The sequence below is a fragment of the Amblyraja radiata genome, chromosome 13 (assembly GCF_010909765.2).
Source record: "Amblyraja radiata isolate CabotCenter1 chromosome 13, sAmbRad1.1.pri, whole genome shotgun sequence".
Lineage (NCBI taxonomy): Eukaryota > Metazoa > Chordata > Chondrichthyes > Rajiformes > Rajidae > Amblyraja > Amblyraja radiata.
The window spans coordinates 14563779-14690411 of record NC_045968.1 but is presented as its reverse complement, the minus strand read 5'-3'; the positions used below and the strand labels follow the sequence as shown (position 1 = coordinate 14690411).

The window sequence follows — 126633 nt, the reverse complement described above, 5'->3', positions numbered from 1 at the left end:
TAGTGTGCGGATAAGGATAGTGTTAGTGTGCGGAGGAGGATAGTGTTAGTGTGCGGATAAGGATAGTGTTAGTGTGTGGATGAGGATAGTGTTCGTGTGCAGGGGGATCGCTGGTCGGCGCGGACTCGGTGGGCCGAAAGGCCTGTATCCAAGCTGTATCTCTAAACTAAACTAAACTAAAGGTGCCGTTAAGTACAGGAATGTGGTGCAGGGTTGAAAGATTAGCCACCATCCTACTGAAGGCTGAGCTCCACTCTCAATGCTGGAGTAACTCAGCAGGTCAGGCAGCATCGCTGGGGAACGTGAATCGTTGATGTTTCGAGCCGGGGACCCTTCTTCAGACTCAAGTTCTTTATTTTGTTGTAAATCAGCTTCTTCAGTTCCCTGTTTGTACGTCTTACTGAAAGGGGTCGGGAAAGCACAAGGGGCCGAATGGCCACTCCCCCGACTTTTTGTTTCTTGCGTCCTTGAATAACGCCACACCGTGAATCTATCCAAACTCCACATGGAACAAACAAACGCCGACACATGAATCTACAGATGCTGGAAACTTGAACAAAATGCAGGGGCAAGTTAGCGGGTCAGGCAGCATCTGGGGTGGCGATATACTGTAGCTTTAGGAGATCTAGCTCATTGCAGCTTTACGTAAAAACCTACCTTATCAAAGTTGGATACCTGCTACTTCGAGAGATACAGCATGCGTAGATCAGCAAGCACTTTTCAAAAAGCTTATACATTTTCCAAAATATAAGACATGAACTACAGATTATTAATGACTGTACATGAGGCTTGTTTTGCACATATCTATGAGTTATATCGAAAGCATTAAACATGTCCATAAATATATTAACTGTAAAGAGAGTTGTCCACATTATCTTGTAAATAGTTCATCTGCCTATTTGTTGTGGCTGAAGAATTAATTTATTTTAATTAAACCACTTCTGATTTAGTCACAGCAAGCAAAAAAATATATATATATTTCTATTCTTAATGGATATTTCTAAGGCAGAGACAGATAGATTCTTGATTAGTGCGGGTGTCAGGGGTTCGTGGGGAGAAGGCAGGAGAATGGGGTTAGGAGGGAGGGAGAGATAGATCAGCTACGATCGAATGGCGGTTTGGACTTGATGGGCCGAATGGCCTAATTCTGCTCCTATCACATATGAACTTAATTATAAACAAATTCTGGCTACTAATCTACGCAAGGTTTATATTTGCAACTCCCTAGCAGTAGCATGGACAATAGACAATAGGCAGGAGGTGGCCATTCGGCCCTTCGAGCCAGCACCGCCATTCAATGTGATCATGGCTGATCATCCCCAATCAGTACCCCGTTCCTGCCTTCTCCCCATATCCCCTGACTCTGCTATCTTTAAGAGCCCTATCTAGTTCTCTCTTGATAGGACCACAGTGTATTTTTCTCCATGGCGTAATATTGCTTTGACATGAATTTAGAAGCTTGTCTGTGTGATCGCAGCAAATATTTGGTTAGTCTGTAGTTTCCTAAAACACTTTGGTTCCATTTGGGAACTCTGTAAGAAATGAACCGCCTAGTTCTGAGGGACTTTGAATTAATTGTATACTGAGTGACTATATCACCCGCTGTGTAAAACTCCGCAGCTAATTTAAAATGCTTTTACTTTGAACCTTCAAACTGGTGCTTGCACTAAACGAGGATATGCCAGTGCAGCATGAGGGGATTTACATTAAGTACAGAATTTAACAGGGTATTTAAATAAAATTAAATATGCACAGTTTATTTGCTGTATAGATTCTCTCTAATAAAACTCACTTTGAAATGTGTTCCTCTTTCTGTTGTGACATGGAATATCGAGTACCATTCACCGGCATTCTCAGTGGGAACCATATTTCTGCAGTACAATTCAACTGAGCCGTTCAAAAGGGTGCCGCAGATGCTGGAATCTGGAGCAAAACTCAAACACTTCTTGTACCCACGATATGGTGATCAAGAACCAGGGGACATAAGTGTAAGGTGAGAGGGGGAAGATTTAATTGGAACCTGAGGGGGCAACTTTTTTCCACACAGAGGGCGGTGTGTGCATAGAGAAAAACATAGCAGAAAAAACATGAAATTAGGTGCAGGAATAGGCCATTCGTCCCCAGCATATGCTGAGAGAATGGAGCGGCTGGGCTTGTATACTCTGGAGTTTAGAATGATGAGAGGGGATCTTATTGAAACATATAAGATTATTACGTTTTTGGACATGCTAGAGGCAGGAAACATGTTCCCGATGTTGGGGGAGTCCAGAACCAGGGGCCACAGTTTAAGAATAAGGGGTAAGCCATTTATAACGGAGATGAGGAAACACTTTTTCACACAGAGAGTGGTGAGCCCGTGGAATTCTCTGCCTGAGAGGGCGGTGGAGACCGGTTCTCTGGATACTTTCAAGAGAGAGCTAGATAAGGCTCTTAAAGATAGGGGATGTGGGGAGAAGGCGGGAATGGGGTACTGATTGGGGATGATCAGCCATCGTCACAGTGAATGGCGGTGCTGGCTCCAAGGGTCGAATGGCCTACTCCTGCACCTATTGTCTATTGTCTAATATGATCATGGCTGTTCCTGCTTTCTCCCCACTGCCTAAGGATTAAGGGTATTTATAGCGTCCATTTAACCCACAAACCCGCACGTGTTTGGGCAGTGAGTAGATACTGGAGAACCCGGAGGAAACCCAGGCAAAAACAGAGAGAACGTGCAAACTCCACACAGACAGTGAAGGAAGACCCTGCCTGCATAATGACACTGGGGAAAGGAGAGAGATCACCGTTGTTTCTTAACAGATATTGTTACAAAGAAACATTTATATATCAGGATATTATATAGAAACAGAGAAACATAGAAAATAGGTGCAGGAGTAGGAGTAGGCTATTCAGCCCTTCGAGCCAGCACCGCCATTCAATATGATCATGGCTAATCATCTAAAATCAGTACCCCGTTCCTGCTTTCTCCCCATATCCCTTGATTCCTTTAGCCCTAGGAGCTATATCTAACTCCCTCTTGAAAACATTCAGTGAATTGGTCTCCACTGCCGTCTGTGGCAGAGAATTCCACAGATTCACAACTCTCTGGGTGAAAAAGTATTTCCTCATCTCAGTCCTAAATTGCCTACTCCTCATCCATAAACTGTGTGTGACCCCTGGTTCGGGACTCTCCCGAACATCGGGAAAAAAATTTCTGCATGAACCTCGTTCATGGAATCCCCATGGAATGAGCTGCCAGAGGAGGTAGTTGGGGCAGGATCAACGGCAATCTTTACAAGACATTTGGACAGGTACAGGGGGAGGATGGGTTTAGAGTGACATGGGCCAAACACAGGGAAGTGGGACTAGGTTAGATGGGGCATCTTGGTTGGCATGGGATTGTTGGGATGAAGAGCCTGTCTCTATGCTGCAAAATTTAAAAGGAGATGTGAAAAGCAAGTTTTTATTTTACATAGAGGAACATGTACAAAACGCAGAATCATACTCATACTTACTTTATAAGCCAAGTATGTTTTGCTACACACGAGGAATTTGATTTGCCGTACAGTCATACCAATAAAAAGCAACAAGACACACAAAATACATTTTAACATAAACATCCACCACAGTGACTCCTCCACATTCCTCTGTGATGGAAGGCGAAAACAAAGTTCAAACAGCAGCAGCAGGTTACAGTCGCAGCTTGCACAGAGGGAGTCAGCCGAGGTCTTTGGAAGACAACACTCACTGTCGGAGTTCGTCACGGATGGGGTCCCGGTCCAATAATCGGCACCGGTTGCTGACTTGACAAGGTGAGATGCGGGAACGACTGGTGATGGTTGCACCCACTGCCTGGCCCGCGGTAAATGGCCAACGTACCGTGGTGGCACAGTTGGAGATGCCAAGAGTTCAGTCACAAGACCAGCTTCAAAGGTTTGCAGGAAGGAACTGCAGATGCTGGTTTAAACCGAAGATAGACTGAAAAAACCGGAGTAACTCAGTGGGACAGGTTTACAGTTTGTTTATTTAAAAGATAAAAGTAAGTTTAAGGAGGAAGTTAAAGAGCGTGCTCCAAGTCATTGTGTGGAATCATGCCCTTCGGCCCAACATGCCCCACCTACACTAACCTAAGGGCCCGCTTCCACGCTGTATCTCTAAAACGCACACCTCCAGATTCAGGGACAGTTCCTTCCCAGCTGTTATCAGCCAACTGAATCATCCTACCACAACCAGAGGGCAGTCCTGAACTACTATCTACCTCATTGGTGACTCTCGAACTATCTTTGATCAGATTTTGCCGGCTTTACCTTGCACTAAACGTTATTCCCTATAGCATGCATCTGTATACTGTGAATGGCTCGATTGTAATCATGTGTTGTCTTTCTGTTGACTGGTTAGCACACAACAAATGTTGTTCACTGTAACTTGGTACACGTGACAATAAACAAAACTAGTGTTAAAATCACGGAGCCTGTCCCGCTGAGTTGCTCCAGCATTTTGTGCCTACCTTCGAGAGAATGTCTAAACTCCGTACAGACAGCACCCGTAGTCAGGATTGAGCCTGGGCCTCTGCCACTGTATTCCATGTCTGGCCTACATCCCTCTAAACCTAAATAATACCTCGGGCTTCATTTAACTAATTTATAACTTCAAAAGGAAATTAATAATTCAATTTGAAATAAAAACTCAAAGCCCAAAAAAGTTTCCACTACATTTTTTATTACTTGAGTGCAGTAACTGCAGTAAAGAAGGTTGTCTTCAACATTTATCCAGTTACATTAATACTGATGGCAGTAACTTCTGCAAGAAATAATGCCGTACTTGACATGACACAACCCATCCAAAGATTCTCTGCTCCACTCTGACAAAGAAGTTACCTCTAAAAAAAACTTAATGATGCTCACGATGAAACAGTGATGGAAAACGGCAACGTTTTAATGGACACCACTTTAAAATTACGTACGTAATGGTCTCGACCTGAAACGTTGCCTATTCCTTCGCTCCAGAGAAGCTGCCTCACCCGCTGAGTTTCTCCAGCATTTTTATCCACCATAGTGCGTAAGATCATTGAGGAACCAGAGATAGACACAAAATGCTGGAGTAAACTCAACGGGTCGGGCAGCATCTCTGGAGAAAAGGAGAACCTGTGATGTTTCGGGTCGAGACCCTTCCTCAGTCCAGAAACGTCACCCATTCCTTCTCACCAGAGATGCTGCCTGTCCCGCTGAGTTACTCCAGCATTTTGTGTCTACCTTCGGTGCAAAGCAGCGTCTGCAGTTCCTTCCGACACAATGAGGAACCAAAGTCAGCTTCAGTGATCACATTAAAAAAACTGGAGAAACTCAGCCGAATCTCGACTTGAAATGTCACCTATTCCTTCTCTCCAAAGATGCTGCCTCACCGGCTAAGTTTCTCCAGCATTTTTGTCTACCTTCGATTTTTCCAGCATCTGCAGTTCTTTCTTAAACATCAAAAAAACTGCAGAGTTGTGCACTGCATCAATTAGGAAAGGATTTAGAAAGGAAAAGGCTACTTTGTGGAGAGTCTTTGTTGAGAGCAATTTCAGGCTGAATATTCACATTGCCAAAAAGGGGTAAAACTATAAGAGTCACCTGGTCACTCATGCCTGATCCCTTTGTGACAAGTTCTAAACACGGCTATTTATGTTCGTGAACAGTACGTGAGAGAAGCAATGAAAGGCTGACAAAGTAATGGAAACAGGAGACTTATTATCTGGTTAGGCTTCTTACTGAGTAGACACAAGGAACTGCAGATGCAGGTTCGCCAAAAAAAGGTGCAAAGTGCTGGAGTAACTCAGTGGGTCAGGCAGCATCTGTGGAGAACATGGATAGTTGACGTTTCGTAACGGGACTCCTCTGTAGATTAATTGGGTTGGGAGGGTGGAAAGAGAGCTGGAAGGGAGGAGAGGCAGACTGAGTGGGGCAGGTAATAGTGGATAGGTAGATGGTTGGACAAAGGCCAGAGATGGAAAAAAACAGAAGGTGCGAGACAAGAGGATTGAAGAGTTGCCAATTGAGGAAGATATGTAGGTGGAATGGGCGGGGGGTTGTGGGGGGGGGGGGGGGGGGGGGGGGAGGGGAGGTGAGGCTCAGGTTACCAACAGTTGGAGAATACAATGTTCATACTGTTGGGCTGCGAGCTATACAAGATGCATGAACCTAGTCACGCTAAGATCTAACACATACATGAAGAATGACCAAGTGAGATGGTGCAAGGGTCCAGAATGCCCAAATACCATGAGTCTTATGTTTAACACTGGAAGTGATAAATATGAGGTTATCCACTTTGGTGGCAAAAACAGGAAGGCAAATTATTATCTAAATGGTGTCAAGTTGGGAAAAGGGGAAGTACAACGGGATCGGGGGGTCCTTGTTCATCTGTCTATGAAAGTATGCATGCAGGTACAGCAGGCAGTGAAGAAAGTGAATGGCATGTTGGCCTTTATAACAAGAGGAGTTGAGTATAGGAGCAAAGAGGTCCTTCTGCAGTTGTACAGGGCCCTAGTGAGACCACACCTGGAGTATTGTGTGCAGTTTTGGTCCCCTAATTTGAGGAAGGACATTCTTGCTATTGAGGGAGTGCAGCGTAGGTTTACAAGGTTAATTCCCGGGATGGCAGGACTGCCATATGCTGAGATAATGGAGTGGCTGGGCTTGTATACTCTGGAATTTAGAAGGATGAGAGGGCATCTTATTGAAACATATAAGATTATAAAGGGTTCAGACACGCTAAAGACAGGAAACATGCTCCCGATGTTGGGGGAGTCCAGAACCAGGGTTTAAGAATAAGGGGTAAGCCATTTAGAACAGAGGTGAGGAAACATTTTTTCTCACAGAGAGTGGTGAGTCTGTGGAATTCTCTGCCTCAGAGGGCGGTGGAGGTCGGTTCTCTGGATACTTTCAAGAGAGAGCTAGATAGGGCTCTTAAAGATAGCGGAGTCAGGGGATATGGGGAGAAGGCAGGAATGGGGTACTGATTGTGGATGATCAGCCATGATCACATTGAATGGCAGTGCTGGCTTGACGGGCCGAATGGCCTCCTCCTGCAACTATTGTCTATCATTACTATGAGGCATGGATTGTTCAAGCTCATAAACTGACCAGTGACTCAAAGGCTCATCATCGTCCCTGAGATATCTTATTGGTGCCGAATACGACGACCTTCCCTCTTGTTAAATGCGACTTGGAAGGAGGGAGAGAAAACGGGAAAACACAAGGGTTCCTGAGAGCGGTCTCATTCCATAATGCAACGTCCGCTCATCAAAACGGAACATTAGGTCAGACAAATGGACTGCGACGTGGGGGAGAATGAGGGCGATGGAACAGATATGAAGATGTTTTGATACTTCATAAACAGTTTCAAAGCAAACTGACAGCACACATCACCAGCTTCTGCAGTTGCAGTTTTTTCCCCAAAGTAAAACAATATATTAAACGATAAATAAAATTCCTATTTCATAACAAACATATTGCATTTGAGTTTTCTATAAATAAAGGGCCTGTCCCTCTTGGCAATTTTTTTCGGCGACTGCCGGCATCATTGACTGACGTATCAGGTCACCGAAAAATCTGTGGCGTGACGTGCTGGTGACGCGGCGTGATGGCGTACTGACGCGCGCTGTTTTTTCAAGTGTTGCGACATTTTTTTTGTCGCCACTGGATTTTGAAATGTTCAAAACCTTTTGGCGACACTGATATGACGCCGGCAGTCGCCGAAAAAAAAATCGGCAGGTGGGACAGGCCCTTAAGGTATTTGCACAGTGACGACAGGATCCACTGTTCTCCCTCCATCCTTCCACAGTTTGTGGGATCTTTGCTCTTCGGGAACGAGGGATGGCTCTGGTTTTTCAGACGGGTCTCTCAATAGGACAGCTGCTGGTAGAAGTAAATGTAGCCAAGATCTTTTGGAGGCCTCTCTGACGTGTGGACCTTATGGTCGTTGTAGATCACCCACCTGGATGGAAGGAATCGGGAAGCAATGCAACATATGAATGAGATACAAACTCCGGTTTCATTGTGAACTGTGAGGAAGATGACATGAGAATGTAGGGTGACTTGGACAGGTTGGGGGAGTGGGCAGATGCATGGCAGATGCAGTTTAATGTGGATAAATATGAGGTTATCCACTTTGGTAGCAAAAACAGGAAGGCAGATTATTATCTAAATGGTGTCAAGTTGGGAAAAGGGGAAGTACAACAGGACCTGGGGTTCCTTGTTCATTAGTCAATGAAAGTAAGCATGCAGGTACAGCAGGCAGTGAAGAAACCGAATGGCAAGTTGGCCTTCATAACAAGAGGAGTTGAGTATAGGAGCAAAGAGGTCCTTCTGCAGTTGTCCAGGGCCCTAGTGTGATCACACCTGGAGTATTGTGTGCAGTTTTGGTCCCCTAATTTGAGGAAGGACATTCTTGCTATTGAGGGAGTGCAGCCTAGGTTTACAAGGTTAATTACTGGGATGGCAGGACTGCCATATGCTGAGATAATGGAGTGGCTGAGCTTGTATACTCTGGAATTTAGAAGGATGAGAGGGAATCTTATTGAAACATATAAGATTATAAAGGGTTCGGACACGCTAAAGGCAGGAAACATGCTCCCGATGTTGGGGGAGTCCAGAACCAGGTTTAAGAATAAGGGATAAGCCATTTAGAACGGAGGTGAGGAAACACTTTTTCTCACAGAGAGTGGTGAGTCTGTGGAATTTTCTGACTCAGAGGGCGGTGGAGGCTGGTTCTCTGGATACTTTCAAGAGAAAGCTAGGTAGGGCTCTTAGAGATAGTGGAGTCAGGGGATATGGGGAGAAGGCAGGAACGGGGTACTGATTGTGGATGATCAGCCATGATCACATTGAATGGCGGTGCTGGCTTGAAGGGCCGAATGGCCTACTCTTGCACCTACTGTCTATTGCCTATTCCTCCCACACTCCAAAGACGTACTGGTTTGTGGGTTAATTGGCTTGGTATGAACGTAAATTGTCCCTAGTGTGTGTTGGATAGTGTTAGTGTGCGGGGATCGCTGGTCGGCGCGGACTCGGTGGGCTGCAGAGCTGGTTCCCGCGCTGTATCTCTAAACTAAACTAAACTAAAGGATATTTTAATAAGGTGCTCAGACGTGCTTTTTCCTCAAAATAAATGCGATGCTTAATAAACTCAAATATTCACATGTCGACACAAGGAACTGCAGATGCCGGTTTACCAAAACAAAAAGACACAAAGTGCTGGAGTAACTCAGTGATTCAGGCAGCATCTCTGGAGAACATGGATAGGAGATATTTTGTGTTGGGACCCTTCCAAACCCGCCCCCTCTACCTCCTCCCCCGACCGCCCATTCTAGAGGCGAGGAGCAGTTTAATGGTGATGTGATTTGTTACACAGGGGGTGGTGGGTGACTGGAACGTGCTGCCAGGGGTGGTGGTGGTGGAGGCAGATACGACAGCAGCATTTAAGAATCTTTTAGATAGGCACGTGGGTGTGCAGGAAAGAAGGGATAAGGGCCTAGCCCACTTGGCGATTTTTTCGGCGACTGCCGGCGTCATTGACTGACGTATCAGGTCACCGAAACATTTGAGGCGTGACGCGGCGTGACGACGTATTGATGCGCGGTGTTTCCTCAAGTATCGCAACAATGACGCCGGCCGGCAGTCGCCGAATAAAATCGCCAAGTGGGACAGGCCCTTAAATGTAATGTTTGAGAAAGTCCATCCCAAATGTGAGAGACCTTACCTTCCCTCCTTTTTAATGTGGCAGACATAATGCCCAGACATGGTGGAATCTCCCATGTGGCTGATGAAAGCAAATAACTCATATCCTGCAGAAAAAATCAAAACATCCATTAGTTTAGTTCAGTTTAGAGAGACAGCGTGGAAACAGGCCCTTCGGGCCCACCGAGTTCGCATCGACCAGCGATCCCCGCACGCTAACACTATCCTACACACACTAGGGACAATTTTACATTCATACCAAGCCAATTAACCTACAAACCTGCGCGTCTTTGGAGTGTGTGAGGAAACCGGAGCGCCCGTAGACAACCCACCCGGGTCACGGGGAGAACGTACAAACTCCGTACAGACAGCACCCCCCTAGTCCAGGATGGAACCCGGGTCTCTGGCGCTGTGAGGCAGCAACTCTACCGCTGCGCCACCGTTCCGCCCTCAAATGGCATTTTACATCTAGCAGCAAAACAGGCCCTTCAGCCACCAAGTCCGATTTCTTGAACAAACCCGATAGTGCTTTGTGTAGAAAGGATGCAGGTAGATAGACTGGTGAACTGAAGATAGACACAAAAAGCTGCGACAGGCAGCATCTCTGGAGAGAAGGTATGGGAGAGGTTTCGGATCGAGACCCTTCTTCAGACTGCACATTATTGTCATGTGTACGGAAGTACAGTGGAATTATTATTTTCTTATACTGTTCATTCCTACCATACATTAGGCACCAGCATAGTAAGTGTAAGGGTGTGAGACACTAGGACCACACTGTCCGTGCACAAGAGTTACAACGTTTTAGGCACCACCTTGCACCCTTCAAGTCTGATATTTATATGTTAGAATCTTCACCATTCCACCGCTTCTCTGGCAAACCGGAGCACCCGGAGAAACCCCACGCAGGTCACGGGGAGAACGTGCAAACTCAGTTCAAACAGCACCCGTAGTCAGGATTGAACCCGGGTCTCCGGCGCTGTGAGGCAGCAACTCTACCGCTGCGCCACCGTGCCGCACTTAATTTTAAATTAAAAACAAACCAGAAAATGGCAGAAGATAGACACAGAGTACTGGAGTAACTCAGTGGGTCAGGCAGCATCTTTGGAGAACATGGATAGGTGACGTTTCACAGAGTGCTGAGGGCCTGTCTCACTTGGCCGTCATTTGCACCTCATTTATGCGCCGTTTATGTAAAATAGGTCGACGCGTCGTGATGCGTGGGTGATGCACACGTTGCGCATGGTGAGGCGTAGAATCGCATGCGGTGGCACGCGGTATCGCGCAGCACTCCAAGATTTCGTGCTGTAACTAAATCTTCATGCGCCACCTGCGCGGCGTATCGCAAACGCACGCTGACACATTGGGTACGCATGCTGATGCATTGGCGTCGCACGCTGGCGTCCCGACGTCTCACGTGTATCAAGTGGTGATGCCAATGCGTCAGCATGCGTAGCCAATGACGTCTCGCCCACCAAACGGCCGTGCTGATGCGTGATTTGCGCGCGATGTCACGCATCACGACGCATCGACCTATTTACATATGACGCGTAAATGAGGCGCAAATGACGACCAAGTGGGACAGGCCCTTAACTCAGCGGGTCAGGCAGCATCTGTGGAGAACATGGATAGGTGACGTTGCACAGAGTGCTGGAGTAACTCAGCTGGTCAGGCAGCATCTGTGGAGAACATGGATAGGTGACGTTGCACAGAGTGCTGGAGTAACTCAGCGGGTCAGGCAGCATCTCTGGAAGGAAGGAATAGGTGACGTTTTGGGTGGAAACGCTTCTTCAGACTCTATCCAACGCGAAACGTCATCCTATTCCTTTTTTCCCAGCGATGCTGTCTGACCCGCTGAGTTACTCCAGCACTTTGTTTCTATCTGTGGTATAAACCAGCATCTGTGGTTCCTTCCCACACAGAAAAAGGGCAGAATTAGAACCAGCTCACAAAAGTCAACATCAAAATGTAATCAGTGTGGAGAATAGACAGGCTGATGGATGGCCACAGGATCTATTAAGGCACCGTTGATTGCTGTAATGGGTTTGATTTAATGCTGATGCCCGGGGTGAGGGTCAATTGACTGGTTTATCCCAGTCTGTAATTACGCTGTAATCCACTGGCACAATGAATCCCTCACAGTCTGCATCTCCCACAACCCGCTCATTATTCCCAGAGTGATCAGCAGCGCAAATTCAAGGAAGAAATTGTAATCCATAGAGTGTGTGTGTGGAACGAGCTGCCAGAGGAGGCAGGGACTAGAACAACACTTAGACAGGTGCGTGAATAGGGAAGGTATAGATACGGGCCAAACACGGGCCGGGGACCAGCATAGATGGGGAGTGTGTGTGCGTACGTGTGTGTGTGCATGTGTGTATGAGTATGTGTGTGTGTAGATGTGTGTGTGTGTGTGTGTGTGTGTGTGTGTGTGTGTGTGTGTGTGTGTGTATGCGTGCGTAGATGTGTGTGTGTGTACATGTGTGTGTGAGTGCTTGCGTGTGTACGTGTGTGCATGTGTGTGTGTGTGCATGTGTGTATGAGTATGTGTGTGTGTAGATGTGTGTGTGTGTGTGTGTGTGTGTGTGTATGAGTATGTGTGTGTGTAGATGTGTGTGTGTGTATATGTGTGTGTGAGTGCTTGTGTGTGTACGTGTGTGCATGTGTGTGTGTGTGTATGAGTGTGTGTGTGTGTGTGTGTGTAGATGTGTGTGTGTGTGTATGCGTGCGTGTGTAGATGTGTGTGTGTATATGTGTGTGTGCTTGCCTGTGTACGTGTGTGCATGTGTGTGTGTGAGTGTGTGTGTGTATATGTGTGTGTGTGCGCATGTGTGCATGGTGTGTGTGCGTGTGTGCATGCGTGTGCGCATATGCGTACAGATGTGTGGTATATTTACAGTTTACAGTTTAGTTTATTGTCACGTGTACCAAGGTACCGTGTTGCGTGTTGTTGCGTGCTAACCCGTCAGCGGAAAGACAATATATGTTTATCATCAATTCATTTACAGTGTACAGATACATGATAAGGGAATAACGTCTAGTGCAAAGTAAAACCAGCAAAGTCCGATCAAGGATAGTCCGAGGGTCACCAAAGAGGTAGATAGTAGTTCAGGACTGCTCTCTGGTTGTGGTAGGATGATTCAGTTGCCTGATAACAGCTGGGAAGAAACTGTCCCTGAATCTGGAGGTGTGCGTTTTCACACTTCTGTACCTTTTGCCCGAGGGGAGAGGGGAGAAGAGGGAGTGACCGGGGTGCGACTGGTCCTTGATTATGCTGCTGGCCTTGCCGAGGCAGCGTGAGGTGTAAATGGAGTCAATGGAAGGGAGGTTGGTTTGTGTGATGGTCTGGGCTGCGTCCACAATTCACTGCAATTTCTTGCGGTCTTGGATGGAGCTGTTCCCAAACCAAGCAGTGATGCATCCTGATAAAATGCTTTCTATGGTGGGTGTGTGGAAGTTGGGGAGAGTTGTAGGGGACATGCCGAACTTCCTAAGTCTTATAAGGAAGTCGAGGCGTTGGTGTGATTGTAATTCTAAGTCGATCATTTCACCAGCCTTTGACTCTTACTTTAGTTGCTGTGAGACCCTCGGCCTACCTATAATTGGACTTTATTTTGCACTAAAGTTTATACGCTTTATCAAGCATCCCTGCACTGTGGGTGGCATGGTGGCGCAGCGGTAGAGTTGCTGCCTTACAGCGAATGCAGCGCCCGAGACCCGGGTTCAATCCTGACTACGGGTGCTGTCTGTACGGAGTTTGTACGTTCTCCCCATGACCTGTGTGGGTTTTCTCCGAGATCTTCGGTTTCCTCCCACACTCCAAAGACGTACATGTATGTAGGTTAATTGGCTTGGTAAATGTTAAAAAAAAAAAAAAAATTGTTCCTAGTGGGTATAGGATAGTGTTAATGTGCGGGTATCGCTGGTCAGGGCCGAAGGGCCTGTTTCCGCACTGTATCTCTAATCTAAAACTAAACTGCAGATGCTGGTTTACACCAGAGACACAAAATACTGGCAGCATCTCTGGTGAGAAGGAGTAGGTGTCATTTCGGGCTGACAGATGGCAAAATGGGCTAAGTGTTCGGCTGGCGACCGGAAGGTAGCCGGTTCGAATCCCGCTTGGAGTGCATACTGTCGTTGTGTCCTTGGGCAAGACACTTCTCCCACCTTTGCCTGTGTGTGGATGATTGGTGGTGGTCGGAGGGGCCGTAGGCGCAGATTAGCAGCTACGCTTCCATCAGTCTGCCCCAGGGCAGCTGTGGCTACAGAAGTAGCTCACCACCACCGAGTGTGACTGAGGAATGTATGAATAATGCGATGTAAAGCGCCTTGAGTATTCTAGAAAGGCGCTATATAAATCCCATCCATTATTATTTCAAGTTGAGACCCTTCATCGGACTGATCAGACCTGAAATATCACCTATTCCTTTTCTCCAGAGATGCTGCCTGACCCGCTGAGTTACTCCAGCACTTTGTGTCTATCTTCGGTTCGATTGTAATCATGTATTGTCTTTCTGCTGACTGGATAGCGCGCGATAAAAATGCTTTCCACTGTACCTCGGTACACGTGACAATTTGTTTCGTCGAGATACAGTGCGGATACAGGCCCTTCGGCCAACCGAGTCCATGCCGAACAGCGATCCCCGCACACTAACACGATCCTACACACACTAGGGATCATTTACACTTATACCTGCACGTCTTTGGAGTGTGGAAGGAAACCGAAGATCTCGGAGAAATCCCACGCAGGTCACGGGGAGAATGTTCAAACTCTATACAGACAGCGCCCGTAGTCAGGATCGAACCCGTGTATCTGGCACTGTGAGGCAGCAACTCTACCGCTGTGATAATAATGAGTTATTAAACAGCGAGTGTGAAGGTGCGGGGCCTGAGGATGGGACTTACTTCCCGCACCGTCCCGTACCCTGGGCCTGGCCGGCTCCGTGTCCGTCTCCGCGGCGATGTGCGACTGTGAGTCGTCCTCCGACGCTGCCTCGCTCTCGTCCTCGCTGTCCGTGCGGCTGAAGATCCAGTCCAGAGCTCGCTCCAGGTTGTTGTTCTGCAAGAAACGGCAGCACTGAGGTCAGGTCCACAGGTTGTGGGCACATTCATCAAAGACTCACCAGACTTGACCTTGCACGAAGCGTCATTCACGTCACTCCCCTATATCATGTGTCCGCACACTGTGGATGGCTCGATTGTAATCATGTGGAATCATAGAGTGATACAGCGTGGAAACAGGCCCTTCGGCCCAACTTGCCCACACCGGCCAACAATGTCCCATCTACACTTGTCCCACCTGCCTCGTTTGGTCCATATCCCTCCAAACCTGTCCTATCCATGTACCTGTCTAACTTTTTTTTAAACTTTGTGATAGTCCCAGCCTCAACTACCTCCTCCAGCAGCTCGTTCCATACGCCCACCACCCTTTGTGTGAAAAAGTTACCCCTCAGATTCCTATTAAATCTTTTCCCCTTCACCTTAAACCCATGTCCTCTGGTCCTCGATTCCCCTACTCTGGGCCCGATCTATTCCTCACATGATTTTGTACACCCATATAAGATCAGCCCTCATCCTCCTGCGCTCCATGGAATAGAGACCCAGCGTCCTCAACCTCTCCCTGTAGCTCAGGCCCTCGAGTCCTGGCAACATCCAGATTGACAACATCTTTCCCATAACATGGTGCCCGGAACTGAACACTGAACAGAGGCTGAAGAAGGGTGTCAAACCGAAACGTCACCCATTCCTTCTCTAAAGAGAAGCTGCCTGACCCGCTTAGTTACTCCAGCATGTTGTGTCTATCTTCGGTGCAAACCAGCACCTGCAGTTCCTTCCTACACATTACTCTAAATGCGGCCTCACCAACGTCAGATACAACAGCAACATGACCTCCCAACCTCTATACTCAATACTCTGACTGATGAAGGCCAATGCATATGTAGACGGCCCGATTGTAATCATGCATAATCTTTCCGCTAACTAGTTAGCACGCAACCTTTGCACTATACCTCTGTACACGTGACAATAAACTGATCTAAACTCGAGCTGCATCATGACTTCCCGACTTTATCTTGCACTAAATGTTGTACGTTTTGTCCTGTATCTGTACCCTGTGAACGGCTAGATGTATTATTGTATAGTCTTTACTTTGACTGGATAGCACGCTAACAAAAGCCTTTCACTGTGTCACGGTGGCACAGTGGTAGAGTCGCTGCCGTACAGCGCTTGCTGCGCCAGAGACCCGGGTTCGATCACGACCACGGGTGCTGTCTGTGCCGAGTTTGTACGTTCTCCCCATGACCTGTGTTGGTTTTCTGCGAGATCTTCGGTTTCCTCCCACACTCCAAAGACGTGCAGGTTTGTAGGTTAATTGGCTTGGTAAACGTTTAAAAAAAGGAGAGTTTGTACGTTCTCCCCGTGACCTGCATGGGTTTCCTCCGGCTGCTCCGGTTTCCTCCCACACTCCAAAGGCGTAGGTTAATTGGCATGTTATAAATGTAAATTGTCCCCAGTGTGTGTAGGATAGTGTTAATATGCGGACTCGGTGGGCCGAAGAGCCTGCAGCCCTAAACTCTGAAGCCTAAACCTAACACCTATCCCTTCTCTCCAGAGATGCTGCCAGCAGAATTACTCATGGCCTGTCCCTGATGTCGTGACCATAAACTAAACTAGACTGAACTTTGTGCCTTGGTTCTTGGTTTCTTGGTCCTCCAAAATATTCCAAATGGAATTTAAACTGGAGGTGGTGAAGGGAGGGCTTAAGCCATTAAGGGTTATTGGGAAGAAAGAACTACTTTAAATTTAGTTGCATCTGGTTGGATAACTAAAGTTGGGCGGAGATTATTCCATGCTTTAATTGTGCGGGGGAAGAACAGTGAAGAATGTGTTAAACATTATTGTGTATTGTGTGTTCTTTTTAAGTGTATCGCTGCTGGCAAATTCATTTCACTGCACCTTCGGGTGCAGTTGATGAATAAAATTTGACTTTGACTTTGGTGAAGGGTTTGCGGGAGAGGAGGGATGCGAGTGGACACTCACAGTTGCTTTCAGAGCGTGGATGGCCTGCTTCCTGTGGAAGCCCATGGAGGTGATGATGGCCACGATCTCCTCCGGGGGCTGGTTCCTCGTGGATGCGGCTCCTCCGGACAGACCCACCTCACACTGGCCCACCTCCACACCCCCGACCTCGCCGCATCTTGGCAATGTTAGTGGCTCCGCAAAGTCTATTGGGGGAGAGAGGCAAATTAATACAAACATAATATATACACACACAACCCTCCTGTGAACAGACCCCTTTGTAATATCAGCCTGAAGAAGGGCCTCAACCCGAAACATCACCCATCCCTTCTGTCTGTCCCGCTGAGTTACTGCAGAATTTCATGTCTATCTTCCCTTTAGAATGGATTTTGGTTACTCATGTTGGAGGCGCAGAATTGAGCTATTCGGTCCATCAAGTCTATGCCACCATTCAATCATGGTTGATCTATCCCTCCCTCCTAACCCCATTCTCCTGCCTTCTCCCCATAACTTCTGGCACCCGTACTAATCACAAACCTGTCTATCTCTGCCTTAAACACATCCATTGACTTGCCCTCCACAGCCTTCTGTGGCAAAGAATTCCACAGATTCACTACCCTCTGACTAAAGAAATTCCTCCTCATCTCCTTCCTAAAGGAGCTTCCTTTAATTCTGAGGCGATGACCTCAACGCTAAAACACAGTGTTGGAGGAGCTCGGCAAGTCAGGCAGCAGTAGCGCAGCGGGTTAGGGCTGACGCCTCACGGACCCAGGGTCGCAGGTTCGATCCTCGGGTGTTGGCTGAATGGAGTACGCATGTTTGCCTTTGTGACTGAACACGAGGGAACCCAGCGGGTCGGGCAGCATCTGTGGAGGGAATGGACATGGGATGTTTGGGGCTGGGACACATCTTCAGACTGATGGAGGGGGGAGAGAAAGCTGGAAAGGAAAGATGGGGGCGGGACACGCTAGAGGCAGGAAACGTGTTCCCGATGTTGGGGGGAGTCCAGAACTAGGGGCCACACAGTTTAAGAATTAGGGGTAAGTCATTTAGAACGGAGACGAGGAAACACTTTTTCACACAGAGAGTTGTGAGTCAGTGGAATTCTCCGCCTCGGAGAGCGGTGGAGGCCGGTTCTCTGGGTACTTTCAAGAGAGAACTAGATAGGGCTCTTAAAGATAGCGGAGTCAGGGGATATGAGGAGAAGGCAGGAACGGGGTACTGATCAGCCATGATCACATTGAATGGCGGTGCTGGCTCGAAGGGCCGAATGGCCTACTCCTGCACCTATTGTCTATTGTCTAAAGCCTGGAGAGTGATGGGTGGATACAGAGGAGGGGGGGGGGGTGGGTGGTTGGCAGATGGGTGCAGTAGGTGACAGAGGCTGCAGGTGAAAAGGAGACACCTGTCAGATAAGGAGAGGAGTGAAATGTAACACCGGACGGTTTAATGCAAGCTTCAGATCATCTTCTAATGTGGCTGTCCGTCAGTGTTTTAATTGGAGAACAGTCCTTTGCATTTCTGCTGCGTTACTGCGATGTATAAATAGAAGCTGCATGATCAAACATTCCAGAATGTTCCGTGGTGCCAAGTCAATGACAACATTGCAGCCAGTTTAACCACTGAGCTGGTTTGTGTGACAGCCCGCTCGAGAGACTGCTCTCAACCTCCTTACTTCACCGAGATCCTTCTGAAAGCTATGCCCAAGAGAGCTTTGCTCGAGAAAGAGAGGTAGGTTGAGCTCTTAGGGCTCAAGGAATCAAGGGATCTGGGAAAAAAAGCAGGAACGGGGTACTGATTGTGGATGATCAGCCATGGTCACGTTGAATGGCGGAGGTAGACAAAAATGCTGGAGAAACTCAGCGGGTGAGGCAGCATCTATGGAGCGAAGGAATCGGTGACGTTTCGGGTCGAGACCCTTCTTCAGACTCAATTCTGAGGCTATGACCTTTGGTCCTGGACTCTCCCACTAGTGGAAACATCCTCTCCACATCCACTCTATCCAGGCCTTGCACTGTTTGGTAAGTTTCAATGAGGTCCCCACTCATCTTACCGGGCTCTTCCATGTGTGCTATGATCCAGTTGAAGGCCAGCTCTGCTCCCAGATTCCCAGTGTAGTAGACCGCTTTCCGGCACGCTTCCAGGGGGAATCCCATCTCTGCCAACTGCATCACTGCCGACTCATCAATGTCTGGAGCTGCGGAGAGAGGGACACAAACACAAACACCAATCACAGCCTCACAGCGCCAGACACCTGGGTTCCATCCCGACTACGGGCGCTGTCTGTACGGAGTTTGTACGTTCTCCCTGTGACCTGTGTGGGTTTCCTCCGGGTGCTTCGGTTTCCTCCCGCACTCCAAACACGTGCAGTTTGCAGGATAATTGGCTTTGGTAAAGATTGTAAATTGTCCCCAGGTTAGTCGGCCCTCTGTAATTCGCTGCTAGTGTGTAGGGAGGGGATGCAAAAGTGGGATAACACAGGACTGGCGTCAACGGGTGATCGATGGTCGGCGTGGACTCTGTGGGCCGAAGGGCCTGTTTCCATGCTGTGTCTTTCCATCAATCAAAAAATTTTGCTTTGAAGACAGCCAAGTTTGAGAAATCGTGAGACAAAGCAAGGCATTGACTGGAATTACAGGATATTATTGCAAGGTTAATGATAACCAAAATGGCTGAGCATCTTTGTGACCTTAAGGGCCTGTCCCACTTACGCAATTTTTTTCGGTGACTACTCATGCAGCCTGTATGGTCGTGAGTAGTCGCCCAAAGAGTCGTACCTTGTTCCGGTCACCGCTGGATTTTCAACGTGTTGAAAATTTTCGGCCACCTGATGGCGACTATGACGGATGCCGGCAAGTTGGCGAAAAAAATTGCGTAAGTGGGACAGGCCCTTTGCAAAGTCACGTTACAGATTTAAGATTTGAGACTGAAGGCATACAGCATGGTTTTAGAAATTCTCTTTCAGACAATAATTGTTGAAAACTTGTGATTAAGGTAGAGTAAAGCCCGTTAATGGATAAAGAGGCGTCATGAATATGTTTTGTAAAGAAAAACGAAAAATACATACACTCCATGAAGTGGTTCAGTAGGTGACCTGAAAGATAAAACAACACAATCAGTTTTCCTCCTTTACCCATCAGTCAGCATCTTCTACGTTCTAACTCTGTGAAGACTCGGCCGCGCGGTGGCGCAGCGGTAGAGTTGCTGCCTCACAGCGCCAGAGACCCGGGTTCCATCCCAACTACGGGTGCTGCCTGTGCGGAGTTTGCACGTTCTCCCCGTGACCTGCATAGGTTTTCTCCGGGTGCTCTGGTTTCCTCCCACACTCCAAAGACGTAGGTCAATTGGCTTGGTATAAATGTAAATTGTCCCTAGTGTGTATAGGGTGGCGTTAGTGTGCGGGGGATCGCTGGTCGGCGCGGACACGGTGGGCCGAGGGGCCTGTTTCCGTGCTGTATCTCTAAACTAAACTGAACTAAACACTGAACCAGAGGGGAGAGACAAATACATTTGTAGAGTTTCGAGGCAAAAACCAGTGATGTCTCACATTTATCATGCACTGCTGACTGAGAAAACATCTCCAAATGCCTTAGAGAACTTGATGTGGCGTTTTAATCCAATTTCCAACACAATACTCACATCTTCCACAAAAGCCACATGTGTTAAGCAGGGGTGGGAGGAAAGGAGAGAGAATAATTTTAAAATTAATCCCACATCAAGCATAATTCCATCTGGGGCAAATGTTGGTGGGTTTTGATAAAAATGAATGAATGAATAAGTTTATTGGCCAAGTATTCACATACAAGGAATTTGCCTTGGTGCTCCGCCCGCAAGTGGCAACAACATACAGTGACATACAGTTGGGAATAACACATAAAACATTAATAATAAAACATTATAGAATCAGTAGGAAAATAAAAAACTGGTATCTGGGAACAATAACAACTGTACGTACAGTATACTCACTGCTAAAAGTTTATTACTTCCTAATAGTTGGTGTTATAAAAAGCAATAGACAATCGGTAATAGGATCAGGAATAGGCCATTCGGCCCTTCGAGCCAGCACCGTCATTCAATGTGATCATGACTGATCATCCACAATTAGTACCCCGTTCCTGCCTACTCCCCATATCCCCTGACTCCGCTATCTTTAAGAGCCCTATCTGAGCCCTATCTGAGCGCACCGAGTGGGACTTGTTTGCAAACCAGGACATACATGAATATACATCCACAGTCATGTTCTATATACAGAACTGTATTGACAACGTCACTGTCAACAGGGAGGTCAGGTGCTACCCAAACAATAAACCATGGATGACCAGGGATGTCAGGAACCAGCTGAGAGAACGCAACTCAGCCTTTAGATCTGGCAGTGATGAATTGTACAGCACTGCCAGATCTAAACTAAAGAGAGCCATTAAGGAGGCAAAGACAGCCTATGGAAGAAGGATAGAGGGGTATTTCAACGAGAGGGACCCTCGGCGTGTCTGGCAGGGCATTCAGCAACTCACAAACTATAAGGGCAAGGGGGGGCCGATCATCTGCAGCAGTAACAACTCGCTAGCTGAGGAGCTCAACCATTTTTTCGCCCGGTTTGAGCTGAATGAGGCAGAGCCTGCACCTGCAGCCGCACCCAGCACTGACAACCCGCCACTCGCTGTGAGTACGGAGGACGTCAGAAGAACACTCCGCAGGGTCAACCCCAGGAAGGCTGCTGGACCAGATGGCATCCCAGGGAGAGTATTGCGGGACTGTGCAGACCAGTTAGCGGAGGTTTTTAGCAAAATCTTTAACCTCTCTCTGTTAACGTGCACTGTCCCTAAATGCTTTAAGACTGCTACCATCGTGCCTGTACCCAAAAAACCATTAATTACGAGCTTGAATGACTATAGTCCTGTTGCTCTCACTTCGACCGTGATGAAATGTTTTGAACGGCTGGTCCTGGCCCACATTAAGTCCTCACTCCCACCCACCCTGGATCAGCATCAGTTTGCATATAGAGCAAATAGGTCAACGGAAGATGCCATCAACACAGCTCTACATTCTGCACTGGCACATCTGGAGCGTCCTGGCTCATATGTGAGGATGTTATTTGTAGATTTTAGTTCTGCATTTAATACTATCATCCCCAGCAGAATGGTGGACAAACTGTCTGATCTAGGTGTTAATGCAAACACATGTGGATGGATTAAGGACTTAACAGATCGCCCATAGATTGTCAGGATGGGGTCCAATTACTCCCCAGTCCTGACGCTCAGCACAGGAGCGCCACAAGGTTGTGTGCTGAGTCCCATTTTGTACACAATATACACTTATGACTGTATACCAACACACAGTACAAACAGGATCATCAAGTTTGCGGACGACACGACTGTGGTGGGACTGATAAACAACAACGACGAGTCTGCCTACAGAGATGAAGTCCAAAAACTGACTGTCTGGTGTACCAAAAACAACCTGGTACTCAACCCATCAAAGACAAAAGAACTTGTCGTTGACTTCAGGAGGAAGAGGAGAGAGGAACCTGCTCCCTTATACATCAAAGGAGACATGGTGGAGAGAGTCAACGACTTTAGGTTCCTGGGAATAAACATCTCCCAGGACCTCAAATGGCAAATGAACACCGTCACTCTCTTGAAGAAGTCTCATCAGCGGCTGTATTTCCTGAGGTCTCTACGGAGAGCTAACGTCTCACAGCCGCTGCTGTTGTCCTTCTATCGATGCGCCGTGGAAAGTATCCTCACCTATGGAATCCTGGTGTGGTTTGCCAGCTGTACTGTGGCTGAGAGGAGGGCGCTGCAGGGAATTATAAAAACTGCGCAGCGCATTACAAACGCTAACCTGCCCTCCTTGGATGACATATACAAGGCCCGATGCTTGCGCAGTGCCATAAATATCAAGAAGGACACATTCCACCCTGCCAACCACCTTTTTACTCTGCTACCCTCGGGGAGGCGATTCAGGTCTCTGCAGGCTCGCACCGGTAGACTAAAAAATAGTTTCTACCCATGTGCGGTAAAAGAGCTTAACTCCAATAGTGAACACTGGGAAGCAAGAAGTAACTTCGAGGAATACCGCTAAATTCTTTTAAACTCTTTTAAAAATGTATTTATTATTTTACTATTAACTGTACATATGTGTATTGGTTGTTGTGTTGTATTTCTTTTAACGGAGGAGAAGCAAATGGAATTTCGTTGCTCAGTTTTGTGCAATGACAATAAACATATTCAATTCAATTCAATTCAATTCAATAGCTTTCTCTTGAAAGTATCCAGAGAACCGGCCTCCACCGCCCTCTGAGGCAGAGAATTCCACAGGCTCACAACTCTCAGAGAAAGTGTTTCCTCGTCTCCGTTCTAAATGGCCTACCCCTTATTCTTGAACTATGGTTCTGGACTCCCCCAACATCGGGAACATGTTTCCTGCCTCTAGAGTGTCCAAACCCTTAATACTCTTATATGTTAAAATAAGATCCCCTCATAGAAACATAGAAAATAGGTGCAGGAATAAGTGTTTCCTCATCTCCGTTCTAAATGGCTTACTCTATATTCTTAAATTGTGGCCTCAGGTTCTGGACTCCCCCAACATCGGGAACATTCTACAAGCAGGGCAATCTATTCCCCTCGTGATTTTGTACGCCTCTGTAAGATCACCCCACATTCTCCTGCGCTCCAAGGAATAAAGTCTGAGTCTGCCCAACCTCTCCCTGTAGCTCAGGCCCTCAAGTCCTGGAAACATCCTCGTAAATCTTCTCTGCACCTTTCCAGCTCACTGGAATCCTTCCCACAGTGGGGTGACCAAAACTGAACACAATACTCCTCACCAAGTCAAAAATGTTTAAATGTCATATTTACTGACAATCTATATATATTACTAAAACTCTAATCTTGTTTGTTTCTACGTGTGTGTGTGTGTGTGTGTGTGTGTGTGTATGTGATCCTGAAATTACGCCAAAACGGTACACGATAGCACTATAATTTTTACACCACCCTTACTAGCAATTGTCTTGTGGTGTGTTTTTATCAAGTTTCGTTCAGATTGATGTTATATTTTACAAGTTATTCACATTTGTGATGTCTGTGATGTCTTTGCAATCAATGTAACAGAAACTCGTGCATGAGCCTCGTGACTGAGGTCAAGTGACCTTCAAGATAAAAGGCAGTGATTGGAGAATAAACGGGCTCTTGCTCTGGAACACAAACCCGGTGTGGACCTGTCCTTTGTGCTAGTCACAACGAAGCCTTACCTCAGACGAGAATACCTTACATGGTGTCAGAAGAAAAAGAAAAAAAAGGAAAAGAAGTAGAGGAGAGCAAGCCTCAAGCCTCCATGGAAGAGAAGTAGTAGAGGAAGGTTCCAACAGGACAGTGGAGCTACTACCGGCGTCGAACAAGACCGACGAAACAGAGTGAGCCCGGCCGGAAGGAGTGTCAGCCCGGTCGTGAAAGCCCCGACGCAGGGGAACGAGGTAAAGAGGAAGGTCAGCAGGCAACCAGCAGTATCGGAGGTCTGGAGTGGCCAGCAGTGGAGCGAGGTGCAGTCACGATGCAGGGGACCGGCCCCGAGAAAAAACGGCCGCGAATGGGGCGTAGGGTACGTACCCTGCCCCGACGAGCAGTCCCGACGCAGGGGAGCGAGGTGCAGCCCCGACGGCAGGTGCAGTCCCGACGGGAGAAGCTGCGACCGGCATGGCAGCAACCAGGTGAGCCCGAGAGCCAACGGTGGGCAGAGAAGCGGGACCTGCAGAGAGGTGCAGTCCCAACAGAAGAAGCGAAGAGCAAAGACACAGACACAGGTAGATGTGCTGTAGAAGTGCTGTAAAAGAAATTATATTGAAATGCTGTATGACATGCTGTAAGAAATGGGTCTCTCCCAATTGGGTTTTGTTAACCTGATATATACTGCCTCGGTACTCTTGCTCTTTTCCACAGATATGTACTGCCTCGGTTCTTTTGGACGTAAAAATAATACAGAACCATGTAATTATTTGGCTCTTTTCGACAGAAATACACTGCACTTGGTACTGCTGTGATAAAAGGAACATTCTTTCCAGGAGAAAGGGGGAATGTAAGAACAAATGTAAGAATACTATAGAACGGGGTTCTATTAGTTATTAGTGTTCAGCCTGCACAGGTGATTCAGGTGTACTAATTGGGGGGCAATCAATGTTTTGTCTTGAACATGCAGTTCATTATCTTTTCTCTTCTCCCTCATCGAGGTGATCAACCAAACTAAGTATGAGTCTGGTTGATGGAATAAAAGGGGAACCCCGTGTAGCAGTGTGTAAAAAACCCCTGGATAGCCGTGGATGGACCATCAGTAGTCAGATGCCCAGATGGGAGAAACTGGACAGAGGAGCCTGTCTTCCAGAAGCCAGCAGTAGTCTCCCAGAAGGGTCTTTAAGTAGGAGAAACATAGTCAGAGGAGCCAGTCTCCCAGGGGTGAGAAATGGCCAGAGGAGCCCATCTCCTAGATGCCAGAATAAGTCCCCAGAAGCCTAGCTAGACGAGAGGTGGGGGCCAGTCTCCCAGTCGCAGCAGAAGGCAATTGAGAGAGGCCCTTTGCTAGAGTGCAAGATTAAAGTGGACATCAGGGGAGTTGATAAACAAAGTGAAAAGGGGGAGATGTACGATCTGTAAAATGAAGAGGGAGATGTGATTTCTTGCTACGTTATGTAATCAATGTAATATGTATATAATGTAAATACAAGTGCCTGTAACATCTTGTCATAGATGTGATGTCTGTGATGTCTTTGCAATCAATGTAACAGAAACTCGTGCATGAGCCTCGTGACTGAGGTCAAGTGACCTTCAAGATAAAAGGCAGTGATTGGAGAATAAACGGGCTCTTGCTCTGGAACACAAACCCGGTGTGGACCTGTCCTTTGTGCCAGTCACAACGAAGCCTTACCTCAGACGAGAAGACCTTACAACATTCTCAACTGACATCACAATGGGATCTCTTTACATCAACTGCCCATCAACAGTGTTCCACCCAGTGCAATAAGAGATTTGTTACATACAAGGAGAAGGAGGGAATGGGGGAGGGGTGGAAAATAAATGTTATTTAGATATTGTGTTTACTGGGGGAGTGCGATAGGGGAGAGGACAGGAGTGGGGGAGCAGGAAGAAGGGGGAGGGGAGAGGAGAGAGGAGAGGGAGGGTGAAGAGGAGGGGAGGGAATGTTGGGGGATGAGGGCAAATGAGTCGCGCCTGCGCAGTTGCTGGCTATGGGTAAGTGTTGGAGTATTGCGTTGGGGGAACGGGGCCCAACGGGTCCGACTTGGTCTAGTTTGAACGATAAGACGCTTACTTACAGCAGCATAACAGGACGGTTGCTCATAGATAACACAATAAACTAAAATAGTTCTTGCTGTCTCCATCCAAGAAATTGGAGAGAATCGAGGACGCAGCCCAAACCTCCCTTCCATCGACTCCATCTACACCTCACGCAGCCTCGGCAAGGCCAGCAGCATCATCAAGGACCAGTCTCACCCCGGTCACTCCCTCTTCTCCCCTCTCCCATCGGGCAAGAGGTACAGAATTGTGAAAACGCACACACCTCCAGATTCAGGGGCAGTTTCTTCCCGGCTGTCATCAGGCAACTGAACCATCCTATCACCAACTAGAGAGCAGTCCTGAGCAACTATCAACCTCATTGGAGACCCTCGGATTTTTTTAAATCTGACTTTACTGGACTTTACCTTGCACTAAACATTATTCCCTTGATCATGTATCTGTACACTGTGGGTGGCTCGAGTGTAATCATGTATTGTCTTTCCGTTGACTGGATAACACGCAACAAAGGCGTTTCACTCTACCTCTACACGCGACAATGAGATCAACTCAAACTAAAAATTCAACAAATGTTAAAAACCCGACAACTAGTGAAAAAAATATCGGGCTCTTAAAAATAGTGGAGTCGGGGGATATGGGGTGAAGGCAGGAATTGGGGATGATCATATTGAATGGTGGTGCTGGCTCGAAGGGCTGAATGGCCTATTCCTGCACTTATTGTCTATTGTCTATAAAAAGTCCAAAGTCCTTACTAAAACTAAGGCAGTCGAATCGTTATCTATGTTTTAACAGATGGTTATTCAATTCACATGTTTAATCGATAATGTTTTATTATTAATAAAAGTTTTAGTTGTCATTCTTAACTCGCACTGTATGTCACGTTGTCACTTGTGGGTGGAGCACGAAGGCAAATTCCTTGTATGTGAATATACTTGGCCAATAAACTTATGCATTCATTCATTATACATGCGTCCAATGTGGTTTTACACATGGGAGGAGGGGGGGGGGGGGAGTGCTTCAGTTGACTGGGTGGGAGGTTCGGAAGGAATGAGTTGCCTTTACCCTGGTTGGTGAAGATGATGGGCGGGGAAATATCCGGCAGCTCTTCCTCTCCAGGCTGTAACCCCGTGGCTCGGAGATGGCAGATATCCAGCAGGTCCGGCATGTCTATGGAAACATCTGAAACATAATGCGGAGAGGTCGGTCTGTGACGTGCCTTGCAGCGAAACATGCAACGGGCTTCAAACCCTGGCAGCTTCAACAACTGAGCTATATACCATTAAAAGTACACAATCCTTCCCTTCGACCAAATCCTGATTAGAACATGTGGGGGCAGAACCGATACAAGGGGGTCCATGTCGCATTAACGATCTAACGAGATACTAAAACCTATCCCAGTGCGGCACGGTGGCGCAGCGGTAGAGTTGCCACCTCACAGCGCCAGAGACCCGGGTTCGATCCTGACTACGGGTGTTGGCTGTACAGAGTTTGCACGTTCTTTCTCCCTGCGACTGCGTGGGTTTTCTCCGGGTGCTCTGGTTTCCTCCCACCCTCCAAAGACGTGCAGGTTTGTGTAAAGATTGTAAACTGTCCCTAGTGCGTGTCGGGGATAGTGTTGGTGTGCGGGATGGTCGCTGGGTCGGCACGGACTCGGTGGGCCGAAGGGCCTATTTCTGCGCTGTATCTCTGAACTAAACCTTCCGCCTTTGAGTCCAAAGAAGGGTCCTGACCCGAAACGTCATCTATCCATTTTCTCCAAAGATGTTGCCCGACCCGCTGAGTTACTCTGGCATTTTGCATCTATCTTTGGCATAAACCAGCTTCTGCAGTTCATTTTTATAATATTTAACAGAACCTTTCAATGATTATTGATCAAATTTGGTCGAGGGCTTATTTGTTGATGCCAGAATAGGTTCAGAGCCAATTGGGAACGTAATCAGAGGACAACACAGCGAACAGCATCCTGTGTTCCTGACATGATGTCTCGTACACTCTCCTGGAGGCCGGTTCTCTGGATATTTTCAAGAGTGAGCTAAATAGGGCTCTTAAATATATCGGAGTCAGGGGATATGGGGAGGAGGCAGGAACGATCTAACGATTGTGGATGATCAGCCATGATCACATTGAATGGCGATGCTGGCTCAAAGGGCCGAATGGCCTACTCCTGCACCTATTGCAAGCGCAATCTACAGGGCCGGTCCCACCAGCATGCGCCTGCATGCGGCAAGCGTGGCCTAACGTAGTCACTTAAGCCGTACGGCCTCGCGGGGCCGGTCTCACTTCGATCGCCGGAGCCGTATGGAGTTGTGCGGAGCTGGTCCCAACATCGCGCAGGGCTCCGAAAAAACTGACCGTGTTAAAAAATTCCGTGCGGCAACAGCCTGCCGGCCCGCAGCCGCCTCAACGCCGTACGCACCGCCTCAATGCCGTACGCCCGTCGGACTTCGCTCTAACTTCACGTCACTCACTCGACCTCCGTGCGTACGGCGTCGAGGCGGCTGCGGGCTTTAGGTCGCGCTTGCCGCATGGAGTCGCATGCTCGTGGGACAGGCCCTTGACATTCCCTTTTTGTCCCAACTAGCCCATACCGACCAAGATTCCCCATCTACACTAGTCCCACCTGGCCCATATCTTTCTAAACCTATTAACCAAACCCTCCCCCCCCCCCACGCCCTCCCCACCTCCCAGCTTCCCTATCCACAACTCTTCAAACCTGTCTCACACCTAATGTTCTTTTCACTGGGCTTTGCTCCAACTATCTGCCTGCCCATCGTGACTTCTATTACTCACCAAGTTCTGACCTGACTCTCCCCTATCCCAGCTTTCATCTCCCCCTCCCCACCTTCCACCCCTCTACCAATCAGTCTGAAGATGGGTCCCGACCCGAATCGTCACTTATGCATGTTCTCCAGAACTAGACGCAAAATGCTGGAGTAACTCAGCGGGACAGGCAGCATCTCTGGAGAGAAGGAATGGGTGAGGCTTTGTGTCTTCAGACCCCATTTCCAGGGCATCTCCAGAGATGCTGCCTGACCTGCTGAGTTACTCCAGCACTTTGGGCCCTTTTGGGTATTTTAACCAACTTATTCAATAAGGCAGTACCATCATGATAGTTTGTTGTGAATTATGAATATTCTAATAACAATATACAGCTTAGACAACGTGACCAATGACAGGTTTTCACCAGCTTACCTAATTTCTTTGGCACCCAGTCAATACCGAAGGTGAATTTCTTTATTTGAATCACCAGATATTCAGGAAATGAAGCAAAGCGAATAGTCCTGTAAACAAAATATTGTCATTTTGAATATCAGAACCAGTTACTACATTTTAGACAATAGGTGCAGGAGTAGGCCATTCGGCCCTTCAGTCCAGCACCGCCATTCACTGTGATCATAGCTCATCATCCACAATCAGTACCCCTGTTCCTGCCTTCTCCCCATTTCCCCTGACTCTGCTATCTTTAAGAGCTCTAACTCTCTCTTGAAAGCATCCAGAGAATCAGCCTCCACTGCCTTCTGAGGCAGAGAATTCCACAGACTCATAACTCTCTGGGTGAAAAAGTGTTTCCTCGTCTCCATCCTATATGGCTTAACCCTTATTCTTAAACTGTGGTCCCTGGTTCTGGACTCCCCCAACATCGGGAACATGTTTCCTGCCTCTAACGTGTCCAAACCCTTAACAATATTATATATTTCAATAAGATCCCCTCTCATCTTTCTAAACTCCAGAGTGTACAAACCCAGCCGCTCCATTCTCTCAGCATATGACAGTCCCGCCATCCCGGTAATTAACCTTGTAAACCTACGCTGCACTCCCTCAATAGCAAAAATGTCCTTCCTCAAATTAGGGGACCAAAACTGCACACAATACTCCAGGTGTGGGCTCACTAGGGCCCTGTACAACTGCAGAAGGACCTCTTTGCTCCTATACTCGACTCCTCTCGTTATAAAGGCCAACATGCCATTCGCTTTCTTCACTGCCTGCTGTACCTGCATGCTTACTTTCATAGACTGATGAACAAGGACCCCCAGATCCCGTTGTACTTCCCCTTTTCCCAACGACACCATTTAGATAGTAATCTGCCTTCCTGTTTTTGATACCAAAGTGGATAACCTCACATTTATCCACATTAAACTGCATCTGCCATGCATCTGCCCGCTCCCCCAACCTGTCCAAGTCACCCTGCATTCTCATAGCATCCTCCTCACAGTTCACACTGCCACCCAGCTTTGTGTCATCTGCAAATTTGCTAATGTTACCTTCAATCCCTTCATCCAAATCATTGATGACTCCCATCCTTCCAAACTCCAGAGTATACAAGCTCAGTCGCTCCATTCTCTCAGCACATGACAGTCCCGCCATCCCATAGAAACATAGAAACGTAGAAATTAGGTGCAGGAGTAGGCCATTCGGCCCTTCGAGCCTGCACCGCCATTCAATATGATCATGGCTGATCATCCAACTCAGTATCCTGTACCTGCCTTCTCTCCATACCCCCTGATCCCTTTAGCCACAAGGGCCACATCTAACTCCCTCTTAAATATAGCCAATGCACTGGCCTCAACTACCTTCTGTGGCAGAGAATTCCAGAGATTCACCACTCTCTGTGTGAAAAATGTTTTCCTCATCTCGGTCCTAAAAGATTTCCCCCTTATCCTTAAACTGTGACCCCTTGTTCTGGACTTCCCCAACATCGGGAACAATCTTCCTGCATCTAGCCTGTACAACCCCTTAAGAATTTTGTAAGTTTCTATAAGTTCCCCCCTCAATCTTCTAAATTCTAGCGAGTACAAACCGAGTCTATCCAGTCTTTCTTCATATGAAAGTCCTGACATCCCAGGAATCAGTCTGGTGAACCTTCTCTGTACTCCATCTACGGCAAGAATGTCTTTCCACAGATTAGGAGACCAAAACTGTACACAATACTCCAGGTGTGGTCTCACCAAGACCCTGTACAACTGCAGTAGAACCTCCCTGCTCCTATACTCAAATCCTTTTGCTATGAATGCTAACATACCATTCGCCTTCTTCACTGCCCGCTGCACCTGCATGCCTACTTTTAATGACTGGTGTACCATGACACCCAGGTCTCGTTGCATCTCCCCTTTTCCTAATCGGCCACCATTCAGATAATAATCTACTTTCCTGTTTTTGCCACCAAAGTGGATAACCTCACATTTATCCACATTATACTGCATCTGCCATGCATTTGCCCACTCACCCAGCCTATCCAAAATCCAAATCCCGGGAATTAACCTGGTGAACCAGGCTGCACTCCCTCAATAGCAAGAGTGCTGGCAACATCCTTGTAAATCTTCTCTCCGCTCTGCCCAGCTTAATGTCTTCCTACCTATAGCAGGGTGACCAAAACTGAACACAATACTTCAAACGTGGCCTCACCAATATCTTGCACAATAATGAACAAATATCAAATCAAATCAGCCACAATCATATCAAATGGCAGAGCAGACTGAGGAGTCTAGAGGCAACTCCAGCCCCCACTTCACTACCCAGCATGGAAATAAATCTTAGCAACAGTTAGGGCGGCACAGTGGCGCAGCGGGTGGAGCTGCTGCCTCACAGCCCCGGGTTTGATCCTGACTACAGGTGCTGTCTGTGTTGGGTTCATACATTCTCCCCGTGACCGCGTGGGTTTTCTCCGGGTGCTCCGGTTTCCTCCCACACTGAAAAATCGGGTTAATCGGGCCCTGTGTAAATTGCGCCAAGTGTGTAAAGGGGCTGTCCCACTGTAGGTGTTAATTCAAGAGTTCTCCCGAGTTTGCCCTGATTCGAACTCTGAGATATACGGTAATGGCCGCTCGTAGGTACTCGGGGCTCTCGTGGACATTTTTCAACATGTTGAAAAATCTTCACGAGTCCTTACGGTCTTACCGCATTTCCCGAGTACCTGCCGTTAGCATTACGAGCCGCTAAGAGACGTCCCCGAGCTCCGACGTACCCGCTACGTACATTCTACGTGCTTATCACGAGTTTGATTTTTTTTTTTAACTCGGGAGAGCTCTTGAATGACCTCGTACAGTGGGACAGGGCGTTAAGGAATGGATGAGAACGTGGGATATCGAGGAAATATAATTATCCTAAATCGGATAAAGTTCTATTGTATGGTAACTGGGTGTGCGCGGGTCACCATTGTTCGACGCGGACTGGGTGGGCCGAGGGGCCTGTTTCCATGCTGTCTCGCTAGATTAATGTCAAACACGTACTTTATTGCTGCCGACTTTGCCTGCAGTGCGCTGCTCCAGAAGTCCGCCACGTTTTCTGGCTCCTGATAGGCTTGAAGGCAACCACTGTAGGGGATTCTGGCTCGGACCACCTCGCGTAAAGGCCGCTTCACTATCTCCGCTTCTCGCCTCCTTAACTCATACGCAATTAGTTCCTCTGTAAGGCCGGCAAAAGGAACGCAATTTAACGATGCTTCGAAAATGGCACTGAGAGCATTCACATCATCTCATTATAAAAATAATTCCCCTTCATTGTTTGGATGTAATCTTGAAGTCAACATTAACAAAGACACCAAGTGCTGGAGTAACTTAGCGTGTGTGTGTGTGTGTGTGTGTGTGTGTGTGTGTGTGTGTGTGTGTGTGGAGGTGTGGGGGTGTGGGTGTGTGTGTATGTGTATGTGTGGGTGTATATTAATGTGTGTGGGTGTATATTAATGTGTGTGTGTGTGTGCGTGTGTGTGCGCGTTTGTGTGGGGTTGGGTATGTGGGTGTGTGGGTGTAGGAGGGATGTGTGCGTGTGTGTGTAAATATTTATGTGTGTGTATGTGAGGTTAGGTGTGTGGCGGTGTTTGTATATATATATGTGTGTGTGTGTGTGTGTGCTGTGTGTGCTGTGTTGTGTGTGTGTGCTGTGTGTGTGTGTGTGTGTGTGTGTGTGTGTGTGTGTGGAGGGTGTGGGGTGTGGGGTGTGTGTATGTGTATGTGTGGGTGTATATTAATGTGTGTGGGTGTATATTAATGTGTGTGTGTGTGTGCGTGTGTGTGCGCGTTTGTGTGGGGTTGGGTATGTGGGTGTGTGGGTGTAGGAGGGATGTGTGCGTGTGTGTGTAAATATTTATGTGTGTGTATGTGAGGTTAGGTGTGTGGCGGTGTTTGTATATATATATGTGTGTGTGTGTGTGTGTGTGTGTGTGTGTGTGTGTGTGTGTGTGTGTGTGTGTGTGTGTGTGTGTGTGTGTGTGTGTGTGTGTGTGTGTGCGTGCGTGCGTGCGTGTGTGTGAGACATCTTGGTCGGCATGGAAGAGTTGGGCCGAAGGGCCTGTTTCCGTGCTGCATGACTCCAGTGTGGGTTCAGTTACGGGCTCCGTGATACAAGTGTAATACAAGTCAGACAGCATCTCTGGAGAAAAGGAATAGCTGACGTCTTGAGCTGGAACCCTTCCTCAGACGGTTCTGAAGAAGGGTCTAAATCTGTCAAGAAAGGTAAGTTGAACAAAACATGAATGAGTCTGAGGAAGGATCTCAACTTCTTCCTTCTCCCCAGCGATGCTGCCTGTCCCGCTGAGTTGCTCCACAATTTTGCATCCATCTTCGGTGGAAACCAGCATCTGCAGTTCCTTCCTACACAAGTGAGATGAGTTCAGAATGATAGCGTGGAAACAGGCCCTTCGGCCTGACTTGCCCACACCGGCCAACATGTCCCAGCTACACTCGTCCCACCTGCCTGGGTTGGGCCCATATCCCTCCAATTCTCAAGCCGTGATCATAGGTAATCCCTCCACTTTCCCACGAGTTTCCCCGCATCTATACCAGGTCCAGTGCTGTAGAAGCACCTTTGTTGCTGGCAGCCTCCAGCAGGGCGGGCAGTTGCATGATATAGTCCACTCTCTGCTTGTATTTGACCATCCTCGACTGGCAACACTGCACACGCTCCTCCACCATAAAGCGAAAGACCTCACTGGGATCGTCCGTACCACTGCTGTTTCTCTGGAACGCAACAAAAGAGAGGTCTTAGTTTAGTTTAGAGACACAGCGCGCTAACGGGCCCTTCAGCCCACCGAGCCAGCGATCAGCCCGTACACTAATATTACCCTACACACTGGGAACCATCTACAATTTACCTACAGACCCTAATAACGTACAAACCCGCACGTCTTTGGGACGTGGGAGGAAACCGGAGCACCCGGAGAAAACCCACGAGGTCACGGGGAGAAGGAACAAACTCTGTACAGACAGCGCCCGTAGTCAGGATCAAAGCCAGGTCTCTGGCGCTGTAAGGCAGCAACTCTACCGCAGCCCCGCCTTGCTGTACCATCTTGTGCTTGTGATATATCTCTGAACTACAGTATAACGTGATGGTCTTGGTTTTACGCTTGGCACAGGCATTGTGGGCCGAAGGGCCTGTTGACGTGATGTGCTGCGGTCCTATACTAAAGTAGAATTTGGAATTGAAGTGAAGACTATCTACAGCTGGAGACTTACATCGACAAGGCCAATTAAATGCAGAAAGAATTCTAGCGCATCTTGCTGTCGATTCGATGAAAACTCTGGATGTCCTTTCCCGACCAACGCTTTAAACATTCTGGGCACCATCCCCTGCTGCTGGGACTGTAATCAATAAAACAGAGCTGTGAATAACGTAGATGATCAGTTCCAGACAGAAAAAGAGGGGGCGAGAGGGGAGCAAATGTCAAAGGTCAGTGTGGCGAGAGAGGAGCAAATGTCAAAGGTCAGTGTGGTGAGAGTGGGTCAAACGTCAATCCGGTGAGAGGGGAGCAAAGGTCAATTGGATGAGAGGGAGCAAAGGTCAATTGGATGAGGGGGAGCAAAGGTCAAAAGGGGTGTGGGGCAAAGGTCAAAGGGGGTGAGGGGCAAAGGTCAAAGGGGGTGAGGGGCAAAGGTCAAAGGGGGTGAGGGGCAATGGTCAAAGTGGTCAGATGGGGTCAGAGGTCAATGGAATGAGAGGGGACAAAGGTCAATGGGAGTGAGAGGGGAGCAATGGTCAAAGTGTGATAGGGCCAAAGATGGGAGGTCAAATGTATGAATGAAAATCACGCCTTCAGGTTTATATCAAGACGCAGCTCTATACGACTTTGGTTAGGCCGCATTTGGCTAGGCTGCATTTGGTTAGGCCGCATTTGGCTAGGCCGCATTTGGCTAGGCCGCATTTGGCTAGGCCGCATTTGGCTAGGCCGCATTTGGCTAGGCCGCATTTGGAGTGTTGCATGCAGTTCTGGTCGCCCCCATTACAGGAAGGAAGTGGAGGCTTGGAGAGCGTCCCACCAAGATGCGGGACAGAACGCCACAGGAGATCCTTCTTCCTTGTGGCCATCAAACTGTACAATTCCTCCCCCTTCTGTCGTGGGGTCGACTGAGTGACTCTCTCCCCCCCTCCCCCCCACACCCCCCCCAATCTTTGCACATCTCCAATCCTTTCCGCTCATCACTTTAATTTCACGTTTCATGTGTCTTGTTGTGTTTAATGACTATTGGCAGATCAATCTCCCTCCTGGGATGAATAAAGTTCTATTGTGGCATACTGTAGACAGGGTAGACAGTCAGAACCTTTTTCCCAGGATGGAAAAATCTAACGCTCTCAGGCATAAGGTGGGGCAAAGTTTAAAGGTTAAAGGTTGGACAGACTTGGATTGGTTTCTCTGGAATGCCGGAGGTCGTGGGGAGACCTAATAGAAGTTTATAAAACTATGAGAGGCGAGGATAGGGTAGATAGTCAGAACCTTTCTCCCAGGGACTATCTTTAATCGGACTTTGACGGCTTTAAAGCCCTGTCCCACTGTACGAGTTCATTCAAGAGTTCTCCCGAGTTTGCCCTGATTCGAACTCGGAGATTTACGGTAATGGCCGCTCGTAGGTACTCGGGGCTCCCGTGGACATTTTTCAACATGTTGAAAAATCTTCACGAGTCTTCCCGAACTTACCGCGTTTCCCGAGTACCTGCCGTTAATGTTACGAGCCGCTAAGAGACGGCCCCGAGCTCCGACGCACCCGCTGCATACATTCTACGTGCTTACCACGAGTTTGATTTTATTTAAAAACTCGGGAGAGCTCTTGAATGAGCTCGTACAGTGGGACAGGGCTATCACCTTGCACTAAACATTATCAGGGCTCGATTGTAATCAGGTATTGTCTTTCCGCTGACTGGTTAGCATGCAACAAAAGCTTTTCACTGTACCTCGGTACACGTGACAATAGACTAAACTCAAACTGAAGGATGGAAAGTCAAGCACCAGGGGGCGTAGTTTGAAGGTGATGGGGGGGGATCAAAGTTATCAAGCTGGTAGGAATGGAGTCAAATACCTTGTACTCTTCTTTCATCACCTGTTCAATTACATCCGACTTCATTGGCGGTCTGGAGTATTGACCAGAGAGCAGGGCATGTCCCATCTTGGCCCTTTAGAAACAAAATCACACCTTTCACATCCAGTCCGTTGTGAAACACATGCTGATAAGATCACAAAGTCATAAGAGATAGGAGAAGAATTAGGCCATTCGGCCCATGAAGTCAACTCTGCCATTTAATCGTGGCTGATCTATCTCTCCCTCCTAACCTCAGTCTCCTGCCTTCTCCTCATAACCATTGACACCAAGAATCTATCTATCTCTGCCTTAAAAATATTCACTGACTTGGCCTCCTCAGCTGTCTGTGGCAATGAATTCCACAGATTCACCACCCTCTGACTAAAGAAATTGCCCTTCATCTCCTTCCTAAAAGAACGTCCTTTAATTCTGAGGCTGTGACCTCTAGTCCTAGACTCTCCCACTGGTGGAAACTCTCCACGTCAACTCCATCCAATGAGTTTCCCCAGCAATTTTGTGTACCATCCAAGCCTATTCCTGTTCTGTACATTTCAATGAGGTCCCCCCTCATTCTTCAAAACTCCAGCGAGTACAGGCCCAGTGCCGACAAACGCTCATGATAGGTTAACCTACTCATTCCTGGGATCATTCTTGTAAACCTCCTCTGGACCCTCTCCTGAGCCAGCACATCCTTCCTCAGATATGGGGCCCAAAATTGCTCGCAATATTCCAAATGTGGCCTGACCAGCGCCTTATCAGGAACGGGGTACTGATTGGGGATGATCAGCCAGGATCACATTGAATGGCGGGCCGAATGGCCTACTCCTGCACCTATTGTCTATTGTCTATTATTGACCCTCAACATTACATCGCTGTTTTTGCATACCAGCCCTGGTGAATTAAATGCTATCTGGATTACTCCACCGATCTTCCCCAGAATTCCTCTCCTGTGAACCTCTTTGTAACCCCGAACGGTATTGCGGCACGGTGGTGCAGCGGGTAGAGCTGCTGCCTCACAGCGCCAGAGACCCGGGTTCCATCCTGACTACGGGTGCTGTCTGAACAGAGCTAACCCGAGGGTTATTCTCCGGCTGCTCCAATTTCCTCCCACACTCATAAGGTCATAAGTGATAGGAGCAAAATCCCAACCTGAAACGTCACCCCGCTCCTGACGCCCCCCCCCCTCCCCCCCCCACCTCCCCTGACCTGGGGGGGGTCAGAGGCCAATTAACATACAAATCTGCTTGTCTTTGGAGGTCAATAAGAGATACGAGTTAGTGCGGGTGTCGGGTGTTACGGGGAGAAAGCGGGAGAATGGGGTTAGGAGGGAGAGATAGATCGGCCATGACTGAATGGCGGAGTAAACCTGCTGGGCCGAATGGCCTATTTCTGCTCCTATCCCTCATGACCTGGTGAAATCATTGTTTCGATTTGCAGAATCAGTTACTTACATCTGTGTATCGAAGTCTTGAGTTGGGTCCAGAGGAGAGTAATCGAATATTCTTTGGAGATTTCCCACATACCTGGAAAACAAGAGTGCACTGTGTACGTTTACCCATGTATTCTTGCAAGCGAGACCGTCTCACGTGGCAACCATTCTCCCCACCCATCCCCCCCCCCCCCCCCCCCCCCCCCCCCCCGCCCCCATATTTTGACCTTTTGTCCCTTATTTGGGAGTGAGAAAGTTGGTGCGATTGGTGAGAATGATGTGCGATTGTGAACCAGCCACGGGGTCTTGGGTCGGCTCCTGTGGAAGTGTTTGATGGGCAGTAACCAGCAGGACATGAGGGACCCCAGAGGCAGGTCTGTGATCTCGGGTCCCAGCGGGGGACCAGAGACAGAGAAGGGGACGCAGGTGTGAAGTGACAGAGATGTCTCTGGGTGGCAGGCTGCGCATACATTGGTGTAAAACTCACTGGGGTCCCATCGCCTACTTCCCCAGGGGGACTCCGAGGGTCTGAGACAATAGACAACAGGTGCAGGAGTAGGCCATTCGGCCATTCGAACCAGCACCGCCATTCACTGTGATCATGGCTGATCATCCCCAATCAGTACCCCGTTCCCGCCTTCTCCCCAAATCCCCTGACTCCGCTATCTTTAAGACCCCTATCTAGCTCTCTCTTGAAAGTATCCAGAGAACCGGCCTCCACCGCCCTCTGAGGCGGAGAATTCCACAGACTCACAACTCTCTGTGAGAAAAAGTGTTTCCTCGTCTCCGTTCTAAATGGCTTACCCCTTATTCTTAAACTGTGCGGGCCCTGGTTCTGGACTCCCCCAACATCAGGAACATGTTTCCTGCCTCTAGCGTGTCCAAACCCTTAATAATCTTATTATTAAGACCGGGCCAGAGACCTCGCCGCGGCAAGTAAACCCAGCCCGTGAACGGTCACATCGAAGGCTGCAGGCAACAACATCATTGTTTCACCAATGACGCACCCACACAGCGCGGAACAAAGTTGGGAGATTGCTCTTGGACAAGAGTTGGGTAGCTGTAGGCCGTAGAGTCGCTGCCTCACAGCGCCAGAGACCCGGGTTCGATCCTGGCTACGGGCGCTACCTGTACGGAGTTTGCACCTTCTCCCCGTGACCCGCGTGGATTTTCATCGTAAGGTTATAAGGACATGTGATAGGAGCAGAATTAGGCCATTCGGCCCATCAAGTCTACTCCGCCATTCAATCATGGCTGATCTACCTCTCCCTCCTAACCCCATTCTCCTGCCTTCTCCCCATAATCCCGGACACCTGTACTAATCAAGAATCTCTCCATCTCGGCCTTAAAAATATCCATTGACTTGGCCTCCACAGCCTTCTTTGGCAAAGAATTCCACAGATTCACCACCCTCTGATTGAAGAAATTCCCCCTTGTCACCTTCATAAAGGAATGTCCTTTAATTCTGAGGCTGCACCCTCTAGTCCTAGACTCTCCCACTAGTGGAAACATCCTCTGCACATCCCGTCTATCCAAGCCTATCTCCAGGTGCTCTGGTTTCCTCCCACACTCCACAGACGTGCTGGACAGGTTTGTAGGTTAACTGACCTGGTATGACTGTAAATTGTCCCGAATGTGTAGAGGCTAGTGTTAGTGTGCGGGGATCGCTGTCTTTGGGATGTGGGGCGAAACCAGAGCACCTGGAGGAAACCCACGTGGTCACAGGGGAGAAGGTGCAAACTCCACGCACAGATAGACGGCACCCAAGGTCAGGATCGAACCTAGGTCTCCGGCCCTGTGAGGCAGTGGCTCTACCAGCTGCGCCACTGTGTCTATGGAAATGAAAGCACTGGTCAAGCAGTCTAGTTTAGTTTAGAGATACAGCGCTGAAACAGGCCCTTCGGCCCATCGAGCTCGCACCCACATGCGATCCCCGCACACTAACACACACCGGAGACAATTTATACATTTATACCGAGCCAATTAAGCTACAAACCTGCAGGTCTTTGGAGTGTGGGGGGAAACTGAGGATTTCGGAGGAAACCCACGCGGGTCACGGGGAGAACGTGCAAACTCCGCACAGGCAGAGAGACTGCACCCGAGGCAGCAACTCTACCACTGCGTTGCCGTTTATTTTGGAAGGTAAACCAAATTTGCCAAAGGCCGTGGAGAGGGAACGGGCGGGCGTTGGGAGCTCACCTTCGCTGGAAGTCGGGGATGCTGAAGATGACTTGCAGGACGGAGCTGAGGAAGCAGCTGTTGCCCAGGTTCCTGATGCCGGTGTAGCCCGACCCGTAGATGGCCTTCAACTTTGTCCCCGACTCCTGCACCATCTCCCACTCGCTCACTCGTGGCTTCATGTCCATCACCGCACTCACGTTCTCAGTCTGCGGAACAGACGCCATTAATCATCCGCATCCAATCCAGTTCAATAGACAATTGACAATAGACAATAGGTGCAGGAGTCGGCCATTCGGCCCTTCGAGCCAGCACCGCCATTCAATGTGATCATGGCTGATCATCCCCAATCAGTACCCCGTTCCTGCCTTCTCCCCATATCCCCTGACTCCGCTATTTTTAATAGCCCTATCTAGTTCTAGCATGTCCAAACCCTTAATAATCTTACATGTTTCAATAAGAATCCCTCTCATCCTTCTAAACTCCAGAATATACAAGCCCAGCCGCTCCATTCTCTCAGCATATGACAGTCCCCAAAGGGTTCAACGAAGATTGACGAGGATGTTGCCAGGACTAGAGGGTGTGAGCTATCGGAAGAGGTTGAGTAGGCTGGGACTCTATTCCATGGAGCGCAGGAGGATGAGGGTGATCTTATAGAGGTGTACAAAATCATGAGAGGAATAGATCAGGTAGATGCACAGAATCTCTTGCCCAGAGTAGGGGAGTCCAGAACCAGGGGCCACAGTTTGAGAATAAGGGGTAAGCCATTTAGAAAGGAGAGTTCACACAGAGAGTCGTGAGTCTGTGGAATTCTCTGCCTCAGAGGGCGGTGGAGGCCGGCAGAGTCAGGGGATATGGGGAGAAGGCAGGAACGGGGTACTGATTGTGGATGATCAGCCATGATCACATTGAATGGCCATGATCATATTTGCTGGCTCAAACGGCCGAATGGCCTACTCCAATGGCCTACTAGTGTCTATTGTCTATTGAATCGAGGACCAGAAGACATAGGATCAAGGTGAAGGGGAAAAGATTTAATAGCAAATCTTTCTCACACAAAGGATGGCGGGTGTATGGAACAAGCTGCCAGAGGAGGTAGTTGAGGCTGGGACTATCCCATTGTTTAAGAAACAGTTAGACAGGTAGACAATAGACAATAGACGCGCAATAGCACCGCCATTCAATGTGATGTTGGTTGATGGATACATGGATAGGACAGGTTTGGAGGGATATGGACCAAGCGCAGGCAGGTGGGTCTGGTGTAGCTGGGCCATGTAGGCCGGTGTGGGCTATGACTCTATTCTGCATGTACCGTCTGCATCTTCAACATGTCGATACCAAAGTGCATCAGGTGTTCGGCGATGTTTGCATCGAGCACTGCTTCCTCCTCATCGAATGAGTACACGTCTGCAAGGATAGAAAAAATGCACTGATTCAAGACCAGTCTTCACCCCGACTCCAATCCCCTGTCACCTATTTCCCACATGCCTCTCCCTCCCCCCCCCCACCCCCACCCTTCCCTTCTGCCCACATTCCCCCCCTCCCCTTCCATCTGAGGGTGGTGAATCTGTGGGATTCTTTGCCGCAGACGGCTGTGGAGGCCAAGTTAATGGACATTTTTAAGGCAGAGATAGATGGATTCTTGATCAGTGCGGGTGTCAGAGGTTAGGGGGAGAAGGCAGGAGAATGAGGTTAGGAGAAAGAGAGATAGATCAGCCACGAACGAATGGCGGAGTAGACCTGATGGGTCGAATGGCCTGATTCCGCTCCTATCACTTATGACCTTTCCATCTCGCTGACTCCTCTTCGCTCCGCATCAGCCCCCCTTTTGTCTCCTTCTCACCTCCAGCCTTTGTCACCCACGCCGCCCGTCAGCTGAAAACGAGACTTGAGGAACTGCAGGCGCTGGAATCTTGGATAAAGCACAAAGTGCTGGAGGAACTCAGCGGGTCAGGCAGCATGTGTGGTGGGAATGGACAAAATGCTCTATCTTTCTTGCCCCCCTACACCCTCCCCCCCCCCCACCCCCCACCCCACCCCACCCCCACCCCACCACAGCCCTGCAATCAGTCTGAAGAACAATCCCGACCCGAAACCATATGGTGATAGGAGCAGAATTAGGCCATTTGGCCCATCAAGTTAACTCCGCCATACAATCATGGCTGATCAATCTGGTTAATTCCCGGGATGGCGGGACTCACATATGATGAGAGAATGGGTCGACTGGGCTTGTATTCACTGGAATTTAGAAGGATGAGAGGGCATCTTATAGAAACATATATAAGGGATTGGACAGGCTAGATGCAGGAGTTTTTTTCCCAGATGTTGTGGGAGTCCAGAACCAGGAGTCACAGTTTAAGAATAAGGGGAACTGAGATGAGGAAAAACCTTTTCACCCTGAGAGTTGTGAATCTGTGGAATTGTCTGCCACTGAAGACAGTGGAGAGTTAGATACAGCTCTTAGGACTAACGGAATCAAGGGATATGGGGAAAAAGCAGGAACGGGGTACTGATTTTGGATGATCAGCCATGATCATATTGAGTGATGGTGCTGGCTCGAAGGGCCGAATAGCCTACTCCTGCACCTATTGTCTATGTTTCTACCTCTCTGTCTCTCCGAACCCCATTCTCCTGCCTTCTCCCCATAACCCCTGACACCCGTACTAATCAAGAAATGTCACCTATCCATGTTCTCCACAGATGCTGCCTGACCCACTGAGTTACTCCAGCACTCTGTGAAACGTCACCTATCCATATTCTCCACAGATGCTGCCTGACCCGTTGAGTTACTCCAGCACTCTGTGAAACGTCACCTTTCCATGTTCTCCACAGATGCTGCCTGACCCGCTGAGTTATTTTATTTAATTCACATGTTTAATCAATAATGTTTTAATTATTAATATTTAATGTTTTATGTGTCATTCCTAACTGTCACTGTATGTCATGTTGTCACTTGCGGGCGGAGCACCGAGGCAAATTCCTTGTATGTGAATACTTGGCCAATAAACTTATTCATTCATTCATAATTCATTATTTCATTATTCCAGCACTCTGTGACTTTCCTAGGTCATTAACGTATAGTTTAATATTGAAACGGATGATCTAACTGGTGGATAGCACGCAACAAAAGCCTTTCACTGTACCTCGGCTCACGTGACAATAAACTGAGCTGACCTGCGCCGTCTGGTGTGATAGTTCCCAGTTTGACGGCCAAGGGGTATTTCTTCTTGCGGTAATGTTCCAGGGCATGTCCGTTCCCTCCGCTGCCGTCGAAGAACCACTTGCCACAGAGCACGGTGCCATCCGTCAGGTTGAGCCACAGGTTGTCCCGCAGGTCACACCAGGCACACTTCCACCCACTGCATCGACATGCCGACAAGGCAGGACAGGACAGGAGAAGGCAGCGTTAGAATTTACACTCAACCCTCCCGCTGGTTAACATCAGTCAACGGCGAGAAAACAAACTCCTGCATTCTGTCAGAGGTGTACACATCCATCTTAAGAGTAACCAACCACCTGCGTTATGGAGTGATACAGCGTGGAAACAGGCCCTTCGGCCCAACTTGCCCACACCAGCCAACAGTGTCCCAGCTACGCTAGTCCCACCTGCCCGCATTTGGCCCTTATCCCTCCAAACCTGTCCTATCCATGTACCTGTCTAACTGTTTCTTCAATGTTGGGACAGTCCCAGCCTCAACTACCTCCTCTGGCAGCTTGTTCCATAGACCCACCAGCCTTTGTGTAAAAAGGTTACACTCAGTTTCCTATTAAAACTTCCCCCCTCCCCCTCACCTTGAACCTATGTCCTCTGGTCCTCGATTCCCCTACTCTGGACAAGAGACTCTCTGCATCTTCCTGATCTATTCCCCTCATGATCTTATACACCTCTATAAGATCACCTCTCATCCTCCTGTGCTCCAAGGAATAGAGTCCCAGCTTTCTCAACGTGTCCACATTGTCACATTAGATTCTAGATATCATAGAACAGTGAACAGTGCAGCACAGGATCAGGCCCTTCGGCCCATAACGTCCGTGCTGAACAAGTTAAGCCTATCTTTGCTGCCTGCACATGATCCATATCTCTGTATTTAGTATATAAAGCGAATCGTCCGATCAGCTGAGAAGGTTATTGGCTGCAACCTTCCCTCCATTGACGAACTATACACTGCAAGGGCCAGGAAGCGAGCAGGCAAGATCATCTCTGACCCCTCTCACCCTGGTCACAAACTCTTTGAATCACTTCCCTCAGGAAGGCGACTCCGCACTGTCAAAGCTGCCACAGCCAGACATGAAAACAGCTTTTTTTCCCACGAGTAGTAGCTCTACTCAATAACCAAAAACCTGTAGCCTCCTTTTGCTCTGGTTTTTTGTTTGGTTCCACATGTTTAATCAATAATGTTTTATTATTAATGTTCAATGTTTTATGTGTCATTCCTAACAGTCACTGTATGTCATGCTGTCACTTGCGGGCGGAGCACCAAGGCAAATTCCTTGTATGTGAATACTTGGCCAATAAACTTATTCATTCACTTATTCATAAATCCTTCAGTAAACAAAAATCACCAAACAATAATGCAGCAACACCAGCACTATGCCACCGAGCTGCCCAAGGTTAACCACTCGTATTGTTTACTCTGGGACATCAGAGGCTCTAGGGAGACCTGACAGGAACATATACAATTATCAGAGGCATACTGTAGATTGAGTAAACAGTCAGAAACAGTTCCCCAGGGTGGAAATATTCAATACTAGAGGACATAACTTGAACGATTGTCATATGCTGAGAGAATGGAGCGGCTGGGCTTGTATACTCTGGAGTTTAGAAGAATGAGAGGGGATCTTATTGAAACATATAAGATTATTAAGGGTTTGGACACGCTAGAGGCAGCAAACATGTTCCCGATATTGGGGGAGTCCAGAACCAGGGGCCACAGTTTAAGAATAAGGGGTAAGCCATTTAGAACGGAGATGAGGAAACACTTTTTCACCCAGAGAGTGGTGAGTCGGTGGAATTCTCCGCCTCAGAGGGTGGTGGAGGCCGGTTCTCTGGATACTTTCAAGAGAGAACTAGATAGGGCTCTTAAAGATAGCGGCGTCGGGGGGGGGATATAGGAACTAATTGGGGATGATCAGCCATGATCACATAGAATGGCGGTGCTGGCTCGAAGGGCCGAATGGCCTACTCCTGCACCTATTGTCTATTGTGAGGTGCAGGTTTGTGGGGTTTTTTTACACAGAGGGTGGTGGGTGGCTGGAAGGTGCTGCCAGAGGTGGTGGTGGAGACAGATATGATAGTGGCGTTTAAGAGGCTTTTGGACAGGCGCATGGATATGCAGGGAATGGAGGGATATGGATCACGTGCAGGCAGGCAGAGGAGATTAGTTCATAGAAGAAGAATAGCGGCACGGTGGCGCAGCGGTAGAGTTGCTGCCTCACAGCGCCAGAGACCCGGGTTCCATCCAGACTACGGGCGCTGCCTGTATGGAGTTTGTACCTTCTCCCCGTGACTGCGTACGTCATCTCCGAGAATGTTGGTTTCCTCCCACACTCCAAAGACAGTTTGTAGGTTAATTGGCTTGGTGTAAATGTAAACTGTCCCTGCTGTGTGCAGGATAGCATTAGTGTGTAGGATAGCATTAGTGTGTAGGATAGCATTAGGCTCGGTGGGCCGAAGGGCTGGTTTCTGCGCTGTATCTCTAAACTAAACTAAAGTTTAGGAAGGAACTGCAGATGCTGGTTTAAACCGAAGATAGACACAAAATGCTGGAGTAACTCACCCATTCCTTCTCTCCAGAGATGCTGCCTGTCCTGCTGAGTTACACCAGCATTTTGCGTCTACCTTCGGTGGAAACCAGCATCTGCAGTTCCTTCCTACACAAGTGAGATGAGTGCCGAATCATAGAGTGATCCAGCGTGGAAACAGGCCCTTCAGCCCGACTTGCCCATACTGGCCAACATGTCCCAACTACAATAGTCCCACCTGCCCACGTTTAACAGCATCATTGTGGCTTACCCCTTGTTCTTAAACTGTGGCCCCTGGTTCTGGACTCCCCCAACATCGGGACCATGTTTCCTGCCTCTAGCGTGTCCAAACCCTTAATAATCTTATATGTTTCAATAAGATGCCCTCTCATCCTTCTAAACTCCAGAGTGTACAAGCCCAGCTGCTCCATTCTCTCAGCATATGTCAGTCCTGCCATCCCGGGAATTAACCTTGTAAACCTACGCTGCACTCCCTCAATAGCAAGACTGGCCTTCCTCAAATTAGGGGGCCAAAACTGAACACAATACTCCAGGTGTGGCTCACTAGGGCCCTGTACAACTGCACAAGGACCTCTTTGCTCCTATACTCAACTCCTCTTGTTATAAAGGCCAACATGCCATTCGCTTGCTTCACTGCCTGCTGTACCTGCATGCTTGCTTCCATAGACTGATGTACAAGGACGCCCAGATCCTGTTGTACTTCCCCTTTTCCCAACTTGACACCATTTAGATAGTAATCTGCCTTCCTGTTTTTGCTACCAAAGTGGATAACCTCACATTCATCCACATTAAACAGCATCTTCAGGTCGAGACCCTCCTATGATGCTGACCTGGGCGGGATACGCACTCCGTTGTCCAGCTGGTGGAGGTTGTCCTCGTGTTTCGAATGCTTCAGCTCCTCTTCCCAGGATTCGGCATCTTGTTTTCCGTACGGAGACGGCGCGGTCAGGACCGCATCGCAGGCGATGGTCACCTGGAGAGTGGCGGATGGAGAAAAGCGACAGGAAAACACACACAGGGTTGAGTGGGGGGAGACGCACGTCAGCCATGACTGAACCGGCAGAGTAGACCTGGGAAGTCACGGTGGCGCAGCGGTAGAGTTCCTGCCTTACAGCGAATGCAGCGCCGCAGGCCCGGGTTCGATCGCAACTACGGATGTTGTCTATCCGGAGTTTGCACGTACTCCCCGTGACCTGCGTGGGTTTTCACCCAGATCTTCGGTTTCCTCCTACACTCCAAAGACGTGCAGGTTTGTAGGCTAATTGGCTTGGGGTAAATGTTAAAAATTGTCCCTAGTGGGTGTAGGATAGTGTTAGTGCGCGGGGATCACAGGTCGGCGCGGACCCGGTGGGCCGAAGGGCCTGTTTCCGTGCTGTATCTCTAAAACTAAACAGGAAGGAACTGCAGACGCAGGTTTACACCAAAAATAGACACAAAATGCTGGAGTAACTCTGGAGAGAAGGAATGGGTGATGTTTCGGGTCGTGACTCTTCTTCAGGGCTTGTTTCCTCGCTGTTTCCCTAAAGCTAAACTAATTAGGACTCTAACTACCCCTATACGTATTAAGTACGTTCTATCCACATTAATATAATAGATGCAAACAAATCCCTTCTGACAAAGTATCTCTACCTCAAGATAGACACAAAATGCTGGAGTAACTCAGCGGGTGAGGCACCATCTATGGAGAGAAGGAATGGGTGACGTTACGGATCGAGACCCTTCTTCAGACGGGACTGTTCTGTGTTCTATGTGCTATTAATATTCTCTATTATCTGACACGTTGAGTTACTCCAGCACTTTGTGTCTTTCTTTGGTGGTCTGAAGAAGGGTCTCGACCTGAAACATCATCGATTCCTTTTTCTCCAAACTCGCTGTTACTCCAGCATTTAGGCTCTACTTTGAAGTTCTCTTCCCTCTCATACATCGATCTGTAGAACCCGACTTGACACCTAAGAGCACCCCTAACACCTAGGAGTTAAGAACAAGGGGCAAGCCATTTAGAACGGAGGCGAGGAAACACTTTATCACAGAGATTTGTGAGTCTGTGGAATTCTCTGCCTCAGAGGGCGGTGGAGGCCGGTTCTCTGGATACTTTCAAGAGAGAGTTAGATAGGGCTCGTAAAGATAGTGAAGTCAGGGGATGTGGGGAGAAGGCAGGAACGGGGTACTGGTTGTGGATGATCACAGTGAATGGCGGTGCTGGTTCGAAGGGCCGAATGGCCTACTCCTGCATCGATTGTCTATTGTCTATCGAGTCGGATCATATTGCAGAAAACCACTGACCAATGCCGGCAGCTCCTCAATGTTCGGCAGTGCGATTTCAAAGTGGTCAGGAAATATAACAAGCTTGGCTTCATCTTCATACTCATAATCCTCGTGGTTAAAGTCCTTGTTCTGCTCGAGGTCTGAGGGGGGAGGAAACAGGATTAAAATAGGATCAAGATTCATTTATTCTGAGGTAAACCTTAAGATAATGGCCCATTCCCCATTGAGATCGACATGAACAAGCTGCATTCAAAATAAATGTCTATTAAATCAAAGCATTGTTTAAGAAGGAACTGCAGATGCTGCAAAATCAAAGGTAGACAAAAATGCTGGAGAAACTCAGCGGGATTCAATACCATTTCTAAAACACTCAAAATTCAATTGGAGTCAGATTCAAAACTAATAATATTAGGAATGTCAGAGGGCTGCCCTAAGTTAACGATATTCCAAAGACGCTTCCTTGACTATGGTTTAATAACTGCGAAAAAACGTATACTTAAATTCTGGAAAAAGATACCAGTCCCCACAGTGAAGATGTGGATCACAGAAATGACCGAGACACTACATCTAGAAAAAATAAGGCTTGTTTTGTCTGACAAAATATGGTCCCCTTTCATTGAATTTCTGCAACAACATAATGATTGAACACAAATTCAAAACCGACGCTAGGGTCGGGTGAGCGGGCGTAGGGAACGGTAGTGGGATATATCTCCACTTCTTTGTTAGTTCAGGGGTTTTTCTTTTTACTATTTCGTATCTTTTTTGAAATTCTTTCTTTTCTTTTTCCTTTCTTCTTCCTTTCCCTTCTTTCCTTTTTTCTTTTTTCCGATTTACTTATTAGTTTATAAAATGTTAAAACTGAAGCTGTACAAAAATTGTATAATTGTTATGTCGATTACTTTCTCCTTGTACAATTGCTTCAAATAAAATAAACATTAAAAAAAAAGAAACTCAGCGGGTGAGGCAGCATCTATGGAGCGAAGGAAATAGGCACCGTTTCGGGTCGAAACCCTTCTTCAGACTCATGTGAGGGTGGGGGGCGTGGGGGAGGGGGGGCGGGAAGAAGAAAGGAAGAGGTGGAGCCAGTGGGCTGAGGGAGAGCTGAGAAAGGGAGGAGAAAGTAGGGACTACCTGAAATTGGAGAAGTCAATGTTCATATCGCTGGGGTGTAAACTGCCCAAGCAAAATATGAGGTGCTCCTCCTCCAATTTGCGGTGGGCCTCACTCTGGCCATGGAGGAGGCCCAGGACAGAAAGGTCGGATTCAGAATGGGAGGGGGAGTTGAAGTGCTGAGCCACTGGGAGATCAGGTTGGTTATTGTGAACTGAGCGGAGGTGTTGGGCGAAGCGATCGCCAAGCCTACGCTTGGTCTCACCGATGTAGATCAGCTGACATCTAGAGCAGCGGATGCAATGAGGTTGGAGGAGATGCAGGTGAACCTCTGCCGCACCTGGAAAGGCTGCTTAGGTCCTTGAATGGTCAAGGGGGGAGGAGGTAAAGCGACAAGTGTCCTGCGGTGGCAAGGGGTAAGTACCAGGGGTGAAACATCCCCAAGTGGGACATGCCCTTTACAGCATCTAAACATCTGCCCTCACACATGCCTGATCTGCATACATTAACCATATAACCATATAACAATTACAGCACGGAAACAGGCCATCTCGGCCCTACAAGTCCGTGCCGAACAATTTTTTTCCCTTAGTCCCACCTGCCTGCACTCATGCCATAACCCTCCATTCCCTTCTCATCCATATGCCTATCCAATTTATTCTTAAATGATACCAACGAACCTGCCGCCACCACTTCCACTGGAAGCTCATTCCACACCGCTACCACTCTCTGAGTAAAGAAGTTCCCCCTCATGTTACCCCTAAACTTCTGTCCCTTAATTCTGAAGTCATGTCCTCTTGTTTGAATCTTCCCTATTCTCAAAGGGAAAAGCTTGATCACATCAACTCTGTCTATCCCTCTCATCATTTTAAAGACCTCTATCAAGTCCCCCCTTAACCTTCTGCGCTCCAGAGAATAAAGACCTAACTTATTCAACCTATCTCTGTAACTTAGTTGTTGAAACCCAGGCAACATTCTAGTAAATCTCCTCTGTACTCTCTCTATTTTGTTGACAAAATACATTATTACCTTCCACACTGTCCTGCCAACTTTAGCATTTGCTACTGTTGGTGCCAGCTTGTAGTTGGCAAGCGTTAACTGAATCTGATAGCACAGTTTTATCCCTGTTTTTAGTTCCATGCTGGCAAGTCTCGAGCCCAAAGATTTAATTTTAGACACAATTAGGAGTGACAGATCTTCGAGTTTTTTTCCCCGCGCACACACAGAAATGTGGTTATCAAACATGACAAAGGGAGTGATTACATTATGAATCGAGCATTGGGTTAGTGCCAGACAGACTCAAAAATGCTGGGGTAACTCAGCGGGTCAGGCAGCATCGCTGGAGAGGAGGAATGGGTGACCTTTCAGGACGAGACCCTTCTTCAGACTGAGAGTCAGGAGAGAGGGAGAGACAGAGATAAGGAAGGGTGAGGTGTGAAAGGGGACGAGAATTGAGGGAAATGTGGAATGGATCATTGTTAGCTTGGGGAAGCTGACAACGAAGTTTACTGGAATAAAATTTAATCAGGAAGACAGTCAGACTGGTGGGAGAACTGGGAAGGGGGCGGGATGGAGAGAGAGAGAGAGAGAGAGAGGGAAAGCATGGGCTATATAACAAGGGCTAGTTAGAGAAGTCAATGTTCATACCGCTGGGGTGTAAGCTACCCAAACAAAATATGAGATGCTGTTCCTCCAATTTGCACTGGGTCTCACTCTGACAATGGAGGAGGCCCAGGACAGAATGGACAGTGTGGGAATGGGAGGGGGAGTTGAAGTCTTTAGCAATGACTGGATAGCACGCAGCAAAAAGCTTTTCACTGTACCCCAGTACACGTGACTATAACAAACTAAACTAGACTGGATAGCATGCAGGACAAGCTCTTCACGTGACAACAGTCAACTAACTAACCAAGGAAGACACAAAGTGCTGGAGTAACTCAGCGGGTCAGGCAGCATCTGTGGAGAACATGGATAGGTGACGTTTCAGGTTGGGACACTGGTGGCCATCCATGTTCTCCAAAGATGCTGCCTGACCCGCCGAGTTACTCCGGTACTTTGGGTCCTCTTTTGTAAACCAGCATCTGCAGTTATCTTGTTCCCAGAATCTCCTCAACTTGAAGAAGGGTGTAGGAAAGACCTGCAGATGCTGGTTCAAACCGAAGATAGACACTAACCGCTGGAGTATCTCAGAGGGGTAGGCATCATCTATGGAGAGAAGGAATGGGTGACATTACAGACCGAGACCCTTCTTCGGACCGGACTGTTCTGTGTTCTTTGTGCTATTAAAGCTCTCTATTATCTGACCCCCCAGAGTTACGCCAGCACTTTGTGTCTTTCTTTGGTGGTCTGAAGAAGGGTCTCGACCTGAAACATCATCCATTCCTTTTTCTCCAAACCCACTGAGTTACTCCAGCATTTAGGCTCTACTTTGAAGAAGTTCTCCTCTCTCTGATACATCGGTCTGTAGAAGGGTCCCCAACCCGACTTGACACCTAAGGTAGACACAAAATGCTGGAGAAACTTTTTCACGCAGAGAGCTGCGAGTATGTGGAATTCTCTGCCTCTGACTCCGCTATCTTCAAGAGCCCTATCCACTAGAGTGCCAACCTGTGAGGCACTCTTAAGACAGCTGATGTTTAGTTTTATGTGTCGCCTGGGCAAATCAGAGAACCACATAATTGAAGCCCTAGTCAGCCCTCTGAAAAGCTGCTATAGATTCACTTCTAGGCTAAGACGGCATTGGTGCAATAGCTTATATATATTTTAGGCTAATATGCAATTTTTTAATGTATCTTTGTAATTCTTTGTACTGTTTGATGTGTTATATGGACCTGTGTCTGAAATAAAGCTTTAATAATAATAATAATAACTCTCTCTTGAAAGTATCCAGAGAACCGGCCTCCACCGCCCTCTGAGGCAGAAAATTCCACAGACTCACAACTCTCTGGGTGAAAACGTTTTTCCTCATCTCCGTTCTAAATGGCTTACCCCTTATTCTTAAACTGTGGCCCCTGGTTCTGGACTCCCCCAACATTGGGAACATGTTTCCAGCCTCTAGCGTGTCCAAACCCTTAACAATCTTATACATCCAAAGACGTGCCGATTGGTAGGTTAATTGGCTTGGGTAAAGATTGTAGATTGTCCCTAGAGCGTGTTGGATCGCGCTGGTGGACGGGGAGATCTCTAAACTAACCTAAATTAAGCTGTGGAAGCAGCTCGTTAAATGTCTCCATTTTGCTTTCCTTCCTTCTAGTTGACTATTTTTAAAATCCCTCTTCACTTGCCAAGCGTTTGGTTATTTGTACAGGCTCCACCTCACGTGGCTCAGTGCCTTCGACTGACGGTGCTTCTATAGAGAGTGCGTTCATGAGGACAAGTATCTTCACTATTGCTTCTGACTCAGTCAATAAAGTCATGCGTGTCCACAACTGTCGAGAGTCGATGTTACGTGACTAAACACCTTGGAAGTTGACATATATGGTCTCAAGCAAAGAGTTGCTGCCTCACGGCACTTCATCTCAGTCCTAAATGGCCCACCTCTTATTCTTCATAGATGCTGCCTCACCCGCTGAGTTTCTCCAGCATTTTTGTCTACCAAGTTTAGTTTAGTTTAGAGATACAGCACGGAAACAGGACCTTCGTCCCACCGAGTCCGAGCCGACCAGCAATCCCCGCACATTAACACTATCCTACACCCACTAGGGACAATTTACATTTATACCAAAGCCAATTAACCTACAAACCTGTATGGCTTTGGAGTGCGGGAGGAAACCGAAGATCTCGGAGAAAACCCACGCGGGTCACGGGGAGAACATACAAACTCCGTACAGACAGCACCCGTGGTCGGGATCGAACCCGGCTCCCCGGCGCTGCAAGCGCAGTCAGGCAGCGACTCTACCGCTGTGCCACCGTGTCAGTGACAGCAAGCTGTGACTAACTTTTTCAAAAAAAATGCATGACCAAATATGTTTAGAGTTTGCGGGCACAGCATGGAAACAAGCCCTTCGACTCAGCGGGTCCACGCCGACCAGCAATCGCCCGCTCACTCAATTCCTTCAATACACTCTCAGGGTCAATTTACAGAGAGGGCCGATTAACCTACAAATCCACACGGTCCGGGGATCTGGGAGGAAACCGGAGCACCCGGAGAAAACCCACACGGTTACAGGAAGAACGTACAAACTCCGTACAGACAGCACCCAAGGTCAGGTTGGAACCCGGGTCTCCGGCGCTGTGAGGCAGCAATTCTACCGCTGCGCCACCATGCCGCACAAATATGATAAAATCTTCCTTCTAAAAAAACTTGGAACAGCTTGAACAGTCGCCCCCTATTTAAATCATTCCGCTCCCATCTAGTCTAGTTTAGTTTAGATTCATGATTCAAGATTCAAGATTCAAGATTCAAGATTCATGATTCAAGATTCAAGATTCAAGATTCATGATTCAAGATTCAAGATTCAAGATTCATGATTCATGATTCATGATTCATGATTCAAGATTCATGATTCAAGATTCAAGATTCAAGATTCAAGATTCATGATTCATGATTCAAGATTCAAGATTCATGATTCAAGATTCAAGAGAGTTTATTGTCATGTGTCCCTGATAGGACAATGAAATTCTTGCTTTGCTTCAGCACAACAGAACATAGTAGGCATTGACTACAGAACAGATCAGTGTGTCCATATACCAATATATAAATATATACACACATGAATAAATAAACTGAAAAATAAATATATTTATAGTTTATATGCCATCTAGATTTTGTTTCTACAACCCTGGGTGAAAGACTGCGCATTCATCCTACCTATTCCCCTCACCATTGTATCCTGGCAGCAACGCACCATTTTAGGTCACCTCACCACTTATACTTCCTGCGTTTCTTCATAGAAATATAAAAACATAGAAAATAGGTGCAGGAGTGGGCCATTCAGCCCTTCGCCGCCATTCAATGTGATCATGGCTGATCAAACAGAATCAGTACCCCCGTTCCTGCTTTCTCCCCATATCCCTTGATTCCTTTAGCCCCAAGAGCTAAATCTAACTCTCTTGAAAACATCCAGTGAATCGGTCTCCACTGCCTTCTGTGGCAGAGAATTCCACAGATTCACAACTCTCTGGGTGGAAACGTTTTTCCTCATCTCAGTCCTAAATTCTTAATTTGTGATCTTATTCTTAAACTGTGGCCTCTGGTTCTGGACTCCCCCAACATCGGGAACATTTTTCCTGCATCTAGCCTGTCTAATCCCTTAAGAATTGTATATGTCTCTCTAAGATTCCCTCTCATCCTTCTAAATTCCAGTGAATACAGGCCCAGTCGACCCATTCTTTCATCACATGTCAGTCCCGCCATCCCGGGAATTAACCTGGTGAACCTACTCTGGGCTCCCTCAATAGCGAGAATGTCCATCCTCAAATTAGGGGACCAAAACTGCGCACAATACTCCAGGTGCCGTCTCCTTCCCGATCCATCTCCAAGTACCACGAGCTACTTCAGTGACGCACCCACGGTGCCGTTACCGCGGCTTTACCTTAGGCCCTGGCTTCTCGCTGCATCCACGCAGCATCTCAAAGCGCGTGTCCCTGCCTCACATTTCATCGGTTGCGTCCGCGTCAGAGAGATGCCTCAAAACTGGTTCTGCGCCACCAACTATTCTGGTCCAAACTACTCCAGCGGGACAATTAGCAATGGATCTAAATCTGTGTTAGACGTGGCCCTTTTGTCAGTGCCACCGCAGATATGTTGACAGCACAATGCTGCTACCACCAGACAGCTGCTGTGTTTTGTCACGGCCCAGCGAACACACCAACGCTGTCATATGATGACGTACCCACGCCTGAGCCGGGGAAATCATCAAATAGAATTAGCACACTGGAAACATGAGGCACCCCTTCCTCATTGCAGACGTCGTTCCTTTGCTTCCAGCTTCCGAAGCTGCATGGTGGCGCAGCGGTAGAGTTGCTGCCTTACAGAGCCAGAGACCCATCCTGACCACAGGTGTTTAGTTTAGTCTAGTCTAGTTTAGAGATACAGCGCGGAAACAGACCCTGCGGACCACCGAGTCCGCGCCGACCAGCGATCCCCGCACGCTAACACTGCCCCACACACACACTAGGGGCAATTTACATTTACGCCAATCAACCTACAAACCTGTACGTCTTTGTAGTGTGGGAGGAAACCGAAGATCTCGGGGGAAACCCACGCGTGAAACGGGGAGACCGTAGAAACTCCGTACAGACAGCGCCCGTGGTCAGGATCGAACCTGGGTATCTGGAGCTTTGAGGCAGCGACACTAGCCACTGCGCTACCTTGCCACCATCTTGTCTCCACATAGTTCTCTCTGTGACTGCGTGGGTTTTCTCCTGGCGCTCCGGTTTCCTCCCACATTCGAAAGACGTACAGGTTTTTAAGGTTAATTGGTTTTAGTTTAAATTGTAAATTGTCCCCAGTGTGTGTAGGATAGTGTGAGTGTGCGGGGGTCGCTGGTCGGCACGGATTGGGGCCTGTTTCCCGCTGTATCTTTAAACTAAACTAAACTAAGCTTGAATAGGTGACAACAGAGATCTACTGAATGACAATACACCACCTTTATGGGAGAGACATATCCATATGAAAGACATCTCCAGATCAACAAGGAACATAGAACAGTACAACACAGGAACAGGCCCTTCGGCCCACAATGTCCGTGCCAAACATGATGCCATGCTAAACCAATCTCCTCTATCCACACCTAATCCACATCGCTCCATTCATTGCATATCTATGTGCCTATCTAAAAGATAGACACAAAATGCTGGGGTAACTAGGCATCTCTGGAGAGAAGGAGTAGGTGATGTTTCGGGTCGAGACTCTTCTTCAGATTTCAGCCTATCTAAAAGCCTCTTTAATGCCACTATCACATCGACCTCCACCATCACCCACCACCCCACACATCTCCTTTAAATGTTGCCTCTCTTGCCTCAAAGTTGTGCCCTCTAGTCTTTGACATCCGCATCCTTGCTACAACTATCAACTCAAGATTGTAACAAACGTACACTGGGCGATCGTTTCACTGAACCCCTCCGCTCAGTCCTCCTGGACATACCTGATCTCCCGGTTGCCAAACACTTTAATTTCCCTTCCCATTCCCACACTGACCTCTCTGTCCTGGGCCTCCTCCATTGTCAGTGAGGCCACACACAAATTGGAGAAACAGCACCGCAGATTTCACTTGGGCAGCTTGCATCACAACGGTAGGAATAGTGATGGCTCTAACTTCAAGCATCCCCTCTCTCTCCATCCCTCCCCCACCAGTCATACTAGCTTCAAAGTCGTCTTGTTGAGTCTCGTTGTCTGAAACTCGTTTTCACCTAGCTCACAGCTAACAATGGCCTGTCTCCTATATCTTTGTTACTTTTTTGCATATCTTTCATTCATTTGTTCTATATCTCCCTACATCACTGCCTATATCTCTCGTTTCCCTCTCCCCTGAATCTCAGTCTGAAGAAGGGTCTCGACCCGAAACATCACCTATTAGAGTCATAGAATGACCCAACTTGCCCACACCGGCCAACATGTCCCAGCTACACTAGTCCCACCTCCCCGCGTTTGGTCCATATCCCTCCAAACCTGCGCTATCCATGTACCTGTCTAACTGTTTCTTGAACGTTGGGATAGTCCCAACCTCAACTACCGCCTCCGGCAGCTTGTTCCGTACACCTGTGTGAAAAAGTTACCCCTCAGATTCCTATTAAATCTTTTAAACCTATGTCCTCCGGTCCTCGATTCCCCTACTCTGGGCAAGAGACTCTGTGCATCTACCCAGTCTATTTCTCTCATGATTTTGTACACCACAATAAGATAACCTCTCATCCTCCTGCGCCCCAAGGAATAGAGACCCAGCCTACTCAACCTCTGCCTGTAGCTCAGACCTACTGTATAGCTCAGACATTTCTTTTCTCCAGAGATGCTGCCTGACCCGCTGAGTTACTCCGGCTTTTTGTGTCTATCGTCAAATTATTTTATATTAAAACCAAAGTAAAAGCAGTGGAGCTTTATAGACAATAGACAATAGGTGCAGGAGCAGGCCATTCGGCCCTTTGAGCCAGCACCGCCATTCAGTGTGATCATTGCTGATCATCCCCAATCAGTACCCCGTTCCTGCCTTCTCCCCATATCCCCTGACTCCGCTATCTTTAAGAGCCCTATCTAGTTCTCTCTTGAAAGTATCCAGAGAACCGGCCTGCACTGCCCTCTGAGGGAGAGAATTCCACAGACTCACAACTCTCTGTGAGAAAAAGTGTTTCCTCATCTCTGTTCTAAATGGCTTACTCCTTATTCTTAAACTGTGGCCCCTGGTTCTGGACTCCCCCAACATCGGGAACATGTTTCCTGCCTCTAGCGTGTCCAAACCCTTAATAATCTTATATGTTTCATTAAGATATCCTCTCATCCATCTAAACTCCAGTGTGTACAACCCCAGCTGCTCCATTCTCTCAGCATATGACAGTCCCGCCATCCCGGGAATAAAGCTTTGAAAATGAAGTTGGCACAGCAGGTTACATGGACTCAGTGGGCTGGAGAGCCTGTATGCGGCAATCAGTCAAAAGGATTGAATATTGTGAAAAGATAGGAAGCCGATTCAAAACATAAGGAGGGGGCAATGGAATAGATGCATTAAAATTGGTTTTAAAATCTGTGGTCGAGTGAGAGAGAGAGAGAGAGAGAGATAGATAGAGGCTCCAAGGAGTTTACCTTACCAAAAACAACGCGAGGAGATCTCCGCCTGGGCACCACTCCACCTGAAGCTCCCGTGGCCTTCTGCATGTTGGATTGCGAGAGGAAACATTGTTAGGTGCATGCCAACTCCACAAAGACAGTTTCTCTTCAACCATTTCAGTGCAGTCAATCCTCGACATAACGGACCACAGTGGAGGGGGATGGTGTTCAGTATTGACGATTGTCCACTCTAACCGAGTTAGGGATTATCAATAGACAATAGGTGCAGGAGTAGGCCATTCGGCCCTACGATCCAGCACCACCATTCAATGTGATCATGGCTGATCATCCCCAATCAGTACCCCGTTCCTGCCTTCTCCCCATATCCCCTAACTCCGTGATCTTAAAGAGACCTATCTTGCTCTCACTTGAAAGTATCTAGAGAAACGGCCTCCACCGCACTCTGAGGCAGAAAATTCCACAGACTCACAACTCTCTGTGTGAAAAAGTGTTTCCTCACCTCTGTTCGAAGTGGCTTACCCCTTATCATGAAACAAGTAGCAGAAACACACAACTGCAATTGCTGGTTAATACACAAGAGGACACAGAGTGCTGGAGTAACTCAGCGGGTCAGGCAGCATCTATGGAGAACATGGATAGAGTGCTGGAGTAACTCAGCGGGTTAGGCAGCATCTATGGAGAACATGGATAGGTGACGTATCGGGTCAGGACACTTCTTCGGATTGTTTGTGTGGGAGGGAGGGGTGGAGAAGAAAGCTGGAAGGGATTGTTGAGACAATCAAGAGTTTGAGTCATCTGGTGATTTTAATTGTCTGAACACACAACTTCACCACACAGACAGGTTAAAATTATCACCATGTATTAGCTGTTCAAGAAGGAACTGCAGATGCTGGAAAATCGAAGGTAGACAAAATTGCTGGAGAAACTCAGCATCTATGGAGCGAAGGAAATAGGCAACGTCTCGGGCCGAAACCCTTCTTCAGACTGATGATCAGCCATGATCACAGTGAATGGCGGTGCTGGCTCGAAGGGCCGAATGGCCTACTCCTGCACCTATTGTCTATTGATGTGCCTGTCTAAGTTGATGGTACATGTTATTCTCGTTCCTGCCTCACCCACCTCCACTTACTGTGCTGTGTGACTCCTACACTCTATATTCATCCTGCTGTCGTTTTCAACTGTGAAACGCTGCGGCCGAGTGGCCCGGCGGGTAGAGCAGCTGCCTCACAGCGCCAGAGACCCGGGTTCAATCCCAACTACGGGTGCTGTCTGTACGGAGTTTGCACGTTCTCCCCGTGACCCGCTTGCGACTTCTCTGCAATCTTCGGTTTCCTCCCGCAGGTTTTGTAGGTTAATTGGCTTGGTATGATGGTACAATTGTCCCGAGCGTGTGTAGGATAGTGTTAGTGTGCGGGATTCGCTGGTCGGCGCGGACTCGGTGGTCAGAAGGGCCTGTTTCCGCGCTGTGCCTCTGAACTAAACTAGGGCTAAACTTAAAAAACAAAATCAAAAATACTCTCAGTTGGTCGATCCGGTGGGACCTGAAATTAAATATTGAAGTCGCAGCCCTCTGTGAACAACCGTCAAACATTCCTGGCCAGGGTCATCCAACTGCATTTTTGTAGCAGCTGAGAGTTTGCAACGGAACATCAGCCGCTGACAACCGTCAGTGTTCCGACACGAAACAGGAGAGCTTGTCCAAATCTATAATACAGAGATGTTTGCGAAGCCACTTCATTGCCTGCTGTTTGTATTCATCTGACGACAGACAGAGCCGTCTGCAGGGCAAGGCTTTACTGTCTGAAGGAGGGTCTCGACCCGAAACGTCACCCATTCCTTCTCTCCGGAGATGGTGCCTGTCCCGCTGAGTTACTCCAGCTTTCCCCAGGCTCTCTTGCCATTGGCAAAAGTTTGCCTATAGTGCTGAGGAGGAGTTCGACATTTGGTGGGGTGCACGGTGGCGCAGCGGTAGAGTTGCTGCCTTACAGCGCTCGTAGCGCAGAGAATCCGGGTTCGATCCCCGACTACGGGTGCTTGTCTGTACAGAGTTTGTACTGTTCGCCCCGTGACCTGCGTGGGTTTTCTCCGAAATCTTCGGTTTCCTCCCGCACTCCAAAGACATGCAGGTTTGTAGGTTAATCGGCTTGGGTTTGTATACTTGATATAAGTGCAAATTTTCCCTAGTGTGTGTAAGCGTAGTGGTAGTGTGCGGGGATCGCTGGTCGGTGGGCCAAAGGACCTGTTTCCGCACTGTATCTCTAAACCTAAACTAAACTAAATTAATCGTCCAGATGGCATTAACATTGAATTCTCCCAATTTTGCTAGCCCTTGCTGTCTCCTCCCCTTCCTTAACCCTCTAGCTGTCTCCTCCCACCCTCCCATCCGCCCGCCCTCGGGCTCCTCCTCCTCTTCCTTCGCTCCATAGATGCTGCTGCACCCGCTGAGTTTCCCCAGCAATTTTGTGTACCTGGCTGCCGTGAAGAGAGAGTGGACGCTGGCACGATTTGGTTGCCGCTGCTCTCTCTTCACACTGTGTTTTTGATTTTCTGTTTTTGGATTGAATTCTGTTTTTAATTTGTGTCATTGTGATGTCTTTAATTACTTGTTTTACTCCGATTATATGTTTTTATTCCGATTACTATGTAAGGTGTCCTTGAGATTTTGTATGAAAGGCGCCCATTAAATAAAATTTATTATTATTATTATTACCTTAAATTAATCATAATTCAGGCATTGCCTTGCACTTAATGTTATTCCCTTATCATGTATCTGAACACTGTGAATGGCTCGATTGTAATCTAATCAGGTATTGTCTTTCCGCTGACTGGTTAGCACGCAACAAAAGCTTTTCACTGTACCTCGGTACATGTGACAATAAACTAAACTGAACTTAATCTGTACCTTCCAATACCTCCAGAGACCCCCTCCCTGACTCGCAGTCTGAAGAAGGGTCTCGACCCGAAACGTCACCCATTCCTTTCCTCCAGGGATGCTGCCTGACTCGCTGAGTTACTCCAGCACTTTGTGTCTGTCTTCCATTCTACATCCTTAATTAGGGACTTGAATCTGGCATCAACAGGTCTTGAAACTCTTCCCACTACACTTTGGTGCATTTCATAAGTGATAGGAGCAGAATTAGGCCATTTGGCCCATCAAGTCTACACCGCCATTCAATCATGGCTGATCTATCTCTCCCACCCAACTCCATTCTCCTGCCTTCTCCCCATAACCTCTGACACGGTGACCTCTACTAATCAAGAATCTATCTAACTCTGCCTTCAATATATCAACTGACTTGGCCTCCACAGACTTCTGTGGCAATGAATTCCACAGATTCACCACCCTCTCATTTCATAACGACCTTTACATATTTAATAAAGATGTTTGTAAGATGGAAAAGCCTTTCCATAAAAATCAATGACTGCTTTAAATTTTTAAAACATCCTAATATTTTTAAGGCAGAGATAGACAGATTCTTGATCAGTACGGGTGTCAGAGGTTATGGGGAGAAGGCAGGAGAATGGGGTGAGGAGGGAGAGATAGATCAGCCATGATTGAATGGTGGAGTAGACTTGATGGGCCGAATGGCCTAATTCTGCTCCTATCACTTGTGAACATAATAATTTTAGAAAAAGTCACTTATTTTAAGACTTAAAAAATATCCAAAAAAAATTATAATAAATTGACTTTCCAAGGGAGATTATTATTATTTATAACCAAGATAATGCACTACAACTTTTACTATGCAAAATGGAGCCAACATGAAGTAAAAGATCACAGTTTTGTCTAGTTTAGAATAATACGTAATCTAGACCAGGCTGTCTGGATGTGATGGAAACATCAATTCTATTGACCACGAGACCAAGTGGGGTCCGTTGGGTCCTGGCCCCTCAACGCGTGGTTACGGGGGGAGGGGGGGCGGCCTGTGGCGTCTCACACACACACTAACAACACCCCACACACACTAACAACCCCCCCACACACACACTAACCACCCCCCTTGATATTATATTAATATTATTTAATTTGCTCCTTTTAACCCATCCCCGCCCTATCCACTCACGCATAGCTCTCAACTCACAGGCGCGGCTAGAGAGAGAGAGAGAGAGAGGGACACAGAGGCACAGATAGGGACACAGAGGCACAGATAGGGAACTATCTCTCGTGGATTGATGCAACAGCCACAAAGACATACTAACACCACTACCTCCTGGGGTGTCTGAGGAGATTCAATACGTCTCCAGTTACTCGTACAAACTTCTACAGACGCACCACAGAAAGCACGCCGTTGGGTTGCATCACAGCCTGGTTTGGGAACAGCTCTGCCCAAGAACGCAAGAAACTGCAGAGAGTTGTGGATGTAGCCCAGTCCATCACACAGACCGCACTCCCCATCATTGTAGATGTAGCCCAGTCTGTCACACATACTAGACGCCAGTCCAGCAGAAGGTACAGAAGCTTGAAAGCGCGCACCACCAGACTCAGGAACAGCTTCTTCCCCTCTATTATCAGGCTTCTGAACGGTCCTTCCATAACGGTCCGATTCACCTCTACATTGGACTTTGTCTCTGGAACTGATGCGCTACAATGCTGAGAACTATATTCTGCACTCTGTATCTACCCCTTTGCTCTACCTGTTGTACTGGAGTTTGACTTGATTGCATTTATGTATGGTATGATCTGATCTGATTGCATAGCATGCTAATCAAAGCCTTTCACTGTACCTCAGTACAGGTGACAGTGATAAACCTAAACGCCAACAATTCTTACCTCTTTGATGGTTCGTTTCAGGTGCATGTAAACACATTGTCCCGTCTTACGGTAATGTCTCTCCACATGTTCCCTTCCAAAGCCAAGAAACGTGCTCATGCACACGTAGAGACCACCTTCTGATTCCTGTAGTTGCAACAGAATAGAAATGGAAGAAATACAAAGACAATTATGGAAGAGAAAGGCAAGAGGAAAGATAGACAAATAATTGCAATTTCATATATAATGCTTATTCTCAATTTATAATTCCTCCCACATTCTCAAATCGTGCAGGTTTGTTGGTTAATTGGCCCTCTATATAGACAATAGACAACAGGTGCAGGAGTAGGCCATTCGGCCCTTCGAGCCAGCACCGCCATGCGCAGCCTTCGATACAGTGAACCATAACATCCTGCTCACCAGACTCAAGGACCTCGGCATTGAAGGCTCTGCACTCAGCTGGCTCCGTTCCTACCTTTCCAACAGATCCCACTTCATCTCTCTCCACAACCACACCTCTGCTACAGCCGCAGTCACTCAAGGCGTTCCCCAAGGCTCCGTACTCGGCCCCCTCCTCTTCATCATCTACATCCTCCCCCTTGGTCAGATACTCCGCCACTTCAATCTGGACTTCCACTGTTACGCTGATGACACCCAGATTTACCTTGGCACCAAATCCCCCCACAACCCCCCCCTCTCCCATATCAACTCCTGTTTGTCAGCTATAAAAACCTGGATGCAACATAATTTCCTCAAACTCAACAGCGATAAGACAGAATTCCTCCTCATAGGCTCCAAAGCCACACTCAGCAAAATCAATAACTCCACTCTCACCATCGACGGCACCACTGTCTCCCCATCTCCCCAGGCCCGCAACCTTGGCGTGATCTTTGATTCCACCCTCTCCCTTGAGCCTCACATCCGCCATGTCATTAAAACCTCCTTCTTTCATCTCCGCAACATCGCCAAACTCAGACCCTCTCTCACACCGCCTGCTGCTGAAAGACTCATCCATGCCTTCATCTCCTCCCGACTGGACTATTGCAACTCACTTCTCCTTGGCATCAGCTCCACCTACATCAACCGACTCCAACTGGTCCAGAACGCAGCCGCCCGACTCATCACCCACACCAAATCCTGGCATCACATCACTCCAGTCCTCAAAAAACTTCACTGGCTTCCCATCTCCCACCGGATCACCTACAAAATCCTGGTCCTCACCTACAAAGCCCTCCACCATCTGGCCCCCACATATCTCACTGACCTCCTCTCCCCCTACCAACCCTCACGGTCCCTCAGATCCACATCAGCCGGTCTCCTCTCCATCCACAAGTACAACCTCCGCAGTTTTGGGGACAGAGCCTTCTCCAGGGCAGCTCCCAGGCTCTGGAACTCCCTCCCCCAACTGATCCGCAATTCCGTGTCCCTCCCCATCTTCCAGTCCCGCCTCAAGACCCATCTCTTCACCTCTGCCTATCCTTAGCCCCACGTCCCCGTCCCTTTTCATCTGTGCATTAATTGCCTCATGCTGTGTTTTGTATTGAATTCTGTCTTTACTTTGTGTACTAGTCATGTCTCTACTACTTATTTCATTCCCCTTACATGTTTTTCCTATACATGCTCAATTTTTGTAAGGTGTCCTTGAGACTCTTGAAAGGCGCCCATAAATAAAATGTATTATTATTATTAATGTGATCATGGCTGATCATCCCCAGTCAGTACCCCTTTTCCCCATATCCCCTGACTCCGCTATCTTTAAGAGATCTATCAAGCTATCTCTTGAAAGTATCCAGGGAACCAGCCTCCACCACCAATTTAGTTTAGTTTAGAGATACAGCGCGGAAACAGCCCCTTCGTCCCACCGAGTCTGGGCCGTCCAGCGATCTGCGCACCTTAACACTATCCTGCACACACTAGAGACAATGTACACATACGCCTAGCCAATTAACCTATACACCTGCACATCTTTGGAGTGTGGGAGGAAACCGAAGATCTCAGAGAAAACCCACGCAGGTCACGGGGAGAACGCACAAACTCAGTACAGACAGCACCCGTAGTCAGGATCAAACCCAGGTCTCCGATGCTGCAAGCGCTGTAAGGCAGCAACTCTACTGCTGCGCCACCGTGCCTCCCAAATCCCCCCCCCCCCCCCCCACTGTGTAGGGAGTGGATGAGAAAGTGGGATAACATAGAACTGGTATGGATGGGTGATCGATGGGCGGGTTGGGCTCGGTGGGCCGAAGGGCCTGTTTCCCTGCTGTATCTCTAGAATCAGAGTCTTACAGTGTGGAAACTGCCCTTCGGCCCAACTTGCCCACACCGGCCAACATGTCCCATCTACACTGGTCCCACCTGCCTGCATGCGGCCCATATCCATCTAAACCTGTCCTAACCTCTTAGACAAAGAAAATTACTTGTAGATAGAAAACATTAAATGAATATTTCAGCTATGTTTTCTTTGAAACAAAGAATCCAAGGACTCTGGTTAATGCTCTCCCCGTATATAAATTCTAAACACATGATGATAACAATGGTCTGTCTAATACTGATGAAGCCACAAGGAACTGCAGATGCCGGATTACAAAAAAAGATAGAGTGCTGGAGTAACTCAGCAGGTCAGGCAGCATCTGTGGAGAACATGGATAGGTGACGTTTCACAGAGTGCTGGAGTAACTCAGCGGGTCAGGCAGCATCTGTGGAGAACATGGATAGGTGACGTTTCACAGAGTGCTGGAGTAACTCAGCGGGTCAGGCAGCATCTCTGGAGTTTTCACCCAGAGGGTTGTGAATCTGTGGAATTCTCAGCCACAGAAGGCAGTGGAGGCCAATTCACTGGATGTTTTCAAGAGAGAGTTAGATTTAGCTCTTCTGGCTAACGGAATCAAAAGATATGGGGGGAAAGCAGGAACAGGGTACTGATTGTGGATGATCAGCCATGATCATATTGAATGGCGGTGCTGGCTCGAAGGGCCGAATCGCCTACTCCTGCACCTATTTTCTATGTTTCTATGAATTCCACAGATTCACCACCCTCTGACTAAACAAATTCCTCCCTCTTAATTATTCCGTTAGTAATGCAAGCCAAACGGTTCCGAATGGGATGACGACCCGGGGTAGGAATCTATACCCGGGATAGGGTGATTATCCCGAGATAGGGTACTTCCCCACAAGTGCTCGCCTCTTGATGGAGTGCACACATGGTCCACTTTCACTGCTAATATCTCGACCACATTACACACCGCTCATAAAACCCTGGAGGAACAACCACCAATAAAGACCACGTCCACAGTTAGAAGCAAGTGCTTGTTTTAACGCCAATAACCCGCTTCTTTGAAACCTCTCAACTTGGTCGCTGAAGCTCAGGATCAGCCCGTGTCAAAAAAACAAGGCGACACCCGAGCCGGCAGCCGCTGCTGGGGTATTAATAACCCAGGCGCGTCCAAACACTTCTAGATGTCCAATAATAAAACCTGCCCACTTCAACACCGCTTTTTAGAACTTGTCCCACTTTAAAAAGTCACTTTCCCCTCTCTTTGACTTTTCTCTCCAAAGTAATTGTCCAATCAAAGTCAGTTATTTCTACATTCGTTTTCCAGCTTTCTTTTTAACTTCAAATTCAACTTCAAATTCAACTGATTTTTAAAAATTAAATTCTCCCCACACTTTCCCCTTTTTATTCTCCACGTTATTTAGGCTGAATTATCGTTCTCTGTAGATACAGCTCGACCTTGGATTCCACCTTCTCCCTCTACCCCTCTCTATTCCTTTCCCTCTCTCTCCCCCTCTATCTCCCTTTCTCTCCCTCCCTATCTCTCTCCCTCCCTCTCTCCCTCTCTCCCCACCTCTCTCTCTCTCTACCCCTCTTTCTCTCCCCCTTCCCTCCCTCTCTCTGTGTGAATCTTCCCTTACCCGAAGCAGCAACGTCCCCAGGTAAGAGGAGCAGCAGCGGGGGTCCCCACTGTACCTATCGCCCACCCCCTTGCTGTTGAGGGCAGAGAGCCTGTTGGAAGTTGGGTGGGTCGCAATGCTACTCACGGGCGAGTCAAAGGAGAAGACGCACTCGCTCTTGTAGACCCGGTCGCCTGATCTGGGCACCCTGATAGTTGGCATGTAGGGGACCAGCACCTCACCAATATCCGCAGCCATGTTGACATTCCGGACCCAGAATGCTGCTCAGACATTGATGGTGGGGAGGGGGAGAGGCTGGGACAGCGGCTACACTCACTATTTTTAAACATGTGCCATCAGACCCGCTGACGTGCCTGTGTCTAAGAGGAAGGGAGGGGAGGGGAGGGGCGGTTTAGTGGGGACATTATCCAGGGAACTCCTGGCCAACACTCTACTGGGAGAGAGAACTTACACACTTGTGCCTCCACTCTAGAAAGCTCACAGGTTTCGGCCTCTCTGCATAGATGTTGTCCATGCAATGTGTGGAATTGAAATCTGGAGAATCTGTGGAATTCTCTGCCTCAGGAGGCCAGTTCTCTGGATACTTTCAAGAGAGAGCTAGATAGCGCTCTTAAAGATAGTGGAGTCAGGGGATATGGGGAGAAGGCAGGAACGGGGTACTGATTGGGGATGATCAGCCATGATCACATGGAATGGCGGTGCTGGCTCAAAGGGCCGAATGGCCTACTCCTGCACCTATTTTCTATTGCCATGTTAGTGTGTGCAGATCGCTGGTCGGTCATTGGGCCGAAGGGCCTGTTTCCGCGCTGTATCTCTAAAACTAAAAAACTGAAATAATTTAAACAATCAATTCACCCTTCCATGCTGCCTGACCCACTGAGTACTTAGTGTCTTTTTTAACGTAAACCAGCATCTGCAGTTCTTTGTGTCGCCCACCAGTCACACCCCGGCCACTCCCTCTTCTCCCCTCTCCCATCGGGCAAAAGGTACAGAGGTGTGAAAACGCACACCTCCAGATTCAGGGACAGTTTCTTCCCAGCTGTTATCAGACAACTGAATCATCCTACCACAACCAGAGAGACCAGTGGTGAACCACTATCTACCTCATTGGTGACCCTCGGACTATCCTTGATCAGACTTTGCCGGCTTTACCTTGCACTAAACGTTATTCCCTTATCATGTATCTGTACACTGTAAATGGCTCGATTGTAATCATGTATTGCCTTTCCGATGACTGGTTAGCACGTAACTAAAAGCTTTTCACTGTACCTCACTACACGTGACAATAAACTAAGTTAGTAAGTATAAGTTAAGTAAGTAAGTTTAAGTTTATTGGCCGAGTATTCACATACAAGGAATTTGCCTTGGTGCTCCGTCCTGAACGAAACTAACTAGTCTTTGACATTTCCACCCTGAGAAGAAGGTTCTGACTGTCTACCTTATCTATGCTAAATAGGATTGGGGATGCAAATCTGTTTACTTCATTGCGAGCAGAAGCTGGGAAAGCCATTAGAAGTTGTTTTTTTTTACATCGCCAGTCCATAGGACTATTTTGCCGTGTGTCACGTGGAGAGAGTGTGTGAGTCACCAGGCAGTGGGCCAGCATCAGGTTTCCTCGAGAGTCATTGACACGTCGGGAGTATTATTGGTTGCTGTGAATTACCAATCAACGTATGTGAATGTTACCAAGGTTCAGAGGGCAGTTCAGGGCCTGTCCCACTTGGCATTTTTTTCGGCGACTGTCGGCATCATTGACGGACGTATCAGGTCACGGGACGACGTATTGACGCGCGGTGATTTTTCAAGTGTCGCAACATATTTCTTGTCGCTGCTAGATTTTGAAATGTTCAAAATCTTTTGGCCACCCTGATATGATGCCGGCAGTCGCCGAAAAAAATCGCCAAATGGGACAGGCCCTTTAGACACAGAGTGTTGGTGTAACTCAGCAGGTCAGGCAGCATCTCTGGAGAAGATGGATAGGTGACGTTTCACAGAGTGCTGGAGTAACTCAGCGGGTCAGGCAGCATCTGTGGAGAACATGGATAGGTGACGTTTCACAGAGTGCTGGAGTAACTCAGCGGCTCAGTCAGCATCTCTGGAGAGAAGGAATAGGTGACGTTTCGGGTCGAGACCCTACTTCAAACGGATTGGAATTGTAATCAATTTGCTATCGTATGTAATCATGTATTGTCTTTCCACTGACTTGCCAGCAGCCACACAAGAAGGTCCAGCCACAAGAGCTCAATAACAACTCCAAGGTCAGATGCATGAATCGGCCTTATCTCCACACTGGTTATGAATGGTGAGAATGTAGGTGACTCAGCGGGTCAGGCAGCATCTCTGGAGAGAAGGGATGGTTCGAGATCCTTCTTCAGACACAAGGTGTCTGGCTCAGCTAAAGTGCCGTTTGTTCTTTGCTTTCTGTGGTGGGATCCAGTAGAATCCTACATTGCCCCTGGTGTTGGATTGGGCAGTGCGTTGCTGGTGACATTGACCATGTAGTGGCGTTGGCACCTGGTCACCAGGGTCTTGGACCACATGTTGTCACCATGCTTCCCCACCTCCATTTGGCCAAGAGTGCAGAGAAGATCTATGAGGATGTTGCCAGGACATGAGGGCCTGAGCTACGGGGAGAGGTTTGTCAAGCTACTGTATATTATATCCCTTGGTGCGCAGGAGGCTGAGGGGTGATCTGATAGAGGTGTATAAAATCATGAGGGGAATAGATAGGGTGAATGCACAGTCTTTTACCTTGACTGACTGAATTTTGTTGCCTTCCACCAGTGAAGAATGTTGTGGTGGATGTTTGTGTTAAATTATTATTGTGTATTGTGTGTTCTTTTTAAGTGTACCGCTGCTGGCAAATTCATTTCACTGCACCTTTGGTTGCATGTAACGAATAAAATTGACTTTGACTTTGACTAGGGTCATCAAAAAAACAGAGGACATAGGTTTAAGGTAAGAGGGGGACTAGTGTAGATATGGCATCTTTGTCGGCTTGGGCAAGTTGGACCGAAGAGCCTGTTTCCATGCTGTTTGACTCTATGACTATGAAGCAAGGACTATAACAACATTTAGACAATAGACAATAGACAATAGGTGCAGGAGTAGGGCTTTCGGCCCTTCGAGCCAGCACCGCCATTCAATGTGATTATGGCTGATCATCCTCAATCAGTAGCCCGTTCCTGCCTTCTTCCCATATCCCCTGACTCCGCTAATTTTAAGAACCCTATCTAGCTCTCCCTTGAAAGTATCCAGAGAACCGGCCTGCACAGGCAGAGAATTCCACAGACTCACAACTCTCTGTGTGAAAAAGTGTTTCCTCATCTCCGTTCTAAATGGCTAACCCCTTATTCTTAAACTGAGGCCCCTGGTTCTGGACTCCCCCAACATCGGGAACATGTTTCCTGCCTCTAGCATGCCCTAACCCTTAATAATCTTATATGTTTCAATAAGATATCCTCTCATCCTTCTAAACTCCAGAGTATACAAGCATTTCATTCAATGATCTACAGAGTTATCTCTAGCCACATGATATTTTTTTTGCCTAACTGGAAATGAAATTAAATTGATCAGATGCAATGTGGTAAGTCTTACAGCAGAGGGCAGTAATACACTGAACTTGTTTTAGGAAAACTAGCAAACATTGATCATTTCAGAAGGTACACAAAATTGCTGGAGAAACTCAGCGGGTGCAGCAGCATCTATGGAGCGAAGGAAATAGGCATTTCAGTCACTTTTAATCTTCCGAAATAAGCACGGAAGCACAAATAAATTCACTTTTAATACTGTATGCGACATCATTTGAAGCTCAGAGTGCTGACCACTGATCATAGACTACTTCAGGGGTGGCACGGTGGCGCAGCAGGAGAGTTGCTGCTTTACAGTGCCAGAGACCAGAGTTCAATAGACAATAGACAAAGGTGCAGGATTAGGCCATTCGGCCCTTCGAGCCAGTGCCACCATTCAATGCGACCATGGCTGATCATCCACAATCAGTACCCCCTTCCTGCGTTCTCCCCATATCCCCTGACTCCGCTATCTTTAAGAGCCCTATCTAGCTCTCTCTTGAAAGCATCCAGAGAACCGGCCTCCACCGCCCTCTGAGGCAGAGAATTCCACAGACTCACAACTCTGTGTATGAAAAAGTGTTTCCTCATCTCCGTTCTAAATGTCTTACCCCTTATTCTTAAACTGTGGCCCCTGGTTCTGGACCCCCAACATCGGGAACATGTTTCCTGCCTCTAGCGTGTCCAAACCCTTAATAATCTTATATGTTTTAATAAGATCCCCTCTTCTAAATTCCAGAGTATACAAGCCCAGTCGCTCCATTCTCTCAGCATACGACAGTCCCGCCACCCCGGGAATTAACCTTGAGAACCTACGCTGCACTCCCTCAATAGCAAGAATATTGCTGTTCAATCCTGACCTCGGGTGCTGTCTGTACGGAGTTTGTACGTTCTTCCCATGGCCGCGTGAGTTTGCTCCGGGTGCTCGGGTTTCCTCCCACACTTCAAAGACGTGCAGGTTGATAGGTTAATTGACTTCAGCAAGTTGTAAATTGTCCCTTGTGTGTAGGATAGTGCTAGCATACGGGGCGATCGCTGGTTGGCACAGACTCGCTGGGCTGAAGGGCCTGTTTCCATGCTACATCTCCAAAACTAAAATACAACTACTATGGATATCACCTAATGACGCTCCTCTAAACTAGTCAACGGCTACGCCCTTGACATGTCCAGCCTTCAAGGCCAATCCCCAGATGAAATTATGATCCAACTCAAAGGCTTGCTTTATCGGTCTGAATCTATGAATAAGGTGACAGGTCTCACCAAAGGCATATTTCCTGTCCTAAAGAAATTATAGTTGAACTACCTACTACCTATTTCCCCCTTCTACCCATCTCCCAGGTTTACATTTCACACCTCTACGCTCCTTATCTGACACACTTTTGTTTCTAAATAACTGCCGATGCTGGTAAAATCAAACGTAGACCCAAAAAGCTGGAGGAAGTCAGCGGGTGAGGCAGCATCTGTGGAGAAGGAATTGGCGACGTTTCGGGTCTCACCCGCTGAGTTTCTCCAGCTTTTTGTGCCTACCTATGCTTTGGTCTCTTTTTCATCTGTAGCCTGTCGCTTACTCCACCCCATCCACACCTGTATCTACCGTGTCAGGTTTTGTCCTGCACCCACCTCTCTTCCCCAGCACCCGTGGGGGGAATGGAGAGGCAACGTTTCAGGTCTAGTCTGAAGACGGGTCAACGGCCTACTTCCACCGCGGGCGCGGCCGGGATTTATGATCAGGAGAGGGATCCCTCGCCGGGGATCCCTGGAGAGGAGCTACGACCGCCGGCCCTGCGGGCTGCGGCGCGGACATTAAATCTTCAACCGCCGGCCTGCGGCCTACACCATCTTGAAGCAGCGGTCTCCGGTGGGGAGGCACCGATTCAGGACTTACCTGGACTTTTTACCTTATCTGCACATCTGGACGCCCGCAGCGGCGACTGCGGAGGGTTGAGGTCCCGACCACGGGGGAAATGGAGGAGGACTGGCCAAATTTTGTGCCTTCCACCACAGTGATGAATGCTGTGGTGGATGTTTGTGTTAAATTTTTATTCTGTACTGTGTGTTCTTTTTTATTGTACCGCTGCTGGCAAATTCATTTCACTTGCACTTTATATGCAAGTGATGAATAAAACTTGACTTGACTTGGATGATGCAATGTCAGAGTTGCTGCCTCACAGCGCCAGAAGCCCGGGTTCTATTCTGAGGTGGGCTGTATGGAGTTTGTACCTTCTCCCTGTGACCGCTTGGATTTTCTTCCACATCCCAAACACGTGCAGGTTTGTACGTTAATTGGCTTCTGTAGGTCGTAAACTGTCCCGAGTGTATAGGATAGTGCTAGTGTTCCGGATGATCGCTGGTCGGAGCGGACTCAGTGGGCCAAAGAACCGGACTGTATCTCAAATGGAAAGATAGGCACGAAGTACTGGAGTAACTCAGCGGGTCAGGCAGTATCTGTGGAGAACATGGATAGGTGACGTTTCACAGAGTGCTGGAGTAACTCAGCGGGTCAGGCAGCATCTGTGGAGAAAATGGATAGGTGACGTTTCGCAGAGTGCTGGAGTAACTCAGCGGGTCAGGCAGCATCTCTGGAGGTCACGAGCTGCCATTTTGGGTCCCGAAACATCAGGAAACATCGCCTATCCATGTTCTCCGGAGATGCTGCCTGAGTTACTCCAGCACTTTGCGTCTGTGTAAACCAGCATCTACAGATCTTTGTTTCAACAGCAACGGAAATTTTAATGAACAATAAATATAAATTTGTGTAAAACAAATAACGTATAAAAATATTTTGTCAAAATAATGACAATGCAAACAGACACATGATAATTTATTGAACAATGTCTTCATACATTCTTGGTGTTGGTGAATATTATTATCATCCAGCAATCTTTGTCCACTTAGTAATCTGGGCTGGACTTTGGAGAATTGTCAATTAATTTCTTATCCAAGGTTTCATACTGATACCAGGCACCGTCTCCCCTCTCCCTCATCAGCCGGCGCACCTCCAGCTGTTTAAGCCTGTAATGAAAGACAAACACCATTCAGCCCATCAAGTCTACCCTACCATTCAATCATGGCTGATCTATCTCTCCATCCTAACCCCATTCTCCTGCCTTCTCCCAATAACCCCTGACACCCGTACTAATCAAGAGTCTATCTATCCCTGCCTTAAATATATCCACTGACTTGGCCTCCACGGCTTTCTGTGGCCATGAGTCCCACAGCTGTGGAATAAGCTGTGAACAGCCAGCAGTTTGCAAACCAGAAACTAGTTTACAATAAACAGCTTCCATTCTACCAACTAGAGGAGGACCTGGCGTGGGAAACGTTGTAGTCTTGTTGTCGCCCTTTAGGCAGCGACTCTTTGCATACCTCAGTTATGTAAAACAAAGAATTTCACAGCGACTTACAATTTTGGTGACAATAAAGTATTATTCATTAATTCATTCAAAATTAGAATCAATGAGGGTTGGAGATTTAAATGAGATACTCTAGCGAATACCTATATTGTAAATCTTCAACATAACTTTCAAACAAGAACTACATACTTTCTCAAAGGCGTTTGGCAGGTTGATACTAACACTGCCGTTTGATTCAGTTTAGTTTAGTTTAAAGATACAGCGTGGAAACAGGCCCTTCGGCCCACCGGGTCCACGCCGACCAGCGATCCCTGCACATTAACACTATCCTACGCACACTAGGGACAATTTTTACATTTACCAAGCCAATTAACCTACAAACCTGTACGTCTTTGGAGTGTGGGAGGAAACCGAAGATCTCGGAGAAAACCCAAGCAGGTCACGGGGAGAACGTACAAACTCCGTACAGACAGCACTCGTGGTCGGGTTCGACCACGGGTCTCCGGCGCGGCAGCAACTTCACCGCTGCGCCACCGTGACCGCCAAGATGTGTGCAAAGATTGGAGTTTCAATACACGTTTTGAAACACATATAGCCCCAAAAGTAAGAAATAAAATGTTGCTGGAAGTTTGCTGCTTCTCTACCTCAGGTCTGCTTTCTCAGCTTCAATTGCAATGAGGGCCATCATTTTCTCGTAGCCCTTCTCAGGTGGGTCATAGAGACTTCTTGAAATCCACCTGGTTATGGGATGCTGCAAGGATAGAAAAACATGCAAAAATATGTGACAGCAGATGTGACTAATTAGATGTAAAGTCCTAATGAACTGATGCAGAAGCTGTGGTGAAGTCTGGCATGAAATGGATTAAGATTGACTAGTTGACAAGAAAGTAAAGAGTGGGCTCAAACGTATCTTTTCCTGGTTGGCAACGTGTCAACTTTTAATATAAATGGCGTGATATAGATGCCCCATCTATGTCAGACCCACCTTCCTGTGTGTGGCCCATATATCCCCCTGAACCTTTCCCATCCATGCACCTGTCCAAATGCCTTTCTTATACACCTGCCTCAACCACCTCCTCTGTCGGCTCGTTCCATACACCCACCACCCTCTGTGTGGAACAGTTGCCCCTCACATAGAAACATAGAAAATAGGTGCAGGAGTAGGCCATTCGGCCCTTCGAGCCTGCACCGCCATTCAATATGATCATGGCTGATCATCCAACTCCGTATCCTGTACCTGCCTTCTCTCCATACCCCCCCGATACCTTTAACCACAAGGGCCACATCTAACTCCCTCTTAAATATAGCCAATGAACTGGCCTCAACTACCTTCTGTGGCAGAGAATTCCACAGATTCACCACTCTCTTGTGTGAAAAATGTTTTTCTTATCTCACGTTCCTGTTAAATCTCTCCCCTCTCACTTTGAGCCCATGTCCTGTAGTCCTCGATCAGCCTCCTCCAGGTAAAAGACGCCTTGCATTCGCTCTATTCTCCTCCACTCGTGGCGGAATAAGTGAGAAAATGGAAAACTGGCCCACTCAGCAGGGAAAATGACAAAGCATTTGATCTGCAGGATGAGCGCATACGGAAACCGCTGAGACTGCCGAGCACTGGGTGGAGAACGCTCTGCCCTCTGGCCTGGCTTACGCGGCCATCAGTGATAGGAGCAGAATTAGGCCATTCGGCCCATCAAGTCTACTCCGCCATTCAAACATGGCTGATCGATCTCTCCCCTTCCCCCCCCCCCCCCCCCACCCCATTCTCCTGCCTTCCACCCCATAACCCCTGACACCCGTACTAATCAAGAATCTGTCTATCTCTATTTTTAAAATATTCACTGACTTGGCCTGCACAGCCTTCTGTGGAAAAGTATTCCACAGATTAACCACCCTCTGACCAAAGAAATTCCTCCTCATCTCCTCCCTAAAGGAACATCATTTAATTCTGAGGCTATGACTTCTGGTCCTAGACTCTCCCATTAGTGGGAACATCCTCTCTATTCAAGCTTTTCACTATTCAGTAGGTTTTAAACAAGGACCACCTCATTCTTCTAAACTCCAGCGAGTACAGGCCCAGTGCCATTAACCGCTCACCATATGTTAACCCTCATTCCTGGGATCGTTCTTGTAAACCTCCTCTGGACCCTCTTCAGAGCCAGCACATCCTTCCTCAGAAACGGGACCCAAAATTGCTCGCAATACCACAAATGCGGCCTGACCAGCGCCTTACAGAGCCTCAGCATTACATCCCCATGTTTGAATTCTGGCCCTCTTGAAATAAATGCAAGATTTTTTTTAATGTGCTTGAAAAAGGCTCCTGACCTTGTAGTATTCCCAGTGCTCCGGGACATAATCCTCTGGAATCTCTGTAAGTTCGGCATCACCTGCAAAATGCAATAAATGCACCATTCAATTTGTCTGTATTTTGGGAGTAAATAAACCAATTTATGCTTAACCTGAATGAAATCAAGTCTTGGTAATACATGTAAATGAGTTCCTCCCCTCCAAGTGGATAAATGTGGTTTTACATGGTTCCACTTTACATACTTCATATATTATTAAATGTTAACTTTAATTTTGCTTAGCCATCCAAATGTAATGCAGGGCGCAGGTGGTAGAGCCGCTGCCCTCACAGCACCAGAGTCCCAGGTTCGATCCCGACCTCTGGTGCAGTCGGTGTGGAGTATGCACGTTCTCCCGTGACCACGTGGGTTTCCTCTGGGTATCACAATTTCTTCCCACATCCCAAAGACGTGCGGGTTTGTAGATTAATTGTAAATTCCCTTCTAGTGTGTAAGGAATGGATGAGAATGTGGGGTTTTCTTAAAGATAGCAGTCAGGGATATGGGGAGAAGGCAGGAACGGGGTACTAATTGTGGATGATCAGCCATGATCACACGAAGGGCCAAATGGCCTACTCCTGCACCTATTGTCTATTGTAACATAGAACTAATGTGAATGGGTGATCTATGGTCAGCATGAACTCAATGGGCGGAATGGCCTGATTCCATTGAAGGTAGACTCAAAATGCTGGAGTTACTCAGCAGGACAGGCAGCATCTCTGGAGAGAAGAAATGGGTGACATCTTCAGACATCACCCATTTCTTCTCTCCAGAGATGCTGCCTGTCCTGCTGAGTAACTCCAGCATTTTGAGTCTACCTTCAATTTAAACCAGCATTCACAGTTCTTTCCGACACATTTTGGCCTGTTTCCATGCTGCATCTCTGAACATATTTTAACAATTTAAAATATAAGAATTTCTTTGTTCCGTTTCAGTCCATATGACAATTAAACACTCTCGACTCTTGAACTGTGAGAAATTTCTGAATTGAAAAGACGAAATGATGTGAAAATTCATTTATATTTTACATGTCAAGTCAACTTTTAGCTTTATTTCAAAATGTGTTTTGGATCCCGAATGGTTACTACTGCAAGATACTCACCAATAAAAATATTGACAAAAGTGATTAACGCCGCTATTGGTATTCCAGTCAATAAAATATAGAACCTCTGCAGGGAGAATTGATGGGAGAATTAGAAACGCCTTTTTATTCATAAGTTTTAAAGGTTTCAACCATTAATTTATTGATCTCAAGGGGAGAATAATTGTTGCTGCTATTACTATTGATAGGCTGCTAAATAATTATTTACAAAGGAGTACAATTCCCAACAACCTCTCTCACCGGGCAGCAGAAATCTAGCAAGACGCCTTGTTCACAAACAAAAGGCATTTAAACACAATTCATCACTTTAACCTGCAATAGACAATGCGTTTATCATAAAAACCTACAGATGCTCCCCATGGAAGCCTTACTAAATAAAAATTGGCAGTGAGTTATAAGCACAAATTAACTGTTCGAAAGCAGAGCAAGTTTTAAAGGAGTTAATTAAAGGGGGAAGAAATGAAGAGAAGCTTGAGAGTTTTATCAAACAAATTCCAAGATAACGGTACAGCAACTAATAACGAAAATCGCAGAAGCACATACAGTAAATCCTTGTTTTAACGGACCATATGTGGGGGGGGGGGGCTGTACGTTATTACTGATTTCCACTGTAACCGAATAAGGAATTTACTCTAACCACCAAGCGGTCACTCCGTGAAACAAGTTTCAAATACAAAGTTGTTTTCAACAGCTAATTTTTTTTAATTTTGAACAAAAATACTAAAGACTTTTGTTACATTGTTTAATAGAGTTAAGAGTCGATCGAAGCGATTGCTTGTCAATTTCAATGCCGTGTCAATTTCAACGCCTTGTCAATTTCAACAGCCTCCGCAGTGTAACTAGCAGCCTGTTGTTAAAGAGACAGTCTGCTATAACCAAAATCCCTCGTGTACAGCTCAATAATAACCAGGGTTTACTGTATAATAATTCAGAGGACAGTATAAAACAAATCTGCCTATCACATTTACACCAGAAATCTAAACAAAGACAATTATTCAATGTGAACATTGAAGATATATTCACAAAATGCTGGACTGACTCAGCGGGCCAGGCAACATCTTTCTTCTATCCAGAGATGCGGCCTGACCTGCTGAGTTGCTACAGCATTTTGTGTCTATCTTCAATGTAAACCAGCATCTGCAGTTTCTTCCCACACAGTCAATGTGAACACATTGGTTATACCAGTAATCTGAGAGAAAACACTGTGACATGGCATAATGGGCAGTCTTTGGTCCATAGTCACTTTACAAATAATAGAACATAGAAAAGTACCGCACAGGAAGAGGCCCTTCGGCCCATTGTGTCTACTCCGACATTGATTCTATTGGTCCCATTCGCCTGCATGTGGCATGTTTCCCTCCATTCCCCTTTCGCTCATGTTTTGTTCAAAGGCCTCATAAATATCGCAGGTACATCTGCTTCTACCACCTCCAGTGGCAACATGTACCTGGCACCCATCACTCTCTATATTAAAAACAAACTTAGCCCACACATCTACCTCTCGCCTTCTTATGGATGTTCGTTTAATATACATTATATGCGCACAGTTAATTAACAACTGAAACCTTTCTGTACTAAGTACCAGCTTTATGGGGGTGCAAAGAAGAAATAGTCATAGTTATACAGCATGAAAACAGGCCATTCGGCCTTACACCCATACCAACCAAGATGCCCCATCTAAACTGGTCCCGTTTGCCCACATTCGGTCCACATCTCTCTAAACCTTTCCTATCTCTGTACCTGTCCAATTACATATTTTTTAACATCATGATAAACTTTTCACAAATGCAGATTATTTAACAAAATTCAGCCACGACTTGGATACAATAGACAATAGGTACAGGAGTAGGCCATTTGGCCCTTCGAGCCAGCACCACCATTCAAGGTGATCATGGCTGATCATCCCCAATCAGTACCCCGTTCCTGCCTTCTCCCCATATCCCCTGACCCCGCTATCTTTAAGAGCCCTATCTAGCTCTCCCTTGAAAGTATCCAAAGAACCGGCCTCCGGCAGAGAATTCCACGGACTCACAATTCTCTGTGTGAAAAAGTGTTTCTTCATCTCCGTTCTAAATGGCATACCCCTTATTCTTAAACTGTGGCCCCTGGTTCTGGACTCCCCCCAACATCGGGAACATGTTTCCTGCCTCTAGCGTGTCCAAACCCTTAATAATCTTATATGTTTCAATAAGATTCCCTCTCATCCTTCTAAATTCCAGAGTATACAATACCTATACAATACAGAGTATACATACCAAGAGATGCAAAAACCGGCGATCATAATACTGACTGGACTTGACAACAAACATTTGTTTCCCCTGACTTCCGTAGCGAACTGCAGCTGAAATACAAATATTTTTAAACAATGAAAAGATCTAATAGAACAAACAAACTGCACAGTGTACACCTTTTAACAGTGTACATGTGGGTGTTCAGTCACTGAATTTATATAAAGATAAACTGAGATTTTCAACATTAAGGGAAATAATGGGCACACGATCAGGAGAAAAAATAAATGTAATGGTCAGAACCAGCCATTATCTTATAGTTTTGTTTAGTTTAGAGATACAGCGTGGAAACAGGCCCTTTGTTCCACCGAGTCCATGCCGACCATCGATCACCCATTCACACTAGTTCTCTTATCCCACTTTCTCATTCTAGAAATCTGCCCCACTGAGTTACTTCAGCACTTTGCACCTATCTACCACAGCAGACTGGTTTAAGGTTAGAGAGGAAAGGAGTCTGAGGGAAAATATTTCCACAGAGATGGTGGAGGGTGTATGAAACGAGCTGCCAGTGGTCGTTGAGGCAGATACTATAACAACACTTAAAATACATTAGACAGGTACATGGATAGGAAAGGATATAAATGTTCGGCACTAGGAATAAGTGTTCGGCACGGACTAGAAGGGATGAGATGGTCTGTTTCCATGCTGTAATTGTTATATGGTTATATGGATGTGGGCCAAATACAGGCAGGTGGGACGAGTGTAGATGGGACATGTTGGTCATTGTGAGCAAGTTGGGCTGAAGGGCCTGTTTCCACGTTGTATGACTGTCATGACAATGAAGCAACATTACAACATGACAATATAACAGCATTCCAGAGACAGGGAAGGTTCGGAGGGAAATGGACCAAATGGGACTAATGTAGATGGAGCTTGTTGGTCAGCATCTGTTTTCACACTGCATGACTCCATGACAATGAGGCAAGGACTATAACAGCATTTAAAATACATTTGGACAGGGGTACGTGGATAAGAAAGGTTTAGAGGGAAATGGACAAAATGTGGACAGGTGGGGTCAGAGCAGTTGGGACATCTTGGTCAGAGTGGGCGAGATGAGCCAAAGGGCCTGTTTCCACGACTGTGTTATTCTATAACTATGAGGCAAGGGTTATAACAACATTTAAGAGACATCTGGGCATGGGGTACATGAGGAAACGAAAGATTTCGAGGGAAATGGGCCAAATGTGGGACTAGTGCAGATGGGACATCTGGGCCAGCATGGGTTAGTTGGGCCGAAGGGCCTGTTTTCATGGTGAATTGCTCCAAGATGCACAAGGCTCGACACAAATGACAATAATAAACATAATTGCCAAGCCTTCTAGAAGCTTCTAACGCTCCCCTACCCTCACCCGCTTTAAGCTGCATCCGACAAGGTCAAACCCCTTTCCCCCCCAGGCACAGACAGCCGCGGACAAGAGTAAGCGCCGGCCTCACCACCAGGGCCGGGCCGGAGCAGCAGCAGGGACGCGGCCGCCAGCCGCCGCCGCAGGGCTCCGGGAGGCCGGGACGAGCTGCCCAGGGCAGCGGCCGCGACCCGCAGCAAGCCCAGCGCCGCCATCTTCACTCTCCCCCCCGCCGGTCACCGGAAGCGGAGTGAAGCCGCCCGCCGCCATCTTTGGTTAGGGCAGGCAGCTGATTGGCCGGGACCCTCAAAGGCCAGAGGTCAAATGTCAGAGGGGAGTTGCCGCAGAGAATGAGCCGAAATCATCAATCTACTCTCATTTCGTGCAGGTTCCCATGCTGTGCATCCACAATGCAAACTGCTGTGGTGGTTTCAGCTGCTGAATGGAATAAACTACTGAATCCACACTTGTTTGTGTTCACTTTGATGCATATCCTGTATATTTGCATTGATGAGGGTGCAAGTGAAGTGACTGCAAATGCCAATGAGCGGCCTGTTACTAAGGGAGGGGGACAGAACGGGCCAATGAGCGGCCTGTTACTAAGGGAGGGGGACAGAATGGGCCAATGAGCGGCCTGTTACTAAGGGAGGGGGACAGAATGGGCCAATGAGCGGCCTGTTGCTAAGGGAGAGGGGGGGGTTAGTGCGGCCAATGAGCGGCCTGTTACTAAGTGAGGGGGACAGAACGGGCCAATGAGCGGCCTGTTACCAAGGAAGGGACAAGATGGCGGCGCGGGCGGCAGGCTGGTGCCGGCGGATGGTGGTGGCGGTGGCGAGGAGCTCCCGGGCCGGGCTGTGAGTACCCGCTCCCCGCGGCAGCATGGCGGGACCGTGACCGGGGCTAGAGGACACACACACACAGACAGCGCTGCAGTGACCCAGCCGGCCGGGCAACGTCTGTGGAGGGGGGTGGACGGATACAGTGTGGAAACAGGCCCTTCGGCCCAACTTGTCCACACTGGCCAACATGTCCCAGCTACACTAGTCTCACCTGCCAGCATTTGGTCCATACAGAGTGATGCTCCACCTGGAACCTTTCAGCGTACTACATCCAGATCCCTCCAAACCTGTCCTATCCATGTACCTGTCTAACTGTTTCTTAAACGTTGGGATAGTCCCAGCCTCAACTACCTCCTCAGGCACACAAAAATGCTGGAGAAACTCAGCGGGTGCAGCAGCATCTATGGAGCGAAGGAAATAGGTGACGTTTCGGGCCGAAACCCTTCTTCAGACTGATGGGGGGTGGGGGTGGGGGGGGGGGGGGGGGTGGAGGAAGGAAAAAGGGAGGAGGAGGAGTCCGAGGGTGGGGGGATGGGAGGAGACAGCTCGAGGGTTAAGGAAGGGGAGGAGACAGCAAGGGCTAGCAAAACTGGGAGAATTCAATGTTCATGCCATCCGGACGCAAGCAACACAGGCGGAATATGAGGTGCTGTTCCTCCAATTTCCGGTGTTGCTCACTCTGGCAATGGAGGAGACCCAGGACAGAGAGGTCGGATTGGGAATGGGAGGGGGAGTTGAAGTGCTGAGCCACCGGGAGTTCAGGTAGGTTATTGAGGACTGAGCAGAGGAGGTGTTCGGCGAAAAGGATCGCCCAACCTCCGCTTAGTCTCCCCGATGTAAATCAGCTGACATCTAGAGCAGCGGATGCAGTAGATGAGGTTGGAGGAGATACAGGTGAACCTTTGTCGCACCTGGAACGACTGCTTGGGTCCTTGAATGGAGTCGAGGGGGGAGGTGAAGGGACAGGTGTTGCATTTCTTGCGGTTGCAACCGAAAATGCCCGGGGAGGGGGTGGTACGGGAGGGAAGGGAAGAATTGACAAGGGAGTTGCGGAGGGAGTGGTCTTTGCGGTCTTTGCCTCTGGCAGCTTGTTCCATACACCCACCACTCTTTGTGTGTAAAATGTTACCCCTCAAATTCCTATTAAATCTTCTCCCTTTCACCTTGAACCTATGTCCTACTCTGGGCATCTCCCCGATCTATTCTTCTCATTTATACACCTCTATAGGGAGGTTTCACGGCAGTCGGGTCACGACCCATGACCCGTACTGTTGCTACGCTACTCCAAGTGGAGTACACGCGATGAACTGCAGGTAGGCACTTACCATTGTTTCCAGCGTAGCGGGCCCGTTAAAACCCGCTGAAATTGTCATTTTTTGCACTGTAAATAATTATGGAAATCGGGATAAGCGTGTGAGACATTTAGCATACTTCAGAATTCCAAAAGTGAGGAGAAATGACGGTAGTTAGAAACAAGAGCTGAAGGGACAACAACAGCCAGAGTGTTTGGCGAACATTGGCCGTTTGCTCACTGCATTTCATCAAGTAAGGCATTATTTGTGTTTTTCTTGATTCCTTTGGCATCTAAAAAGTTTCAGAAGTGATAAATCTGGCTGTAATTTTTTTTAAATCGCCCATGGTTCTCGTGGGTTTTTACATACAAAATGAAAGCGCATCTGAAGAAAATTTTACAGCCAGATTTATCACTTCTGAGAATTTTTAGATGCCAAAGGAATCAAGAAAAAACACAAATAATGCCTTACTTGATGAAATGCAGTGAGCAAACGCGATAATTCCCAATAATTTCAATGTTCACCAAGCACTTTAGCTGCTGTAGTCCCTTCAGTTCTCGCTTCTCTATACCTTCATTTCGTTTCACGTTTGGAATTCTAAAGTTGGATACATGTCTCTCACACTTACCCCGACTCCCACAATTTTTTTCAGCGCAAAAATTCAACATTTTGGCGGTTTTTAACAGGTAGGAAAGTACGCGTTTCTAGCATTAATAACATATACCGGAAGTGACGGATGTCTTCCAGTTGGATTTAGCGGCTCCGTGCGTCGAGCTCTATGACCCAGTGACCTTTCGTGCAACCACCCTATAAGATCACCCCTCATCCTCCTGCTCTCCAAGGAATGGACACCCAGCGTTCACAACCCATGGGCCTGCATTCCCCCTATTCACAGAAACATAGAAAATAGATGCAGAAGGAGGCCATTTGGCCCCTCGAGCCAGCACCGTCATTCATTGTGATCATGGCTGAACATCCACAATCAGTAACCCGTGCCTGCCTTCTCCCCATACTCCTTGATTCCACTAGCCCCAAGAGCTCTATCTAACTCTATCCAGTGAATTGGCCTCCACTGCCTGTAGCAGAGAATTCCACAAATTCACAACTCTCTGGGAGAAAACGTTTTTTTTCTCATCTCAGTTTTAAGTGGCCTACCCTTTATTCTTTGACTGTGGCCCCTGGTTCTGAACTTCCCCAACATTGGGAATATTTTTCCTGCATCTAGCTTGTCCAGTCCTTTTATAATTTTATACGTTTCTATAAGATACCCCCTCATCCTTCTAAAATCCAGTGAATACAAGCCCAGTCTTTCCAATCTTTCCTCATATGTCAGTCCTGCCATCCTGGGAATTAACCTGGTGAACCTAAGCTGCACTCCTTCAAACGAAAGCTATGTCCTTCCTCAAATTAGGAGACCGAAACTGCACACAATACTCCAGATGTGGTCTCACCAGGGCCCTGTACAACTGCAGTAGGACCTCTTTACTCCTATACTCAAATCCTTCTCTATCTATCTATTCCTTCTCTCCAGAGATGTGGCCTCACCCACTGAGAGTCTGAGGCAGGACAAAGCTTGGGGAGTGATGGGTGGATACCATGAGAGGGGAGGGGGAATAGACACACAGTGACTTTAGAGATACAGCATGGAAACAGATCCTTCGGCCCACTGAGTCCGTGCCAACCAACGATCGCCGCACGCTAACACTATCCTACACACACTAAGGACAATTCACAATTTTACCGAAGCCAATGAACTTATAAACCTGTATGTCTGTACCTGTACCTGAAGCAACGACCAAGAAAGCTCACCAATGCCTCTACTTGTTTAGAAGGTTTAGGAAGTTTGGCATGTCCCCTACAACTCTCACCAACTTCTACAGATGTACCATAGAAAGCATTTTATCGGGATGCATCACAGCTTGGTTTGGGAACAGCTCCATCCAAGACCGCAAATTGCGGTCACAGCGCAGACCATCACGCAAAGCAACCTCCCTTTCATTGACCATCTACACTTTATGCTGCCTCGTCAAGATATCCTTCATGTGACTTCACATTTCTTGCCTCTGCACTTATTTTCTTTACATCCCTGGCCTTTGTCCATTTTGCCAATCAAACCCTTCCTCACGTGTATCCACCTATCACTTGCCACGATTTGTCCCGCCTCCACTTCTCTGCCAGCTTTCTGCCCACCTCATCCTCCACCACAATTAGTCTGAAGAAGGGTCCCGAACTGAACCACGTCGCCTGTCCACGTTCTCCAGAGATGTCGGCTAACTGCTGAGATACTCCAGCAGTTTGTGTCTCTCTTTTGTCAACCAGCATCTGCAGTTCACTGTGTCTTACATCCTTTGAGCATTGTTGCAAACTGAAAGTTATTTCTTTAACTTGTTTAAATGTTTATTAAAGGGCCATCGCAACACGGCTTCAGAAAACTGGGCTGGGCACAGATAATTGGACTGGGTTGTGGCAACAATGCCGAACATTGCACACTACTCGTTCCTGTAGAGGACTGGAAGATTTCTTTGACGATCCAAACAACTGGGGAGAACCGACTGTAAAATCTGGTGAGTATCTCGTCAAATCCCAAAGTCATGCATTTGAACACAGCGACATGATAAATATTTTAATGACATTTAAATGGAGAATGGAGCGGCTGGGCTTGTATACTCTGGAATTTAGAAGGATGAGAGGGTATCTTATTGAAACATATAAGATTATTAAGGGTTTGGACACACTAGAGGCAGGAAACGTGTTCCCCGATGTTGGGGGAGTCCAGAACCAGGGGCCAGTTTAAGAATAAGGGATAAGTCATTTAGAACGGAGACGAGGAAACACTTTTACACACAGAGAGTTGTGAGTCTGTGGAGGCTGGTTCTCTGGATACTTTCAAGAGAGAGCTAGATAGGGCTCTTAAAGATAGGGCTCTTAAAGTCAGAGATATGGGGAGAAGGCAGGAACGGGGTACTGATTGTGGATGATCAGCCATGATCACATATAATGGCGGTGCTGGCTTGATATATATTCATAAATGAAACCGTTTTCAGTCATTTACCTCGACGGAGACGTGATCTTTCTCCGTGTCATGTCTCCGTCCCCTCCCCGTGGCCTAACAACTGGATTGGTGCGGCTTTTCCTGGAGACCGGCCTGGAGACTTACCATCGCAGAGAGGGCGATCCTTTGCCGAGGATCGCTGTGCAAGTGCTCCGATCACGGGGCTTGTGGACTTTAACACCATGAAGCCGTGGCCTCCGGTAAGAAGAGGCCGACTCGGGAGCTCCACGCCCCGAAGTGTTTCCGTTCCATCCCAACGCTGGAGTGTCCATTATCCCGACGAGAGGGCTTTAACATCGGGCCGTCGGCAGAGGCGGTGCTGAGGGTTCAAGGCCCCAACCACCACGGGTGAACAAAGGAGGAAGATTGACTGAACTTTATTGCTATCCATCACAGTGAGGAATGTGGATTCCACTGTGGTGGATGTTTATGTTAAAATTATTGTGTATTGCGTTCTATTTTTACTTGTATGGCCGTATGGTGACTCAAATATCACTGTACCTTAATTGGTGCATGTGACAATAAATGTGAACTTGAACTTCTTTTGAATTTGCTTTTTAGGTGCACCCTGGACAGCGAAACAGCTAAGAATAAAGAGCAATGAGGATTTACATAAACTCTGGTATACATTTGTGGTACTTAAGTCGCTTGCTGTAATTTCTGATGCAGTAATTTCCCTTTGTGGAAAAAGCTCATGCATTGTGTGATGATCATTATAATGTTACAGCGCATCGTGTTAGAGTACATTTCCGTTTTCACTTCTTTAATTCGTTGGTCTTCTTTAACTACTTTCTTGGTCCAGGTACGTCCTTGTCAAAGAAAATAACATGCTTTTGACAATAGAACAAGAAGGAAAGCGACAACGACTGCAAATGCCGAGTCCAGAGCGCTTAAAGAAAGTAAGCAGTAAATTCTGAGGCTCTTTTGGTGTGTTTTTATTTAAGGTGTGATGGAGAGTTTACTTATCATCCTCTTCAGTGATTTTTTTTGACAACAAAAAAGGAATGAGTTTCAGGGTTCTTTGGCTGTGTTTTGTTTTAAAAGAGGTGTGATGTTCACTATAGTTGCTGAGTTTTTTTTTCCACACATAAAAGATGCCAGTCGGGACAATTAGTAATCATATGTATCACAAGGCCTGGAAACATAAGAATGGAGTTTAACTTTTTACACATAATCTCCAATTTCTAGACAGCTGAACCCTTTTTCCAAAGTAAAACGTTAAGTAGAAACAACCGGCAATTTCTAATTAATAGACAATAGGTGCAGGAGTAGGCCATTCGGCCCTTCGAGCCAGCACCACCACCATTGAATGTGATCAGGGCTGATCATCCCCAATCAGTACCCCGTTCCTGCCTTCCCCCCCCCCCCCCCCCCCCCATATCCCCTGACTCCGCTATCTTTAAGAGCCCTATCTAGCTCTCTCTTGAAAGCATCCAGAGAATCGGCCTCCACCGCCCTCTGAGGCAGAGAATTCCACAGACTCACAACTGTGTGAAAAAGTGTTTCCTCGTCTCCGTTCTAAATGGCTTATCCCTTATTCTTCAACTGTGGCCCTTGGTTCTGGACTCCCGCAACATCAGGAACATGTTTCCTGCCTCCAGCGTGTCCAAACCCTTAATAATCTGGACTAACCTGGATTGTTTTCTCTGGAGCATCAGAGGCTGAGGGGAGACAGAAAAGTATAACATTGTGAGTCATAGACAAGGTAGACAGTCAGAACCTTTATCCCAGAGTGAAAATGTCAAAGACTAAAGGGCATAACTTAAGGTGAGAAGGGCAAAGTTTAGAAGAGATATGCAAGGTTGTTTTTTTTACACAGAGGGTGGCAAGTGTCTGGAACTCGCTGCCAGGATGGTGGTCGAGGTAGATACGATGACATTTCAGCTTTTAGATGGGTTCATTGGTATCTCTTAGGATGAGCAACTACAATGATCAATGATATTTGCCTTTAGTTTATTGTCACGTGTACCGATGCAGTGAAAAGCCTTTGTTGCGTGCTAACCAGTCAGCGGAAAGACAATGCATTACAATTAAGCCGTCCCCAATGTACAGATACATGATAAAGGGAATAACTTGAATAACGTTTAGTGCAAGATACAATCCAGTAAGGTCCGATCAAAGATAGCACTTAACTACATATTTTGTATTGGCCGATGCCCATGCCAAGATGTCTGGTCAGCTCAGTTTATTAATATTGTAGGTGGAACGGTCAATGGCTAGAGTTGACTCAGTTCTTCAAGAACGTGAAGATGCACTGAGGCTGCTGCAGACCGGGCAGGAGAAGGGCCGGCCTGGTGCTTGGAGAAGAAACCTCTTTGGACAGACCTATTGGTTAGAACTTTTTTTTAAAAACTGTTCTAAAACTTTTGTTGCATATGCTACCCTTTCCTTTCCCAATTCTAATCATGGGGTTTTGACCTGAAACTGTTCCCCTTTCTATTGCAAGTTTCCTGCATTGTTCTGGTATACGGTATTGATTTAAGTTTATTTAGGGAGATTGGAGTTTGATTCCAATGAATACTGCCTGCCGTTCTATCGTAATGTTAAGCTTTCTGATTCACAGCAGTGATAGTTTTCTTCCCACTACTAACTTTGTATTCTTTTATCTAGGTATAAATTTAAGGAATGGCCAATTCCTTGGCACCTAAACAAAGTATACCGAAAGAAACGATTCTACACCCCTCCATTTGTGGACATTTTTGTGAGGTAAATTGATCTGCTTATTATTTAGCATTTTTAAGAAGTTTTGGTATTATCAATTCTGCACGTCATATTCTTATGTAATATCATTGTTCCCACTTGAGTAGCTTTTTGTGCATTCCATTTTGTAACTAAAGATTTGAAATGTGGGGTTATTGTCGTGGATAAAAGGCCTGCAATGCCAATACTTGATGACTGACCACACCTCCTTGGCCTGGGCAGTAAAAGTGTTGCCATGTTGACGTTCAGCAGTAGAGTTGCTGCCTTACTGCACCAGTGACCCGGGTTATATCGTGACTACGGGTGCTGTCTGTATGGAGTTTGTATGTTCTCCCGTGAGTTTCTCGGAGAACTTCAGTTTCCTCCTGATGTACAGGTTTTTTGGTTACTTGGCTTGGTATAAATGCAAAAATTGTCCCTGTATAGTGTTAATATACAGGGGACGGTGCAGACTCGATGGGCCTGTTTCCACGCTGTATCTCTAAACTAAAAGGAGACATCCTGTTGCCTGATTTAAGGATTCTGTACAAAGAATGATTGCTAAAGTGTGGAAATAAAATACAAGCCCACCACTAATTTTTCCAGCAACCGGCAGTCCGGCACCTTTAATCCAGACAAAGTTACAAGAGCGCACATGAAATCTCCCCTCCCCCCCCCCGAAAATGTGGTGCCTAGCCCTGGTGAGGCGGCCGATTGGCAAGTCAAGTTTGCCCCCTAGAGCCGGAGCTCTGGAACTCCGGCCGGCAAATTTGTTCCTAAAGCCGACTTCCACGGCCAACTTTACGGCGGTTCCAGTACTGTTGCACTGCTCTCTGACGCCGTTACTTCTGTTAGTCTGGCAGAACTGGTAAGCAACTGGAAGCCTCTGGAACCAAGGGTGCTGGAAAATCTGTGGTGGAACTGCATTGCAAAATATTTATTTAAACATAAAAGCAAATTTGGCTGTGGATGTGCAGCTAAATGATTTCTAAAGTTGGTTAAAAAGTAGCACTAAGTTAAATAGTGCGGGAGTCTGGTGTTATGGGGAGAAGGCAGGAGAATGGGATTAAGAGGGAAAGATAGACCAGCCATGATTGAATGGCTAGTAGACTTGATGGGCCAAATGGCCCAATTCTGTTTCTATCACTTATGAACCTATGAAACAGAGCTATGCTTTCAAACTTTGATTTAGCAAAAATTCAAGTGAAAAATTAAAGACTTAGGGTAAACCTGAAAAGCTCATTGCAAAAATAAAATTGGTTGGTATCTGCAGCTAAAATTCCAATCAGTCTTGTACTCTGACTGAATTTGGGGGTGGGGTGAATTTTACTAAGCCTAATTGTTGTCTGCTTCCAAACTAGCACATGGCACTGCCAGGATAGTTGCTTCTCTCCGGCAAAACCCTCTGGCCAGGAGACAATGGGTCTTGCCCATGGTTCATTAACGTTTGTGACTAGTAATTCGATACACAATGCTCACGCAGAAAAACCACAAACTGACCACATTTTATTTCTATTAGGCGTCGTATTGAGAATTACCTTCGCATAAAGAACCGTGCAAAGAAGAAAGAATCGGCGCAAAAGAAGAAAATCTCTCAAGCTTCCGCCTCATAGAATTAAGTTTACAGCATGTAAATATGAAAATAAGCGGGGCACAGACAGTTTATTGCTGGTTTTAAAACTGCATTGTAAATTATACATTAAATTTTGTTCAGAAAACATACAGTTGCAATGAGATTTACAGATAATTAAGGATTATTGTTCAATTAATTCCACTTTTCTTTCTGGTTTAACCTTCAGGTAAACAATAGTAGATTCAATAAAAAGGCACAAGATCTAACCGGGTTACAAAAATAGTGAAATATTTGGTGCTACTCGAACAAAGCATGATTTGTATCAAAAACAGTATAAGTTGAAACAGTTTAAAATTCAGCATCTTTGTTTCTGGGGACCTGGTTGGTCTATAAATTGAACGGTTTAAAAAAAACACACAAAAAAAAACACCTTAAAATATACATCAATATCTAGCCACTTTACAAAGGCTGAAAAAATTTGTACAGAAGGTTTAAACGCTGTGTTCCTGAGAATCCTACTTGGGAGAACAAAATCAGGCAAAGGTAATGTCTGCACACCTAATTGCGTTAAGTTTTAAGGACACTTCCGTTCAACACATTGCTTCCCTCCTTCTTCATATTCTTGCTTAGAGATCCACATCTGCTGGAAAGTACCCTTTAAAAATAAAAATCAGAACTAAGCACCATTAAATGGAAATAACACTGTTGCATTTAAACCCACTAATTACTTTGCACAGTCCAGTAACTAAATAAATACCCAGATTGATGGAAAGACAAGTAGTGAGCATAAGCTCAATGTAAACCAAATAGAGGAAGGTGGTAGAAGTCTATTCAATGCATGATGTTGATGTTGTCACGCTGGAAATGGTGTACAGAAGATTTACGAGGATTTTGTCAGGGTCCGAGCCAGAGGTTGAGTAGACTGGGACTCTATTCCTTAGAGTACAGGAGGATGGAGGTTTCCAAAATATTTTACATGCAGCTTTTGGCCAAAAGGCAAACAATTCTAGTTCATACAAATAACTTGCCCACAGAAAATACACCAGAATTAAATTTGAGCCACAAGGAGACAAGTGTTTACAAGGATAATTTATAGAATTTAATGAATGATTAATGATAATCATTAATTATCCCGTACAATAAATATTAGATCTTCGAGCAGCTGAGTGTAAAACTACCCCTAATTGGTTATTGAAACAATACTGAGTAACCATATTAGCATTTCACCAGTGCTTTCGGTGGAAAGTTACAACCATGTAAGTACTTTGGAAATCGGTAAATGCAAGAGTTCATTTATGCAAAATCAGGACATACAACCAATCAGCAGATATAAATAAAGACTGCCATACGATCATTACATATGAACTGGCTCACAGTTCAATTTCAAATAACAAATCTTGAATTAACTATTAATTCACACCCTTCTGCCCAAATGGTGAGAGAATCCTGTCTGCATGGACATGCAACACTTGTAACTATGAAGGCATATGAAATATTTCCAGCAAAAAAATTTAGAAGCCACTCAGCTCAAATGGATTCTACTTTACAAACACCTGTGAAATAGCAAATAACAAGATGAAAGAGAGAATGTTTAATAAGGTGATTGAATAAATAATAAATAAGCTCAGGTGTTTAAATTATGGTAATGACAGATGCAATGTTTGAAACAACCGAAATATACTCACCAAGGAGGCTAGAATGGAGCCGCCAATCCACGAGCTAAACCTGCGTTCCACTGTGGTGTTGTTTGCCATTAACTTCAAACGCATACTCTGAAAATATCAATCAGCTCAGGTGTTAAAGGAAGGTTAAATCATGAAAAATCAGAAATCAGAAATATTTTATAATTATCATAGAGGTAAATAACAGCGCATGAAGTAGGAAAACTTAATATCTCCAGTGTCATCTTGGTGAGAGACACACCCAAAAATTATGCCCTCATTTTACACAAAACAAAACAGGCAGTAGATGAACCATTTGAGGGGGGAGGGAGGGGAGGGGTAGAGAATGGTATTGGACAATGCAAATTAATAATTAACCCTTTTCATAATTTGGCACGGCAAATGAAAAAAGGCAAACAAGGAACTGCAGATGCCCCTTTACTAAAAAAGACAGTGCTGGTGTACAACTGTGTTTTTTACTTATCATTCCTATATTGAAAGGATGCATACCATTCTCATAGCATCTCCAGAGAGTGAGGCGGCATCTATGGAGCGAAGGAATAGGTGACGTTTCGGGTCTCGACCCGAAACGTCACCTATTCCTTCGCTCCATAGATGCTGCCTCACCCGCTGAGTTTCTCCAGCATTTTTGTCTACCTTCAATTTTTCCAGCATCTACAGTTCCTTCTTAAACATCTCCAGAGATGCTGCCTGTACCGCTGAGTTACTCCAGCTTTGTGTGTCTATCTTCTCATCACAGTTTGGTTGAGTACACAGCTCGAGGTTTCTCAGTGATGAGGAAAAGGCCAGACTAGGTTAAAATGACTTTCAATCTTTTCATTTTCTTGGTCATAAATGTCATTATTTGTGGTTCATAAAATCTTTAATGATCAATCAGTCATCACCTTATGCTTTAGTGTGTAGTTAAATATCACTATTTTAATCTTGAAGTCATTGCAAAATCTAGCAAAGATGATGTTTTCTCCAAAACTAAAGCACCATTAACTAATTCCCAGATTAGTGCAAACTGACCCCGAGTCCTGAGATTAGTAGATCTTTAATGTGCCAGAACTTGAGAAAATGTGAACTTGGAATTTATGTTTTTTTTTAAACAATCCTTGATAGACTATAATGTCTCAGTAAGATTGATCTGAGGTGGGTTTCAGAAGCATTTATACATCCAGGTCGCAGAGATTCTTCAGAGTATGCTGCGGCAAAATACCTTTCTACATCACACCAAATTCTGCTGCAAAAGACCATAGTAAAGGGCCTGTCCCACTTGGACGACCTAATCCATGAGTTTAGAAGACCCTAGACGAGTTGAAAAAAAGTCACGGTCGTGTTGACTCGCCAAAGTAAAAGACCTCCTACGACTATGTCTACGACCTTCTACGACTATGTCTACGACCTTCTATGACCTCCTACGACTATGTCCACGACTTCCTACGACTATGTCTACGACCTCCTACGGCCCCCTCGACCTCAGTCTTCCACACCTAAGACCAACTACGACTAGCTACGAGTGGAAAATGATCACATGATAAAATGATGTCATGTTTGCATTTTTTTTCTCGGGCCAGTTACCGACCTACGACTACCATCACGACCTTTTTTTATCAGGCTGGAAAAAACGCTGCGACCTACTTGAGGCCACGAGTACGCGGAGACCACTCTCAGGCATGAGGAAGAGTTACGAAGACCTCCTACGACCTCGTGGCGACCATGCTGCGAGTGTGAGTCAAGGGCAAATTCGGCAGAGGCCGCCAATTAGGTTGTGAAAGTGGGACGGGGCTTAAACCTGCAGTCCGGCACATTTGTTTAGCATGGACTGCAAAATCCAGGCCATGGTACACAAAATGAAATATTGCTACTTTTTACACTGCGTTTAGAATGTCTGTGTAGGAATTCCTTCAACATCTCATAGACCCAAGAAAAAGTAACGGCTAAAGAAAAAAATTACTTCATAGAAATTATGCACAGCTGGTACTCACAGGTGGCGTCTTCTGGGAGAGCTCTCTATTCAAGCGGTCGGTAAAACTCTGTATTAACGTATTTCCACCTGCCGCAATCACACTGCCGTATAATCCCTTAAAAATGGCCAAAACACCACGCTTGTTAAGAATTTACTATAGCCATATTCCACTAAAAATGCATGTTCTCCATTAATGAATAAGTTTAAGTTTAATGAATACGTTTATTGGCCAGGTATTCACATACAAGGAATTTGCCATGGTACTCCGCCCGCAAGTGACAACATGACAGTGACAGTTAGGAATAAAACATTAAACATTAATAACATAATAATAATAATATCTTAACATACATATAATAACATACAATGTAAATCAATTAATTCCACATACAATGGCAAAATCCGAATGAATAAATGTAATAGTCATCATTTACCAGCCTGTTTTTTGATATTATCCATATGCCTATCTAAAAGTTCCTTAAATGCCACTGCATTTGTCCCCACCTTCCCACACTACAGGAAGATACTGCTCTTGGCTCTCATCTTAACTATGAAATATTTATCTATTTATCCACTTACCAAATTGCAGTTCTTAGCGAATATAACATTATTAGAAAAGTTGTTTTTGGTCAAGGAACTTTTGACATGATTACTCAAAAGAATATCTGAATTGGTCCAGAATAATTAGTATACTCTAAAAATCACCACCAATGTTAAGCTCATCAAAGGCGAAAATGGTTTGGTGAAAATAAGAAAATATTTGAGAATCTTAAAGAGTATTTTTTACTTTTCCGTTTTGAATGAACTGTGGGAACGTTTCCAGTCAACAGTTTATTCGTCCCGTTTACAACGTTCACATTTCATTAATGGTTTATAACAAAAGCTTGTGTAAATGCTGTTGTAAAGCACTCACCGGTCTAATATCGATGTCACACATTCCAACACTCGTGGTCACCACATGGCTGACACCCAGCATGGTGTTACCAGATAAACCCTGAAATCACACAAATTAATGTTGAAATGTAGAAAACAGCTCCTCATAATGCACAGAGACACAAGGAACTACAGGAGATCTTGAACAAAAACACAGTGCTGGAGTAACTCTGCAGGTCAGGCAGCATCTGTGGAGGAAAATGGACAGGTGATATTTCAGGTCAGGACCCATCTTCAGACTGCCTGTAATCAAACCTGCTTCTGCATCCAACTATCACCTGCCAGGCTTTGTACTGTCCCGTCTGTTCCCCCCCACCCCCCCGCTTTCATCTCTCCAACCTCTATCAGTCTGAAGAATGGTCCTGACCCAAAACACCACTTATCCATTCTCCCCACAGATGCTGCCTGACCCGCTGAGTTCCTTTAGCACCTTAGTGTGTTCCTCATAATTTATTCCTGCTTGCAAACATTGTGGAATTTGTTATGATCCTAAAATCTCTTTGCAATGCCAAACATTTGGGAGTTGCGGAGAGGTAAAGGCGTTGTTGTTTGCCCCAAGTGAAGGGACTGCTGAATGCAGAGGTTGAACAAGAGGAATAAAACAAAAGAAAACATGCACAATAAAATTGGCAACACAAAAGCAGATGAGATTTTTGCAAGTCCATATAATTTGGAAGAAATGTACCCATTGATACGGGTAAAATTATTAAATTCACTTGAAACACTTCACAAAGACAGTTTCTTCCTCTTTCCTTCTCATTGACCTTGTACCTTGACATTGGATGGATCAAACAAGCCTTCTGGAATTCTCAGTCTCTCTGCCCCATAATCACAGTTGTAGCCATTGGGAAATTCATAATGAACACTGGGCATCTGCGCAGCTACTCTGTGGAGATGAAGGGGAAGAGTTCAAGCTTTAAAATGCAGCCACAATGAGAGAAAATAAATCTTAAGGAATAACTGTGAAGTTAGTAGAAAATGAGCATAAATATTGAGTACTCACTGCTCATCATACGATGAATCAGACACCTGTAGCACTGTAGCTTGGAAATCCTGAATCACTTCCTGCAAATTAATAACACCAGTTATGCAACTCATTTACAAAACATAACACTTCTCTATCACTCATTACCAGCATTAAAGGATACAGTGGATGTGGGGAGGATATTTCCACAAGGAGAGCCTTTCATGAGTGTTAGAGAAAAGTATCTCCAGAGATGCTGCTTGATCTGCTGAGTTACTCCAGCTTTTAGTATCTTCGGTTTAAACCAGCATCTACAGTTCCTTGTGTAAGAAATAACTGCAGATGCCGGTTTAAATCAAAGGTAGACACAAAATGCTGGAGTAACTCAGCAGGTGAGGCAGTATCTCTGGAGAGAAGGAATGGACGATGTTTCGGGTCGAGCACCCTGCACAAAAGCCACAGCTTTAGCTTTCACACCCATAAAACACAATGTCCGTGCTAAGTTAAACTAATCTCCTCTGCCAGTACTTGATCCCTCCCTACATAACAACTCGTGGTTAATGCAAAACAAAAAATAATCAGTAAACCAATAATGCAGGTTTTTAAGAAGGAACTGTAGATGCTGGAACAATCGAAGGTAGACAAAAATGCTGAAGAAACTCAGCGGGTGAGGCAGCATCTATGGAGCGAAGGAATAGGCGACGTTTCGGGTCGAGACCCTTCTTCAGACTGATGCAGGTGTAGTCATTACAAATTTAGTTTATTTTATTATTGTCACGTGTACTGAGATCATAATAATTATACTTTATTAGCCAAGTATGTTTTGCAACATACGAGGAATTTAATTTGCCAAGTCAGTCATACAAATAAAAAGGCAGGCACGGGGTACTGATTGTGGATGATCAGCCATGATCACAATGAATGGCGGTGCAGGCTCGAAGGGCCAAATGGACTACTCCTGCACCTATTTTCTATGTTTCTACATATCCCATTGTTGGACTTACATTACACATGTAGTTGTGCCAGGAGCGTGTAACCTGAGGCAGCTTCTCTTTCTTCTTCCAATTGGGCGCAGATCCTTCACGCACTGACTCCTACGAGAACAGCAATGGGAATAAACTGGTACTCAATTTTACTTCTTAGCACTTCTTTATCTCTAGACATATTCAAAAATAACTCAAGTCGCGTCACTGCAAGTAGTTTTTACACACACACACGCATGCACACACACACGCATGCACACACACACGCACACACACACACATGCAACACACGCATGCACACACGCACGCATGCACACACGCGTTTCCCCCTCACCTTTGCAGCTATCATGTATGGTGGGATTATTTCCACATTCAGTTCCTGAAACAGTTCTCTGCACTGCATGGAAATGAAGTCTCCTGCGAGTGGTGACTTAACAATGCCTAAAATATTGAGAAAGAAAACATTACCAGCAGACACACGGAAGTCAGCACTGTAGCGATGACATTTAGAGCTTACCAGAGATCTATATACACACACACACAATTACTTCAAGTTTATTTAAAGAATTGCTGAAATGATACAACTGTGAGGAGTGAGAAATCATGTGACAAGAGTGGGGGGGGGGGGGGGGGTGAAGAATGGGAGTACGAGTAGAAAGTGACAAGAGAAAGGAAAATAGGGCAAGAGAGGGGGAGAAGTAGAGCGAGAGAGCACGCATGTAATAGAGAGCAACACAAGATGAGTATACAGGCTCAGAACAGAGACACGATAGACCAGTGATGACTGGACAGGAATGTTGCCAGAAAGGATCACATTTTTTAATAATCTATCATCAATAACTGCCAGCCCTCGAAAGATTTCTTAAAAGGATTACCAACGATTGAACCAACATATTTCAGCTGAAAGACTTGCAGCTATGCTTACTTTGCTGAAGAACATATCCATCATGTACCGGAATAGCTGTGGTATGCGTGGCTCCACTATCTAAAACTAAGCCTGTAGAACGGCCATTTGCAAATCTAATTCAGTGAGTAAAGGAAAATAAAGAGAAACATGAAACTGAATTACAAAGTGAAGCCATTACAAAATTTCAGACAGCATTTATTTCGTTATCTGTCCTATGTTTCCATAAGAGTCCAAATCTTGCATTCTGACTGTCAGAGCATCTGACAGCATGATCATGAACTCAATTAATACTTGGGCATTTGAAATTTGTGCCTTTAAAAAAATGTCCATCTCTACTTCCTCTGAATCTGTAGTGTTTGTTTTTAATTTTAGCCACACAGCATGGGAATAAGCCCTTCGTCCCACTGGGTCCACGCTGACCATCGATCACCCTGTACACTAGTTCCGTTATCCCACTTTCACATCCTACACCCTTGATGCCATTTAATGAAGTCAATTAACATAAAAAGCTGCACGTATTTGGGATGTGGGAGGAAGCAGGATTTTTTATATTTTTATGCCAGTTATTAACAACCTGCATTTAGTTAGAGTTGTTTTCCTACCAGGTGGGAATAAGGAACTTGATTAACATTTTTTTTTCCTGATTAACATTGTACTTCCTGCGGCAGCTGAGGAAGCACAATCTGCCACAGGCAATGATGGTTCAATTCTATACGGCCATCGTAGTCTGTCCTCACCTTCTCCCTTATTAGCTCAGCCACCAAGCACGACATCCGGAGGCTGCGGCGAATCGTCCGATCAGATGAGAAGGTTATTGGCTGCAACCTTCCCCCCATTGATGAACTGTACACAGCAAGGGCCAGGAAGCGAGCGGGTAAGATCATCTCTGACCCCTCTCACCCTGGCCACAAACTCTTTGAATCACTTCCCTCTGGAAGGCGACTCCGGACTGTCAAAGCCGCCACAGCCAGCCATAAACACAGCTTTCTTCCCCACGAGTAGTTGCTCTACTCAATAACCAAAAATCTGTAGCCTCCTTTTGCTCTGGTATTTAATTTAATTCACATGTTTAATCAATAATGTTTTATTATTAATGTTTTATGTGTCATTCCTAACTGTCACTGTATGTCATGTTGTCACTTGTGGACGGAGCACCAAGGCAAATTTCTTGTATGTGAATACTTGGCCAATAAACTTATTCATTCATTCATTCATTCATTCGTTTTTATGCCAGTTTCAGTACTGCGGTCATAAATGAAAAACGGTTCCATGAAGGATACGCTGTGAGGGCAGCTGTCTTACACAGGAAAAACGCTGGGATGTTATAATGTTCAAACATCAGTTCAGTGAGTCGCTCTCTCTTTGCCCGCGTATTCCACTGTGAAAAATATTACACAATTAGTCAAAATAAAGACAAGGACATTCATGCACAAAGAGTACAAGCAATTTAACAAAACGGAAGATTATAAAACAACATTTGAAAGACATTTGGACAGGTACATGGATAGGGAAGTTTTAGAGGGATTTGGGCCAAACACAGGCGCGGGGGGGGGGGGGGGGGGGGGGGGGGGGGGACTGGTGTAGAGGGGGCTTCTTGGACGGCATGGGTAAGTTGGGCCGAAGGGCTTGTTTCCATGTGGTATGACAATTACTCCATGACTATTTATCAAAATTATGTTATGATTTAAATCATGAAGTCATTTCTATAATGAAAGCAATGAACATTAACATAGGAAACTGGGTGCATAATTTTAATTGGTCTGTTGAAAACTTTTGGCACCAAGGAACTGGTGACTTGAGTTCTCAATGTCTCCCCTGATTTACCCCCGAATCACACTGGAAATATTACATGGAACAAATTGACATGGAACAAATTGAACAAATATCACATTGCCTTCAAACTGATATTTTTATCCGGTAACTTTTATTTTCTGTTTCGACTGTTCTATCTTATGCTTGGATACGAAACAAAAATCCAATATTAGAAATCGAGTTACTTACTGGTGCCTCGGACATCAAAACAGGATGGAGGCCAGCTTCAGATTTGATGTGATTCTTATATGTGTGGTCCAGAATGGCCTGAAAACTATCCCAGTCTTCAACTGCAAATAAAAAGCACAAGATTCACACTTTAAATCTGGAGAATTTTAATTGAAATACTCCTATAATTCATTTTAACTCAATCTTGGCTGCGGCTGTAACTAAAACAAAACATTTGGAAAGAGGCATATAGTTACTATATGACAATCGATTTTAGGCATTTGAATATCTTTATGGATTAAGTGCTATATTTACAATGCTACAAAAAAATTAAATTATTTGAAGCTGGGCAAAAATGCTGGAGAAACTCAGCGGGTGAGGCAGCATCTATGGAGCGAAGGAAATAGGCAACGTTTCGGGCTGAAACGTTGCCTATTTCCTTCGCTCCATAGATGCTGCCCCACCCACTGAGTTTCTCCAGCATTTTTGTCTACCTTCGATTTTCCAGCATCTGCAATTCCTTCTTAAACAATAGGAAGTTGGTCTTTGTTTACCACAATCTCGGATGCATGTTACTGAGCAAAGATATTTCTATCTAAAATAGATATAAAGTGCTGGAGTAACTCAGTGGGTCAGGCAGCACCTCTGGAGAGCATGGATATGGACGTTTCGGATCAAGACCATTCTTTAGTCTGAAGAAGGGTCTCCAACTGAAACGTCACCCATTCCTTCGCTCCAGAGATACTGCCTGTCCCACTGAGTTACTCCAACATTTTGTGTCTATCTGCGGCGTAAACCTGGATCTGCAGTTCCTTCCTCAACATTAACTTGTGCATTTTGTCTCAAACATTCGCCTTTGCAGGATGAACCGAGTGATAGACAATAGACGCAGGAGTAGGCCATTCGGCCCTTCAAGCCAGCACCGCCAATCAATGTGATCATGGCTGATCATCCACAATCAGTACACCGTTCCTGCCTTCTCCCCATATCCCCTGACTCCGCTATCCTTAAGAGGCCTACTCTCTCTTGAAAGTATCCAGAGAACCGGCCTCCACCGACATCTGAGGCAGAGAATTCCACACTCACAACTCTGTGTGAAAAAGTGTTTCCTCACATCCGTTCTAAAACTGTAGCGCCTGGTTCTGGATTTTCCCCAACATCGGGAACATGTTTCCTGCCTCCAAACCTTTAATAATCTTATATGTTTCAATAAGATACCCTCTCATCCTTCTAAATTCCAGAGTATACAAGCCCAGCCGCTCCATTCTCTCAGCATATGACAGTCCCGCCATCCCGGGAATTAACCTTGTAAACCTACGCTGCACTCCCTTAATAGCAAGAATATCCTACCTCAAACAGGGAGACCAAAACTGCACACAATACTCCACGTGTGGTCTCACTAGGGCCCTGTACAACTGCAGAAGGACCTCTTTGCTCCTATACTCAACTCCTCTTCTTAAGGCCAACATGTCATTCGCTTTCTTCATTGCCTGCTGTACCTGCATGCTTACTTTCATTGACTGATGTACAAGGACCCCCAGATCCTTATACTACTTATAATCCCTTTATCTAAATCATTAATATATATTTTAAATAGCTGCAGTTCCAACACCGAGCCTTGTGATACCCCACTAGTCACTGCCTGCCATTCTGAAAGGGACCCGTTAATCCCTACTCTTTGTTTCCTGTCTGCCAACCAATTTTCTATCCATGTTAGCACTCTACCCCCAATACCATGTGCCCTAATTCGGCCCACTAATCTCCTATGTGAGACCTTATCGAATGCTTTCTGAAAGTCCAGGTACACTACATCCACTGGCTCTCCCTTATCCATTTTCCTAGTTAAATCCTAAAAAAATTCCAAAAGATTAGTCAAGCATGATTTCCCCTTCGTAAATCCATGCTAATTCGGACCCATCCTGTTACTGCTATTCAAATGTGCCGGTATTTCATCTTTTACGATTGACCCCAGCATCTTCCCTGTTGATATTATAAAATTGGCTGGCTACTTCAAGGGTACAAGACCTCCATGAGTACGGGCAAGACGGTTTCCAGCACAATCCATGACCACTATGCCAATATTAGGAGGGAAATAAATTTCAAAATGAATGTACAAAAAGGGAATGAAGCATATTTGGTATGTCTTGGCGTTAACTCTGACTAAACGCAAACACCTAACATTCACCCGAACAAAGCTTGCATCAAAGGTCAAAACACAACGCGCTCGGCAAACTAAAGGGTTCCACGCGGGAAGGAACATGTTGCAATCCCTCCAACGATACCATCAATGGCAGAGCACAGACCCGGTCCAGCTCACTACATTGGTGATTACTGAAGAAAGGAACTCTCCAACCAACTCATTGTCCACAGTAGCCACCAACATGCAAGATACACCCCCCCCCCCCCCCCAAAGTTATGTGTGACTGCAACAAGCAAACTACTTAAAGTGTAGTTTCCCCCCTCTCTTCCCTCTACCCCACCTTGATACATAACAATTTCTCCCCTTCCCATTAATATTCCTTTCTCTGGCTTCACTATTCGCGTCTCTTCTATCAATTTCTCACACTTTTGTCTTTTCATCTCTGGTGTTTGTTGAACCATCTACCAATCAAACCCCCCCCCCCACCTGTATCCACCTGTCATTTTAGTTTAATGTGTAACAGCCACACCCATCCTAAGTCTTCTAAGGAAGTAGAGGCATTGGTTTTCTTTCTTAGCCGTTGCTTCAATGTCACTTGTCCAGCCTCTACCAAACATGCTTCGCATATGTTCAAGCACTCACTAAGACTTTCAAGAGTAGTGCACTTTGGAGAGAGTTCAAGAGGAAACTAAGGGCATGTGAAACATATCTACAAAGAGGTCTTCAAGATGGAAGAGGAGAAAAGAACTAAGGAATTATAAAATATTTTTTAAATTGATGACTTACTCATTCCATTTTTCAAAGGGGAGACGACTTCCATGTTTTCTCTGGGAACCCGCAGGGAGTTTGTGTCAATAAAGTACGTGGTGCCGCTCGGCTTTCCCTTGTCCCCTTCAATTTCCATCGGAGCGCTCCCATCATCCCGCTCCAGCACCATTCCAATAGCCGTTGGAAAGTCTGCCTTTAAAAGAACAGTCAGCTCACAATATATTCCCCAAGGTAAAATACTCAATGATTTATTTCTCATCGTATAAAAAAGCACGATATTCAAACGTAGTTTGAAATATACAATAATTCATAAATACGATAAAGCATTTTTTCAATGATCGAAACTCAAAGTGCTCTAGGAACTCAATGGGTCAGGCAGCATGGGGGGGGGGGGGGGTGAAGAGGTGAAATGGACAGATGTTTTGGGTCAGGACCTTTCTTCAGATCTACCAATCAGTCCCCTGTCCATTCAGTCCACAGATGCTGCCTGACCAGCTGAGTTACTCCAACACTGTGTTTTGCTCAAGGTCAGGTGTTTAATTGTCATCAGTGTCAAAAACAGAACAAAATTCTTACTTGAAACGGCATAACAGACCTGTAAAAACAGTACTTGTATAACATAATAAACAACAAAAATATCAATACATTGAAGACGCCAATATTATTGCAATAAGCCAAAGTCCCCAAGAACCACTACGACAATTGGCAGTTCATTGTTTAATTATGTTCAAAACCCTGGGCCTGTCTGATGCAAACAGAGAAAATGAGTGGACTTGAAAAATATGTAGATGCTGGTTTACAAAAAAACAGAGGAAGTGCTGGAGTAACGCAGTGGATCAGGCAGCATATCTGGAGAACGTGCGTAGATGACGTTTCTGGTCGGGGCACTCTCCAGGCTTAAACAATTAATAATATAAATAAATGCTATACATTATTAGATCAATAATCATATACAATTATATAATAGATTAAAATTATAAAAAATAAAATGATAATAATAAAACAAATAATTAAGAGAAAATGAGTGAGCTGGAAGTTCTGGGTTTTAAATATTGAATCCAGAGGGTGCAATGTGCCCAGCAGAAGAGCAGGTGCTGCTCCTCAAGCTTACACTGGGCCTCCCTCTAACAGGGCAAGACGCCAGAGAGTTAGACCAGAGTGCATGTTAGTTGGAGAATTACAGAAGCTAGCAACACGAGCTGTGGATCACTCTTGTGGACTGGGTGCAGGCATTGCACAATCCAAGAAATCATGCCAGCTGTCCTTGACCCCATGGAATCTCAAACGTTCACGTGGAGGTGAGAAAAAGATGAGTAAAACGTACCTTTGGACAATCTTCCCCGGCATAGCCAGCTCGAACAGTGTATGATCCAATGTCAAACACAAGAGCGCCAACCTCATCTGCAAAATAAATTACAGTGGCACATTAGCCAGACCTCCTAGAAGTTTCTAAATCTAACAGTACTGAAAGATGTATTGTGAAGATACCCATGTTTGAAGTAAAATCCTAATACTTGTTAAAATACATTTAAATTAAGGCGTCAGGGGTTATGGGGAGAAGGTAGGAGAATGGGGTTGAGAGGGAGAGATAGATCAGCCATGATTGAATGGCCGAGTAGATTTGGTGGACCGAATGGCCTAATTCTGCTCCCAGAACTAATGAACATAAATTGTACACAAATCACAAAAGGCAAATGAGATGCAATGCATCCTTTTACATTAATCGGACCAATTTATTAGAAAGATGATGATTCATTGACTTTAAAAAATACTGTTGAGATGCCGCCAGAAACGTTGCGACTACTGTGTTCTGACTCAGTGTAATCTACTGCTTATGCACTCTTGGACCTGGGTCCATGTAACAATAAATTGAATTGTTGTAACATGCCAAATGTTGGTGCTACACAAAAAAATGCAAACTTCAAAGCTGTGCAGTTCTTTAACTGAATCACGAATGAGGGTAAGATCCAGCACCATGAAGCTGGGGCAGGGATAGAATAAGTAAGAAGACACAAAATGCTGGAGTAGTTCAGCAGGTCAAGTAGCATTTCTGGAGAACATGGATAGGTGAATTTTCAGGTCATTACCGTTGCTCTGAAAAAGTAAACCCAGCCCACACATTAACTCACGCAAAATGACAGAAGAGATTGAGCGAAGATAGACATAAAGTGCTGGAGTAACTCAGCAGGTCAGGCAGTATCTCCAGAGAAAAGGAACAGGTGGCATTTCAGGTCAAGACAACTTCTTCGGACTGAGAAAGGACCAAACTCAAAATGTCACCTATCCATTTTCTCCACAGATGCTGCCTGACCCGCTGAGTTACACCATTACTACCTTTTGTAGAATGATGTGACTGAATAGTAAATAAAAGCTGCTGTCCTGTAACATTACAAAACAACACAGCAAACAAGCTTTTAAATCATCAAACAACCTTTAACTAACCTGCTCTTCAACAGGGCTTGTTTCCACACTGCATCTCCAAACTAACCTGAACAAATTAACTGTGCTTTATAACGATACTAGACGCACACATCTCCTGATCAACTAAATAATATGTACAATATCACGATTCTAAACAATTACAAAATTCCCGATGTCTCACATGGTGACAAAAGCAGCATGTGAGGCTGGGAAAGCTCATCGTGAACCCGCAGACCCTCAGCATAGGAGCAATGCAAAGCTGTGTACTCTCCCCTCTCCACACCAACGACTGCACCTCCACAGACTCTTCTGTCAAGCTTCTCAAGTTTGCGAACAACACAACCCTGATTGGACTCCGTCCCTTTCCACCCGAACCACCCCCTCTCTGGGCACATTCCCTTGCAACCGCAAGAAATGCTACACTTGTCGCTTTACCTCCTCCCTTCAAGGACCCAAGCAGTCTTTCCAGGTGCGGCAGAGGTTCACCTGCACCTCCTCCAACCTCATCTATTGCATGCATCCGCTGCTTTAGATGTCAGCTGTTCTACATCAGTGAGACCAAGCGTAGGCTTGGCTATCGCTTCGCCCAACACCTCCGCTCGGTTCGCAATAACCAACCTGATCTCCCGGTGGCTCAGCACTTCAACTCCCCCTCCCATTCCGAATCCGACCTTTCTGTCCTGGGCCTCCTCCACGGCCAGAGTGAGAACCACCGAAATATTGGAGGAGCCGAAATATTGGAGGAGCAGCACTGAAGAAGGTTTTCCCAGTCTGAAGAAGGGTTTCGACCCGAAACATTGCGTATTTCCTTCGCTCTCTAGATGCTGCCTCACCCGCTGAGTTTCTCCAGCAATTTTTGTCTACCTGATTGGACTGATCCAGGATGGGGAGGAATCTGCCTACAAAGTGACACAGCTGGCGTCCTAGTGCCTTCGCAACAACCTGGAGCTCAATGCTCTTAAGATAGTGGAATTGATAGTAGACTTTAGGAGAGCTCCCCCTCCCCCACTCACCATCAACAACACCACAGACACATCTGTGGAGTCTTTTAAGTTCCTGGGAACCATCACCTCCAAGGACCTTAAATGGGGAGCCACCATCGGCTCCACCGTCAAAATGGCCCAACAGAGGATGTACTTCCTGCGGCAGCTGAGGAAACACAATCTGCCACAGGCAATGATGGTCCAATTCTACACGGCCATCGTAGAGTCTGTCCTCAACTTCTCCATCATGATCTGGTTTGGCTCAGCCACCAAGCACAACATCCGGAGGCTGCAGCGAACATCGTTCGATCAGCTGAGAAGGTTATTTGCTGCAACCTTCCCCCCATTGACGAACTGTACACTGCAAGGGCCAGGAAGCGAGCGGGTAAGATCATCTCTGACCCCTCTCACCCTGGCCACAAATTCTTTGAATCACTTCCCTCTGGAAGACGACTCCGGACTGTCAAAGCCGCCACAGCCAGACATAAAAACAGCTTTTTGTCCACGAGCAGCTCTACTCAATAACCAAAGGTCTGTAGCCTCCTTTTGCTCTGGAATTTTATTTCATTCACGTGTTTAAACTATAATGTTTTATTCTGAATGTTTTATGTTTTTATTCTTAATTGTTTACTGTATGTCATGTTGTTACTTGCGAGCGGAGCACCAAGGCAAATTCCTTGTATGTGTACATACTTGGCCAATAAACTTATTCATTCATTCATTCGTCTTCTGCATCTCAGTACAGCTGAGAATAAACCAGTGACTATGTGGCGGCCACACACTGCGCTGAGGCCGGACATAAGGTCATAAGTGATCGGAGCAGAATTAGACCATTCAGCCCATCGTCATTCAATCATGGCTGATCTCTCTCCCTCCTAGCCCCATTTTCCTGCCTTCTCCCCATAACCTCTGATACCTGTACTAATCAAGAATCTATCTATCTCTGCCCTAAAAATACCCACTGACTTGGCCTCCACTGCCTTCTGTGGCAAATTTCAAACCATTAACAACCCTCTGACTAAAGAGATTCTTCCTCATCATTAAACTGAATAAGGGGGGTGGGGTGTCGAATGGGATAGTGGAGGATGGAGTTAAAGGGAAAGGGTTTCTTAAATGTGTGAGCGTAGAGACAGAGGGGTGCAAAATGAGGGTAGAAGCAATAGGTAGCAAGGTGAAAAGTAAAAGTGGCAGGCAGACAAAACCAGGGCAAGGAAGACATAAATAATCTGCCGGAAATAGCAGGGGACCGCGGGTCAAAGGAGTTGGAGGAATTGAGTGAAATCCAGGTTAGCCGGGAAGTGGTGTTGGGTAAATTGAATGGATTAAAGGCCGATAAATCCCCAGGGCCAGATAGGCTGCATCCCAGAGTACTTAAGGAAGTAGCTCCAGAAATAGTGGATGCATTAGTAATAATCTTTCAAAACTCTTTAGATTCTGGAGTAGTTCCTGAGGATTGGCGGGTAGCAAACGTAACCCCACTTTTTAAGAAGGGAGGGAGAGAGAAAACGGGGAATTACAGACCAGTTAGTCTAACATCGGTAGTGGGGAAACTACTAGAGTCAGTTATTAAAGATGGGATAGCAGCACATTTGGAAAGTGGTGAAATCATTGGACAGTCAGCATGGATTTACAAAAGGTAAATCATGTCTGACGAATCTTATAGAATTTTTCGAGGATGTAACTAGTAGCGTGGATAGGGGAGAACCAGTGGATGTGGTGTATCTGGACTTCCAGAAGGCTTTCGACAAGGTCCCACATAAGAGATTAGTTTACAAACTTAAAGCACACGGCATTGGGGGTTCAGTATTGATGTGGATAGAGAACTGGCTGGCAAACAGGAAGCAAAGAGTAGGAGTAAACGGGTCCTTTTCACAATGGCAGGCAGTGACTAGTGGGGTACCGCAAGGCTCAGTGCTGGGACCCCAGCTATTTACAATATATATTAATGATCTGGATGAGGGAATTGAAGGCAATATCTCCAAGTTTGCGGATGACACTAAGCTGGGGGGCAGTGTTAGCTGTGAGGAGGATGCTAGGAGACTGCAAGGTGACTTGGATAGGCTGGGTGAGTGGGCAAATGTTTGGCAGATGCAGTATAATGTGGATAAATGTGAGGTTATCCATTTTGGTGGCAAAAACAGGAAAGCAGACTATTATCTAAATGGTGGCCGACTAGGAAAAGGGGAGATGCAGCGAGACCTGGGTGTCATGGTACACCAGTCATTGAAAGTGGGCATGCAGGTGCAGCAGGCAGTGAAGAAAGTGAATGGTATGTTAGCTTTCATAGCAAAAGGATTTGAGTATAGGAGCAGGGAGGTTCTACTGCAGTTGTACAGGGTCTTGGTGAGACCACACCTGGAGTATTGCGTACAGTTTTGGTCTCCAAATCTGAGGAAGGACATTATTGCCATAGAGGGAGTGCAGAGAAGGTTCACCAGACTGATTCCTGGGATGTCAGGACTGTCTTATGAAGAAAGACTGGATAGACTTGGTTTATACTCTCTAGAATTTAGGAGATTCCTTCCTAAAGGTACGTCCTTTACTTCCTTCAGCGCCTCTACTTCCTGAGAAGATTATGGAGAGTCGGTATGCCAAGGAGGACTCTCTCAAACTTCTACAGGTGCAGAGCAGAGTAGAGAGCATGCTGACCGGTTGCATCGTGGCTGAGCGTCCAGGAGCAGAAAAGGTTGCAAATAGTTGTGAACACTGCCCAGTCCATCATCGGCTCTGACCTCCCCACCATCGAAGGGATCTATCGCAGTCGCTGCCTCAAAAAGGCAGCCAACATCATCAAGGACCCACACCATCCTGGCCACACACTCATCTCTCCGCTGCCATCAGGTAGAAGGTACAGGAGCCTGAAATCTGATACATCCAGGTTCAGGAACAGCTCCATCCCCACAGCCAGCAGACTATTAAACTCGCCATCAAACAGACTCTGAACTATTGCACTTTATCTCTTTATTTATGTGTATATATATATGGTCTATGCTATATAGACGCACTGAACAGTTCTGTATTTATTTATGCCTACAATATACTGTTGTGCTGAAGCAAAGCAAGAATTTCATTGTCCTAACTGGGACACATGACAATAAACTCTCTTGACTTGATTTGACTAATTGTGAGGCTGTGACCCCTGGTCCTAGACTCTCCCACTAGTGGGAGTAGCTCCTCCAGCCGGGCCCAGGCAGCTTATCCTATCTCCCGGCTCCGGCCTACACCCGGCGGGCCGGTTGCCTCAGGCACAGGGCCGGGCCTACCGCGGCCTACACACATCCCCGGCCGGTGCCCTCACCTCCACCGTACACGCCGCCGCTCATCGCCGCTGCTGCTGGTGCTGCCGCTCCCCCACCTCAGCCGAAGCGCCACCGCCGCCGCCGGACAACCCGCTCCCGCCAACAAAGACCAGTGAATGAATGGGCGGCGACGAGCCACTCACAGGCTCCGACTGGCAATGGCCGCAGAGCCCGCCCATCCACTCGCGCCTCCTGAATGACGGCTCCGTCCTCCAATGGCAGCGACGCCTGCCCACACGGCCCGCCCACCCAGCGCCTGAATGACAGCTCCATTCTCCAATGGCAGCAGCGCCCGCCCGCACGGCCCGCCCACCAGGGCCTGAATGACGGCTCCGTCCTCCAAAGGCGACGGCGCCCGCCCGCACGTCCCGCCCACCCAGCGCCTGAATGACAGCTCCATCCTCCAATGGCGACGGCGCACTCCCGCTCGCACGTCCCGTCCACCGCTGACGTCACTCCAACCAACACGCCCACCGCGGCAGGTGGAAGGGGAGCAGCCAGAGCCAATCGGAGGCGGGCCCAATGCCTGAATGGCAGCACTTTCATCCAATAAGAACGCCCACCCACCCCGTACGGCCCGCCCACTGTGGGCGTCACCGTCCGAAACCACACCCACCAACACACCAGCCAATCAGAGGCTGTCCGCTTCCAGATTGACGGATCCTGACCCCATAGCAAGCAAAGATCATAGAGAGCGCCCGCCCCTCGCAGCCCCGCCCACCTCTCCACTGACGTAACCCCTCTAATGACGTCACCCCTCTAATGACGTCACCCATCCACTGACGTCACCCTCTCCACTGACATCACCCCTAATACAACTCCCCTCCAACTGACCTCACCCCCAACCCAAGCCCTCCCTCATTAACGTCACCCCTAACCTGAGCCCCCTCCAGCGGACAAACCTCTCCCGCCAACCACCACCGCTGGAGGAGCAGCTCCTCCACCTGTATCGCAGTGTCTCTACCCAATAGATTCCGCGCCTGCCACCATAGCCCGCCATCATAGAAACATAGAAAAACAGGTGCAGGATAAGGCCATTCACCCCTTCGACCCAGCACCGCCATTCAATATGACCTTTCCAGAATCAGTACCCCGTTCCTGCTTTTCCCCCCCATATCCCTTGATTCCGTTCGCCGTAAGAGCGAAATCTAACTCTCTTTTGGAAACATCCAGTGAATTGGCCTCCACTGCCTTCTGTGGCAGAGAATTCCACAGATTCACAACTCGCAGGGTGAAAACTTTTTCTTCATCTCAGTCCTAAATGGCCAACCCCTTATTCTAAAATCTGTGTGATCCCTGGTTCTGGACTCCAACCAACATCGGGGACATTTTTCCTGCATCTAGCCTGTCCAATCCCTTAAGAATTTTATATGTTTCTACAAGATCCCCTCTCATCTTTCTAAATTCCAGTGATTATAACCCCAGTCGACCCATTCTTTCATCATATGACAGGGCCGCCATCCCGGGAATTAACCTGGTTAACTTACACTGCACTCCCTCAATAACGAGAATATCCTTCCTCAAATTAGGAGACCAAAACTGTGCAACTGTGTGGTCTCACCAGGGCCCTGTACAACTACAGTAGGACTTCCTTGCTCCTAAACTCAACTCCTCTCGTTATGAAGGCCAACATGCCATTAGCTTTCTTCACTGCCTGCTGTATCTGCATGCTTACTTTCAGTAATCCGACCATGTCAGCCTTGAGATCAGCTGATTGGTCCTCGCGCCTGTCAATCACCGCAATGAGATATTGCACCTTCCGGGGGGGGGGGGGGGGGGGGGGGGCAGGACTATAAAACCCCAGATGCATGGACACGAGTCAGTCACTCTGCAAGATCACAAGGATGAGTGTGTGTATGTGTGTGAGTGTATGTGTGTGAGTGTATGTGAGGTGGAGGGTGTGTGTATGTGTGTGTGAGTATGTGTGTGAGTCTGTGTGTGAGTCTGTCTGTGTGTGAGTCTGTGTGTGTGTGAGTGTATATTGGAATTGGTGGAGAGGTGGAATATTGCATTGGGGGACCAGCCCTCCCGTGTGAAGCTGGCACCCAACGGGTCCCACTTAGTCCAATGTATATATAATAATTCAACATAATGTATGTTAATATATACGTTTACATACATTTATGTATGTGTGTATATATATGTGGTTGTGGTGAGTGTGGTGTTTATGTGGTGTTTTGTGTGATTTTATGTACCTTGTACCCTGCATGAAATGGTATGAAACTGCATTTGAATTTGGTGGCCTTGCACCCTGCTTAAGTGGCAAGAAACTGCACTTGAATTTGGTGGCCTTGCACCCTGCTTGAAGTGGTATGAAACTGCACTTGAGTTTGGTGGCCTTGCACCCTGCTTCAAGTGGTATGAAACTGCACTTGAATTTGGTGGCCTTGCACCCCGCTTGAAATGGTAGGAAACTACATTTGAATTTGGTGGCCTTGCACCCTCCTTGAAATGGAATTTCAAGGAATAGCTGTGAGTCAACTGCCAGCCCACCAGCCGTGAGTGAGCTGTCAGCACATCAGGCTTGAGTGACTGAGCTGCCACCGCAAGAATCCAATTGGCCCACAATATATGTATGTAGCTAAGAACTGCAGATGCTGGTTTAAATCGAAGATAGACATAAAATGCTGGAGTAACTCAGCGGTTCAGGCAGCATCTATGGAGAGAAGGAATGGGTGATGTTTCGGGTCGAGACCCTTCTTCAGACTGATCTATATATATAATCATAATAATCATACTTTATTATCCAAGTATGTTTTGCAACATACGAGGAATTTGATTTGCCAAACAATCATACTAATAAAAAGGAACAGAACACACAAAATGCATTTTAACATAAACATCCATCACAGTGACTCCTCCACATTGCTCACTGTGATGGAAGGCGAATATATATATATATATATACACATACATTATGTTAAATTATTATATTATATATTATATATATAAATTATGTGTGTAGATATAATATATATTGTGTAGGAAGGAACTGCAGATGCTGGTTTATACTGAAGATAGACACAAAAAGCTGGAGACCCGAAGTATCACCCATTCCTTCTCTCCAGAGATGCTGCCTGTCCCGCAGAGTTATGTATCTCTACATATACTTCATTTTTTTTCTTGTTTATTACATTGTTTACAGTGTACTATATTTTCATATTCTGTTGTGCAGAATGTCATTGTTCTCTCTGGGACAAAGGACAATAAAACATTCTTGACTCTCAAAGGAGATAAAGTTACAAAGAAGCTGATGCAAAAGGGTCTGGTCAAGGAATAAATCAAGAGTTATAAAGTGTTTTATTGTCACATGTCCCAGAACAATGACATTCTTATTTACAGAAGCGCAACTGAATATGCAAACATAGTACATTGTAATGGTTATAATAAATGGGAGAGAAAACAGTCAATGTGTGTATATATCCATATGTGCAAAGCCAATGCCCCAGGTTTACGTAGTTCACTGCTTATTTGGTGATTATACTGTTTATCAACCTACAAGTTACAAGTTACATTTATTGTCACATACACCAATTGGTGCAGTGAAAATTGAGTTACCATGCAGCTCACAAATATAATAAAAACAACACAACACTAGAATTTAACATGAACATCCCCCACAGCGGAATCAATGTTTCCCACTGTGAGGGAAGGCAATAAAGTTCAGACATCTTCCTTTTGTTTATCGGGGCCTCTTTGAGCCCTCCGCAGTCGCCGCAACGGCGGCCACGGGTGTTTCAGGCCATCTCGCCGGTGTGATGTTTGGTGGAGTGTGTGGGGTGGGAGGACCCTTTGCTCCTCCCGTGCAGCAGATGGCGCTGCACAGGACAAAGGGAGATGTTTTGTATCAAAGTTTATAGAGCAGAGCAAGATAGACCACTCCTCCAAAATCCAATGGGCTGACGTGTAGTACGTAACGGAACGTCACGGCCGCCATTTATTTATGCCAAACGTGACATCTTTGGTAGCGGGGACGGACTCCACAGTTATCAAATCTGCTCTTACATCAGGTCACAGGGAAAAGCAAAGATACTAGAGGCTCCTCTAGTATTTTGGGGTAAGAGGACGTTTCCTGCACTCCTGAGTTGATCCAGGACTGATTCTCGGTCCCCCCCGATACCAGATGAAAGCGGCCGGCGGGAGAGCCTCAAGCTAGCAATGTTACAAAATATTGAGATTTAAAAAATCAAATCTGCAATTTATCCCATCAGATAAAGCATAAAAAGAAGTTTAATTTGACACCTAATTCACTTTCATATCTCAAGTATTTAAAAAGTTATGGCCATTTTCATACTCGGAAATTAGCATCTTGTTCCCTATTGATTTTCTATGGACATAACAAAAAAGCTGTGATCGTGTGCAGTCAAAAGCCTATAACTTTCTTAAAAATTAAGAGAACTGAATGAAGTTTTCAGTTATCATAGATTGAAGCATTCTGAAACAAATATAAAATAATCTTACTTGGATGACCTGAAATTAAAGCATATAATTAGTTAGTTACCCAATTGTAGCTAATTTCAAACTTCAATTACTAGATCTAAACATCTATCCATTTCTTTAGAAATTATTAACATTTATAAATAGCCTAAGTGTCCAAATAATATTCACAAAGAATTCACAATAAAACATGATTTTTAAATCTCATTTACATTAATTTATAGGCCAAATGGAATGGAATTTAGTGTTCAATTGCTGTAAATTAATGGCCATTTAAATCAGCTTTCAAGTGGGATCCTGTGGAACGCGCTGGTTTAGAACGTTGCGGTAGATTTGTGCCCCCAAATGCCCAGAAAAATACTGCAGGATTTAATGGGCCCACAAATTAGCTACTCGCAACATAAAACATGTATAAAGGGATCTTAAGAAGCGCTTCTTAATGTAAAAATAAACAACCTACCTTCCGTTGTCTCCTGTATGAGATCCGACCCGTTGTCGGAGGTCGCGGGTTTAGAGGTTAATTTTTAACTTACTATAATAATTAAATAAACCCGTAAAATGTAAAAATAGCTCCAGCGAGCGAAACTTCAAGCGATTTTTCATCAGCAACTGAGGTAGGCTGAACAAGCTCGATTTGAACAGCCTAGGGAAAATCGCGGTTTAAACCCGCCCCCCTCTAAACGGCGCCATAATCACACACACGGGCTGGGACAGATCTGCAGCGATGCTTAAGGTAGGTTTTGCAACATACCTACTCAAGCGGCGCTCCCGAGGCAGCGGGCAATGCTCCTCTAGTATCTTTGGTGTAATCCGTTCCAAAGATTGATCCGCTCTATCATCTTTGGTGTAATCAGTGTTGTAGGGAAAGGTGTGTTATATATAATCGATCACTTCACATATTTAGTTAATATTATTGTCAATTTTATTAATATTATTGTAAATTGCAGCTCATTAAAATGGCGTCATGTCATACCCATGTCATACTACGCTTTTTTTCGCAGAGTGGCGCATCTCGCTCTGCTCTATAATCTTTGTTTTGTATATAGTTCTCTTCTGTCTGTAGACAGTGTGAGTGTGCAGCCATTTTTGAGTTGACCTGCTGCCAGCATTGGGTAAAGCATTAAAGACTTCTGTTGTAAATTGAAGACTCTCAAGTTTTGTGCAGACCTAGAAAACGAACACGAAAGCCGGGATGATGGAAGCACCGGCGTCGGAACGGAAGGACACTCTCAGCGGCTTGGAGTTCCAAATCGGCCACATCTTGCCGGAGACCGCGGCTCACGAAGTCCACAGGTCAAGCTGGCGGAGCTCCAACACTGGCCTGACCACTGTAAGGAAGAAGCTGTTCCTGAACTTGGACGTTACAGTTTTCAGGCTCCTGTACCTTCTTCCCAATGGCAGGAGTGAAATGAGAGAGTGGCCGGGGTGGTGTGGGTCTCTGATGATGCTGGCTATCTTTTGAGGCACATTTTATATACTACATTCGCCCAGTTTACATGCCCTTACCAAACCTATCCATATTCTGTTGCAGAGTACAAATATCATCACGGGATGCCCTCCCACCTATTGTCATATTGTCAACAAACTTTCACTGAGGTACAATAGACAATAGGTGCAGGAGTAGGCCATTCGGCCCTTCGACCCAGCACCGCCATTCAATGAGATCATGGCTGATCATCCCCAATCAGTACCCCCTTCCTGCCTTCTCAACCATATCCCTTGACTCCGCTATATTTAAGAACCGGCCTCCACTGCCCTCTGAGGCAGAGAATTCCACAGATTCACAACTCTCTGGGTGAAAATGTTTTCCTTCATCTCCGTTCTAAATGGCCTACCCCTTATTCTTAAACTGTGGCCCCTGGTTCTGGACTCCCCCGACATCGGGAACATGTTTCTTGCCTCTAGCGTGTCCAATCCCTTAATAACCTTGTGTTTAAGAAGGAACTACAGATGCTGGAAAATCGAAGGTACACAAAAAAGCTGGAGAAACTCAGCGGGTGCAGCAGCATCTATGGAGCGAAGGAAATAGGCAACATTTCGGGCCGAAACCCTTCTTCAGACTGAAGAACCTTATATGTTTCAATAAGAGTGTAATATGAGATGCTGTTGTTCCAGTTTGTGGCCTCACCCTGGCAATGGAGGCGGCCCAGTACAGAAAAGGTCGGAGATAGACACAAAATGATAGAGTAACTCAGTGGGACAGGCAGCATCACTGAAGAGAAGGAATGGGTGACGTTTTGGGTCTAGAAAGGGCCTGGCCCACTTGCCGAATTTTTCGGTGACTACCGGCATCGTTGATTGACGTATCAGGTCACCGATAAATTTGCGGCGTGATGCGGCGTGACGCGGCGTGATGATGTATGAAGCGCGGTGTTTTTTCAAGTGTCGCAACATTTTTTTTGGTCGCCGCTGGATTTTGAAATGTGCAAAATCTTTTGGCGACCCTGATATGACGCCGGCAGCCGCCGAAAAAATCGGCAAGTGGGACAGGCCCTTAAATTGCTGCGTCGTTTTTGGGTAGCAATTCAGAAGAATTGCTCGGCTTTTACCAGCAGGGGGCAAGTCTGTGATAGGGCAGATATATTAAAACACACAAATCCCTTCAGTTCTCACACAATGGCACTGTTTTTATTAACAGTGCATTGATTTCCTACAGTGTTTTGCCTCTTGCTGGGAGAAACATTTGTTATTGAATGCTCGGGTCTCCTGCCGTGCAGGGCGACGGTTGCTCTGCATGCAAATTGCCTGTTAATCCAGCTGCTACTCCCAACAATATATCAAATCCGTCATTGTTTGCACTGCAAGCCAGAATTATAGAGGAAATGCGAAAATAATAAAATGAAACAATGCGATGCATTCTACAGAGCGCTTTCACAACCTCAGGTCTTTACAATCAATGAAGTAATTTTTAAAGAAATGGTATCACAAGTAACAAAAACTCACGAGGCTTCCAGTATATTGGCCCTCGGCCGCTATCAACTAATGTAACTAGGGAGTGGAAACGCTGAAGTAAGTCTAGTACTTTTATTTTAAATCTTATTCTGTCAGAAGGAGGTTGCACCCCCTCCCAGTTTCTCCCCCCCCCCTTATACATCGGAGCTCCGGACAGCTGGGTGTGCTTGACCTGTCCCGACGTCGGCGTTCCGACCATCCCGACCAGTAAGGGCTTGAACATCGGGTCGTCCGTAGCGGCAACTACGGAGGGTCAGGGCCCCGACCACGGGTGAACAAGGGAGGAGGAGGAGGACTGTGTGAACTGTGTTGCCTTCCATCACAGTGAAGAATGCTGTGGTGGATGTCTGTGTTGAATTATGTCGTGTATTGTGTCCTTTTTCAATTGTAACACTGCATGGTAAATTACATTTCACTGCACCTTATGGTGTATGTGACAAATGCATTTGAACATGAACAACTTGAACTCTCTTCCCTGGATATGCACCCATTTCTCCCACAATCCCATTCCCTGTGTCTCTCTTTCCCCTCCCTTTCCATCGATATTCCTTCCTCTGCCTTCACATTTCATGCCTCTTCTTATCTCACCGGCTTTTGAATTTTCGTTTCTAGCCTTTGTATAACAATCTGCCAAATAAAACCCCCCTATCTACACCCGATAAACACTTGTTTGGGAAGGAACTGCAGACGCAAGTTTATCAAGATGGACACAAAATGCTGGAGTAACTCAGCGGGACAGGCAGCATCTCTGGAGAGAAGGAGAGGGTGGTTTCGCCGATGTGTAAGAGTCCACATCTTGACCAACGGATACAGTAGATGAGGTTGGAGGAGGTGTAAGTGAACCTCTGCCTGGCCTGAAAGGTTCTGTCGAGGTTCCTGGACAGAGATACAGGGACAGGTGTTGCATCTCCTGCGGTTGCAGGGGAAGGTACCTGACCAAACGTAGACTGGGCGATCGTTTCGCTGAACACCTTCACTCAGTCTGCCTGGACCTACCTGATCTCCCGGTTGCCAAACACTTTAATTCCCCTTCCCATTCCCGCACTGACCTTTCTGTCCTAGGCCTACTCAATTGTCATAGTGAGGCTAATTGCAAATTGGAGGAACAGTATCTCATATTTTGCTTGGGCAGTGGTATGACTATTGGTTTCTCTAACTTCAAGTAACCCCTGCATCCCCTCTATCTCCATCCCTCCCCCACCCAAGTCACACCAGCTTCTCGTTCTCACCTAGCAAACAGCTAACAATGGCCTGTTTCCTTTATCATTGTTACTTTTTTGCACATCTTTCATTCATTTGTTCTATATCTCCCTACATCACTGCCTATATCTCATGTTTCCCTTTCCCCTGACTCTAGTCTGAAGAAGTCAGACTAGTCTACCCGAAACGTCACCCATTCCTTCTCTCCAGAGATGCTGCCTGTCCTGCTGAGTTACTCCAGCATTTTGTGTCTATCCCACCAAACACTTGCTAGGAAAAGGCTCAAGGTGTTGGAATAACTCAGCGGGTCAGGCAGCATCCCTGGATAAAGAATAAACAGTCTTGACACCAAGCACGACACCTGGAGGCTGCAGCGAATCGTTCGATCAGCTGAGAAGGTTATTGGCTGCAACCTTCCCTCCATTGATGAACTGTACAGTGCAAGGGCCAGGAAGCGAGCGGGCAAGATCATCTCTGACCCCTCTCACCCTGGCCACAAACTCTTTGAATCACTTCCCTCTGGTAGGCGACTCCGGACTGTCAACGCTGCCACAGCCAGATATAAAAACAGCTTTTATCCACAAGTAGTTGCTCTACTCAACAGCCAAAAATCTGTAGCCTCCCTTTGATCTGATATTTTGTTGGTTCACATGCTTGATCAATGGTGTTTTATCATTAATGTTTTATTGTTATTCATGTTTTATTATTATTAATGTTTAGTGTTTTCTGAGTCATTCATAACTGTCACTGTATGTCATGTTGGTACTTGTGGGTGGAGCACCAAGGCAAATTCCTTCTATGTGAATACTTGGCCAATAAATTTACTTACTTAATAATCCAGAAGATCTATTCGGACGGAAGAGAGAATCTCATGACATTGATTTTTAACTAATATTTATCCCTCATCCTGAAAGAGGGTCCCAACGAGAATTGGCACCTATCCATGTTTAGAGATACAGCACGGAAACAGGCCCTTCAGCCCACCGAATCCTCGCCAACCAGTGATCACCCCGTACAGTAGCACTCTTACACTGTAGGGCCAACTTACAATTTTACCAAAGCCAATTAACCTACAAACCTGGAGCGTGGAAGGAAACCGGACCGACTGGAGAACATACAAATGGCAGCCGTAGTCAGGATCGAACCCTGGTTCTTGGCGCTGTGAGGCAGCAACTCTACCACTGTGCCACCGTGCTGCCCGTGTTCTCCAGTGGTGCTGCCTGACCCGCTGAGTTACTCCGGCACTTTGTGTTGGTTCAGTTCAGGTTTAATATTGGGCTGAGATACTGTGTTCTTAGAAGCTTTGTCTTTTTTTGGGCTAATTTCACAAAGGTGTCCATGGAATCCCGAAAAGATTTCTACTGCACGCGACAACACTTTACAACAGAGGCAATGTCTGCTGTAAACCACTTTGGAACCTTCTGATCTTGTGACAAATGACAATAGAAATCCTAGGTACACAAAAATGCTGGAGAAACTCAGCGGGTGCAGCAGCATCTATGGAGCGAAGGAAATAGGCAACGTTGCGGGTCGAAACGTTGCCTATTTCCTTCGCTCCATAGATGCTGCTGCACCCGCTGAGTTCTCCAGCATTTTTGTGTACCTTCGATTTTCCAGCATCTGCAGTTCCTTCTTAAACACAATAGAAATCCTTTCTCCTGGGACCAATCTTACTGAGGATATTTTGGGATCACAGTTCTTACAAAACAATGAACTGCGATTTATCCAGATATCCTATCCGGGTTTTCAATTATAGGTTTTGGTTGAGAAAAGGTTCTGAACAGCTTGAGATTGTGATTGCAACAACTTCCATGGCACAGAGGCAGGTCACAGAAGGTGCAACTCGTGGCAAATAAATAGATAAATATGGTTCACTTTGTCACTAATTGCATGAGTAAATATAGTGGGTGGAAATGAGTCATTGGTACATACAATCCCTAAAACGGCTGTAATAAATCTAACAGAGCTGCTGCCTAACAGCACCGGGGACCTGGGTTCAATCCTGACCTTGGGTGCTGCCTGTGTGTGGAGTTTGTACGTTCTCCTCGTGACCACGTGGATTTCCTCCAACATTTCAAAGCCTTGAGGGTTTGTAGGTTAATTGACCCTCTGAAAAGTGACCGTCGTGTGTAGGGAGTGGGTGCAAAAGTGAGATAACATAGAACGTGTAATCAGGTGGTGGATGGTCGGCGTGGACCTGGTGGACCGAACGGCTTATTTCTATACTATCAATAAACTATACTAAAGAATGTGCTAGTGTGCATTATATATTACTATAACAGCACTTCATATTTCACTTAGATAGTTTACACCCCAGCGGTATGAACATTAACTTCTCTAATTTTAGATAGCCCTTGCTTTCTCCCTCCTTCCCCTCCCCTTCCCAACTCCCCCACAAAGCCTACTGTCTCCACCTACTTTCTTCCCCCCCTACATCAGTCTGAAGAAGAGTCTCGACCCAAAATGTCGCCTATTCCTTCTCTCTATAGATGCTGCCTCACCCGCTGAGTTTCTCCAGCATTTTTTGTCTACCTTTGAATTTTCCAGCATCTGCAGTTCTTTCTTTAACAAAACTCTCATCTTGTTTGTTTCGATGTCTGTCTGTCTGTCTGTCTGTCTGTCTGTCTGTCTGTCTGTCTGTCTGTCTGTCTGTCTGTCTGTCTGTCTGTCTGTCTGTCTGTCTGTCTGTCTGTCTTGTCCTAAAATTACTCTAAAACGGTACACGACAGCACTACAATTTTTGGACCACCTTACTCAACATTGTCCTGTGGTGTGTTGTATCAAGTTTCATTCAGATTGATGGTATATATTACAAGTTATTCATATTTTAAACCAAACATTTAACGTTTTACTTAACCTTTCACTGTAAAAAATCCAATTCCACTTGCTGCTCCTGCCCATTACAATATCACCCAAATGACAAGACACTGAGTCCTTTCATTAGCAACATTGTGACGGGCAGGGGCAGGGGAAGTGGAATTTGATTTTTTTTTAAAGTGACAAGTTAATTTTTTCAAAGTTTAAAAAGAGGGAAGGTGAAGAGGAAGGGGAGGGAGTGCTGGGGGATGAAAGGAAATGAGCCATGCCTGCGCAATTGGAGGCTATGGGTGAGTGGTGGAATATTGCTTTAGTGGAACGGGTTGTGTTGGGGAACGGGTGATTGGTGAAATATTGCTTTGGGGGAACGGGACCCAACGGGTCCCACTTGGTCTAACCACATAACCATATAACAATTACAGCACGGAAACAGGCCATCTCGGCCCTACAAGTCCGTACTGAACAATTATTTTCACCTAGTCCCATCTACCTGCACTCAAACCATAACCCTCCATTCCTTTCCCATCCATATACCTATCCAATTTATTTTTAAATGATAAAATCGAACCTGCCTCCACCACTTCCACTAGAAGCTCATTCCACACAGCTACCACTCTCTGAGTAAAGAAGTTCCCCCTCATGTTACCCCTAAACTTCTGTCCCTTAATTCAGAAGTCATGTCCTCTTGTGTGAATCTTCCCTACACTCAATGGGAAAAGCTTGTCCACGTCAACTCTGTCTATCCCTCTCATCATTTTAAAGACCTCTATCAAGTTCCCCCTTAACCTTCTGCGCTCCAGAGAATAAAGACCTAACTTATTCAACCTTTCTCTGTAACTTAGTTGCTGAAACCCAGGCAACATTCTAGTAAATCTCCTCTGTACTCTCTCTATTTTGTTGACATCCTTCCTATAATTGGGCGACCAAAATTGTACACCATACTCCAGAATTGGTCTCACCAATGCCTTGTACAATTTTAACATTACATCCCAACTTCTATACTCAATGCTCTGATTTATAAAGGCTAGCATACCAAAAGCTTTCTTTACCACCCTATCTACATGAGATTCCACCTTCAGGGAACTATGCACAGTTATTCCTAGATCCCTCTGTTCAACTGCATTCCTCAATTCGCTACCATTTACCATGTATGTCCTATTTTGATTTGTCCTGCCAAGATGTAGCACCTCACACTTATCAGCATTAAACTCCATCTGCCATATTTCAGCCCATTCTTCCAAATAGCCTAAATCTCTCTGTAGACTTTGGAAATCTACTTCATTATCCACAACACCACCTATCTTAGTATCATCTGCATACTTACTAATCCAATTTACCACACCTTCATCCAGATCATTGATGTACATGACAAACAACAGTGGACCCAACACAGATCCCTGAGGCACCCCACTAGTCACCTGCCTCCAACCTGGCAAACAGCCATCCACCATTACTCTCTGGCGTCTCCCATTCAGCCACTGTTGAATCCATCTTGCTACTCCTGCATTTATACCCAACAATTGAACCTTCTTAACCAACCTTCCATGAGGAACCTTGTCAAAGGCCTTACTAAAGTCCATATAGACAACATCCACTGCTTTACCCTCATCAATTTCCCTAGTAACCTCTTCAAAAAATTCAAGAAGGTTAGTCAAACATGACCTTCCAGGCACAAATCCATGTTGACTGTTCCTAATCAGACCCTGTTTATCCAGATGCTTATATATATTATCTCTAAGTATCTTTTCCATTAATTTGCCCACCACTGAAGTCAAACTAACAGGTCTATAATTGCTAGGTTTACTCTTAGAACCCTTTTTAAACAATGGAACAACATGCGCAGTACGTCAATCCTCGGGCACTATTCCCGTTTCTAATGACATTTGAAATATTTCTGTCATAGCCCCTGCTATTTCTACACTAACTTCCCTCAATATCCTAGGGAATATCCTGTCAGGACCTGGAGACTTATCCACTTTTATATTTTTCAAAAGTGTCAGTACTTCTTTTTCTTTGAATCTCATAGTATCCATAGCTACTCTACTTGTTTCCCTTATCTCACATAATTCAATATCCTTTTCCTTGGTGAATACCGAAGAAAAGAAATTGTTCAATATCTCCCCCATCTCTTTTGGCTCTGCAGATAGCTGTCCACTCTGTCTCTATAATGGACCAATTTTATCCCTCGTTATCCTTTTGCTATTAATATAGCTGTAGAAACCCTTTGGATTTACTTTCACCTTACTTGCCAAAGCAACCTCATATCTTCTTTTAGCTTTTCTAATTTCTTTCTTAAGATTCTTTTTACATTCTTTATACTCCTCTAGCACCTCATTCACTCCATGCTGCCTATAATTATTGTAGATCTCTCTCTTTTTCCGAACCGTGTCCAATTTCCCTTGAAAACCATGGCTCTTTCCAATTTTTACTATTTCCTTTCAACCGAACAGGGACATAAAGATTCTGTACTCTTAAAATTTCCCCTTTAAATGTCCTCCATTTCTCTTCTACATCCTTCCCATAAAACAAAATGTCCCAATTCACTCCTTTTAAATCCTTTCGCATCTCATCAAAGTTAGCCTTTCTCCAATCAAAAATCTCAACCCTAGGTCCAGTTCTGACCCTCTCCATAATTATATTGAAACTAATGGTATTGTGATCACTGGACCCAAAGTGCTCCCCAACGCATACCTCCGCCACCTGACCTGTCTCGTTTCCTAACAGGAGGTCCAGCACTGCCCCTTCTCTAGTAGGTACCTCTATGTATTGCTGCAAAAAACTATCCTGCACACATTTTACAAACTCCAAACCATCCAGCCCATTTACAGAATGTGTTTCCCAGTCTATGTGTAGAAAATTGAAATCTCCCACAATCACTACCTTGTGCTTGCTACTAATATCTGCTATCTCCTTACATATTTGCTCTTCCAATTCTCGCTCCCCATTTGGCGGTCTATAATACACCCCTATAAGTGTTGCTACACCTTTCCCACTTCTCAGTTCCACCCAAATAGCCTCCCTAGACGAGCCCTCCAATCTATCCTGCCAAAGCACTGCACCAGTCTGAAGAAGGGTTTCGGCCCGAAACGTCGCCTATTTCCTTCGCTCCATAGATGCTGCTGCACCCGCTGAGTTTCCCCAGCAATTTTGTGTACCTTCGATATTCCAGCATCTGCAGTTCCCTTTTGAACACTGCTGTAATATCTTCCCTGACAAGCAATGCAACACCTCCACCTCTTGCCCCTCCAATTCTATCACACCTGATAGACTAAACTATTAACTAAAAATTAAACAACACTTTTTAACAAATGTATCCATCAATATACCTCCCCCTCTTCTGTTTTAATTCTGTGACTAGTCAAACATTTGTGGCATTATGTTTCGAATGCATTGAAAAAAATAATATTTTCTCAACCCGAATCATTTCCCAAAACCAATCTTCCCTCAACCCGGAATGTCACCTATTCCTTTTCTCCAGAGATGCTGCCTGACCCGCTGAGTTACTCCAGCTTTTTGTGTCTATCTTCGGTTTAAACCAGAATCTGCAGTTCCTCCCTACACCTACACGTAAGAAACCTAATTCCTTTATTTCATCCGATATATTGCACTAATAAGGTACCAATCGAGAAAGTTAAACATTTATAACGTAACAATTATTCTAAAATGCCTCTTGTTAAAATATAGACATTTTAATGTACTTAATATGACTGATTTCTGGGAAATATCTACAAAGTGTTTAACATTTTACCAGGCACATTGTTCTCTGTTCACAGTGGTATTTTTCTTATCTTCTTGACGTCATTGGGCTTTGCAGAAGTTGCCATGGAAATGACCAGTTGCCCTAGAGAAACGCCTCATGGAAAAGATAGCACTGATTTTCGCCTTATTTGGTTTAATGTCTTTAACATTCATTATATTTTAATGGGATTAATACTCTTCTGAGAACAAGTTGTCTTGTCCATGTCTTAAAACATGTCGATTGGTGTGAAACACGGTGAGGAAAATTAAAGCAGACAGCATCATTAATTGTAGAATATCAACAAAAATCCAACCATCACCAACTTTTTATATATTACTGTCATTTAAACACTACATCTTTGTTTTCTAGCTGCATGTTTTTTAATAATGTACCGTGTTTAAATCTTGATTTAACTCCATCTCTGCCTCAGAAGGCGGTGGAGGCTGGTTCTCTGGATACTTTTAAGAGAGAGCTAGATAGGGCTCTTAAAGATAGCGGAGTCAGGGGATATGGGGAGAAGGCAGGGACGGGGCTGTACTGATTGTGGATGATCAGCCACGATCACATTGAATGGCGGTGCTGGCTCAAAGGGCCGAATGGCCTACTCCTGCACCCATTGTCTATTGTCTATTGTATTTTTTTTCCTAAAATGTAAATACTGGTTCTGTTGTGTTCTGCTGTTTTTGCACAATCCGCAAGCATTGCCACTTTCATTTCGCTGCACATCTTGTATGTGTATGTGACAAATAAAGTTGACTTGACTTATTGAAACTCAGCGGGTGAGGCAGCATCTATGGAGAGAAGGAGATGGCGATCTTTTGGGTCTCCACCCGAAACGTCGCCAATCCCTTCTCTCCAGAGATGCTGCCTCACCCGCTGAGTTTCTCCAGCATTTTGTGTCTACCTTCGATTTTACCAGCATCTGCACATCTTTCTTAAACATTATGACCTGACACCTATCCATGTTGCTGGGTTAATCAGCTGCTAATTCCCCATCACTGTGAACTGATGGCGGCCAATTCACCAGCACCTCATGGACCAGCCCATCTACCTGTGACACCACTGTCAGGGAAACTATTTGAAGCAAGTATGATTTAACTTTCTGCAAATAACTTTATGCAAGTAACCTGCTGTTCTTTCTTCATCCCACCCCCTCCCCCCACATCTTTTACCCCTCCTTGAACTGCCCTTCATCTGACGGCTACAAGTTGGGATTGTGTACTCCAGATAACCTAGACACTGATTTCTCCTCGCTTCAGATCAGGAGGTTGCTGGATTCTAATTGACATCACTCTATACAGTGGCTTGCAAAAGTATTCATACCCCTTGAACTTTTCCACATTTTGTCACGTTACAACCACAAACGTAAATGTATTTTATTGGGATTTTATGTGATAGACCAACACAAAGTGGCGCATAATTGTGAAGTGGAAAGAAAATGATACATGGTTTTCAAACTGAAAAGTGTGGCGTGCAAAGGTATTCAGCCCCCTTTACTCTGATACCCCTAAATAAAATCCAGTGCAACCAATTGCCTTCAGAAGTCACCTAATTAGTAAATAGAGTCCACTTGCGTGTAATCTAATCTCAGTATAAATACAGCTGTTCTGTGAAGGCCTCAGAGGTTTGTTAGAGAACATTAGTGAACAAACAGCATCATGAAGCCCAAGGAACACACCAGACAGGTCAGGGACAAAGTTGTGGAGAGGTTTAAAGCAGGGTTAGGATATAAAAAAATATCCCAAGTTTTGAACATCTCACGGAGCACTGTTCAATCCATCATCCGAAAATGGAATGAGTATGGCACAACTGCAAACCTATCAAGACATGGCCGTCCACCTAAACTGACAGGCCGGGCAAGGAGAGCATTGATCAGAGCAGCAGCCAAGAGGCCCATGGTAACTCTGGAGGAGCTGCAGAGATCCACAGCTCAGGTGGGAGAATCTGTCCACAGGCCAACTATTAGTCGTGCACTCCACAAATCGGGCCTTTATGGAAGAGTGGCAAGAAGAAAGCCATTGTTGAAAAAAAGCCATAAGAAGTCCCGTTTGCAGTTTGCCACAAGCCATGTGGGGGACACAGCAAACATGTGGAGGAAGGTGCTCTGGTCAGATGAGACCAAAATTGAAGTTTTTGGTCTAAATGCAAAACGCTATGTGTGGCGGAAAACTAACACTGCACATCACCCTGAACACACCATCCCCACTGTGAAACATGGTAGTGGCAGCATCATACTGTGGGGATGCTTTTCTTCAGCAGGGACAGGGAAGCTGGTCAGAGTTGATGGGAAAATGGATGGAGCCAAATACAGGGCAATCTTGTAAGAAAACCTGTTACAGTCTGCAAAAGACTTGAGACTGGGGCGGAGGTTCACCTTCCAGCAGGACAACGACCCTAAACATACAGCCAGAGCTACAATGGAATGGTTTAGATCAAAGCATATTCATGTGTTAGAATGGCCCAGTCAAAGTCCAGACCTAAATCCAATTGAGAATCTCTTGGCAAGACTTGAAAATTGCTGTTCACAGACGCTCTCCATCCAATCTGACTGAGCTTGAGCTATTTTGCAAAGAAGAATGGGCAAAAATTTCAGTCTCTAGATGTGCAAAGTTGGTAGAGACATACCCCAAAATA

At 46.3% G+C, this 126633-nt stretch overlaps 4 protein-coding genes across 7 annotated transcripts; 1 reads left to right on the top strand and 3 right to left on the bottom strand.

The window, feature by feature from the left end:
* Positions 1 to 7412: 7412 nt before the first annotated feature.
* usp13 (ubiquitin specific peptidase 13) lies at positions 7413 to 66742 on the bottom strand. 4 transcript variants are annotated; one of them, XM_033031290.1, is made up of 21 exons: positions 66538 to 66742; positions 62524 to 62649; positions 57773 to 57833; positions 47939 to 48060; positions 46486 to 46628; positions 43067 to 43251; positions 41205 to 41299; positions 39914 to 40101; positions 37737 to 37808; positions 36286 to 36379; positions 34450 to 34575; positions 33801 to 33954; positions 32230 to 32404; positions 29195 to 29283; positions 27059 to 27181; positions 19774 to 19800; positions 18760 to 18903; positions 16728 to 16912; positions 14595 to 14748; positions 9718 to 9802; positions 7413 to 7953 (listed from the first exon to the last, which is right to left on the bottom strand). In XM_033031290.1, the coding sequence occupies exons 1-21, from the start codon at positions 66646 to 66648 to the stop codon at positions 7860 to 7862; spliced, it is 2553 nt and encodes an 850-aa protein (XP_032887181.1). In that variant the 5' UTR covers positions 66649 to 66742; the 3' UTR covers positions 7413 to 7859. The 4 variants fall into 4 exon arrangements, with proteins under 4 accessions (XP_032887181.1, XP_032887184.1, XP_032887182.1 ...); XM_033031293.1 differs by having other exon boundaries at positions 14614 to 14748; positions 66538 to 66648; XM_033031291.1 differs by having other exon boundaries at positions 27065 to 27181; positions 66538 to 66648.
* A 6032-nt stretch (positions 66743 to 72774) lies between these two features.
* On the bottom strand, positions 72775 to 80655 carry ndufb5 (NADH:ubiquinone oxidoreductase subunit B5). The gene is made up of 6 exons (XM_033031289.1): positions 80500 to 80655; positions 79033 to 79118; positions 76778 to 76844; positions 75656 to 75717; positions 73978 to 74084; positions 72775 to 72992 (listed from the first exon to the last, which is right to left on the bottom strand). The coding sequence occupies exons 1-6, from the start codon at positions 80621 to 80623 to the stop codon at positions 72872 to 72874; spliced, it is 567 nt and encodes a 188-aa protein (XP_032887180.1). The 5' UTR covers positions 80624 to 80655; the 3' UTR covers positions 72775 to 72871.
* Positions 80656 to 81184: 529 nt separating this feature from the next.
* mrpl47 (mitochondrial ribosomal protein L47) lies at positions 81185 to 89990 on the top strand. Its single transcript, XM_033031288.1, has 7 exons — positions 81185 to 81262; positions 84946 to 85103; positions 86153 to 86213; positions 86394 to 86490; positions 87792 to 87922; positions 88202 to 88297; positions 89790 to 89990. Exons 1-7 carry the CDS (start codon positions 81192 to 81194, stop codon positions 89881 to 89883), a joined length of 708 nt encoding a protein of 235 aa, XP_032887179.1. The 5' UTR covers positions 81185 to 81191; the 3' UTR covers positions 89884 to 89990.
* On the bottom strand, positions 89758 to 109064 carry actl6a (actin like 6A). Its single transcript, XM_033031287.1, has 14 exons — positions 108854 to 109064; positions 103476 to 103552; positions 102170 to 102344; positions 99265 to 99365; positions 98544 to 98641; positions 97282 to 97376; positions 96691 to 96797; positions 96378 to 96467; positions 95413 to 95474; positions 95181 to 95295; positions 94390 to 94470; positions 93496 to 93591; positions 91529 to 91615; positions 89758 to 90498 (listed from the first exon to the last, which is right to left on the bottom strand). The coding sequence occupies exons 1-14, from the start codon at positions 108876 to 108878 to the stop codon at positions 90418 to 90420; spliced, it is 1290 nt and encodes a 429-aa protein (XP_032887178.1). The 5' UTR covers positions 108879 to 109064; the 3' UTR covers positions 89758 to 90417.
* Between the last annotated feature and the right edge of the window lie 17569 nt (positions 109065 to 126633).

Coding starts and splice junctions, on each gene's coding strand:
- usp13 (XM_033031290.1), bottom strand. CDS start 66,648: ATGGCTGCGGATATTGGTGAGGTGCTGGTCCCCTACATGCCAACTATC. Junction 36,380..37,736: donor CAAGACTTCGATACACAGAT/GTAAGTAACTGA, acceptor TTGTTTCTAAAG/GGCCAAGATGGGACATGCCC. Junction 32,405..33,800: donor GGAGGCTGCCAGCAACAAAG/GTGCTTCTACAG, acceptor CCGGCCTTACAG/AGGAACTAATTGCGTATGAG.
- ndufb5 (XM_033031289.1), bottom strand. CDS start 80,623: ATGGCGGCGCTGGGCTTGCTGCGGGTCGCGGCCGCTGCCCTGGGCAGC. Junction 76,845..79,032: donor GCCGGTTTTTGCATCTCTTG/GTATGTATACTC, acceptor TTCTCCCTGCAG/AGGTTCTATATTTTATTGAC. Junction 72,993..73,977: donor GCTGAGAAAGCAGACCTGAG/GTAGAGAAGCAG, acceptor CTTTCATTACAG/GCTTAAACAGCTGGAGGTGC.
- mrpl47 (XM_033031288.1), top strand. CDS start 81,192: ATGGCGGCGCGGGCGGCAGGCTGGTGCCGGCGGATGGTGGTGGCGGTG. Junction 87,923..88,201: donor CTCTTTGGACAGACCTATTG/GTTAGAACTTTT, acceptor TCTTTTATCTAG/GTATAAATTTAAGGAATGGC. Junction 88,298..89,789: donor TTTGTGGACATTTTTGTGAG/GTAAATTGATCT, acceptor TATTTCTATTAG/GCGTCGTATTGAGAATTACC.
- actl6a (XM_033031287.1), bottom strand. CDS start 108,878: ATGAGCGGCGGCGTGTACGGTGGAG. Junction 103,553..108,853: donor CGGCGGCGTGTACGGTGGAG/GTGAGGGCACCG, acceptor TTTATTTTGCAG/ATGAGGTTGGCGCTCTTGTG. Junction 94,471..95,180: donor TTGATCCATCCAATGTCAAG/GTACAAGGTCAA, acceptor GTGTGATTTCAG/GGTTTATCTGGTAACACCAT.